Here is a 144,179-nt window from a genome sequence, read left to right as displayed (position 1 = left end):
TAAGACAATGGGGTTAAGTGTGTTGCCCAAGGTCCCACAGCTAGGCAATTATTAAGTGTCTGAAGCCATATTTGAATTCAGGTCCTCCTGACTCCAGGGCCAGTGCTCTATCCACTGTGCCACCTGGCTGCCCAAGAGGTCATTTTATAATGATGGCTGAAGTCACTATAGATTTATATTATATTGGGTGCCTGATGCTTGTACAGATACCATCAGTTTTCTTAGATGGTGTCATCAGTGCAAAAGGTGCTAGGGAAATGCTTCTACGACTGGAGAATTCAATGACCTTTGTCAAGCTTATCACATATAACCTTATCACATATAACATTAGCTGCTTATCTGGAATTATTGGTATCTTTCAAAGGACCAATAAACACTGGTCATTTTTTGCTTTCTTCATTTCTGAGGGAGGAAATGACTCTTTCATTCATGGCCAGTTTGAAGAGAGACAAGACTTTTAGGGCCTTTCTCCATTAAGGTCATTTGACCTCCCTGAGAAATGGGTCTGACTATAATCTTTTTGTTTGTTCTTTTCTATTCTAGGTGAAAGGAGTAGAGTCTTTGATCTGATTTGGGAAAAAGAGCCCTTGGAATCTTGGAATCCAGAAATCCAGACAGTCTATGTGAAGCCAGCAGCAAAGCAAAAGCTTTGAAGATGGATTTGGTTAGGCAAATGAAGTGTAGCAACTGAGCTAAATTGTAAACCTAATCCCTACCTTCTTGACCCTCTCCCCAGGTGGTGTAAGGAGGATTATTGGGGTATTTGCTTTTGCTAATATCTTTTTGTGAAAGCTAATTCAATGGAACTGGAATGCTAGTCCCCAAGTCCCTAAAAATGGGATCAACTTTTCTGGTGGAGTTGAGCCAGTAGTAGAGAAGAGATTCTCCCCTTCCCTGCCCCCCCCAATCTCTTCAGGATACCTGAGAACCCTGAGAGAAGTAAAAATAACAGACCTATCCCTGAGAAGGTGAGATCACTAATCTTCCTTGATTTCCACCCCATTCCTCTCAGAATTTATTCCAAATTTTTTCTTATCTTCTTATGACATACAATACCCTTTCCCCTTTCTCTCTGTCTGTAACAAATATTTAGTAAGTACCTACTGTTTGCCAGACACTTCTTTAGCAAAAGACATTTCAGGCTTTCAAGGATCTCAGAGTCTACTATAAGAGACAACATACAACAATGATGAACAAATAATATATATATATATATACATATATGGAAAATTTATGTTTATTTTTATGATGAATCAGAGATAATTAACAGAGGAAAAGCATTAGCATTAAGGGGGATCAGGAAAGGTTTCTAGTAGAAAGTGGATTTTGAAGGAAACTAGGGAAGCTGAGACAGAGATGAGGAGGGAGAAAATTCCAGGGGAATGTGTGTGGGAGGGAGACAGTGAATAAAGACACAGAATCAGGAGATCTTGTTTGAAGGACAGCAAGTGAAGAAATCAGTGGCACTGGATCCCAGAGTACATGGGGTTTGATTAAAACCTAAGAAGACTGGGAGGGTTTGGAGTCAAATAATGAAGGGCTTTTTAACACCAAAGTAACTTATGATCCTGGAACCACTGAAGTTTGTTGAGTAGGAGGATGACATAGTCAGACTTGTACTTTAGGAGGATCACCTTGACAGTTGAGTGGAGTGGGGAGAGGCTTGAGGCAGACTGATCAATTAGAAGGCTATTGCAATAGTCCCAGTAGGAGGTGATGAAGAACCTACACTAGAGTGCATATATGTGTGTGGGGGTGGGTAAGGCAGAAAAGAGAATGAAGAATCAAGGATGACACCTAGCTTGGGTGCCTGGGTGAATGGAAAGATGGCGATACTGTCTATAGTAATAGGGAAGTTAAGAAGCGGGGGTTTGGAGGGAAGTTATGAATCCAGCTTTGGATATGTTGAGTTTTATATATCTACAGAACATCCAGATATAAATGTCCAATAGGGATATGGATATGTAAGATTGGAGGTATATAAAGAGATTAGAGTTGGATAAACAAATAGGAGAGTCATAAGCATAAAGATGATAATTGAATCCATGAGAACTGATGATATCACCAAGTAAAATGGAATAGAGGGAGAAGAGAAAAGGACCCTGGACAAAGCCCTAGGGGACTTGCATAGTTATCATGAGTGACTTGGTTGAAGATTCAGCAAAGGAGACTGGGAAGGAATGGTTATACAGGTAAGGAAGAGAACTATGATAGAATAGAGTCATGAAAACATGGAAGAGAATATCAAGGAGAAGAGGGTGACTGACAACATCAAAGGTTTCTAAGATGTCAAGAAGCATGAGGATTGAGAAAAGGCCATTATAAGAGATTATTTGTAATTTTGGAGAGAATAATTTCAGCTGGATGATATCAGAAGCCAGATTATAGCATTAAGAAGAGAGTGAAAAGAAAGGAAATAGTGGATAGCTTTCTCAAGTTCAGCTGGATATAGGATGATAGCTAGTGGAGATGGATAGGTCAAGTGAGGGTTTTTTGAGAATGAGGGACATAGGATGTTTGTAGTCTATAAGGAAAGTGCCAGCAAGCAGGACAAGACTGAAGATAAGTGAGAGTGGAGATGATAGAGGGGGACAATCTGCTGGATAAATGGGATGGAATAGGATCACTTGTGCATATAGAAGAGTGTGCCTTGGCAAGGAAAAAGAACCACCTTTTCTTGTGAGGAAGGGGTGAATCAGAGCTTCAAGTTCCAAAAGATATCTCAATATGTGAACTGAGGGAGAAGAGTCAGTTCTTAGCAAAGGGTCTCAATTTTTTTCCCAGTATAACTTAAGGCAAGGTGCTCAAAAGAGAGACTAGATATAAGGAGGAACCATAGGAGGTTTGAGAAGTGATGAAAAGGTTTGAAAAAGCAGCTGAAGAGAATAAGATAAAGTTTAGTTGAGACTATGTGGCATATATTTGTTGTGAATTTACTCAGTTGCATGATTTTGTTTTCCAGTTTTTTTTTTGGTAGGACCTGAGAAGGAGTGAAAGTAGTGAATGGTGGAAGTAATCCAGGGTTAAGGCTTGTTAGAACAAGATCTCTGATAGGATCTGGGGGCAGGAACTCAAAAGGACAGTGTGGAATTCAACTGGTTCATCATGGGTCAAAATAGGGAAGAGTGAAAAGTATAGCCAGTATAGGGGTGGTTGTTTGTCTCTCATTTCTAAAGACCAATGAGATCACAGTGTTGAAGTCAGGGTACTATATGTTCAGCTATGGCTGATAAGTTCAATAGAGTTTGGAAGGCATTATCACAGATTGAGCACAAGTGATGTGTTAGAACATTTAGAGTGGAAGTGGTTCTGGATCTGTGCAGCTTACAATTCCTTTTTAGCTCTACTATTCTGCTTTGCTCAGAGTGAAGTATCTTCTTTGATGTGGACACAGTTGACAGATTGGAGGACTTAGTGAGGAAAGAAGTGATAGGTGAAGAAATAAGTGATAAGAAATGAATAATTTGAAGAATTGGGAGATTATGGTATTTGAGGGAGTATTAATATATATCATGAATTTCTTAGTTTGAGGGTAGGAACTGGAAAGGAGAAAAAGTCTGTGAGCCAGACATTGGACTTATTGAGGGAAGAAAAAGGGTAATATTTGGAAGTATTTGACAACAGCTTCTAGAATTTTAATTGGCTTGTAGATATGAACTGAGTGAACATTAAAGTACAAGATGTAGGGAGAGTTTGAAGTACCAGTGGGAAACAAGTCATATTCCAATACCCTCACCTCATCCAATGAATGAAAGCATAACCAGTGCTAAAAAAGGATGGCCAGGGAGGATATGTCATCAGGATGGAACCAGAGAACTTTGAACTTGGTCTCAATTGAGATCCAGAAAAATGAAAAGATTTAAGATGAAAGCAAATTTGTTCCCTAAGGAGCAGTCATTTTAGAGAGTATAGAGGAAGGAGTGGTAGCTTTCAAGTGGTGTATTGGGTTAGGGCTGAGGAGAATGGAAATAAGGGAACAGGTAATGGAGGATGAAGAACAGTGTGTGTGAAAAATTATAACTGGGAGTTCAGTGTCACTGGAATGGAATGAATATGACTGGGTGGAAACTTGTTGACCTTTGATGAATGAATTCAAGTAGGCTATGAACATGACTAGGGGTTTGGCCTTAGGCCTCAAATCCTTTACAGAGAAAAACTCCTTTTTGAGTTTCCTCTTCTCCTCAGTTCTAGACTTTACATTATTTTTCAGATCATATTTCCTACTCTTTCCTTCTTTGTTTCAGTCTTAGAGAAAAAGGTATCCCTTCTCTTTGAAAACACTAACTCCATACTTGCTTTCTTGATTCTCTCTTCTGTATCTTCCAAGAGTTTAACCCTTCAATTATCCCCTTTTACTCCCTAATTTTGAATCTCTTTATTCACTGCCTCTTTCCCCACTGCTTATAAACCTAACCATACCTCTCTGAACTTTACATAACCCCACTTAGAGACAAGCCACTGAGAGATAACCTTAAAAAAGCTTGAGAGGGGCATAGGCTCTCTCTGGAAGCTGCATATATTTCTGATTTCTGTTTACTTAGAATGGGATTTTGTAAGAGAAGCATGAGCCAGGTGAACTGACTGAGGAAAGAGAAGAGTCACTCTGGGAGTTTACAGGGATGACATATGTGTTAGCCAGGCTCCTTCCTGTTTGTCAGGGAGGGGCATAGAATAGGACTAGAACTGAGATACTGATGATAGCAATCTAAGGAGCAGAAGAAACAGATGGTGATGGGGAGTGGAGGTGAGGCAGTAACTGAATGAAAACTGGAGAGAAAATGATAAAATCAACAAACTTGCTTACAACTCTGTTATCTTCCTGTTTTTTTTCCTTCTTTCTTGGGAGTATAAGCCAGAAAAAGTTGTCTACCCCACAGCTGTCCTTACTTTTGAGAACCATTTATTTGTTACTAATCTGTTACTTCCTGCTTTTTTTCCCTACAATCCCAGTGAGGGAGGGAAGACAAATATTTATCAAGCTAATACCCTCATTAGTTTTTCTCATATTGCATTCAAAAAGGTTGTCTTGAAGTTATTACCTTCATGATGTGTGTATCCATATGCATTCTGGAAAGTGATTTAAAATAGAAAATATTCTACCTCCTCAAGTCCACCTTATCCCAACTGTACTGAGGGAGAAAATGATCTTCACTCTTTGAGTGAATTTTCTCTCAGTCTCAACAATGTCCTTCTGTACTAACAAACTCATGGCAAATAGCTATTTAGTTTAGTTTAGGTTTTTTCTAGCAACTGCAGATAATAGAAACAAAAGCAAGTAAAATACCAGCTGCTTTACTTAGCAGCTGAAAGGAGCACAAATGGTGTTCTCCCTTCTCACTGCCCTTACTTCCAGAAACTGGATCAGAGGAAAAAGTAGTGAATGATAGTCTGATAAACTGGAAGGAAATTCCTGCTTCAGTGATGTGGGAGAATTAAACAGCTTCTGAGTTATGCTCCTGGGAAAAAGGGCAGGAGTGAGTAAATGAAGGAATGAAGAAAGTATTTATAATGTGCCAAGTCTATGCTAAATGCTAGGAATACAAACACAAAATCAAAGATAATCCTTGCCCTCAAGGAATATATTTTCTGATAAGGGATATAGCGCACACACACACACATATACATATACATATATATATATACATATATATATATATATATATATATGAATGGGAATGATAATCAGGAAAGGTTGTTTTGATTTGGGAAGTTGCAGAGGGCAAGTGAAGCCATAAAGGAATAAATAGACACACCTGTTTTAGAAATAATTACAGAGTTGAATTCATTATAAGTCCAGAACTAGAAAACAGGGAGATTGGGGGTTGTGACAGAGGATACTTTTATGGTGGAATTGTGATTGGTGAAAAGTCCAAGGAGTGAAATGAAGCTGGCAAGGATCCTAGGCTAGATGTAATGGGTGATAATGGCTTCTATTGATCTATGGACTTCCAGAGTGCTCCTCCAGCTTTATACATAGGCTGCCCATCTGACTGCATAGAATTTATTTGAGAAGTAAAATTCAAAACTAGTTTCCAGGAGAAATTTCCAGGAGAGGGGGCAGCTAGGTGGCACAGTGGATAAAGCACCGGCCCTGGAGTCAGGAGTACCTGGGTTCAAATCCTGTCTCAGACACTTAATAATTACCTAGCCCTGTGGCCTTGGGCAAGCCACTTAACTCCATTTGCCTTGCAAAAACCTAAAAAAAACCAAACAAACAAAAAAAGAAATTTCCAGGAGAGCTTTGCATCTCTCCATAGCCTTTTGGATTTTCCCCTTTTCATGGCTTGTCTCTGAGACAGTTAAACTTTTTAAAAAATGTTGTACACATTAACAGCAACATTGTGTGATGATCAGCTGTGATAGACTTAGCTCTTCTCAGCCATGCAATGATCAAAGACAATTTTTTTTTAGGTTTTTGCAAGGCAAATGGGGTTAAGTGGCTTGCCCAAGGCCACAGGGCTAGGTAATTATTAAGTGTCTGAGGTCGGATTTGAACCCAGATACTCCTGACTCCAGGGCCGGTGCTTTATCCACTGTGCCAACTAGCCACTCCTGATCAAAGACAATTCTACAAGATTTGTGTTGGAAAATACTACCCACATCCAGAGAAGGAACAATTGAGTGTGAATGTAGACCAAAGCATTTTATTTTCAATTTTTAAAATTTGTTTTATGTTTTATGTTTTTTCTCTCATGGGTTTTTCACCTTATGTTCTGATTCTTCTTTCACAACATAACTTTTATGGAAATATCTTTGACATAATTGTTCATGTTTAGCCTATATCATATTACTCGTTGTCAAGGGGACAGGGTAGGGAAGTAGAAAAATGTTGAATTCAAAATCTTAGAAAAAATGAATGTTGAAAACTATCTTTACATGAAATTGGGAAAAAAATAAAAAAAAAAGAGGGGAAAAAAACCTTTGTTTGATCCAACCATCTTTCAAGCTGCTATCTGATAGCTCTCTTCTTTTCACAGCCAAACTCCTGGAAATAGCTTTCAGCACTTATGGTGTCCACTGTCATTTCTAACTAACTTCTCAGACCCTTGTAGACTGTTTTTTCAAATTTATCAGTCAACTGAAACTGCTCTTGGCAGAACTGTCATTATCCAAAGGAGTAATGGTAAAGTGTTTAGCAACTGACTCTCAAAGTATTTCATTCAATCTGCATTTTATTATTTTTTTCATCACTTTATTAAGTTAGACAGTTAACAGCAAGAAGACAAATCAAGCACCAATTTGTAGTGTTTGCTGATTTCCAATGTTCATGTTGAAAACTTAACAATGACTCTCAAGAGCCTGTCTAAGCAGTTTCCAGTACACCCCTGAATATTATTCAATTTTTTGGAGCTCAATCAAAAAGTTTGAACCAGAAGCAAGGAAGCATATGCCTGGTGGCCTTCAGTTTCCTTTCCAAAGTTTTCTAACTTGTGAGGGGATTTCAGATTTTATTTTGTATATGTCTTGTTTGTACAAAGTTGTTTATGCTTTCATCTTCATTGGACTGAGGACAAAGAATCCCCCCCCCCCTTTCCCCAGTGTACCTGGTAGTTGCTTATGGACTTCATTTGTTCATGTATAGACAAACTATGTAGAAGGTCTCTGATCCTGTTCTTGGAAAAATATAAAGGTAAGAGAAACAAATAATCATAAATAAATTAGAGTAACAAGGAAAGGGATATCTGTCAAATCTATTTATAGAAGAATTTATTAAAAGAAATCTATTTGTAGAAGAATTTATGAAAAAAATGAAGAAATGCATATAAGGTAAAATGAACAATTTTGATTACATAAGATTAAAAAGGATTTGCATAAACAAAACTAATATAGCAAAAATTAAAAGAGAATTTCTTTATCTTCAGTGCTTAGCACAATGCTTTTCACATAGTAATTGTATAATAAATGCTTACTTTCTTCATTCACTCAAGAAATCCAAGTAAATGGGGGTGGGGGGAACCTTTGCAGCAAGTATTTCTGATATCTAAGACATATATAGAACAGATTCAAATTTGAATTTATAAATGGTTAAAGGAGAGAAGTTACCTTTCAGAGGAAGAAGGCAAAGTAATTAATAGCTGTAATTTAAAAATACCCCAATTCAATGACAGAGAAATTAAAATTAAAACAATTCTGAGATTTGATTGCACATCCATCAGATTTGTCAAAAGACCTAAGAAAGAAAAATGGTAAAGATTGGGTGGGTTGTGAAAAAACAGATGCATTAATACATTTTTGGTGCAGTTGTGTATTGGTTTATTCATTATGGAAAGTAATTTAGAGCTATGCCCTCAGATTAATGAAACTATAACTATTCTTTGACTGAGTAAAACACTATTAGATCTTTATTCCAAAGAGATTTTTTTAAAAAAGGGGAAAAGATCCATATGTACAATTTTTTTTAAAGAAGGCAATGGGGTTAAGTGATTTGCCCAAGATCACATAGTTAGGTAATTATTAAGTGTCTGAGGTCAGATTCGAACTGTGGTTTGAATCTGACCTCAGACAGACAACTGACACTAACTAGCTGTGTGACCCTGGGCAAGTCACTTAACCCTGTTTGTCTTGCATCCAGAGTCATCTCCAGTTGTCTTGATTTGTATCCGGCCATTAGATTCAGATGACGCTGGAGGAGAAAGTGGGGCTGGTGGCTTTAGCTCACTCAAATCCAATTCATAGACTTGTCCTGGCATCACCTCCCTGATGTCATGGTCATTTTCTAGAATGAAAGACAAACATTATTGCAAAAATATTTGTAGTAACTCTTTTTTTTTGTGGTGGTCAAGAACTGGAAATTAAGAACATTTATTTTAACTGGAGAATGATTGAACAAATTATGTTATATGAATAAGTTGTAAAACTATTGTACTAGGAAATGATGAAGGGCATGGTTTCAGCAGAACACAGGAAAGCTTTATGAACTGAGGCACTATGAATTGAGCAAAACCAAGAGGACAAATTAAACAATATTGTAGAGACCCAAAACTTTGAAAGATTTAGGAATTATGATCAATACAATTTCATAATGAAACATGCTATCCACTCCTTATAGGGAAGTAATGGACTCGTGCTGTAGATTGAAACTTTTTTTTAACATGACAAATGTGGAATTTGTTTTGGTTGACTAATTATGCGTGTAATAATGAATTCATTTTTCTTTCTCACTGGAAGGGAGAAATAAGTGAGAAGGCAAAAGGGAAAGAATGCAGATTTTCATTGATCAAAAAAATTGAATAAAAATTTACAAAAAGAACTCAAGGTCATGATATGGGCAAATGGAAGAAAACTCCAAATATAATAAAAACATACTTTGTATTTACTATGAGTGGAAAAAAAGTTCAGGAAGAAAAAGAAAGCAACATAAATGTCTTATAAAAGACTGGTTTGGATACATAGATTCCAATACTGAGTGGAAGAAATGAAGCAAGATATCTTTACATGTAATTGGGGGAAAAAATTGAGGGGAAAAAAAAAACAAATCAAGAGACAAAAACATATTAAAACTGAAGAAAGGGGCAGCTAGGTGGCACAGTGGATAAAGTACCAGCCCTGCAATTGGGAGGACTCAGCTATGTGACCTTGGGCAAGTCACTTAACCCTATTGACTTGTAAAAAAATACATAAATAAACAAAACAAAACTGAAGGAAAAAAGTTTCAAGTTGAATTAATCGCCTAGTAAAGAAGATGGCAAAATTTATCCATTTAGAAAATTCATTGAAAAAGAGAACAGCAGGGGAGGCTAGGTGGCACAGTGGATAGAGCACCGGCCTTGGAGTCAGGAGTACCTGGGTTCAAATCTGACCTCAGACACTTAATAATTACCTAGCCATGTGGCCTTGGGCAAGCCACTTAACCCCATTGCCTTGCAAAATCTAAAGAGAGAGAGAGAGAGAGAGAGAGAGAGAGAGAGAGAGAGAGAGAGAGAAAACAGCATACAGAAACCAAAGAATCAATAAGAAGATAAGAAATATTAAAACAAAATAAATAAAACTGAAAAAATTAAAAGAAAATAGAAGGAAATACTATCAAAAAACAACCTAGGAAAAACAAAATAAAGCAATAATTTGAGAATCACCAGACTCCCTGTAAATTATGGCTAAAAAAATTGGATGCCATATCTCAATAAATTATAAATGAAGTTAAAAAAAATCCCTGATTTATATGTACTAGAGAATGAAGTGAAACCAATGTTACCATCCAAGGGAAAAATATTGAAAGTAACCAGAAATGTCACAACCTGAATTCAAAGTCTCCAAATCAAATAGGAAAAAAGACTATGCTGTAACATCTTTAATGAAGAGAAAATATAAGATTGCATAAGGTAAAAGAAAAAAGATAAAGAATAATTTACCTTGCAAAGCAGAGTGAAATATTACTAAATGAAAATGAATCATGAAAATAATAAAGCAATTTTAAGAGTTCCTGATGAAAAGAAAGAAAATCTTTGAAACCCAATTTCAAAACCAAGAGAAATCTAGAAAGTAAATACATATACTGGAAATCACAAAATGATCAAGTGTTTACATTCTAATAGAAGTGTCCTTTTAAAATCCCCCTGTCTTCAAGAGTAATAAAGAGACTTAAAATGGGAAAATACTTGGCTTGGAGTGGCATCTTATTTGTTTTAAGATGAATAAAAGGGAAATACAAAAGAATATATTAGGAAAGAAATGAAGAAAGGAGCAGAACATATTTTTCTTAATTGAGATATATGAGAAGTTGAATAGAAAACATGGACAAGGGAGTAGTGAAGCTGGCTTTTCTTAAATCTCACCCTTAACTCAATAAGGCAAAAGTGAATTGAACTCACATACAGTTTGGTGTAAAAATACATTAAATTAAACAGGAAAATGGAAAAAAGGAGAGTGAGGTTAAGAAAGAAGTTAATATTGAGAAGGGAAAGAAAGCAAAATGAGCTTCGCATTTGATGAACTGGTTTTAGAGATTAAAAGCAGGAAAAGAAAATGTAAGAACAAATGATTGGGATCTTGGCTAGGTAAAGTGAAGTGGAGAGGGAAAAGACTATTTGAATTCTAGATTTTTAGAATTCAACATTCTTTTTCTTTTTATAAATTAGGGAGTGGCTAAGAAGAGGAAAAAAGAAATAGAAAATGATGGAGAAAAACAACAGTCACAATATGAATGTGAATAGGATAAAGTCCCTTATTAAAAGAAGAAAAGTAGCAGAATGTATTAGAAAGCATAATTCAACAGTGAGTTGTTTTCAAGAAACATTCCAAGCATAAAGATTCACACAAAGTTAAATTATTTTTTTTTCTTCAGGAAAATATAAAGAAGCAAGATTGACAACCCTAATTTTAGAAACACAACAGTAAAAAAGTAGGCATTACTTAAGAAAACTAAATTTTATTTCCTTTAAAATTAAAATTTAAGTTTATTTTTATTCTAATCGTGACAAATTGCCCAATTAAATATGCATTTCCATATACACAGTAGAAGAGGAGAGTCATTCTCCATAATGTAGAACTTGCTTTTCTAAAAAAAAAATAGTGTAATTAAAAATTTCAGCATGTAGCTTTTTTAAAAAAAAGATAATTATACCTAACTTATTTTAACATATATTTAAAAAGCTTTTGAGTTCCAAATTCTCTCTACTCCATTTCTTCACTCATCCATTGAGAAGGTAAACAATAGGATATAGACTATACATGTGAAGTCAGGCAAACTATATTTCCAATATACAACTTTCAAAGCTTTTTTGCTTTTCTGTGATTCTTTTGGGTCTTCCTTTTTTTCTTCTCTTTTGGGGTGTTGAATGAGGACTCTATCTCTTCACCTTCCATCATGTCAATTTAGAAACAAAAAAGTTAACAAGAACAAAACTCTTATAACAAATATACAGAAACAAGTAAACAAATTACCACACCAGCCTTGTCCAAAAAATACATTTTATTTAGATGATGTAAATAATTAAATGATATTATTACTTAATACATACACATATACTCTAATTAGTATAACTTCTAATCACTTTAAAGAAAGCATTTCAAGTTTCAGAAATAGACAGTAAAATGGCAATAAGGAATTCAGCAAATCTCTTTTAGAAGTAGACAAATTTACAAAAGGTGAAATATTGTTTGTCCTTTATTTCTCACAGAGGACCATGATATCAGGGATGTGACACCATGGCATGTAAGTGAATTGGATTTAAGTGAGAGGGGTTGTACAAAATCAAAAGCCTCATTTTCTTCTCAGGAGTCATCTGGGTTCAGTGGCCAGATATTGTTCAGGGATGATTGGAGTTGACCTTGGGATGTAGTGGAAAACATTGGCTTTTTTGAGCTAAGTTACAGGTCTCAGTTTGACTGAAGCAATGTCCATTCAGAGATTAAGACTGACAAAAAAGAAAATGGCCTCTTTTGCATTGTACAAAAAAAAATCAGTCTGGAGGGGAAGACTCTGATGGTTTCTGGCCAAACAGAACCAACTGCTATTTACATTTACTCTGAGTCAATCAGGGCCCAAACAATGGGGCTTGGTCCATTTGGCACCAATTGTTGGCCAATCAAAGAAAGCCGGTGTGATTTGGGGCCAGTAAAATCAAAGATACCTTGCTAGATTTCAGCGATTAAAAATTACATTCCTTTGGGCAGAGCACTGGAAGATTAGGGTAGAGAGAGGGAAGGAAGGAAAGAGGAAGGAAAGGGCAGGGGCAAAGGAAAGGGAAAGGTTACAGAAAAAGGGAAAGAGAAGAATCAGGGTACCTTGCCCAACTGACCAACAGTGAGGCAGCTCCTACTACTCACTTAGGTTGTTAAATCTCTTTCGGAATTAGATAAATTTTATAAATGAATAAATAATAAGGACCCTTAAGGAAATAAAGATAATTTAAGAAAAAATTTTATATTTGTCAGTTACTGAATAGAAATTGCAAAGAGTATAGTTATTTCTCAACTTTTTAGGGCATGAAATTCTCATTAATAAATGCAAAAAATCAGAATTATATATATGTATATATATACATATATATATATATATCTTTTACTTACTATAATGTAGTAAGCACTGTAATCAATAAAGGGAATTTTCAGAGTATTTATAAACCAAAATGGAATCAGTCAATGTCATAGAAATAATATATATTTTCATTAAAAAACAGTGAGAACAATTAAACAACATGCTAAAGCTTTTGGTATATTGCCAAAAGAAAGCTCAGAAAAAAAATTGTTTCTAAATAGCATAAAAATATATAGTTTCATGTGAAGCTTAAAAAACAAACAAACAAACCAAATGACCTTCAACAACTGGAAAAGCAACAAATCTATCAACTCCAACTAAGCACAAACAGTGAAGTCTGGAAAAATCAAAGAAGAGATAAAAAAATTCAAAATAAATAAAAAACTTATTAAACTGATAAACACAACTAGGAGTTATTTTTCTGGGGAGAAAGAGCTAATTTGATTTTAAAAGAGAAAGTAAAACTAGGCTACAATAGTCAAAATATAAAAGAATTTACAACACATAAAAATAGAAATCATTTTGTTCAATATTTTGCTGACCAAACTGATAAACAAAATGGATGAATAATTACAAAAATGTAAAATATTCAGATAACAAAATGTATATAAAGATTTAAATGAAGCAGTCTCACAAAAGACATTGAATAAATGAACTCCTAAAGGAAAAAATCCCAGACTCAGACAAATTTATAAGTTCATTCTATTAGTATCCAAATATCAAGAGAGCAACTAACTCCAGTTTCACAGAAAGTATAAAAAAATGGTCCTAATATCAAAATGAAAGATAAAACAGAGTAAAATACTAAAGACCAACATCTCTAATGAATTATTAGAAAGAGCTATAACATTACATTATTTGTTTATATATTATATTATGTGTCTATTATTTTAGTATTATATTCTATATACATTAAAGAGTATACTTTATGATTTTATACTAGAAATGCAGGGTTAATTAAATATCAGGCTAGTTTTAAGTACAATAGACTACATTTTTAAAAATACGAATAATGTGAATATATCTATATATGGAGAAAAATGTTTTGATGAAAACAATACCAATTTAAGTTTAAAAAACATAAAGCAAAGGAATAAACGGACTTTTCTTTAATATGATAAATAGTATTTTTTAATTTTTTTTAGGTTTTTGCAAGGCAAATGGGGTTAAGTGGTTTGCCCAAGGCCACACAGCTAGGTAATTATTAAGTATCTGAGACCAGATTTGAACCCAGGTACTCCTGACTCCAAGGCTGGTGCTTTATCCACTACGGATAAATAGTATTTATTTCAAACCATGAGCTAGCATTATCTGTAGTGTCAAAATGCTCAAGGTCTTTCCTATAAGATAAGAAGAAAAGCAAGGATGTTTATTGTCACTGGAATTATTTGATATGGTTCTAGAAATACTAACTCTATCAAGAAGATAAGAATAGGAACTAGAAATATGATTTCATTAGTATAGGAGCTCCCAGATGCGAAAACTTTCTATAAATCTAGGTCAGCAACTTCTCTGCAACTTATTGTCTTAAAGAATCGCCTAGAGGACCAAGAAGTTAAATAATTTATTTCTGGGACATACTGTTAGAGACTGGACTTGAACTCCTTTCTTCCTGGTCCTAGCCTGGCTCTCTATCTACTTTGCATGCTGCCTCTCATAGCATAATGCAAGAAAAAAATTTGAGAAAATAAGTATGAGTGAAAAGGAAATAAAATTATCTTTGCAAAAAATAAATGATATATTTAGAGAATAGTGAATGTGTAGATTCAACTAAATATTAAGTGAAATGATGAAAAACTTCAGCAAGATAGATGAAATTATCTATAAAAGCACTAGTTTTCTGTATATTATTTTTAAAAAACCAAATCCAGAAGAAAACCAATCCAGTAGAAAAAGAGTTTCTATTCAGAATGACTAGAAAATATATAAAATATCTGTTTATTTTAAAAAAAGACATAATAAAATCTTACATGATAATAACTATAAATCATTCCATGGAAATAAAGACAAATAATTGGAGATTATTAATTATTCAAAACTGGATCATGAAAATATAATACAATGAAATATTATGCAAATTAATCCATAGATCCAGTGCCAATCACTCTGCTGAAGTTACTTTATAGAAATAAACAAAATATAATAAAATTTATCCGGAGGAACAAATGTTCAAGAGTAGGAAGGAATATAATGGGAAGGAAGGTGGTCAAGTAGTACCCAGATCACAAACTATATTACAAAAAATAATCATCAAAATTGTTATTACAATCAAATAAAAGAATAAGAGGAGATATTTTTCACAACTATGAAAAGGAAGAAGTTCTTAACCAAGCCAGAAATAGTGAAGATCATTAAGATAAAAAGTCAAATCAAGTTAATGAGCATACTAATGTATGGCACTGTGCTAAGACCTGGGAAGGACATAACAGTGTGTCATCAAGAACTCACAATTAACTACTATGGCATAAAATTGTATATACTGTCAGACACTCTGTAGTGGACACTTTTGCTTAATTGAAGGTTCAGTCTGGAAGGTATATGTGTGAGAAGTTACAGATATGTAAAGACAAAAAAAATCCCATTTGCTCTTAGGATAAAGTACATATTTTCTGAAGTTTAAAAACCCTTTACAAATCTGTTTCCTGCCTACCTTTTTAAGTTTATTGCATATTACTTGTTCACACACTCTTTAATCTAGCCAAAATGACCTTGTTATTCTACATACACAACATTTCTGTGGCTTTGCAGAGGCTGTTCCCACACCCCTAGAAAATACATCCTTATTTCTACTTCATACAGTCTCTAGCTTCTTTCAAAGCTCAGCTCAAATGCTATGTTCAACAGGAAGCCTGCTCTGATCCTTTCTGCTGGAAATTATGTGCTAATTGATAGTAGGAGGCTACTCAATTGTCTTGATGATACTGAAATGATGTTAATTCACATTAGTGATTAATGTTGGGGGAACATTTCAGAATGGTTATAAAGGATAGTATTAGAAAGATACTCCAACTTCTCAAGGGTACCCCTAGAAATTTGAGAGTGAAATATCTATCATATGAAGATTTGACTTGCTAGTGAATGTGTAGATTTTGAGATAGAGATAACAGAGCTAGGTATGTAGCAAGATGTAGATAGATATACAAATATAGGTAAGTATATATGCACATAGATATATATTTTTATATCTATGGATAAATATATATAGGAAAATATATAAACATAAACATAGATTTATATGTTTTGCTATTTGCATATTATGCATCCTTTGTTGTGTTATGGGCCTGTTAATGTTACTATCCTTGTATTTCTGTCACTATTTATGATTATTCATTTATGTTCTATGGATATACATATGCTATCATAATGTGTGTATATAATTTATCCTTCATATGACCATTGGAAAAGTCTGAGCCTTAGTTTTCTCCTCTGTAAAATGAAAAGAATAACAATTGTACTTTTTACTTAAGAGGTTTGTTGTGAGGAAAGTATTTAAAAAACTTTAAAACATTATGTAAATTTGATATAGGGAAAGGATTAGTTTGAAGGAATACTGACTATTCTGAGTCATTATAGATTTAGAGATGAAATAAAGCTTAAAGATCAACTCATCTAACCTGCTTATTTTTACATTAAGGAAACTGATGCCTAATGAGGCTAAGTGACTGTCTAAGGTCTCACAAGTAGTAATTAGCAGAGCTGAGATTTGAAGACAGGTTTTCTTTTCACTGTTCCACACTGCTTGTCCATCATGTGAACCTGCAAGTGACCTAACTTCCAGGTCATCAATACAAGGATGACTTGATTAAAAGTAGTACCTCCCAAGGGCTGAGGTGGAAACAAATAGTCTTCTTGAGCTGGGGGGGGGCATGTCAGAGAGAGGAAAGAGGTGTAGAGGATAAGTAGTTCTTAGATTAAAGGAGAGAATGGAAACAACCCAGGAATAGGGTGAATGACTGAAGAGGGAAATAAGGGGCCTCCAGGATGCTATGTCCCTAATACATGAAAAGAGACAAAGGGTCCTGGGGAAACAGGAGACACAGGGTTTGAACTCCTACCTCGTTGTGTGCACTTGGATCTCTCTATATATAGTAAGATTCCTTCAGCTCAGATGGGGAAGCTCAGAGGGCATGAGGGATCATATTGAATTTGTTTCCTGTTTAAGAACATTCAGGCTATGGTGCTCTGCTAAAGGGGAATAACATTTCATTCATTCCCCCAGAGGTCCTACGACAGGTGTCCAGGGATAATTCCCCTTCCTCCTCTGTCATCCAACCCAAATGTGAAAGAAATGGTTGCTGTTGTGAATGTCAATACATTTTGGTTCTTCTCTATCTCTATAAAATGATTTTAATTAACCAGGATTCTGGTTAACAAATTCCTATCAGGATATAACTAAATGAAAGAAGGTAAGGATAATAGAGCCTTCTCAATAATTAGAGAGGTACTGCCCCCTCAATTTGAGTAAAAATGCCTAACTCTCCCTTAGTACCAGAGAAAAAATCTGAATTATTATGGTATTAAAAGATAAAATATGCTGATATTCTATGATACTATACACACAATACACACAATATATAATACTATATACACACAACACTATATATATATCATGCAATTCTGAGTTTTCTAAACTTTTTTTGGATTATCTGAAAGCCTTTGTGTGTTGTTTGTTTCTTGGGCAAAACTCCTCCTAAAATTGGCATTTAATTTCTTATGCTTATATATATTGAGACTGTGATGGGGAAAGTTGGGAGTGGAAGAGATAATTGTATTTGCCTGGAGAACAGCTGGCTACCTGAAATTAGGCTCTTTATAAAACCCTGCCCTGAGTGAGTGAAAAGTATGTTTCCAATTTAGACACAGTTCTGAGGATAAGATATTCTTCCAAAGTTTCACATCCCAAAACAATTGTTATAGTGGGAAGGTCACTGGACTCGGAGTCAGATGAGACCTAGATTTGCCCCTTACTAGTTGTATATTATGGGCAAATCACTTAGCCTCTCTTACTTCCTTCTCTGTAGTTAACATCAGCCACCCTGTCCCACCCTGACCCCCACTGCTTTTACTCCCTGAAGGTCAGATAGGTTATATGTGATTCCTTCTGAGGGTTCTCTCTGAAAAGGATTCCAGTCTCCACTGATAATGTTCCTTAAAATATAGGAGTTAAGTCCCTTGTATTCCAGTTTCATTTAACTCCTACTATATTAACTTTTATTTTTTTTTGAGTTTTTTTACAAGGAGACGGGGTTAAGTGACTTGCCCAAGGTCACACACCTAGGTAATTAATAAGTGTCTGAGGCTGGATTTGAACTCAGGTACTCCTGACTCCAGGGCTGGTGCTCTATCCACTGCGCCACCTAGCTGCCCTAGATTAGCTTTTGCAAAGGAATATTTACTTTAATAAGGCATTATCACAAATATGCAAACTTACTCCCCTACATGTGAGGTTTAATCTTTCTTCCCTTTATACCACCTGTCAATGGTGAATGAGTTTTAAACATATTTATAAAGCTAGGACAATGGGCTTCTATATGGGTTTGTTTTGGGAGAAGAAATCACCTGACTGACTCAGGAGGGTAAGAAAAGGCTTAAATTTTAATTCACAGGCTACTGCAAAAGTTCATAGGTTACTACAAAAAGTTCACAAGTTCTTTGGAGAAGCATTGAGATAGTGAGTTTCAATATTGCTGTTCCCAATACCTGGAATTCTCTCTGTCTTCATGACCTCCTCTTGGTTTCCCAGACTTCCTTCAAGTCCCAGATAGTATTGCAGGGTTGGGGAATCTTTTTTTCTGTCTAGGGTCATTTGGATATTTATAACATCATTTGCCAACCACACAAAATTATCAATTTAAAAATTGGCCTGTTATATTTGGTCAAACATTTAAATTAATTCACCCTTAAAAAGTTCCTAAATTTATTGAATTTCAAGTCCTGCCTGCATTGTTGGGGTAATACCAGATCAAAAGATTCGCCTCTGTTCTACAGGAAGTCTTTCCTACTCCTCCTAAATCTGAGTGTTTTTCATTGTAAACTACTCTCAATTTATCCTATCTAAATCTTGTTTGTATATATAGTAGATTACCTGTTGTCTTTGCCACCAGACAATAATATATCTGAGATCAAGAAGTCTTTTTTTAACCTTTCCTTGTCTCTCCAGGCATAGTTCCTGGCACATTATAGGCACTCCATAAATGTTAATTGAATGACTCACTGACTCAAGGATTGTGGGGAGGCTCAAATAAGATAGTATACGTAAAAGCACTTTATGAACTTTAAAGCAATTATAAAAATGTTAGCTATTGCTATTGCTGTTGCTGCTACTGCCTCAAAGCCTCCCTATTTGTGAACACACAAAGGAAGTTCTGACATCCTTCAGCTTCTCAGATTCATTGACACTTGAACTCAATAATAGGGCAAGTTATTTTTGTTTTCAAGGTGCTTCTAGGTAGTATAGTGAATAGATTGTTGGACTTGGAAGCAAGAAAGCTTGAGTTCAAATTTTGCCTCAGACACTTAACTGTGTGACCCTGGGCAAATCATATTTCCTTTCTCAATCTCAAAATAGTGATAATGATTGTACCTTCCTTACAGAGTTGTGAGGATCAATTGATAATGACATATATAAAACATTTTACAAGTCTAAAAGCCCTTTTTAAGTGTTATCTAACTAATTTTCCCACCAGAAGAGAGGCAGCAAAAGATCAAGATGAGTTGGGGAGAGATAATAGGAAATAAATTACCTCCTTATTAACCAAATTGACATTAACTCTCTTATACCCTTTGCTTCCATCTAAATGATAATCTAAAAAGAAAATATGAGGAAAGATTAAGTAGGTATCTCAAATGTTTGATTCTCCTTTTTTGTCTTTTTTAAGATTGCAAAAACCATTTTGGGATAATTAAAAAAATTTTTAACAAATACAAAATAAAAAAAAAGAATATTGCCAGGTATTCAGCACAGACCATATGAGAAGATTCAATATAAAACAATAAATTTCTACTTCAAGAAAACCTATATAATACATACTACACATTGTCTTCAAAGCTTATATATATATACATATATATATGTATATATGTATGTATATATGTATATATATATATATATATATATATATATATATATATATATATATGACTGTACTGCGCTTATTTCCTTCCAACATCTATTTTTCTGAAAGTGGATAGTATCTTCCTTCACTGGTCCAAGTGTTTCCATCTCTGTCTCTCTGTTTCTCTGTATGTGTGTGTGTGTGTGTGTGTGTGTGTGTGTGTGTGTGTGTGTGTGTGTTGTTAAGTGACTTGACCAGGATCACACAGCTATTAAGTGTTTGAGACTGGATTTGAACTTAGGTCGTCCTGACTCCTGAGTCAGTTCTTTATCCACTGAGCCACCTAAACTGCCCTTTTCCTGTGTTCTAAATTAGCCAGTCCTCGTTTTCTACACCACAGTAATATTCCAACCCAATCACATCCTATTTGAGATATTAACTATGAAAGTTTTTTCTCCCCTATTTTTTGCATTCCTTCTATTTTTGGCTACGTACGTTTTATTTATACAAGAACAATTTAAAATAATTCAAATTATCCTTTTTTTTTACACTTCAACAATGCTCTCACCTTATAATACAGTTTAAGATCTGATACTGCTAACTCTACTTCCTTTATGTCTTTTCCCCTGGTTTCTTTCAAGTTCCTTTTTTCTTTCAAGAAAACTTCATTATTTTTTTAATTCAGTAAAATAAATTTTTAGTAATTTGATTTGAATGGCAACTAAGATGTTAGGTAAAATTGTCATTTGAAAAACTTATCTTGGTTTTACCTATCTATGATCAATGAATATTACTTTATTTAGATCTGAGCTAATTTATATAAAAAGTATTTTATGTTTGTGTTCATATAGTTCCTGTGTCTGTTTTGGCAGGTATACACTCAGGTATATTATAACGCCTAGGTATTTTAAATGGTCTATAACAATATTGAATTATTGCTTTTGATTAAATCTACTTGAACTTTAACCTCCTGCTTTTTTCTACATATTAAATTCTACTCTTGTCCTTTATTTTATCTTTGTTTGCATCTCTCATTTTTATAATGTGTTCTGAAAGTCACATATAGTTGAATTTAAAATTTTAATCTGTTGTTTCTTTATGGGTAAATATGTCCTATTCATATTCTAAGCTACAATTACTTTTTGCATATTTTCCTCCTTCCCTATTTTTCACTATCCTTCTCACCCTATTTACCCTATCCCTTCTCACTCTACTTTACTTCTAATCACTACCTTGCTCTTCTAATCCTTCACATACTTCTCAAGAGTCCTTCCCTTGGCCTTTCTCTTCATTCTATCCCTTTGCCCTCATTTCTTTTTGCATTCAGAAGACTTTTATACCTTCCTAGATATATGTTTTTCCCTTTTAACCCATTCCTGATGAGAGTAATGTTCCCCACCCTCCCCTCCTACTAGCTTCTTCTATATATTTTTCACCTTTTATTTGTTTGTATAAGATAATTATTCCCTTTTATCTTTCCCTACACAATTTTATTTTTTTAAGATCACCCCATCATACTCAGTTTAGCCTCTGCCTGTCTTTCAAACCACCCAAATAATGATATCAAAGGAGTACTACTAATATTTTTTCATATACAAAGAAAACAATTTGACCTTATTGAGTTCCTTATAATTGATCTTGAATGTTTATCTTATGTTTCTCCCTTAAGTTCTGGTGCTTTTGTCACAAAAACCAGAAAATTTTTGAGCTTGTTAAATGTCCATTTTTTTACATTCAGGATTATACTTTGCCAGATGTTACCTTTGGTCTTTAACCCCAACTCTTTTGCTCTATGGAATATAGTATTCTAAGATCTATGCTCCTTTAATATTGTAGCTGTTAGATCTTTTTGTAATCCTTATTGTAACTCTATGACATTTAAATTTTTTTTCTGGCTGTTTTCCAATATTTTTTCCTTAACCAGGAGCTTTGAAACTCGGCTCTAATATTCCTCTAAGTTTCCCTCCTGAGATCTCTTTCAGGTGGTAACTGATAGATTTTTTTTCTATTCCTATTTTGCCTTCTAAACTTCAGGGCAATTTTTCTTGATAATTTCTTGTAATGTATCAAGATTCTTTTTTTAATAATAATTTTCAGGTAGTCTGACTATTCTTATTTCTTCTCAGTCTCCTCTCCAGATAGACTATTTTTCTGATCTTTAATTTTCTTTTTTTTCTTTTTTTTAAATTTTGTTTTATGATTTCTTGATGTCTTAGAACATCATTAGATTCCCCTTGCCCAATTCTAATTGTTTTTCTTCTTTTAAGTTTTTGATTCTCTATTTCTAGTTGTTTTACTTTTCATAATTTTCTCAATTTTCTTGGATTGTTCTTATTTTTTTTTCCTAATTTTTCCTTGATTTCTCATTTGATTTTTTAAAGTCATTTTTCAGTTCTTAGAAAAACTCTTTTTTGTGTGCTTGGAATCAATTTGGCATTTCTCATTTAGAAAGGAATGACTTTTTTTTTTTAAAGCTCCATTATCTTCACTGAATATGAACCCAGATCTTCTCTGTCCCCATAGCACTTATTTATGGTTAGGCTCTTTCTTCTTTAATTACTCATTTTTATTTATGTTTGTTTTTTTAGCAGCTATTAGTATAATCTCAAGAAATAGGGAATGATGTCTCAAGCCTCAGGTCCTTCTTACTGTTATTTTTGAGGTCTGTTTTGGGGCCCCAACCTTGTTCTCTCCTTTCCACTCCTAAGCCACAGCTAGATCTCCCAGTCACACTCCCACTCAAAATGATCATGCTCCCTATGAATAATCAGGTGGCTGCAAACTCCAAAGTCCTCTCTTCCCTTCCCTTCACCACTGAAACCAGAAACTGTTCTCTTGTAAGTACCCACAGCCATCAAGTACTGTTTCGCTCTTAGGTGTGTGCTAACTCCTTCATTCTGCAGCCACAGTCAGGATCATTTGGTAAGTACAGCTGTGCCTGACATCCCTCAACAGTGGAAGGTCCTTCCATCTTCTCCTAGTACACTGTCAGATCTCCATACTGTGAAATTATTTCTAGGACTGAGGCTGCCTCTCAACCCAGTTGCCCCAGGGCTTGTAGTTGATTCTGCAGAATCAGCCTGGGAGTGTTTGCACTTCACTCAGACTAAACCCTGACCCCGTAGTATTGAGGAGAACTGCTTTTCACTGAGGTTATTTCTGCCATTCTAATGTGATGTTCTCTCTCTCTTTTTTTTTTATTTTGTGGAGGAAATTTAGAGAACTAAAAGTTTTCTGACCTATACCATCTTCCCAGAATCTTCATCTCTGATTCTCCCTTTTATCAAGGTTTCATTGGAAATAACCAATCTAGACTCTGCTGATAATTGGGACTTTGTAGAAGTCCATGAAGACATAGTTGTCAATTTGGTGGTTCTAGGATGTTAAGGGTTAAAGGAATTGCAGGGAATTGTGGGATTTGAAGTCTTTTCATCAAATAAAATTGATTAAAATGTTCAACTGAACAAAGTTCAAGGACAAAGCCCTGTTGACAATAATGTTTGAAATTCAACCTCCTGGAAGGACAGGGACTGTCCTCAGATTTTTGCAACTACTCAGCAGAGTTTTTGGCATTTTACAGGTGCTAGATAAATTATTTTTGTTTGGTCCATTAATTGTCATCAATCTTTGGAATGGAGAAAGATCTTTAGTTATATATGCTCTGTATGATGTGTAATAAATATTGCCATGATTTGAAGCAGTGTTTACTTATGAAAGCAAATAGTAAATTGTTAACACTTCCTGAAGTCATTAGGGGAAAGTCCAGAGTTAGAAAAGTTTAAATCTATGGCATGAGATCGGGTAAGCTAGAGTCTGCAAAATTTTAAGCAGTATTGAGCTGGGGCCACCCTAGCACCAAAGTAAGCCCCTTGGCTTGCAGTTTCAGAAGAGGTATCTGAGTTATAGAGAATTAAAAAAAATTTCTAGATTGCTCAGGATTGTAGGGCTGGTCCACCCCTTAGAGGAAAATTCTTTAGATCTTAAAGGGACCTCAACTGATTAGGAGAGTAACTCAAACTTTCTCTGATTTGGATGACCTTGGGATAATCACTAAATGTTTCTAGATCTTTGTTTTCTTACCTGTAATTTAAAAAAAAATTCATTTCTGTGTTTGCTTTCAGTCTTGTTAATCTCTTCTTTGATTTTTCAGAATTTCTATTTTGGTAGTTTAAAAACTTTTTGCTTTCTAGGTTTTTTTTTGCTCTACACCCAATTTATTGATCTTATCTTTTGTTAATTAAGATGTTTAGAGATATAAATTTTCCCCTCATTACTGCTTTTTGTTGACTACCAAAATGTTTGGCATGTTGTCTTATTGTTGTCATCATCTTTGGTAAAAATTGACTATTGCCTTTATGATTTATTCTTTGACTCACCATTCTTTAGAATTAAATTATTTACTCTCTACTACCTTTGTAATCTTTTCCTCAATATCCATTTTGTTGAATTTAGCTTTTATATCATTTGTATATTTTTATTGCATTATAATAAATGTGTTATATAAACTAATTTTTTTTGGTCCACTTCATTTTATATCAGCTCATATAAGTCCAAATTTCACTAATTCTATCCCTTTTAAAAATATCTTTTAAATTATATTTTTATTTTTTAAGAAGCAAATATCTACCTTCCTAATCTTCCCAACCCCACTCTTTCCGCTGAGAACTAAGGCAAAGCAAAACCCTTAATATAAACATGAGTAGGCAAGCAAAAAAATTTTCATATTGACCCTGTTCAAAAAGAATTAATGTTTCCTTCAGTATTCTGGATTCTTTAGCTATTTTTTTCAGTTATTTTTCTTTCCATCTTGTTTTTGTTTACATTTTCCACCTGTTTTTATTTTTTCTAAAACCATCTCCATCATTTCTTATAGCACAATAATATTTTATCACCTTTATATGCCAAAACTTGTTTGTTCATAAATTGGGAGATGGTTAATTCCTATGCTTTGCTACCTCCAAAAGTGCTATAGATATCTCCATACAGTCTTATGGTTGCTTTTGCTTGGTACTATTCCCTTCCTTAAGCTTCTTTCTCTCCAATTCCCCTCTCTGCCTCCCTTCTTCTCTTAAAATTATCAAGATTTAACAGAACCACTCCCAGGTCTTCTCTCTAATTAGATTCCTTTTATACCACCTTATGATGACAGGGTTCAGAGGGGACTATATACATACATGCATATATATACATATATGCATAATAATAAAGGGTTAAACAAAGATAAATTACTTTCATATATATATATGAAAGTAATTTATCTTTGTTTAACCCTTTATTCATTATTGTTCATTCATTCATGTTTATCTTTTTAAGTTTTTCTTAAAAGCTGTATGTGAAATTCTAAGTTTCTATACAGCTCTGATCTTTTCATAAGGAATTCCTGGAAGTCTTTATTTCATTAGAAATCTATTCCCCACCCCATTTTTGTGGGTAATTCTTGGCTTTAAACCTATATCCTTTGCCTTCTACTATATGGTATTCCAACTCCTAGCTTCTTCACAGTGATCATTGTTAATTATATATGATCTTGACTGTATTGATTCTTGAAACCCCCTTTTTGATTGCTTTCAATATTTTTCTTTTTAGACTTTTGCTTTTGGAGTCATGAGCTTCTGGAATTTTTGTATTGATATTACATGTAATCATAATTTTTCTGGTGGAATTCTTTTTTATTTTCTCATTCTTCCTATCTACTTCCTGACTTTGGATTTCATATTAGGGTCTGACTCTACATATTTCTACAAGGAAGGTTTGGGCCAATCCTATTGTTGCTTTCTTGGAGTATTGAGTACTACACATTGTTCTAGGGGACAACTAGGCAGTACCATAGTTCATAGAATGCTGGGCCTGGATTCAGGAAGACATCTTCCTAAGTCCAAATCCAACCTCAATTCAAATCCAACCTCACTCACTTACAAGCTATGTGTCCTTAGATAAGTTACTTAACCTCATTTGCTTCTGTTTCTTCATCTGTAAAGTAAGTTGAAGGAAATGATGACTCCAATATGTTTTCCAAGAATACTGTAAAATGGGATCATGAAGAGTTGGACAAAACTGAAAAATCACTAAACAATTGTTCTAGGATCTCAGGAACAGCTCAGTCATTGGATTTGCTATCTTTCAGTGTTCTCTAAGTGATCTGGAATGGCCCAAAGTGTCATTGCTGATCCCTGATCTGAATTCTGCAAGTTCCTGACCTGGGTTACTGTCTGAGCAATAGTAAATGTCTTCTGGTTTTAACCACTGTCAGTCAGTTGAGAAACTACCAATTCAAATTTATAGAATTTCACACTCCCCTTTGGTCTAGGATTCAAGATTATTCCTCTTCAAGTTTCAGTCTGGGCTAAAGGTTTGAATTGATATCCACCTCTTCTAGGGTCTGAGCCATTCTGCTGCTTCTTGTTTCTGAACTTGTTTCTGAATTTTTTTCAGGTAAATTATCTGGTGGGGTGGCAGAGCTTTGCCAATGCAAACTAAATATGTATGGCCACCAAGCTGTCCCTGCTGTGATGTCTGAATATGGTTCTACAGGTGCCTCATTATGGTTTTGAGATCCTTTCTTGCTCCAGTTTACAGTCTCTCATGGACTGTGGCATGCTTCTCACTAGTCACCATCCCTAGTGTCTGTTTATCTCCTTATACTGACCTGGGCGGAAAAATGATTCATTGCAATTTAAAAAAAAATTTTTCCCAGCTGGATTTGATTTGGTGCATTTTTTTAGTTTAAAATTTTTAATTTTTTTAAACATTCATTAAAATTCTTTTGAGTTCCAAATTCTCTTCTTTCCTGCTGTGCCTCTCTCACATGTTGAAAAGGCAAACATTATATCAATTATACATGTGAATTCATATAAAACATTTCCATATTAGCCATGTTGCAAAAACAAAACAACACTGCCCCTTCCCCAAACATTAACAAGAAACATAAAGAAGGTGAAAAAAACCATGCTTAAATCTGCATCCAGACTTTATCAGTTCTTCCTCTGGAGATGAATAGCATTTTTCATTATAGGTCCTTTGCAATTTTCCTGGATAATTGTATTGATCAGAATAACTAAATCTTTCTTAGTTGATCATTGTTACAATATTGTTAATTATTGTATGCAATGTTCTCTTGGTTCTGTGTTTTTCCACTTTTTTTGGTTCATATAAGTCTTTCTAAATTTTTCTGAAATCACCCTACTCATCATTTCTCATTGTACAATAGTATTCCATTATAATTATATACCACAACATGTTTACCCATTTCCTAGTTGATGTATATTCCCTTAATTTCCAATTCTTTGCCATCACAAAAGGGTTGCTATAAATATACTTGCACTTGGTGGTTCTTTTCCTTTTTCTTCTATCTCTTTGGAATATAGACCTGGTAGTGGTATTACTGAATCAAAGGGTATATACAGTTTAATAGCCCTTTGGGCATAGTTCAAAATTTCTTTTCAGAATGGTTTGACCAATTTACAATTCCATTATTTATGTATTAATGTATCTGGTATATTTTCTAGATCTCTTTGGAGGAGTTTTAGAAGTTAACTCTCCCCTCCAATGCTTCCTGTTACTCTGTCATCTTTGCTTCACCCCTCTTTTGCCATTTTTCTTGCTGTGCAATACTATTCTATTGCTTACAAATAACAATGTGCTCAGATGTTCTCCAATTAATAGGCTTCTTTGAAGTTCTTGATTTCAACAAAAATGGCTACTATAAACAATTTTGCATATGTGGATCTTTTCCTGTTTTCTTTGATATATTTGGGATATACATCAATGTTTGATGCTATCTACTTGTATAAAGGAATGGTTCATTATTTGAATGAATATTTATTTGAATGAATGACCTCTTTTTATGGAAAGTCAGATATATTGGGACTACCAGCTAGGAAGAAGGAGCAGGCAGGATTCAAGATCACTGATTCTGGATGATTTTTCTTCAGGTATTCAAGAGGGGAATAAATCTTGAATTTTATCTTTATACCAACCTTCAAATCGACTAGCAGCTTACATTTTTCAGCCTAATGCTTTCCCACTAAATTCTAGTTATATAAAAGATCATCAGGAAAATCTAACAAACTTATTTATCAAGAAAATAAAACATAGAAATTGAGGTAAAATTGATAAAAGAATACATATTAATAAAGCAGACTTTCATCTGAAAGTGAGAAAATATCTTAGATGATTCAGGGAAAGAAAGGATGATTTTATTAAAGGGGAGTATCCTCTCAGCATTTTGGGGGCCAAACTTGCTGAGAGTCAAAGGACAAGATGATGGGTCAGTTTCCCTGCATTCTGTCTCTGAAACTTCTATAATTCAAAAATCTTTGCCTTTCTCTCTCTACACACTTTTCTCTCTCCAGGTTGTGTCCAACAAAATAAAGTAAGATCCTTTTGCAACACGGAAGTGTTGTGGCTCAAAGTCTCGTCAGTCAGGAGTCATATCTCCTTATATGTATACAATATAGTACCTTCCTGGTTTTATCCACCCATCAAGTGACAAAGGTTATATCCATTAGTGATATCATAGTGTCAAAAGGTATGTACATATATATAACCTTTATCAAATTGGTTACCATTTTATGGAATGCATATATGATATGGTATATATGAAGAGGGAAGAGAAGAGAGAGAAGAGAAGAAAATTTTAGAACTCAAAATTTTATAAAAATGAATGCTAATAATTGTCTTTATATATAATTGGAAAAATAAAATACTATTTAAAAATTTTTGCAAAGTTTAGTAACTTTTTAAGTATAATTCCAAATTGCTTTTCAAAATGGTGGGAACAATTCAAAACAATGCCCATGTCCTCCACATCTCCAGAATTGTTTTAATTGATATTTTTTTCTTATTTTTAGATGGAGCCTATTTTATTTGGATCTTTATAGCTTGAAAGATGTACACATCCTTTTGTCATTTACCCATAGGAAAATTACACTTGGTTTTATTTATTTGAATAATCAATTCCCAATATGAATTTTGAATATTAGAAATTGAATATTAGAAAGCTATCAGAGCAGTTTTCCATGAGAATCTGGAGTTATTCCCCTACCTCCCCTTTGGGAGTTGAGTTATGATTTATTCAATTTCTTTTTCTGATATTGTTATCGAAATAGTCTATTATTGCTCAATTTGCATATTTAATATTTATTTGTATATAAATATGTATTTATATATAAGAATATAAGTAGTCTTATATTTCACTAGTTTATCAGTTTTGTTAGTTTAATTGAGCAAAATAGTTTCTGTTCATTTTTTAAATTTTATCTCCAGTTTTTATGAATTACTTTTTCCCTTTTTTGATAAAATTTGTTTTTCCTTTCTTTCCTTCCTTTCCTTCCTTCCTTTCTTTCCTAACTCTTTATTAGTTTATCCCAGTTTTATCAATTTAATAATTTTTGGAGGCTATCAATTTTCTTAATGTCTAATTTTCAGTTTCTTCTTTGTTGCTTAGCTTAATATGTTGTATTTCAAGTCCTTTTTTAGTTGTATACCTAAATCATGAAAAAATGGACAATTATATTGTTTCTTTACTCTTTTGCTGTTGAAAAACATTTAATTATATAAGTTTTCTCCTAGGAACTGCTTCAGCTTACATGCATTTTAGTACATCATTTTGTCATAATTTTCTTTGATAAATTTTCTATTATTTCTGTAATATGTTCTTTTATACTTTTTTGAATTTTATTTGCTCTCAAGACAAATTAAAGGACATTTATTGAGCATAATGTTTATTACATTGGGCTCAGTAAATGATATATTGCTTGTTCTTGAGAACAAATAGTTCTCAAAAGAATTGCAAAGAATTACCAACCATATGAAAAAATGTTTCAGATCCCTAGTAATAAGAGAAATACAAATTAAAAGCAGAAGTTTAACTTCAAACCAAGCAAACTTATGAAAGTGATCAAGAAGTGGGAACAATTAATGAGACAAAAGTCAATATCAATTTATTAGTGGAAGAGTGCATTGACATATCTGTTCTGGGAAGAATTTTAGAATTACATGAAGACAGAGATTAAAATGCCCTTATCTTTAACAGAGATTCTGCTACTAGGAATAGATCTCAAGATGATCAATGATACAATGAAATATTTATAAGCATTTGCACATATTTATAGTAAAACTTTTCATGCTAGCAAGGAACTGGAAAGAAATCTCAGTGATTGGGAACATCTAACCAAATTGTGGTACATAAATATATATGACAATAACAGCAACGACAATAACTAACATTTATATAGCACTTTCTATATGCTAGGAATTGTGCCAAGCACTTTGAAATTATTATAGGTTACTCCCCTGTAAGAAATTATAAATATGAAGAAGACAGAGAAACATGAGGATACTTAAATGAATTATTTCAAAGTGAAATAAGCAGTATCAGGAAAACAATTTATACAACTACAACAATATAAATAGAAATAACAACATAATGTTTTGAGATTATGATGAAAAAAATGGCTCCAAAGGAGAGATATGAAAAGATACCTCCTTCTCCTTCTATGTAGAGGTTGGAGTGATAGGGTGTGGAATATTGCAAGTAACTTTTTCAATATTTTAATTATTTTTTAAATTTTAATTTTATTTCGATTTTCAGTTACAAATTCTTTCCCTTTCTTCTCTTTCATCCATTGAGAAGGCAAGAAATACAATATCCATTATTCATGTGAAGTCATGCAAAATTTTTCTTCTTTGACTAACAACTTTTTCTTCTTTTTTAAAAAAATTCTATGTAATTAAAAAAATCCTCTTTAGGACAGAGTTGAGGAGGAATACTGCAAGAAATGTAGGTGATATAAAAAGAAAAGAATAAAATTTTATTTTATTATTTTTAGGTTTTTGCAAGGCAAACGGGGTTAAGTGGCTTGCCCAAGGCCACACAGCTAGGTAATTATTAAGTGTCTGAGACCGGATTTGAACCCAGGTACTTCTGACTCCAGGGCTGGTGCTTTATCCATTATGCCACCTAGCTGCCCCATTTTGTTTTTTAAAAGAATGCTTTTCATTCTAGTTTCTGGCTTCTTTGGAGGCACAAGCCTCCAAAAATACAGTCCTAAAACATGATGCTCCACAATGTTTCCCCATGTCTTTGCACTGGTTTCTCCTATCCCTGAAATTTCCTGAACCCTTATCTTTCTCTTCTTAGTTTCTCAGGCTTCTTTTTTTAAATTAATTTTTTAAAATTTTTATTTATTTAAGGCAATGGGGTTATGTGACGTGCCCAAGGTCACATAGCTAGGCAATTATTAAGTGTCTAAGGTCAAATTTGAACTCAGGTACTCCTGACATTAGGGCCGGTGCTCTATCCACTGCACCACCTAGCTGCCCCCTCAGACTTCTTTCAAGACTGAATTCAAAGTAGTTTGAATGCAGATCAGAGCATACTCTTCAATTTTTAAAATTTGGTTTTTGTTTTCTTTCTTGTGATTTTCTCCTTTTGTTCTGATTCTCCTTTCACAATGTGATTAATATGGAAATATGTTTCACATGATTGGACATGTATAACCTTTATCAGATTGCTTGCTGTTTTGGTGAATGGGGAGAGAAGAGGAGGGAGAAAAATTTGAAAATCAAAATTCTGTAAAAATGAATATAATTGGGGCAGCTAGGTGGTGTAGTGAATAGAGCACCGGCCCTAGAGTCAGGAGTACCTGGGTTCAAATCTGGTCTGAAACACTTAATAATTACCTAGTTATGTGGCCTTGGGCAAGCCACTTAACCCCGTTTGCCTTGCAAAAACCTAAAAAAAAATGAATATAATTGTAAAAAATATACTATTAAGTGAAAAAAAATAGCTCCTCTCTCCCAAGATTGTTTGAAGGATCATGGTGTTTGCCACAGAGCAAACACTATATAAATGTCACTTATCATTATTATAATTGGAATTCCCTGCAAAATATCTTGTTTTTTAGAAGATAGATTACTGAAAATCAATCTCCTTTTTAGCCCTTCAGTCAAACTCCAACTGGAAGCTATCATTTTTCTAACCAAGTTATAAGAATACTCATAACTCAGGGACCATTGGACTAAGAGAAAACTGAAGAGAAATGGATTCGTATATCAGTTAAGGATGTACATTCTCTAGCACAAGTGAGAACACAGAACTTGTCCTAGAACCAGATACTGTAAAGAGTAACTCTTTTGTCACACACAACTCTCCTTTAGCACCATGTTTACATCTATCCATTAAGTTTAATGTTGAGGAAATAGTAATAGAATGACAGAGTAATGGTTTTTTTCCTCATAATTGCTCTGGTTTTTTCCTCATAATTACTCTCACTATTTAAGTTCCCCTTTTTCCTGGGTACCAGCAACCCTGTTCTCATAACTGAAATACCTAAAATGATGACAGTACCTTAAGATTTGTAAAGAAAAGTTTATAAATATTGCCTCATTTGGTTCTCCCAACAGCCCTAAGATATGATATCATCCTATTTTATGGATAAGGAAATTGAAACAGACAGAGCTTAAGTAATTTGCTTACTTCTTCACACAGCTAGGAAGTATTCAAGAACTGTAACATAGATTACCTTTTTTTGAGTCTGAAAATAGAGTCATGAGGTGGAAAGTTCTTTTAAAGTCTTATTCCAAGGGGGTGGCTAGGTGGCAGCTAGGTGGTGGCTAGGTAGTGCAGTGGATAGAGCACTGGCCCTGGAGTCAGGAGTACCTGAGTTCAAATCCCACCTCAGACATTTAATAATTATCTAACTGTGTGGCCTTGGGCAAGCCACTTAACCCCATTGCCTTGCCAAAAAAAACCAAAAATATAAAACCAAAACCCTATAAAAAAAGTCTTATTTCGAAATCTCTTTACGGAATAGAGGTGATTCCCAGGCTTTCTTAGTCAATGCCAGTGGAATGCAAGTTCTGACAGCTTCTTCCAAGCTGGATAGATTTCCAAATTTGATTTAGTGACATACAAGAGATAACTAGGTGGAACAATGATTAAAGCATTCCCTAAAAGTGGAGTCAAGAAGCTGTAATTTCAAATCTGACCTAGGCAAAAGTGACCCTAGGCAAGTTACTTAACTTTGTTAACTTTGGTTTTCTTACCTGTCAAATGGGAATAATAATAGCACCTATCTCTCCCAGTGATAGCTTTAGGATCAAAAATAATAATATTATTTGTAAAATTTTTTCTAAAAACCTTAAAGTGCTACATAAATGTTAACTATTATTATTTTTATTATTGCCATATGTGTATTGTGCCAGAATACAAGACAGAAGATTGGTCACAGCAAATCATAAAATTCTCTTCAGAGGAGTGGTTCCATATTCACATTCACACTTATAATATCATAGATTTTAGGGAATATGGACACAATTAGATGAGGATAACAAGTTAAATTGTCTGATCCAGGATCATACTTAGTCTTTATAATTTTAGCTCCCAGTGAAGACAGTGGTGGAGTTCACGCTAGAATACTCTGGTCCAGTGTTCTTTTCACCAGATTATTTTGTATCTCTTACCCAACTACCTCTACTGTTTCAAGGGAGAAAGAATATAGGTAATAGATTACATAGTTGGAAATTGGATCTAGATTTGGACCTAGCCCTAATCCCCACTTTCTAAGGCCACTTCTCCATTTTACAGATGAGGTAATTAGGTTTGAGCCAAAAGACGACTTTCTAATATCTCATTGATTTATAAAAAGGAGAATCGTGATTTGAATTCAAGCCTTCTGCCTTCAAATCCAGTATAATTCATTATTCCATACCTTCCTTTTTCTGTGGTGTCATCGTGAAGATTTTTCCTTTCTGCAACCCCTATCTTTCCTGGAATGAGTTAAAGCCCAACACATTACTGTAGGAATCAAGGACTTAGTGAATGCTGCTTAACAATTCTTTAGGAAATGATGCCCTCTTGTGTCCAAACCTGAGATTTTAAAATTTAACTACATTGACAATATTTCAAAACAAAGATGGCCATTTAAATGTGTGACTGGAATCTTAAGCCTAAAGCAGTGAAATTTAGAAATAATCCCTAAACAATACATTTAATGAACTTGGTATCTTATTACTACTCCACTTATTTTTTGACTTTGGGTATTTGCTCCCCGAACTTCAGTATTCTCCTATCACTGAATCCCAGAGTTGGGAAGTGACTTCAGAAGATATATGGTCTAACTCAGGACTCTTAACTTTGGAACCTTTGGTACTTTGGCAGTCTGGTGAAGAGTAGGGACTCCTCCTAAGTATAATATTTTTCAATGCTTAGCATAAAATATAAAGGATCACAAGGAAATCCATTTGAAATATAGTTAAAAACAACATCACAGTTCCTGGGCTTAAAAACTCCTGGTTTAAACAAGAACCTGAACAAGGATACCCTCTACAAACACTCCCAACCAACAGAAATCCAAGCTTTTGCTTGTAATTTGCACTGTAGGAAAACATTCCCCCAAAGTTCCCCATTTCAGATTTTGGAGAACTCCATTAATAATTTCCTTATGTTAAACCTAAATTTGTCTCTTTTAAAAACTTGCACATGTTAGTTTTACCCTCCAGAACTGGGCAGAACAAGATGAACCCTGGCTCCTACTATATAGTTGTTTAAATTTCTTTTAAGCAGTAGGATGGCTAGTTGGCACAAAAGATTGAGCACCATTCTGGAGTCAGAAGGAGCTGAGTTTAAATTTGACCTTAGTTTGACACTTACTAGCTATGTGACCCTGGGCAAGTCACTTAACCCACATTGCCTCACATCCAGGACCATCTTCAGTCAACCTGATTCATAACTGACCACTGAACCCAGATGGCCCTGAAGGAGAAAGTGAGTGTGGGGATTAAGCATAGAGCCTCCTCACTCAAACCCAATTCACATGCATGTCATGGTATCACTTTCCTGATGTCATGATCTTCTTCAAGAATGAAGGACATAGTTTCTGGGTAATTTAATTTTTTTTTACTAATAAGTCCAACATGTTAGACAGACATGGAATTATTTTCAAAAGTATCTATTTTCACCCATGCTAGGCTGAAACACAATTGACTTCACCACCTTAGATTAAATTCCTTGTAAGGTTATGTTGGGCGGGGGGAGGTCTGACCAAGATTGAGGAAAATTAATTCAATCTCATTATAAGTAATGTCCTTCAAGAGACCAAACTTAAATAAAGGGAGAGCTCTGAATTACCCCAAGATATTGGCTATTAATAATCATTTTCCTCAGGGACACTTGAAACTGAATATAATGCTCCATAAATGATACTCCATAAAGTATTCAATCAGGTTAGAGTTCAATGATACTATTATTCCTATCACCACCTCACTAGCGGCAGTTAGGTAATGTAACTAATAGAATCCTAGGTTTGGGAGTTAGGAAGACTTGAGTTAAAATCTGGTTTCAGATACTTACTAGCTTTGTGTCTCTGGGCAAGACAATTAATCTCTGTCTCAGTTTCTTCAATTGTAAAATAGGGATCATAACAGAACATATCTTGCTAGCACACAGCTACTGGTATATAGTGGTCCTTAGTGAGGGTCATTGCCTCCCTGGCACTTAACACCATATCTCTCTTAAGGAATCCAAGATTAAAAAAGTTTTTTTTTAATTCAATGTCAAACTATGGCTTCATCTTGATTTTGTAGATCATAAATATAAGCTGGCATTTATATAACACATTAGAGTTTGCAAAGCACTTTACAAATATTGTCTTATCCTCACAACAACTCTGGGACATAACTATTGTTATTCTAATATTATAGAAGAGGAAACTAAGGAAAAAAGAAGTTAAATGTCTTGCTAGGGGTCACAGTCTATAAGTGTCAGAGGTTAAACTTGAACTCAGGGCTTCCCTATTATTTTCAGATACTGTTGTTATTGTTATTTATTTAGTCAGTTGTGTCCCATTCTTTGGGACACCATGGACCATAGCATGCCAGACCCTTCTACCCTCCACTATCTCTCAAAATCTGTGCAAGTTCATGTTTGTTACTTCCATGATACTATTTTATCCATCTCATCCTTTGACATCCTCTTTTCCTTTAGCCTTCAATCTTTACCAAGATCAGGGTCTTTTCCAATGAGTCCTATGAGTTCTCATTATGTGACTAAAGTTGATTGGTTGGTATTTGGCCTTCCAATGAATACCTGAATTAATGCCTTCAAATATTGACTGATTTGATGACCTTATTGTTCAAGAGACTCTTAAAAGTCTTATCCAGTACCACAACTTAAAATTGTGGATTTGAAGATGGCGGTGCAAAGCTAACATGCTTCTGGAGCTTTTCTCTACCAGAGATAAATGAAGCCTCTACGCTAACATTCACACTACAGATGCCACCAAGAGAAAGAAAAGATTCAAAGCAGTTTTCAACTGTAGACATCACTGAGGATCTTCAGTGAAGGTCTGTCTCTTTGGGGAAAAAGGAGAAGTAAAGTACAGGAGGCAGGAGAGCGGGGAAAGTCAGCAGGAGGATTTTAGGCACAGTGCAATACAGGTCCTTGACAGCTTAACAACAGGAGGGAGCCTGGCAGCTAGGTAGCAAGCCAACAGGGAAGACTCCAGCCCAAACAAAGTCTGAACCCTGAAAACACTGGGGTAAAAGATAGGACTGGGTCAGACACAAACCACTGTTATGTCAGAACCTGGACATAAAGGAGAAAAAATAAAAACCTCTGCAAAGACAAGGCCTGGACTGCACAGACAACGTCTTGGCCAACAATAAGCAAGGGATCAGATCCCACCCCCAGCAAAATAAAAACTTGGTTCTATATTCCCTACACCCCAGGAGCAGAACTAAAACATCAAAGATGAACAAAAAAGCTAAAAGAGTGCTCACTATAGAAAACTACTTTGCAGTCAAAGATGACAGAAATGCATGTCTGAAAAAGAAAGCAGTGAAAAATCACTCATAGGGGAAGTATCAAAACAGTCTATAAATTGGACTCAAATACAAAAGCTTATCGAAGAGCTTAAAAAAGAATTTAAAAACCAAAGAAGAGAGGAAGAAGAAAAATGGAAAAAAGAAATGAAAGTCATGCAAGAAAATTATGAAAAGTTGACTGAAGAAATCAACTCCATTAAAAGTAAAAATAATGAACTGGAAAAGGAAACACAGAAGCTAACTGAAGAAAATAAAACCCTAAAAATTAGAATTGAACAAATAGAAACCAATGAGTCTACAAGACTACAAGATTCCATCAAACAAAATAAAAAGGCTGAAAAAATTGAGATCCAAGATCACATCATTATGTTTGAGACAAAAAGCCATGAAGAAAAGCAGGGGTGTTAACTTTAAACTGAAGTGTCTCATTATCCTTTGACTCACTTTAATCACATGGTGTTTTAGCACCTTGTCTAGTAAGGACATCATAAACTGCCAGGACCTGAGTCAATGTCTCTGTAATTTAAAATCATTTGTAAGGTTCTCAATGAGACCTCCAGAGCCTCCCAGTACTTTGAGATCTTTAGATTCCTACAGCTAATTAGATTAGGGTTTGACTTAACCTGTGGATCACTTAACAAGGGGTTAAGTACCCCAGGTGGGGGGGGGGTGTAAATTGGGAGAGAGAAAAGGCCTTGTTTCACTTAACAAGGTGCTAAGTATGGGGGGGTTCGTAAAATGTGAAAGAAAATTGGCCTGGGGGATGGGCACAAGAAATTCAAGAAATTATATGCCTTTGGATGATACTTTGGCTTGTGAGAAGGATTTTGTGTACTTGAAAGATACTTGAAAAGGTGGGGGTAAGATAAAAAATGATAATAATTATAATTTTATGCAATTTGAGTCAGCCTGCTTATCAAGCAATCAAGTAAACAATCTGTGTTATCTTGATATAAATAGGAGCTTATCAAGCAATCAAATAATCAACTATGATTGATGATACCTGATTAATAATATTAGAGTGATAAATAACACTAAGGGAAGAGGCACAAAGATTTATAATTTTAGAGGGAAAGAAGGGAGAATGTGACTGCTGAGTAAATTCTGTTCAATAGATTTAGTCCAGTGAGGAAATAAGATACATTCCCATTTTTGGTTTAAAAATCTAACCATCTATGGTGGGGGGGGGGGGGACTGGGAAAGGGAAAGTTAAGGGAAGAAGGGACTGATAAAAGGGAAGGAAAGGTACAAGTGAAGTAAAGCAAAAATCAATCTCATTAAAAGGGATAAGGAAGGAAACTATGTCTTCTTAAAAGGCACCATTAGTAATGGAGCTATATCTTTACAAAACATGTATGCACCTAGTGGTATAGCATCCAAATTCCTAGAGGGAAAGCTGAGTGAATTACAAGAAGACTTAGACAGCAAAACTTTAATAATGGGAGACCTCAATCTCCCTCTCTCAGAACTAGATAAATTTAACAACAAAATAAGAAGGAAGTTAAGAAGGTAAATGAAATCTTAGAAAACTTAGATATGATAGACCTCTGGAGAAAACTTAACGGGGATAGAAAAGAATATATCTTTTTCTTGACAGTACATGGACCTCCATCAAAACTGACCATGTACTAGGGCACAAAAACCTTATAATCAAATGCAGAAAGATAGAAATAATAAATATACACTTCTCAGACCATGATGCAATAAAAATTACATGTAATAAAGGGTCAGGGAAAGATAAACCAAGAACTAGTTGGAAATTAAATAACTTTATTTTAAATAATGGGTGGATCAAACAGCAAGTAATAGAAATAATCAATAATTATATTCAAGAAAATGATAATGACAAGACATCATACCAAAATTTATGGGATGCAACAAAGGCACTTTTGAGGGGAAACTTTATATCTCTAAATGCCTATATGAATAAAATAGAGAAAGAGGAGATCAATGAATTGGATATGCAACTAAAAAAAGCTAGAAAAAGAACAAATTAAACATACCCAATTAAATACCAAATTAGAAATGCTGAAAAATCAAGTGAGAGATTAATAAAATCTGAAAGCAAGAAAACCATTGATCTCATAAATAAAACTTAGAGTTGGTTTTATGAAAAAGCCAATAAAATAGACAAACCTTTGGCTAATCTGATTTAAAAAAGAAAGAAGATAATTAAATTACCAGTACCAAAAATGAAAAGGGTGAACTGAGAAGGAAATTAAAGAGATAATTTGTACTGTATGTCAATAAATTGGATAACTTGAGTGAAATGGATGAATATTTATAAAAATACAAAATGCCCAGATTAAGAGAAGAAATAAATTACTTAAATAACCCCATTTCAGAAAAAGAAATTGAAGACACCATCAATAAAGTCCCTAAGAAAAAGTCTCCAGGTCCAGATGGATTTACAACTGAATACTACCAAACATTTAAGGAACAATTAATTCCTATTCTACATAAATTATTTTTTAAAAAAATAGGAAAGGAAGGAGTTCTGCCAAACTCCCTTTATGATGCCAACATGGTGCTGATAACTAAATAAGGAAGAACCAAAACAGACAAAATTATAGACCAATCTCCCTGATGAATACTGATGCCAAAATATTAAATAACATTTTAGCAATGAAACTACGGGAAGTTATTACCAGGATAATACACCATAATCAGGTTGGATTTATATCAGGCAGGCAGGGATGGTTCAACATTAGGAAAATACTCAACATATCAATACCAAACCAATAGAAATCATATTATTATTTCAATAGATGCTGAAAAAGCCTTTGATAAAATACAATATCTATTCCTTTTAAAAACCAATAGAAAGTTTAGGAATAAATGGAGTTTTTCTTAAAATAATAAGTAGTATCTATCTAAAACCATCAACATATATTATATTTAATGGGAATAAACTCAGCAATTCCAGTAAAATCAGGAGTGAAAAAAGGATGCCCATTATCACCATTACTATTCAATATAATATTAAAAATGCTAGCAATAGCAATAAAAGAAGAAAAAGAAATTGAAGGAATCAGAATTGGCAATGAGAAAGCAAAACTTTCACACTTTGCAGATGATATGATGGTATACCTAGAGAAACTGAGAAAATCATCTGAAAAACTCCTTGAAGCAATTAACAAATTCAGCAAAGTAGCAGGATATAAACCAAACCCACATAAATCATCCACATTTCCATATATGAACAACAAAGCCAAAGAGCAAGAGATAGAAAGAGAAATTCCATTTAAAATAACTGTAGGGGCAGCTAGGTGGTGCAGTGGATAGAGCACTGGCCCTGGAGTCAGGAGTACCTGAGTTCAAATCCAGCCTCAGACACTTAATAATTACCTAGCTGTGTGGCCTTGGGCAAGCCACTTAACCCCATTGCCCTGCAAAAAAAAAACCAAACAAACCTAAAATAACTGTAAATAACATTAAATACCTGGGAATCTACCTCCTGAGACAAACCCAGAAATGAACAGAATTATAAAGAACTCCTCATCCAAATAAGGTCTGATCTGAATAATTGGGAAAATAACAAATATTCATGGTTAGGTTTTGCTAATATAAATGACAATTCTACCCAAATTAAATTACTTATTCAGTGCTATACCATTCAAACTACCAAATAACTACTTTACTGAGCTAGGAAAAATAGTAACAAAATTCATCTGGAGCAACCAAAGGACAAGAATAGTAAAAGAACTGATGAAAAAAGATGTAAAGGAAGGGGGTCTAGCTCTACCAGATCTAAAACTATACTGTAAAGTAGCAGTCATCAGATCTACCTGGTACTGGTTAAGAAATAGAGTATTGGGGACAGCTGGGTAGCGTAGTGGATAGAACACCAGCCCTGGAGTCAGGAGGACCTGAGTTCAAATCATGCCTCAGATACTTAATAAAAGCCTAGCTGTGTGACCTTAGACAAGTCACTCTTAACCCCATTATCTTAAATAAATTTTAAAAAATTAAAAATAAAAGAAATACAGTAATGGATCAGTGGATTAGGATAGGTTTAAAAGAAATTGGAGTAAATGACTATGGCAATCTACTCTGACAAACCCAAAGACATCAGCCTCTGGGATAAGAACTCACTAGTTGACACAAATTGTTGGTAAAACTGGAAAATAGGGGCGGCTAGGTGGTGTAGTGGATAAAGCACTGGCTTTGGAGTCAGGAGTACCTGGGTTCAAATCCAGTCTCAGACACTTAATAATTACCTAGCTGTGTGGTCTTGGGCAAGCCATTTAACCCCATTTGCCTTGTGAAAACCCTAAAAAAAAAAACAAAAACAAAAAAAAGAACTGGAAAATAGCATGACAAAAACTAGATATAGATCCACATCTCACACCCTATACCAAAATAAGGTCTAAATGGGTACAGGATTTAGACATAAAGAACATATGATAGATAAATTAATAGACCAAAAAAGACTCTATACATCTGATCTATGGAAAAGGGATAAATTTATGATCAAACAAGAATTAAAGCAGATTATAAACTGTGAAATAAATGTTTTTGACTATATTAAAAAGATTTTGCACTAATAATTAAATCAATGCTGCATAAATTAGAAGGAAAGCAGAAAGCTGGGAAACAATTTTCACAACCAGGTGTTCTGATAAAGGTCTCATTTCTAAAATATATAGAAAATTGCATCAAATTTATAAGATCACAAGTTATTTCCAATTGATAAATGGTCAAAGCATATGAACAGACAGTTTTCAAATGAAGAAATTAAAGTTTATATATATATATACATACATATATATATATAATCATATGAAAAATGCTCCAAATCACTATTGATTAGAGAAATGCAAATTAAAAGAACAATGATGTATCATCTCACATCTTTTAGATTAGCCAAGATGAGAAAAAGAGAAGATGATCTATGTTGGAGAGATTGTGGGAGGATTGGGACATTGATTTATTGCTGGTGGAGTTGTGAATGGATCCAACCTTTCTGGAAAGCAATATGGAACCATGTCCAAATAGCAACAAAACTGTTCATACCCTTTGACCCAGCAATTCCAATTCTAAGTCTATATACAGAACAAATGATAAAAAATAGGAAAAAGTCCTACATGTTCAAAAACATTCATAGCTGCTCTTTTTATAATGGAAAAGAATTGGAAATTGAAGGGATAGATACCCACCAATTGGGGAATGGCTAAACAAATTATGGTATATAAATACTATGGAATACTATTGTTCTATAAGAAAACATAAATGGTCAGACTTAGAGAAGCATGGAATGACTTACAGGATCTGATGCTGAGTGAAGGGAGTAGAACCAAGAGATCAATGTACATATCACCAACAACATTGTGAGATGAAGAGCCTTGATGGAAACAGCTCCTTTCAGCAGTCCAGAGAGCTAGTACAACTGCATTTGACTAGTTATGGACTATATTATCCCCAGCCAGAGGAAGAAAAACCAAACCAAACCAAGCACACAGGAATAAAAAAACCAACCTTTCCAAATTTATAAAAATTATCTCTTATGTATCTCTTTTCCTTAATCCTAATTCTTCATGCCAAAAATTACTAATTTGTAAACATGTTTAACAAAATATGTATGTAAAATGCTAACTTGACTGTTTCCTGCTGAGGGGAGGTGGGGTGGGAAGGGAGGGTGGAGGGAAATTTTGTAACTTGTAAATATGTATGTACATGTGGATGAGAATAAATAGCTTAATAATTAAAAATAAAATAAAATAAAAATGTAGATTCTGCAGTGCTTAGCTTTCCTTATAGGCCAACTTTCACAGCTATATGTTGTTACTGGAAAAACCAGAGCTTTACACCTAAGTCAGCAAGGTGATGTTTCTGCTTTTTTACTAGGCTTTACAGATTTTCCATAGTTTTTCTTCTAAGAAGAAAGCATCTTTTAATTTCATGGCTACAGTCACCACCTGCAGTGATCTTTGAATCCAAGAATTTGGAATCTGATACCATTTCCATTTTTTCTCCCTATTTGCCAGGAAAGGATAAATGATGGAACTGAGGAAGTGATGGGTGCCAAGATCTTATCTTTTTTGATGTTAAGCTCTGAGCCATCTTTTATGCTCTCCTCTCTCACCCTCATCAAGAGACTTTTGAATGAATTCCTCTTTTCTTTCTGCTGGTGACTTTCATGAGTTTGGTCTTAATAAAGAATTAAATTACCATGTGTTAACCTCTAGAATTTATTCTAATAAGGAACAAATGAAATTAGGCTAATATGTGTCAGTTTCCAGAGTTTGGTCTTAAGAAAAGAACAAATAAAATTTAGGTTTACATGCTTATTAGTTTCTCTAAGTTTGTGCTAGGGGCTGGTTAGAAAAGCATATTTATACAATAGCACAATTAGAAAGCAGGATCTGATAAAGTAGCTTCTGTCCTTGTCCATCAAAGGTCTGACCCTCAACATAGGATATGTTCATGTCATATTAGGGTCTGAAAGTTCACTATTGGAAATTTCATTACTTTAGGAGGAGTGCCTCCTCCCAACTCAGGAACTTTGTAATTTATCAGTTATGATAAAAACCTCCATAAGGCATGGGAATCTACCCATTCCTGTATGTTGGTGCCAGCCTGAGATGATTCAATGGGAAGATTCATATTTGAGAAAAGCAGACAAAATTTAAATTTGTTTTTAGTTGACATTATCATTTCTGTTAAATGAGTATTATCTGCATATCTGAGATTATGTTATTTTTCCTGGCACCTTTAATTCCATTTTTTTGATTCATTCAGTTTAGCATTTCTCATTGTACTCTCTATATAAGTTAAATAAATAAAGTCACATATACAGCCTTGTTATACTCCTTTTTTCAATTTTAACCAATCCATCGTTCCAAGTTTGATTCTAATTGTTGCTTCTTGTACTGAATATAGGCTATTTAGAAGACTAGTAAAATGGTTTGGTCATCTCTGAGAACTTGCCAAATTTTATTGTGGTCCACACAGTGAAAGGCTTTAGTGTAAATCAATGAATAGATAATTTTCTGGAATTCTCTTGCTTTCTCATAATCCAGTGAATATGGGCCATTTGGTCTCTATCTCCTCCATCTCTGCGAAAACCATCCTGCTCTTCTGGTAATTCTTGCTTCACATATCACTGAAGACTAGTTTGCAGAATCTTAAGCATTATTTCTGGTATCAGGTATAAATGTATGTTTATTATTTAAAACCAACCTTTCCAGTCTTCTAATACTTTATTTCCCTCCATTCACACTCCATAATCCAACTGTTCTGCTATTACCTGCACATATCTCCATTTCCCATTTCTCTGCTTTTTTTCACTTACTATATCCTCTGTTTGGAATGTTCTATCTTTTTTACCTCTGCCTCTTAGCTCCCCAGGTTTCCTTAAAGATTTAGCTTAAAGGCAACCTTTTCTAGGAGGTTTTTTAAATGGCCTTTCCTCCCTTCTCTTGCCTTCCTACCCCACTCTCAGGGGCTAGTAGCCTTTGCTCTGACAATACTTTCCATCTTTACAGTATTTGCCTTGTATGCAACCAGTTATTTGCACATTGTCTTTTCCATTAGATCGAGCTTCTTAAGGCTGGAGACTGAGTTTTTGCCTTTCTTTATGTCCCTAGAGCTTAGCACAGTGTCTGACCTTGACTGACGTCCTGATTATCTGCTAAATCTTATGAACCTTATCTTAACAAATATACAGCTTTAATACATTAACCAGAAGCAACATTTTCAAGTATTTTGCATTACTACAAGGTTATGAGATGCAGTAGGTTGAAAGTAATGGAGAAAGTATATTCATGGAAATTTTTTATAATGAACAAAGACAAAATTTTAAAGTTCCAGACAAAGCTTCTACATGGAGAGGGTATGGATACACAAAGAAACATATCTTAGATATTTTAGACAAACTCACCTCAGTTTACTGCTGACTTGCTTCCTTATTTATTCTTTATTTCAGTTTAAAAAGGCAATTTAGGTATATGTTCTTACCTTTTCTTAGAAATTCTCCCAAGTAGAAAAACTCTCTAAATGGTTTACCATTCTCTTTGTCTATTTAACTGTGAAAATCTTTTTATCTTTTCTTTCTTTTTCCAGTATCAAACCCTAAACTATAGGCTTTAATAAATATTGCTATTAATCAAGATTAGAAGAAAAAGCAGAAAGTTGGGAAAAAAATTTTACAGACAGGGGCAGCTAGGTGGCACAGTGGATAAAGCACCGGCCCTGGAGTCAGGAGTACCTGGGTTCATATCTGGTCTGAGACACTTAATAATTACCTAGCTGTGTGGCCTTGGGAAAGCCACATAACCCCATTTGTCTTGAGAAAACCTAAAAACAAAACAAAATTTTACAGTGTTTCTGATAAAGGCCTCATTTCTAAAATACTTAGAAATCTGAGTCAAAGTTATAAGAATACAAGTCATTCCCCAATAGATAAATGGTCAAAGAATATGAACAGGGAGTTTTAAATGAAAAAAATAGTTATCTATAGTCATATAAAAATTCTCTAAATCATTATTAATTAGATAAATGCAAATTAAAACAACTTTGAGGTACTGTCTCATATCTATCAGACAGGCTAATATGACAAAAAAGGAAAATGATAAATGCTGGAGGAGGTGTGAGAAAAACTGAAATATTAATTCACTATTGGTAGAGTTTTAAGTGATCCAGTAATTCTGGAGAACAATTTGGAACTATGCCCACAGGGTTATAAAACTGTGCATAACTTTTGAACCAGTAATACCTACTAGGTCTGTATCCCAAAGAGATCATAAAAAAGGGAAAAGGACCTTCAAGTACAAAAATATTTATAGCAGTTCTTTTTGTGGTGGAAAAGAGTTGGAAATTAAGGGGATGCCTATCAATTGGGGAATAACTGAACAGTTGTGGCATATGAATGTAATGGAATACTATTGTTCTAAGATATGATGAGCAGGAAGATTTTAGAAAAACCTGGAAACCAGGAGAATGTTGTACTTTATATTTTTTTAGGTTTTTTTTCCAAGGCAAATGGGGTTAAGTGGCTTGCCCAAGGCCACACAGCTAGGTCATTATTAAGTGTCTGAGACCAGATTTGAACCCAGGTACTCCTGACTCCAGGGCCGGTGCTTTATCCACTGTGCCACCTAGCCGCTCTGAGAACATTGTACATGGTAAAAGTATGATAGACTTAGCTCTTCCCAGAAACACAGTGATGAAAGACAATTTCAAAAGACTGTGATGGAAAATGCCTTCTACATCCAGAGAAACAATTATGGAGTCTGAATGCAGACTAAAGCATACTATTTTCACTTTCAAAAATTTGTTTTTTTCCTTGTATTTCCCCCTTTTGTTCTGCTTCTTTTTTTCACAATATACTAATATGGATATATGTTTAACATTATTGTACATGTATAACCTATGTCAGATTACTTCTTGTCTTGGAGAGAACAAAGAGAGGGAGAAAAATTTGGAGGTCAAAATCTTACAAAAATGAATGTTGAAAACTATTTTTATTTGTAATTAGAAAAATATTATTAACTGAAAACAAATAAAAAATCACTATTCCTGGTCATGAGATTTATTAACAGTAATAATTAATAAAGAAACAGCTAAATATTCAAATAATCTATCAGCTGTGAAGTATCTTGGAGCCAAAATAATCTGGACTTCTCACCAGTTGTCAATTGCCTATGGTTGATTCAACCTCATTTCCTTTCCAGTCACTCTTGTCTTTAGTTTATCAGTCTAATGATAATAATAATAATAATAATAATAATAATAATAATTTTCTCCTTCATTATCAAAGAAGATCACAATATCAGGGAGGTGATCCCATGACAAGCACATGAATTAGATTTGAATGAGGAGGATGCTGTGCAAAGTCACCAGTCTCACTTTCTTCTCTAGAGCCATCTGGTCCAGTGGCCAGATGTGAATCAGTACGATTGGAGATGGCCCTGGATGTGAGGCAATCAGGGTTAAGTGACTTGCCCAAGGTCACATAGCTAATAGGTGGCAAGTGTCTGAGGCTGGATTCGAACTCCCATCCTCCTTACTCCAAGGCCTGTGCTCTAACCACTAACAGTGCCATCTAGTTGCCCTTGCTGCTTATCAATTTGTGTTTTGGCAAATATCTCTTCTCTAAAGCATTTTTTTCCTCAGAAATTCTCCTCAAAATATAGTTATGTCAGTTTTGTTAAAATGCCTCATAGATTTTCTCCAATGGCAGTTAACTGTTGTTTGTCTCCTCTCTTGTAAAATCCTCTTAATTCTTTGTGATCCTTTCCCCCTATTTAAATAGTTTTATTTATTTGTTTTTCCAACTATATACAATGGTAGTTTTCACCAAACATTACTTTTGCAAAGTTTTAAGTTTTACATTTTTCTCCTTCTCTCCTTTCCCTTCCCCCTTCCCCTGACAGAAAACAATTTAATATAGGCTCTACAAGTGTAACTATGCTAAACATAGATCCATATTGATCATGTTGTGAAAAGAAGGATCAAATCTAAATGAAAGAAAAAATTAGAGAGAAAAAATGATATAATATGACAACTTTTAAAAATTGAAGATAGTAAGCTTTGGTCTGCATTTAAACTCCACATTTCCTTCTCTGGATATGAATGGTATTTTCCCTTTCTGATATTTTTAAAGGTATATCATCATTATCCCAAACATGGGAGTTTAGGGGGAATTAAGTTTGGTTAAATGAAGAAGACCCATGTGCAAGTCCTGTGTTGAATATCTACTGTGTGAATGTGAGTAGGTAACTTTACCTCGTAATGCCACAGACAATTCTGGTCGAAATATAATAACAAAGCAATTTGGTTTTTGCTGATGATAGATTTGCACAATAAAGGCAAAAATGCTGACTAAATGACTAGAGAAAAATAATCTTACCTCCTTCCTTTGGGTTTCATTCTGACTCAAATTCATTTGCAAGATAAGCCAAGTTGAAACTAGGCAATATTTTATTCTAAGTGAGATAAATTCCTGTAACAGAGGACTTTGTTTTTCACTTAGACAAAGAAAGGGTACTCTTTTGTAGCTTGGCTTTTGGGGGAACTTTGGTAGCTTTTGTATTTTGGCTTTTGGAGGAACTGCAGTTGAAATTTGTCAGGAGAATGTCTGGCCACTATACTTAGCAGAATGGAGTTTGTGTGACTGAAAAGATTACTTCTAGAAACTGGTAGCAGGGAGTAATTCCAGAAGTCACAAGATCATCTGACACCCTCAGAGGAGACCATCAAAGAAATACCCAGTTACCATGAGACCAGTGGAACAATGAACCCAGTGCCTCAGTGGGTAGTGTGTCAGACTTGGAGTTAGGAAGACCTGAGTTCAAATCCAACTTTAGACTGAGCTAGCTGAGTGATCCTGGGCAATTCACATTGACTCCTGTGCTTCTGCTGTAAAACTAGAATAAAAACAGTATATATCTCATAGGGTTGTTGGCAAAAACTGCTTAACCCAATGACTGGAATATAATATTATAGAAATGCTTATTCCTTTCTCCTTTCTACAAACACTTCCCCAGATGCCACACTCAACAGAGACTTGGTCTAGACATGAGTCATAATTAAAATTAGATTAACAAGACTTGCTTTTTTTATTGATGCATTCTGTTTTTATAGATCACTCCTGCTTTGTGAGAGGTCTCTTGTAACAAAGCAAAAAAAAATAATACAATGACTTTGTCTGAAAGTACATGAAACATTTCATGATAGCACTCTCCCTACCATTTAATAGAAAATTATTTTTAATAGAAATCTATTTTTCTTCCTCCTACCATCACTTAATTGAAAAAGAAAAAAAAGACAAATTTTTGTAACAAATATGTTTAGTCAAACAAAATATATTCTTCCAAATACTGAACACAAAAATATGTGACTCATTTGTCACTCTAAATCCATCATCCATCAGTAATGGATGGAGTATGTTTCATCATTAGTTCTCTGAAATTATGAATGATCATTCTCACAACTTTTTTGCTTTTATGGTAGTGTTATTATATAATTTATTTTTTCTGGTTCTGTTTATTTTATTCTTCATTAGTTTATAAGTTCTCAAAATTGTTCATTCTTATAATATTTGATGTTATAGTATGCATCTGGTAATGTTACCTTACACAAAGATTTATATGTAACCTTGATATAAAAATTCACAACATAAACAAATTAGAGAAATATGAAAACATCACTTATATCTATGGATAAGAGAAAAGTTCATGAACAAGAAATAAAGAGGATTATAGAAGATAAATATGGATAATTTTGATTACATTAATTAAGAGGTTTTGCATAAAGAAATCTCATGATACTGAGATTAAAAAGAAACAATTAACTGGAAAAAAATCTTTGCAGCAAATTTCTCTGATAAAAGTATCATAGTATCATATCTAAGATGTATAAGGAATTAATACAAATTTATAAGGAAAAGAATTATTCCTCAGTTGATAAATTGTCTAAGAATATGAAAAGATAGTTCCCAAGGGGAAAAACAAAGTCTTAGACCATCTATAGCCATTTGAAAAAAAATGCTATAAATCAGTATTAGAGAAAGGCAAATTAAAGAACTCCTGAGATTTCATTTCACATTTGTTAGAGTAAAGATGACAAAAAAAGGAAAATGACGAATTTTGGAGGAACTGTGTGTTAACAGTCACATTGATGTATTGCTGTAATTGGAACAACCATCCTGGAAAGCGATTTGTAATTAATTATACACAAAAAGTTACTAAACAGTGCCCACTCTCTTTGACCACATTAAAATCAAAAGAGAACAAAGAAAGAGGAAAAGATCCCTTATGGCTTAAGAGATTTGCTCTGGAGAACTGGCTCAGAGAGTCTAAGAAGAGCTTGATCTCTTTTCTTTGGGGTTAGGCTACCCAGGACTAAACCCCAACTACTTGAACTCAAAGCTGGAGATCTCTTTTTTTGGGGGGGGAAACCCTTACCTCTAGGCTGAAAGTGACTTTTCTGGGGCCTCATCCATCTCAATCTACCTTTTCAGTGAAGGCAGTATGATGACATCAACATTGGTGATCTTGTATGAGGTTATTCCACATGAGTATATCATAGTTCTATATACTTTATGTATTTGTCCATCATGCACAATCCCTAAGAGTGCCCAATGTTATTTATAGTATATTTGTAGAATGTGTTTTCTGGAGGTACTAGGGAATATGCTATTATCTTTTCTTACAATATCTTTGCTTAGAACTGTTTTGTTCCCTTAGTTAATTAGACAAAAGGGGGGGTCTCAGAAGCTATAATTTTGAATGTGTATATATCTGTATATGTATATTTGGGCCCATAGAGTATGTGAGAAGGGAGCATTAAGGTGCTGTGATAAATGTCTAAATACTGGTTCTAGAAATTTAATCTGTATTATTTAACATTTTCTCCATTACTTTTAAGTTTAGACAATCCATAAAGCAACCAGGCCCTGATTTGTAGCCTTTGCTAATTTCTGAGGTGTAAAATGGTTCCACTGAAAATTTAACAATCAAGTAGATAAGAACTGACACAAACATACCTACTGTATAAGGTTTCCCTATGTTGCAAGTTCCCCACACAAATGAGATTATTTCTCTAGACCTATTTCCCTTTCCTTCACTTCTGAGGAAGTAATGGGGGGCTTGGTGGGGCAGGCAAGGGGACTATTATTTTTAAGATTCATTTCAGCTCTATAGCTTATGATTCTTTATTAATCAGTGCTTGTTCCTGTAATCTGACTGAAGAAAAAACAGGTTCAAAGAGGGATTGGTTGTTTTGTTCTCAGAGAGGATCAAATGACATCACTGTTAGAATCAAATTGCAGTGTGTCTGACTGTAGTTGATCAGATGAATATGAGCTCAGAATGTTCTACCACAAGTTAGTTCTAGAAAGGAATCACATTTTTTTTAGAATCAAGCCTTTAAAAAAAATTAAGACAATGGGGTTAAGTGACTTGTCCAAAGTCATACAGCTAGGCAATTGTTAAATGTCTGAGTTCAGATTTGAACTCAGTTCTTCCTGACTTCAGGGCAGGTGCTCGATCCACTGTGGCACCTAGCTGCCCCCCATATCCTCATTTTACAAATGAAGTCTAGAAAAGATAATGAAACTTATTTGAGGTCACGGAGGTTAATAACAACAACATTTATATACCTCTTTAAGGTTTTAAATAGCATTATATAAATTATTTTATATGATCCTCACAACCTTGGGAGGTAGATATTCCCATTTTGTAGTTGAGGAAACTGAGGCAAATAGACATGATGTGATTTGTCCAGGGTCACTCACTACTAAGTAGAAGAATTAGGTATTCCTGACCTCCAGCCTAGCATTCTATACATTTAGCTACCTAGTTTAGTGGTATTAAACTCAGTTTTTGAGATTCTGATTTCACCAGTTGTTTCTCAAAAACACATTTCTCCTCCTCCTCCCTCAAATGTGTTGTGGCCATTCCAGAGTTCAGGTTGAAGGTTTTTGCCAGAAACCATATCACCTCTACCCCAATGCAAACTTCTATCCAGTACCTAGAATACTTCACTTCTTCCCATGGGAGTCACTCTTTGAAAAAGCATCATAAAAGGCAATTTAATCACATGAAAAATTGCTCTAAATCATTACTGATTAGAGAAATGCAAATTAAAGCATCTCTGAGGTACCACCTCACACCTCTTAGACTGGCCAATATGATCAGAAAGGACAAAGATCAATGCTGGAAGGGATGTGGGAAATCTGGGACACTAATACATTGTTGGTGGAGCTGTGAACTCATTAACTTTTCTGGAGAACAATCTGGAATTATGTCCAAAGGGCAATAAAAATGTGTATACCCTTTGATCCAGCAACACCACTGCTGGGTCTATACCCAGAAGAGGTCATGAAAATGGGTAAAAACATCACTTGTACAAAAATATTCATAGCAGTCCCATTTGTGGTAGCAAAGATTTGAAAATTGAGTGAATGTCCATCATTTGGGGAATGGCTGAACAAAGTGTAGTATAAATATGTTGTGAAACACTATTGTTCTATTAGAAACCAAGATGGATGGGAATTCAGAGAAGCCTGGAAAGACTTGCGTGAACTGATGTTGAGCAAGATGAGCAGAACCAGAAGAACATTGTACACCCTAACAGCAACATGGGAGTGATGGTCAACCTTAATGGACTTGCTCATTCCATCAATGCAGTAATCAGGGACAATTTTAGAGTATTTGTGATGGAGAATACCATCTGTATCCAGAGAAAGAATTATGGAGTATAAACAAAGACCAAAGTCTATTATCTTCAATTTTTTTAAAAAAAGTGTCTTTTGTACTACATAATTTTGCTATCTCTAATATTTTATTTTCTTCTCAAGGATATGATTTCTCTCTCAACACATTCAATTTCAATCATTGTATAGTATGGAAACAATGTGAAGATTATCAGACTGCCTGTGGAGGCGTTGGGGGAGGGAAGGGAGGGTGGGGGAAATATTGTAAAATTCTAAACCTTACAAAAAAAACCTTACAAAAACCCTACTATTGTATATAGTAGGAAAACAAATAAAATATTAATAAAAAAGAAAAAAGAGCTGCATAACTTTTACTCCACAAATCTGTATAGCTCATCTATTTGGTACATTATGGAATTTCCTTCTTCCATTTAAATTTACTGCTGTCTGAGAAACATAGGACATAGAACTGGAGTTAGGGACCTGGCTTTCATAGGTTTGACTCCATGAATAGAATGAAAGGCTGACTTTGTAATTACTTCAGTTGAAGAAATAATAGTATGGCTTATCTTCAGATGTAGATCTTTAAACAATTCAAGGACAATTTGAAGATGAGGTGACATCTTGACAGGCAACAGATGGGTTGTGAAGAGACCTGAATTCTAGTCCTGGCTCTGGGTGATGGTGGGCAAATCACTTTCCCTCTGGGGAAGTGACTTCATAATGAGGGTGTTGAGACCCCATAGACATTACTTGTGTGTTGAAGGAAAAGAGGTGACTCCCACAATGGGGCCTCCAGGTTTATACACAAGTAGATGGAGTTCAATTTTTTTTAAATTTAATTTAATATTTCCAACTCCATGCAAAGGTAGTTTTCAACAAATATTCATTTGCAAGTATATGAATTCCACATTTTTATACCACCCTTCTTCCCCGCCCCCCACAAACAATCTGGCAAAAGTTGTACATGTACAATTGGGTTTAATATATTTCCATATTAATCACATTGTGAAAGAAAAGTTTGAACTAAGAGGGGAAAAAACCGTGAGAAAGAAAAAAACACAAAAGTTTTAAAAAGAGAACATAATATGCTTTGCTCAGCATTCAGATTTCATATTTCTCTAGATGTGAATGGCATTGTCCATAACAAGTCTCTCAGGATTGTCCTTGATCACTGAACTGCTGAGAGTAGCTACAGCTATCATAGTTGATCATCTTACATTGTTGATAATGTGTACAATGTTCTCTTGGTTCTGCTCACTTCATTCAGTATCAGATCATGCAAGTCTTTTTATGCTTCTCTAAACTCCAGCTGCTCGTGATTTCTTATAGAACAATAGTACTCCATAACAGTCATATACCACTGGCCAGGCATTTCCCGATTGATGGGCATCCCATCAATTTCCAATTCTCTGCTACTACAAAAAAAGCTGCTATGAATATTTTTGAATATGTTAGACTTTTTCATTTTTTAGGATCTTTTTGGGATGTAGACCTATCGAATGTGGTATTGTTTGTTCAAGGATATACACAGTTTTATTGTCCTTTGGGCATAGTTCCTGATTGCTCTCCAGAATAGTTGGATCAGTTCACAACTGTGAGGGTTGTGAGGGTCTGAGGTCAAATTTGAACCTAGGTCTTCTATAGTCCAGGCCTAGCTCTATCCACTGAGCCACATAGCCCTCTCAATCCCCTCAAGCTTAGTCATGACTCCCATCTAGGGTTTCCCCTACAGGGTCAGGATGTTTTTTTAGAAATGGCACTCAATGTACAACAGTACATTAATGTTGATAATGTTCAATCTTTTTGGAGCCTGACCACAAATGGAGGACATTCTATCCTAAGATTCATTGCTACTAGTATGGAATTTGGGGAAGGAAGGAAGGAAGGAAGGAAGGAAGGAAGGAAGGAAGGAAGGAAGGAAGGAAGGAAGGAGGAAGGAAGGGAAGGGAGGGAGGGAAGGAGGGAGGGAGGAAGAGAAGGAAGAAGGAAGGAAGGAGGAAAGGAGGAAGGAAAGGAAGGAAAAGAGAATGGGAATTATTAAATACCTGAGTATTTATTGTGCCAAGCTCTATAGAAATACTGTATCATTTGATCCTCACAACAATTTGATCCTCTTCTAGGATGTTTCTTTATTTTCCATCATTCATTTTGGATCTCTGTGACTTCTCCTGAAACATTTATTTTATATTTCTTTAACTTCTTCTCTAGCTCCTAGGCTAGGTACCTTCTCTTCCCCCCCTCCCCCTAACTTCTTTATAGCTCTCCTTTTGTATTGTATTCCCCCCATTAGATTGCAAGTTCTTTGAGTGCAGGACTAATCTTTCTTTTTTTATATAAAGTATCCTTTGTTGCTTTTTACAGTGCTTGCTAGGCACTTAATAAATATTTATTAACTCAGGGCTGGAATTAAGAAATGTGAAAAGACACCAACCCCTTGGTGGAGGTGGGAAGTCCACAGGTATTACACGTTACATATATTCAGAGTTTTCCAATATATTGATCACTTGTGCTGATTTTTCTTTCTAAAAATTACTATTTGTCATATGGGATGCTTAGAAGAGAGATACTTGGGATAACTATGGTGATATAAGAAACAAACAAAAAACAATAAAAACAAAAAATAATGTTTATTGACAACACTCTGTATATGTGTATGTACTACTATTATCCCTATTTTACAGTTTCAGAAGCTGAAGCAAACAGAGGTTAAATGACTTGCCAGTTGTGAGGGTCTGAGGTCAAATTTGAACCTTCTATAGTCCAGGCCTAGCTCTATCCACTGGGCTACATAGCCTTCTTAATCCCCTAAAGTTTAGTCATGACTCTCATCTAGGGTCTCCCCTACAGGGTCAGGATGTTTTTTAGAAATGGCACTTAATATACAAAGTTGCTGTCAAGTTATTTCCTCGACCATCATGTACATGTTTAAAGTAAAGCATTCGAAAAAAAATTAATCTTTAATTAACAAATATTTTAAAAAATTGAAAGGAATCCAAATGATACCTGAGTTCAAATCTAACTTCAGTCACTTAGCTGTGTGACTCTGGGCAATTCACTTAATTGTTCTGTGCCTCAGTTCTTTATTTGTAACAGGGTTAGCAATAGCATCTACTTCCCAGAATTATTGTGAAGATCAAATAATATAAAGTTTTGAAAACCTTAAAGCACTTTATAAATGTTATTTATTATTTTTATAAGAAGTTAACCTATCATCTATTGAAGTCTCCCAGGACATAAAGACAACCTTGTTGGATTTTGATCAAGAAACTGTTTCACCTTTCCTTCATATCTTTATTGCTTGTACAATTCATAAGTCCAGACTTTCTGGGAAGTGAGGCAAAATAAGTTCAAGGAGCCAGACTAGAACTAGAGACTGTGGAGGGCTTTAAATGTCAAATAGAGAAATTTTTATTATATACTAGAAGTATTATCCACCAAAGGCAGGTTCTTGAGTAGATGAGTGACATGTTTAGATTAATGCTTTAGAAAAGTTATTATGTCAACCTTATGGAGGATGGATTGGCAAAGAGAGAGACTGGGAGACCATTGAGGAAACTACTGTAATAGTCCAAATTCGAATAAATGAGGAAAAGATAATTGCGAGAGATGTTTTCCAGTTTCAGTCTATCTTTTTGAAATTATTTCACATTATTCCTATCTACTCCATGTAGAACTGACATGACTTAGCAACAATGGCTATGGTGAATAACAAAATTCTTCATGTTTATAAAGGACTCAAAGGTTTTGTTTATTTTTTTATTTTTTTAGGTTTTTGCAAGGCAAATGGGGTTAAGTGGTTTGCCCAAGGCCACACAGCTAGGCAATTATTAAGAGTCTGAGGCTGGATTTAAATTCAGGTACTTTTGACTCCAGGGCTGGTGCTCTATCCACTGTGCCACCTACCCGCCCCCCAAAGGTTTTATTTTTACAAAACCCTTTCTTCCATATAGTCTTGTAGTCTGTAGAAGTATTATTATTTCTGAACTATTCATGGTCACACAAGTAAGGAACAGAGCCTAGTCTTCTAGGGCCTATTTCCTTGCTCCCACCCCACCCCACTAAATTCTGATGCCTTTCAATCTCAAGATTTTTTATCTTTCTCTGGTTCAGTAATGCAACCCCTGCCTGTGTGAGCACATGAAATATGTAATCAGAGATCTTTGATTTAAATGTTAGCTTTGTCATTAGCTAACTATGTAACCTTAGGCCAAGCTATTTAACTTCCCTGAGCTTCAGTTTTCTCCTTTGTAAAATGAAGTGATCATAATCAATATTCATCTATGAACATATCTTTGGACAGCCAACACTTAAATCCAGGTTCTCTGACTCCAAATAATAATATTATTAATTACAGTAAGCATTTATATATATTTTCACAGTGCTTGATGTTAACTCATTTGATCCTCACAATAACTGTGTGAGGTTATTGTACACTCATATTCCCATTTTAAAGATTAGACAATTGTCTGAGGCAGAATTTGAATTTATGTCTTCCATACTCCAAGCCCTATCCATTTTACCACCCAACTATGTACAGCTAATCCAATTTGCTAAAACAGATAACAGAGGCTAATAAGGTGCCTCTGCAACCTGAATCCCAGGGATGGAATACTCTGATCTTCCCCATCTCCTCTGAAGAAAAAAGATTTGAGCTTTAACTCCCAAGACCATAAAATTTAGAGCTTGTAGGCATCTTACAGACCAGTTAGTCCAATCTCCTTATTTTACAGATGGTGAAACTAAGGCTGAAAGAGTGGAAGTGACTTGTCCAAGATCACAGAGCTTTAAGTGGAAGAGCTGGGATGTGAATCCACACTTTCTGAATCAAAAATAAGGACTTATTACTACACTTGAATTATCTTTTGATTCAGGATGCAGAATGTTGTCAAAATGTATGTTTTTATTCCAAATTAGTGGCATTTTTTGTTTGGTGGAAGATTCTACAGCCAGTTTGGTGGTAGATTTTTAGATCTGCAGGGCAGTTAAGTGATGTGATAGGTAGAGTGTGGTCCCTGGAAACTAGAGGACTCATCTTCCTGAGTTCAAATCTGACCTCAGATCTTTTCTGTGTGGCACTTACCCATGTTTACTTCAGTTTCCTCATCTATAAAATGGACTTAGAAGGAAATGGCAAACCACTTCAGTATTTTTGTCAGTAAAACCTTAAATGAGATCATGAAGAATTTAAAACAAGTGAACATCATCTAGACATGCTGTCTATAAGCAAACTTGTAACATGATTAGATAATTTAAAATGTCATTTTATTGCAAACTTAACAGTAAACAACACATTTCAAGATATAAAGAAGGGGGGAAAGACATTGTATAGGATCCTATAGACCTTGTTTGATTGAGTTTTTTTTAAAAGATTCTATTTCTATGCCTAATTGAACTGAGTATCAATAGCATTGTTTCATTCCTGTTTCCTTCTACACCTTTTTCTTTTGTATAGTTTTTAGCAAAAGTTTTATTTATTTACTTTTTTATATCTATCACATAGTCTTGTGAAAAATATGTTTAGCAAAGAAAACAAACACATCTACACAAGGACCAGACCTGAGATGTCAATTACTGGTGAGGTGCAGCATTTGGCCACCTGGTGGCGCCCTGCACTTATAAGTAAGCATCCTATTCTACACTGCAGCTTACACAGTCTCCTGAGCCTTTCTATGTAGTGCTGAGGATCCTACTGATATAAATCAGAATTTTTTATTCTTTTTTTATATAACCTTATGATTTCAATGACATAGGAAATTTCATCTATCAGCAGCTGTTCAATTTACAGTCTTGAGATACTGAAAGCTGAAGTGACTGGCCTTAAGTCATGTTAACCAGAATTTTTGAACTCTACCAGGTAGAATTAGAATCCACTGTTCTGATACCAGTTCTCTATTAACTGTACCATACATATTTAGATTATACCATCAAATTACAGAAAGAGAGGAAGGAAGGAAAGATAAAAGGAAAGAATAATGAAAAAAAGAAAGGAAAGGAAAGACAGGGAGGAAGGAAGAAAGAAGAAAAAAGGAAGGAAAGCAGAAAAAGAAGAAAAGAATGAATGAAAGATCCAAAGGAATAGCAGACCAGCTATTTCACAAATTTGCTTCTTCACCTTGGTCAAATAATTTCGTCAGTTTAGATGTGTTTCTTCATTTCTAAAATGAAAGGACTGGACAGCCACAATCCCCCAAGAGTTTGTAGCTAGATTTCAAGGGATTCATAAACTTGACCAGGGAAAAGGTTCTGTATGTAGGGTGTATGAATTGTTCTTGTAGGTTGTGTTATGAGTTGCTTAAATGTAGATCAATGGAAATTTAAAGAATTTCTCTCCAAGAAAGACTTCTTTCATCCCACTTCAAGAAAGGACACATGTTCCAGGCTCTTGGAGATTGATACTGCAGAAAGAGAGGAAAGACTTTGGAAATCAGACTTGTAAGGAAAAGAATCTTCCTCAAAATGTGCTATTTTCGGGGCTGCTAGGTGGCGCAGTGGATAAAGCACTGGAACTAGAGTCAGGAGTACCTGGGTTCAAATACGGTCTCAGACACTTTAATAATGACCTAGCTGTGTGGCCTTGGGCAAGCCACTTAACCCCATTACCATGCAAAAAAAAAAAAAAACCCTAAAAAAAGTGCTATTTTCTAGCTTGCCTTCCTAAAGACAAGCATATCATATAATTTACCGTTGTGTGAAATTGCTGTCTCTCTCTCTCTTTGAGGGAGAACTTATTTACTTTATATAATTTCTGGTATATTCTAATCTATATAGTTTATATGATTTCTGTTTCTGCTTGTATAAGTGGAATTTCTCATTAGTCACTATTTGTGATGGTCTTGGATGTACCTAACATTTGGTGGAAATGCGTCAATTCTCTGCATACAAACAGATTATCCTGTCCTCTTTACCTGCCAGCAAAGTAGTTTGAATTAAAAAAAAAACCCAAAACAAGCATACCCTTTGTCCTGATACTTTTTAATTGAATCTGACTCTTTGTAATCCCATGTGTAGTTTTCTTATCAAAGATACTGGACTTTACAAATTGTCCATGTATTATGTTATGAGTTGCTGGACTTTACAAATGAGACAAACAAGGTTAAATGACTTGCCCAATATCTCACAGCTAGTAAGAGTGAGGCCAGATTTTGAACTCATGAAGATAACTTCCTTATTCCAGTTTCAGTGCTCTCTCTACTGTTCCACCTAACTGCCCCCTGCATTACCTCTAGATAAAAATATATTTTGGGTGCAGATAAGATTTAATTCCAATCCAATAACTTTTTTTTTAGTTTTTACAAGGCAGTGGAGTTAAGTGACTAGCCCAAAGTCACACAGCTAGGTAATTATTGTGTGTTTGAGACTGGATTTGAACTCAGGTCCTCCTGACTACAGTGCTCTATCCACTGAGTCACCTAGTGGCCCCCAATCCAATAACTTTCTCTGAGGAGAATAAGATATCTAATTTTGTGACTCATTCTGCTTCCCTTCAGGTAAAATTGAAGTCTCCTTTGAAGAGGGGTGGACAAGATTCCTAAGGGATTTAGTTATGCTTCTCCATGAGCTGCATTTAGATAGCTTGAATGAACATAATACATGTAATCTATATGGGCAATACACACATCTTACATTTGTTCTTCCTAAATTCTAACTAAAATTTGTATTTCTTTGAATCATTAAAAACATTATTCTGAGGATAAGTTCACAGGATCTACCAGGTTGCTGAAGGGGTCCATGTCATAAACATGATTAAGAATCCCTAGATAAAGGGAGGGCAAAGCCAGGATGGTAGCATGGAGGCAGGAATGCCCAGAAACTCTTCCCTGGAACACTCTAAATGTCATAAAATTATGACTCTAATCAAATTCTAATTATTAGTGGAACTCACAGAAAGACTAAGTGAAATAATTTTCTGGCCCATGACAACTAGGAGCAACCTTTGGAAAGATCTATTCCACTGGGGTTGGAAAGAATTGCAGCACATCCCCACAGTCATGTTGCACCAGAGCAAACCACCTCCAGTCCTCCAGGAAAAGCCTGTGGAGCACCTGGGTCCCTGGGGACACCTGGGTCTGTGGGAGCAGTTTCCAGACTTCTCAGCTCAGGAATCTCCAAGGACAACTTGGAAGATCAATGGGGAAAACTCTACTGCACCAGAGTTAGCTCAGAGCCCAGGTTCAGCACAGGTCTCAGGGTAACCCCCAGAACCTGCAGAACCACCCAGCAGCTGCTTTCAGAATGCTCAGCCCATAGATGGTAAGGGGGTTGAAAGAGACTGCAGAGGTTTCTCTGCGATCTCTGGGGCAGGATTCTGCTGCTTTGTCCATACTTGGATCCAGGTCACAGTTTGGACCCCTACCACAGCAGAGCAGAGACCCTCCTCAGGGCAAGGGATGCTTCTGATTATCCACAGACCAGAGCACAAACCAAGAGAGCAGTCAGAGCTTCTCATAAGACCTTGGAGGAATTGAGATTCCTGGCAGGGAGTATCTCAAAAACACCAGAAAACTTTGGAAGTGCATTAAAAGCAGGTCATAGTCTGGGGAAATGAGCAAACAACAGAAGAAAAAGAATCTGATCATGGAAAATTGCTTTGGTCCCGTGGAGGATCAAAATATACACTTAGTAGATGGCAAAGTAAAAGCTTCTGTATCCAAAGCCTCCAAAAGAAAAAGGGAGGAATTGGTTTCAGGCTGTGGGAGAGTTCAAAGAAGACTTTGAAAAGGAAATAAGGGAGGTAGAGGAAAAATGGAGAAGAGAAATGAGTCAGCAAGTCAGAAGTTTGGTGAAGGAGATACAAAAAATACTCAAGAAAATAATATGTTAAAAATCAATTTAGATCAAATAGAAAAAAAGCAGTTCATAAGGTCAATGAGGAGAAAAATACCTTAAAAAGCAGAATTGGCCAGATGGAAAAGGAAATAAAGTTCTCTGAAGAAAATGATTCCCTCAAATATAGAACAGAATTAAAGGAAGCTGATGACTGTGTGAGAAAACAAGAAACAATAAAATAAAACCAAAAGAATGAAAAGCTAGAAGAAAATGTGAAATATCTCATTGGAAAAATGACTGACACGGAAACAGATCCAGGAGAAATAATTTAAAAATTGCTGGGCTACTTGAAAGTCATGACCATTAAAGAGCCTAGACTTCATTTTTAAAGAAATTCTCCAAGAAAATTGGCCTGATATCCTAGAAGCAGAGGGTAAAATTGAAATTGAGGTAATCCACTGATCATCTACTAAAACAGATCCCCAAAATAAAACCTCCCAGGAATATTAAAGCCAAATTCAAGAACTCCCAAGTCAAAGAGAAAATATTAGAAGCAGCCAGAAAGAAATAATTCAGTTATCATTGCTTATAATCAGGATTATACAAGATTTAGCAGTATCTATATTAAGGGCTCATACAGCTTGGAATATGATGTTCCAGAAGGCAAAAGAGCTTGGATTATAACCAAAAATCAACTTTCCAGAAAGACTGAACACCCTCTTTCAGGGGAAAAGATGGACATTCTATGCATTTGGGGACTTTCAGACTTTGCAGTTGAAACAACTAAAGCTGAAAAGAAGTTTGATCTTCAAGTATAGAACTCAAGTGAAGCATAGAGAGGATGGATGGGAAGGGCAAATTATGAGGGATTTAATGATGTATTCCTGCATGGAAAGAAATTGCTGATAACTCATATGAACTTTCTCATTTATTGGAGCAATTAGAAGGAGCATATATAGATAAGGCACAGGAGAGAACTGAATATAAAGGTATGATTTATTTTATAAAGATGAAGCCAATGAATGAAAAAAAGAATATACTGGGAAAAAGGGAAAGGAGAGGTAGAATGGGCTAAGATACATCATGTAAAAGAGTGAAGAAAAAGCTTTTGAAATGGAGTGGAAGGGGGGGGAAGGTGAGGAGGGGATGAGTGAGCCTTCATTCTCATTGGAAGTGGCTCAGAGAGGAAATAACATACACACTAAATAGGGTATAGAAATCTAGCTTACCCTAGAGGGAAAAGGAGGGGAAAAGGATGGGAGAAAGGGTATGGGGGTGGGGGAGTGTTGGTGATAGAAGAGAGATCTTGGGAGAGGGTAGTCAGATACAACACACTTTTTTTTTAGGTTTTTTTCACGGCAAATGGGGTTAAATGGCTTGCCCAAGGCCACACAGCTAGGTAATTATTAAGTGTCTGAGACCGGATTTGACTCCAGGGCTGGTGCTATATCCACTGCGCCACCTTGCCGCCCCTACAACACACTTTTGAGGTGGAACAGGGTAAAAAGAGAGAAAATGGAATTAATAGGAGTGAGGAGGAATAGAATGGAAGGAAATACAGTTAATAATAACACCTGTGAGAAAAAAATATTGAGACTTCTCTGATGGATTTATGATAAAGAATGCAACCTGTCTTGAGACAGAGCCAATGATATCTGGTATCTGAACAGAGACTTAAGTACACTTTTTTTAATCACTTTATTTTTCTTGAGGTTTCTCTATCTTTATGGGGGGAGGGGGATTTTACATACTCTTACAACAAGATTATTGTAGCAATGTGAAAATAAATAAATTTTTAAAAATCCCTAGATGAGATGATCTTTCTTGTATCTTAAAATTCCAACAGTTCATGATTCTTTGAGCTTGAGGTTTTTCTCTGGTCGCTTATGATAGACTGAAGAGCAACAGAAAAGTTTCTAAGAATCATGAAGCCTTCTGTTGTTCAGTTGTTTCAGTCAATTATAACTCTTCATGGCCCAATTTGGGGTTTTAGTACAAAGATAGTGAAGTATTTGCCATATCCTTCTTCAACTCAAAGATGAGGAAACTAAGGCAAACATAGCTGAATGACTTGCCCAGGATCACACAGCTAGTGGCTAAGGCCAGATTTGAACTCAAGAAAATGAGTCTTCCTAACTCCAAGTCTGGTTCTCCATTCAGTTGGCCACTTGGTTGCTCCACCAAAAGTCTTAGTTGACCCTTAAATGAAGTCTTATTTATCTCTTTAAGAATGTCCTTTCTAGGGAAGCTAGGTGGCGCAGTGCCCTGGAGTCAGGAGTACCTGAGTTCAAATTCGGCCTCAGAAACATAATAATTACCTAGCTGTGTGGCCTTGGGCAAGTCACTTAACCCCATTTGCCTTGCAAAAAACCCCCAACAAAACAGAATGTCCTTTCTAGCTAGTCCTTGATTGGGAACAGGAAATTCAGAAGCTAGCCCTTCTAGTGCATTAATATATTTAAGTTTGAAACTAGAACAAAATGAAATGTCTGTATAATATCTAACAGTTAACAAAAACAAATTTACTTAGCACAGCAAGGAAAGGATATTTATTAAGTATTGACAGACTGAGGTGTACTTTTTTCCCCCCATTTTATTTTTCTTTGGGTTTCTCTAGCTTTGTGAGGGGAGGGGGGATTATGTTTACTTTTACAAGACTATCATAGCAATGTGAAAAAATAAATAATTTTTATTATGTCAAAAAAAAAAAGACAGTATTGATTTACTTGGGTATATCTTCCATGCCTCTGTATTGCCCAAGATGATCTTTGGTCAAACATCAGAGTCCCACTGACTACTCCTATCCAGTTTTTTTTTTGTACCTAGACCACCAGGAGGCTACTTCAATGGCCTGAGTATTTAGTGCCTCTAACCAATTCATTCTCAAAGATAGTTTCAATACTTTTATCTATTTATTTGTCTTTGTAAGACTGTGTTGTTAAGTGACTTGCCCAAGGTCACACTGCTAAATAATTATTAAGTGTCTGAAGCTTGATAAGAACTCAGATCCTTCTGACTCCAGGGCTAGTGCTCTAGCCATTGTGCAACCTAGCTGCCCCTAGTTTCAATACTTTTTTTTTAGGTTTTTGCAAGGCAAATGAGGTTAAGTGGCTTGCCCAAGGCCACACAGGTAGGTAATTATTAAGTGTCTGAGACCAGATTTGAACCCAGGTACTCCTGACTCTAAGGCCGGTGCTTTATCCACTATGCCACCTAGCCGCCCCTGTTTCAGTACTTTTTAAAGGAAAAACTGACTTAGCCTGAGTTGGGGAGGACCTTACAGTATTTCTTCTATCTACTATGGTATCAAGTTGGTTGAATTAAGTAAATAATGATTAAATGCCTGAAAGACTATGTTAGGTCCTGGGCAAGCAAAGATATAAATAAAACCCTCCTCCCTGCAAAAGATGACATTCTACCATTTGCTTTTTTTTCCTACCATTTGCTTTTAACCTGGAGCCTTGAATTTCTCTCATCTTGGAGGCAAAAGGAATAAGGCACTCTGATGGTAGAGTTGTCACTGGAACCAGAACTTGAGTTCTATCTCCCAGCTCAAGTTTCTATAAATCTTTTGCTTTTTTCTTTCCAGTCACTCCCCCCCAATAGACCTTTATGATTGATAATTCCCTACCCCCCCAACTGAGTCAATATACATTGGCCTCAGCTTCCTCACTATAAAACTGAGGCTATGATACTTATTTCATAATTCTGAGGACCAACTGATATAAGTTATATAAAATCCTTTGAGAACCTAAGCACTTAGTCCTATCTTCTTGAGGAATTGTCCAAATCAAATAGCAAAGGCTCTTTTGTGTTACTCACGAGGGATAGGATTCCTGAGCAAGAGAAAGAAGGAAGCTTGAAGACTGTAGTTATTACAGGGCCATGGGAAAATTACAGATGAGTAATTTTGAAAAAAACTGTTGCTCTAGCCTAGTTGGTTTCTCAGTCACAACTCTTCACCATATTCAAGAGAGGGCCAACAAATTTTGCAAAACTGCAACCACAACAAGAAGCAAACAAAATATCTTTTCTTTCTTTTTAAGAAACTGGACCCAAGTTATTGTTAAAACTCATTCTGCAGACAGCCTGCAACTCTGAGATCAATGACCTCAAAGTTCCCTTAGGTAAGCGTGTCAGTGGCCTTAAGAGTTTGGCTTCCTCTTTGAGAGAGCAGGAAGGATGTAGCAACCAGCACTTAGCTCAGGTTATGGAGCTACTACAAAAGAATTTGATTGCTAAAGCTGAAGATCTGGTGGATAAATTTTCTTCGAGGTACAGGATGGTGCTATGGTACAGAGGCAATTTGGCATAATGAGAAGAGCTCTGGATTTCTATTTGGAATGCTCTGGGTTTGAGCCCTGGGTTTATTTTAACTTCCTGAGTAACCCTGGGAAAGTCCTTTTAAACCTCAGCTACTGGGGCGGCTAGTTGGCGTAGTGAATAAAGCACCAGCCTTGGAGTCAGGAGTACCTGGGTTCAAATCTGGTCTCAGACACTTAATAATTACCTAGCTGTGTGGCCTTGGGCAAGCCACTTAATCCTGTTTGCCTTGCAAAAACCTAAAAAAAAAATTGGAAGAACTGCTAACTATTGGGGTGGCTAGGTGGTGCAGTGGATAAAGCACCAGCCCTGGAGTCAGTAGTACCTGGGTTCAAATCTGGTCTCAGACACTTAATAATTACCTAGCTGTGTGACCTTGGGCAAGCCATTTAACCCCATTTGCCTTGCAAAAACCTAAAAAAAAGATATAATATGACTTTGACTGTCTGATTTGGGTATTCCACCCCCAGACAGTCCCCAGGAATAAAGATCTCCACACTTATAAAAAAAAACACAAAAAACACAAAACCTCAGCTACTTCACTATAGAATTTGGTTCATGATACCCATTTCATAGAACTGCTCTGAGGACCAACAGATCTAATGTATATAAAATCCTTTGAAAACTTTAAACTACTATATAAATATTTGTTTCAATCATGGTCATTGCCACCACCATTTTTCAAACCAGCCTTTTCCACTTTTAATTACTAAGAATTTTTATTTCTGCCTTTGTTTAGTTGTTTTCAGTTGTGTTTGACTCTTCTTGATTCCTTATGGGGCTTTCCTGGCAAAGATTCTGGAATGGTTTGCCATTTGCTTCTCCAGCTCATTTTACAGAGGTAGAAATAGAGTCAAATTAGGGTTAAGTGACTTGCCCAAGGTCACATAGCTAGACTGTATCTGAGGCCAGATTTGAACTCATGAAAATGATTCTTCCTGATTCCAAGTTCAGTATTCTACCCAGCCATCTAGTTGCTCCAATTAGTAGGTAGGAAAGTTCTCCTTTAATTTGAACTTAAATCAACCTCTTCAGATTTATCTATTGGTCTTCATTCTAGTCACTGGGGTTCAATAGGATAAGTACAATTTTTCTTTCATATGACAATGCTGCAAATGTTTCAATTCAATTTAATGTAATTCTATTCAATATAATTCAACAAAGATTTATTATATACTTCACAAGGACTGTCTATGCTCTTCCCATACCCTCCCCAAACCCCTTTCCCACCATGTACAACTATTAGAGGATAAATTCCTATGGACAATGATAAATTGCCTGAATTTATTCCTAAGTGATTAACAAGCTTTCACCTCATCATACCCATACTTTCCCAGTGAATCTGAACTCTCATTTGCCATTATTTAAACCCTGACAATTGATAACTGACAACTCCCTTATTCTCATGCCCATCAACTAAACTTTTCCTCTCTGGAACTCCACTCTAAAGCTACCCAACCCTTCCACTATGCTCTCTGTAATACTTGCTTCATAGGTAACAATCTGGATTTCATTTTAACCCTTTCTTAGTCTCACTCCCTTTCTCATCTTTTCACTTACTTAAACCTAGTACATTCTTGAAGACATGGTTATTCTTTCCAGAACTGGTTTCCACTTTCATTCATTTCACTTTGCCTTACATGTCATGGAAGGAGGGGCAATTACAATACTTCTAGTACCCCACTGATACTTTTAGGTTTTTCCTTTACTTCCTTCCCTCAGTAACCTCTCCTCATTTTATATTCAAATTCAATCCATTATTTATTAATCAATTAAGATTCTGGTAGCTGTTTTCTACAGACTTCTAGGAAACTTTTTTCTTCCTCAATGAATTCAATACCTGGGTTGTGAGTCCTTCTCTCCTCCCCATTTCTTACCTTCATATTATAGGAGTCTCTCTCAAATACCCTAGCCTCTGAATTCCTCAATTTACTAATTTCCCATGATCTATTCCTCCATTCCACCATGATTACACATAGAAGTCATGACAACCCATCACCTGCAAGTATTTATATTTATATTGATGAACTCTGAAATTTTTTTTATCTTATCACAATCTGTTGTCATTCTACCTCTTCCTTTTATTTGCAACTCTAAACTCTATTAATTATCACCTTTCATTTTTTTCTCAGTCCAACACTCCTGCCCTAAATATTCTTTCCTTCCATATCTTAATCCCTTAGGAAACCAATTCAACTCCTTTTCTTTCTAGTTCCTTTCTTCTTAATCCCTTAAAAATCATACCCTGTCAAGTTCCAGTCTTGGATTACTTGGGTTACATATACTACCTTTGTTCTTATTCATGTACTAAACAAAGCTGAGGAGAATCATGAATCTGTACTGACTAGGTCCACAACAAGGTTATATTACATGATCTCAACAGGAAGTGAGATAATCTCTTGCTTTTATGCCCCTCTAATTGGCTTATCTCATTCATTATAACAGCTTTCTCAAATCATTTCATTCCACATCAAACTCCTGTGATTCCTACTCCTCCACCCTCTCAGTTGAGAACCCTGTCTCATATTTCACTGAAAAAATTGAGGCCATTTTTGAGTTCTGTTTTCTCCCTTGTTTCTCATCTCATATAACTTAGATATCTTCTGCCACTATTTCCTTCTTTACTCCTGTTTTATAAGAATAGGTGGTTTTTCTCCTTGTTAATGTTCGCCTCAAAATTAGAATTGGACAAATAGAAACTGATGAATCTATGAGACACCAAGATTGCATCAAACAAAATCAAATGGCTGGAAAAAATTGAAGAAAATATAAAGTAACTTTTAGAGAGAAAAAAGTGATATGGAAAATAGTTCTGGTAGAGATAATTTACAAATTGTTGGTTTACCAGAAAGCCTAGATTAAAAAAAAGAACCTAGAAAAATATCTTCTGGGAAATTATTATGGAAAACTGTCCTGATATACTAGATCAAGAAGACAAAATAATCCTTGAAAGAATACACAGAATACCTCCAGAAAGAGACTCCAGAATAAAAAATCCAAGGGCTATCATAAACAAATTCCAGAATTCTCAAATAAAGGAGGAAATAATGCAAGCAGCCAAAAAGAAGCAATTTAAGTACAAAGGAAGCACATCAGAATTACACAGGACTTATTAGTTCCAACAGTAAAGGATCAGAGTACCTAGAATATGATATTTTGGAGGGCAAGGGACCTTGGATTACAACTAAGAATTTACTACCCTGCAAAATTCAGCATATTCTGTTAGGGGAAAATATGAAGGTTCAATGAAATAGAGAACTTCCAAAATTTTCTGGCAAAAAGACCAGAACTGGGCAGAAAATTCAATCTTGAAATGCAAGATTTAAGAGATATGTGAAAAGGTAAATGGAAAAGGGGAAAAAAACTAATGCTAGTCAGGAATAGATTGTATATATCCCTACAAGGGAAAATAACACTTGAAATTCTTGAGAATTGTATTTCTCATAGGATAGTTAAAGGGTTGAATATAGTTGAAGAGATTATACTTACGGAATATGGGTAGGGTTGGTACTTGTCCTGCATTATCAAAGAAGATCACAATGACATCACTATGCTTGAGACAAATTACAGTGTGTTATGCTATGAATGATCAGACCAATATAATCTCAGAATGCTCTACCATAGGTTGGACCAAGATGGTCCAGGTGAACACCTGGGGTGTTTACTCTAAACTTATGTATCTCACCTTTCCTTTGAACTACTGCTGGGTGGTCCTGTTCATGCCTTACAATCAACTCTAAATTTCTTAAGAGAGACTTTCAGGGTATCCCTGTACTTAGGGAACTTAGAGGCATATATACATACACACACACACACACATATATATATATATATATGTGTGTGTGTGTGTGTGTGTGTGTGTGTGTGTGTGTGTGTATATATACATATATATATATATATATATATATATATATATATATACTTAAATCAGAAGTGACCTTAACTTTACTAGAAATCTTAGTTAAGGAGAGTTATAGCACAATAAGGGCAGAGGGTGAGAGCATACTTAGAAATGTTGAACAGGAAGAGATTAGGAATGACCTTTCCTTAATCCATACTTTAGTTAATGAGAGTTTTAGTATGATGGTTGGAGTGCTAAAGGGAAAGAGAGAGTATACCCAACACTTTGGTTGGGGAGGATTGTAGGTTTATGGTTGGAGTACTAAGGAGAAGGAGGGAGAGAGTGTACTTGGAGAGACTGGATATAACATCATGAAGAGATTTTGCTTTGCTTGACACTGACTACAATTGGAGGGAGTGGGTTTGGGGGAGGTATAAATGGTTAGTGATATGATTTGGCTTTGCATAAAGCTTTGACTTATGAGGATTATATGTCTATGGAGGGTAATTGAAAGGGGGGTAAGGTATAAAGTGATTATAATTTGATGTGATTTATGACTCAAGAGAAGTGTGTTTCTAATGAGACAGAAGAGTGGAGGGTATTTAGTGACTATGAAGCTATGCTGCTTATCAATCAATCATTCAATCAACCTACCTTTGAGAATAGCACTTTGGTCAGGACAGATAAAAGGAGAATATTTTGATGAAGGGATTGTAAATACAAAACAGGGTTACAACAACTAGAAAAACATAAAAATAAAGATTAAACTAGGTCAAGGCTAGGCATTCATGGATAAATAACACCAAGCCAAGAGATACAAAAACCTGTTATAGTAGAGGTAAAGAAGGGAGGATATAAGCAGTGAGTAAATTCTACTCTCCATAGATGTGGCCTAAAGAGGGAATAACATACATTCACAATTGGGTTTAAAAATCTACATGGCACCTATACTAAAATTGACCATATAATAAGACAATCAAATGCAGAAAGGCAGAAATAATAAATGCATACTTTTCAGATCATGATACAGTAAAAATTACATGTAATAAAGGACCTTAGTAAGATAAACCAAAAATTAATTGGAAACAAAATAATTTAAAGAATGAGTGGATTAAACCATAAATTATAGAAATAATCAACCATTTCATCCAAAAAATTATAGCAATGAGACAAAATCTATGGGAGGCAGTCAAAGTAGTTTTTAGGGGAAATTCTGTATCTCTAAATGTTTATATGGATAAAACAGAGAAAGAGGAGATCAGTGAGTTATAACTAAAAACACTAAAAAGAGAAAAATTAAAGATCTCCAATTGTGGGTACACAGGCTATTCTAATGGACTGCCACATGGACAGTCTCAGGAGCTGGCACGCCACCCTGAGAGATAAGGTGTGCCAGAGTCCTTGGGAGCTGGACATTCTGCCCCACTGACCAAGGGCACTAGACACAGCTGTGCCTTATTACCTCCTCCCTAACATACCCCCCCATCCTGTAATTCCAGATGCTGCACATACATCTCACTTTTATATACCCTCAATTACCTCATTCTTTGTTCTACCCCGGAAGACCTAACAGTATATATGTAATAGCTAAGCAGTAATAAAATTGAGCTGGAAGCATAAGGCAGTAGTGGCTTGACTCCTTATTCTCAGCTCCCCTCCGGGAGGGAGGTCGCCACTGTGGGCCCCAAGGAAGCAAGCCATAACACCCAATTAAATATGAAATTAGAAAATCTGAAAAATCAAAGGAGAGATTAATAAAATTGGAAGCATGAAAACCATTGATCAGATTAATAAACCTAAGAACTGGTTTTATGAAAAAAACAATAAAATAGATTAACCTTTGGTTAATCTGATTTTTAAAAAAGAAAGAACACCAAATTACCAGCATCAAAAAAGAAAAGGTGAATTCACCACCAATGAGGAGGAGATAATTCAAAATTATTTTGATTGTGTGCCAATAAATTCGACAACTTGAGTGAAATAGATGAATAATTACAAAAATGCAGACTACCCAGATTAACAGAAGAAGAAATAATATACTTAAATAATCCCAGTTCAGAAAAAGAAATTGAAGGAATCATCAAGAAATTCCTAAGAAAAAGTCTCCAGGTTCAGATGGATTTATAAGTGAATTCTAACAAACATTTAAGGAAAAATTAATTTTAATTCTGTATAACTATTTTAAAAAATGGGAGAAAGAATTCTGCCAGATTCTTTTTATGACACCAATATTGTGCTGAATCAAAACAGACAAAGGAAAATTATAGATCAATCTCCCCTAATGAATATTGATGCAAAAATCATAAATAAAATTTTAGCAAAGAGATTACAAATTATTACTAGAAAAATACACCATGATAGGTAGGATTTATACCAAGTAGGCAGGGGTAGTTCAATATTAGGAAAACATTTAACATAACTGAACAAAACAATAATAAAACCAACAAAAGATATGATTATCTCAACAGATGATTAAAAAACCTTTGACAAAGTACAACATCCATTTCTATTAAAAACCCTAGAAAGCATATAGGAATAAATAGAGTTTTCCTTAAAATAATAAACAGTATCTATCTAAACCCATCAACAATTATGTAATGGGGATAAACTAGGAGCATTTCCAATAAGATCAGGACTGAAACAAAGGTGCCCATTATCACCATTACTATTCAATATAGTATTAGAAATATTAGCTTTAGCGATAAGAAGAAAAAGAAAGTGAAGGAATTAGAATTGGCAGTGGGGAAGCAAAACTTTCACTCTGTAGATGATATGATGGTATACTTAGAGAATCCTAGAAAATCATCTAGAGGAGGCAGAGCCAAGATGGTGGCATGGAGGCAGGAATTACCAGAAACTCTCTTCTAGAACATTCTAAATAGCTTAAAATTATGCCTCTAACCAAATTCTAGAGTGGCAGAACCCACAGAAAGACCAAATGATACAATTTTTCAGTCCAAGATAAATTGGGATATCCACAGGAAGCTTCTGTTCTACCAGGATAGGAAGAAGCCTCAGCACATCCAGGGTCCAGTAAACAAACTCCAACCTTCCAGGAACAGCTCATAGAATACCTGAGTCCCTTGGGGCATCAGGGTTCATGGCAGTGAGAGTAGTTTCCAGACCTTCCAACCCAGGGATCACTAAGGACAACTTGGGAAGGTCAGCAGCAAAACTCTGACAGAGTAAGTGCAGCTTAGACCTCAGTGCAGACCTGGCCCTGGGAAATAGAAGCAGGACTGTGCAGTAACCTGGTAAGGAGCTAGCTACCCAGTAGCTGCTTCCAGAGTACCCAGCCCATGACAGTAATGAAGTGGAGGAAGACTGTCAAGGTCTCTCTGCTATCCCTGGGACAGGACTCTATTGTTTTATCCATATTCAAACCCTGGTCACAGTCTAGGGCCCTCTAATGCTATAGTGTAGCAGAGACCCTCCTCACAGATACAGGGCAGAGGGGAGTGCTTGAGGTCATCCACAGATCAGAGTAGAGGCCTGGAAAATTCAGAGCTTCTCATAACACCTTAAAGGAACTGAGGCACTTTGGGGGGAGTGTCCCAAAAACAAACAAAAGCTTGGAAAGCATGTTAAATGCAAGTCATAGGCTTGGAAAATGAGCAAACAGGAAAAAACATTTAAGCATAGAAAATTACTTTCTTTCCATGGAGGATCAAAACACACATTCAGAAGATGACAAAGTCAAAGCTTCTGTATCCAAAATCTCCAAGAAAAATAGGAATTGGTCTCAGGCTATGGGAGAGCTCAAAAAAGATTTTGAAAATCAAGTAAGGGAGCTAGAGGAAAAAATGGGGAGAGAAATGAGAGCAATGCAGGAAAAATCATGAAAATCAAGTCAGCAGTTTGGTGAAGGAGATAGAAAAATACCAAAGAAAGCAACATGTTAAAAACCAGTTTAGGTCAAATGGACAAAGCTGTCCAAAAAGGTCAATGAGGAATGCCTTAAAAAGCAGAATTGGACAGATGGAAAAGGAGATAAGAAAGCTCTCTAACCAAAAAAAAACTTCTTCAAATGTATAATGGAGTTAAGGGAAACTGATGTCTTTGTGAGAAAACAATAAACAATAAAACAAAACCAAAAGAATGAAAAGCTAGAAGAAAATATGAAATACCTCAATGGAAAAATGATTGACCTGGAAAACAGGAGAGACAATTTAAAATTGCAATTTAAATCTCAGGAGAGATCATTTAAAAATTATTGAGCTACCTGAAAGTCATGATCAGGAAAAGAGCTTTGACTTCATTTTTTTAATCAAAACTTAATTTGAGAAGAATACAAAGAGGGACAGAATTTTTATTTGTCTTTTTTTACAAGATAATGGGGTTAAGTGACTTGCCCAAGGTCACACAGCTAGGTAATTATTAAGTGTCTGAGGCTGGATTTGAACTCAGGTCCTCCTGAATCCAGGGTTGGTGCTCTATCCACTATGCCACCTAGCTGCCCCACCCTTGACTTCATTTTTAAAAAATTTCTTCAGGAAAATTGCTCTTATACCCTAGAAGCAGAGGGTAAGATATAAATTGAGGGAATCCACCAATCAGTTGCTGAGATTTCCCCCCCAAAACTCCCAGGAATATTATAGGCAAATTCCAGAGTTCCCCAGCCAAAGAGAAAATATTACAAGCAGCCAGAAAGAAGTAATTCAAATGGCATGGCACTACAGTCAGGATTACATAGGAATTAGCAACATCTACATTAAGGTCTCATAGATCTTGGAATATGATATTCCAGAAGACAAAAGAACTTGGATTACAATCAAGAATCAACTACTCAGCAAAACTGAATATCTTCTTTCAGGGGGAAAAGATGGACATTCATTGAAATGGAGGAATTTCAAACTTTACTGTTGAAACAACTAGAATGGAATAAAAGTTTGACCTCCAAGTACAGGACTAAGGCAAAGCTAGAGAGGGTAGATAAGAAGGACAAATTATGAGGAATCTAATGATATGGAATTTCTTGTGTTCCTGCATGGGAAGATGATACTGACAACTCATATGGACATTCTCATTTATTAGAGCTGTCAGAGGAGCACATATAGATAAGGCACAGGAGAGAGCTGAATATGAAGGTATAATATATTATAAAGATGGAGTCAATGGGTGAAAAAGGAATGTACTGGAGAAAGGGAAAGGAGAATTAGTGGCTGTGGAGTCAAGAAAAGCTTTTGCAATGGAGTGGAAGGGGGGAATGTGGTGGGGGGGGTGAGTGAGCCTTCATTCTCATTGGAAATGTTTCAGACAGGAAAAAAACATGTGCACTCAATAGGATAAAAACATCTATCTTACCAAGAGGAAAAAGAAGAGTAAGGGGATGGGAAAAAGGGGTTGGGGAAGAGGAGGGGAGTTGTAGGAGATAGAGGAGAGGGAAGAACCTGAGAGAGGATAGTTAGATGTAACACACTTTTTATTTTTTATTTTTTGCAAGGTGCTAGGGTTGGGTGGTTTGCTCAGGGTCTCAGGACACAATGATTGTTTGGCCAGATTTAGTCTCAGGTCTTCCTGGCTCTTGGACCAGTACTCTGTCCACTGTGCCAATTGGCTGCCTCCCAACAAACTTTTGAGGAGGGACAAAGTGAAAGGAGAAAGAGAATAGAATAAATGGGAGTATATATGTGAGGAAGAGATAGCTGGGGGAATATAAATGGGAGGAATAGATGGAAGGAAATATAGCTAGCAATAGCAACTATGGGAAAAAATATTGAAGCAACTTCTCTGATGAACTTACAATAAAGAAAGTGATCCATCCCAGAGACAGAACTGTTGTTATCTTTTTATTTGACTTTATTTTTCATGGGGTTTCCTTGTCTTTGTGGGAGGAGAGGGTATTATGTTTACTTTTATAACAGTACTATTTTAGTAATGTGTAAATAAATACATAAATAAATAAATAAAATGCAGACACAATAAAACACTTGGGAATCTAACTTCCCAAGACAAACCAAGAAACTGTATGAATACAATTACTAAACACTTTTCACATAAATAAAGTCATATCTAAGCAATTGGAAAAATATCAATTGCTCTTGATTAGGCAGAGTTAATATAATAAAAATGACAATTCTACCCAAATTAAATTGCTTATTCAGAGCCATACCATCAAACTACTAAATAACTATTTTACAGAATTGGAAAAAATAGTAACATAATTCATCTAGAGCAACAAAAGGTCAATAATATCAAGGGAACTGATAAAAAAATTGCAAAGCTGCACCAAATCTTGAACTATACATAAAATGACAGTCATCAAAACTGCCTAGTACTGTTTAAGAAATACAGTAATGGACCAGTGGATTAGCTTAAGTACAAAGGAAACAGTAGCCAATGACTATAGTAATTTATTGTTTGACAAAACTAAAGACATTAGCTTCTGGGAGAAGAACTCACTAGTAGACAAAAATTGTTGGAAAATAGTATGGCAAAAAGTAGACATAGACCTACATCTCACACCCTATACCAAAAACAAGGTCAAAATTTATGTCTAAATCCATAAATGACAATACCATAGACAGATCAAGAAATATTCTATCTGTCAGATCTATGATCTATTTATGAGCAAATAAGAAATCGAATATATTATTAAATGCAAAATCAATGATTTTGACTATATTAAATTTTTTTTAGGTTTTTTTTGCAAGGCAAATGGGGTTAAGTGGCTTGCCCAAGGCCAGCTAGGTAATTATTAAGTGTCTGAGACCAGATTTGAACCCAGGTATTCCTGACTCCAGGGCTGGTGCTTTATGCACACCTAGCTGCCCCTGACTATATTAAAATTAAAAAGTATTTGCACTAATAAAACCAATGCTGCCAAGATTAGAAGAAAAATAGAAATCTGGGAAGCAGTTTTCACAGCTAGGGGTTTTGATAAAGGTCTCATTTCTAAAATATATAGAGAATTGAATCAAATTTATAAGGTTATAAGTCATTACCCAATTGATAAATATTCAAAGGATATGAATAGGCAGTTTTCAAATGAAGAAATTAAAACTATATATAATCATATGAAAAATACTCCAAATCATTATTTTTTTGAATTTTGAATTTTATTTTTTCTTTTCTTTTTGGGTTTGTTTACTTTATATTATTATAATAATCTTCTTGTGAAAGTAAACATAAACCCCCCAAAGGATGAGAAACTACAAGAATAGTGAGAAAGAAAAACATGTATTTCAGTCTGTGTTCAGATTCCAATGGCTGTCTCTGGGATGAGTTGCCTTCTTTATCATAAGTCCACCAAAGAAGTTGCTTCAATATTTTTCCCACAGTTGCTATTACTAGTTGCATTTCCCTCCATTCTATTCCCTCCCACTCTCATTTATTCTATTCTCTCTCTCTCCTTTCACCCTGTTGCTGTTCAATAGTGAGCTGTATCTGAGTACTCTTTCCCATGATCTTCCCTATCTTCTATCACCTATTCCCCCTTTCTCTCCCCCCCATTTCCCCTTATCCCACCCCTTACTTCTCATTTTTCTCTAGGGTAAGATAGATTTCTATACCCTATTAAATGTGCATGTTATTTCCTCTTTGAACCATTTCTGATGAGAATGAAGGCTTATGCATTCCCCCTTGCCTTCCCCCATTCCACTCCATTGAAAAAGCTTTTTCTTGACTCTTATGTGAAATATCTTAGCCTCTTCTTCCTCTCCTTTCTCTTCCTCTCAGTACTTTCCTTTATCACTCATTGACTCCATATTTTTACTATATTATACCATTATATTCAGCTCTTTCCTGTGCTTTGTCTATATATGCTCCTGCTCTTATAAATGAGAAAGTTCATATGAGTTATCAGTATCTTCTTCCCATGCAGGAATACAAATAGTTCAACATCAAGTTCCTCATAGTTAGTCCTTTTCATCCACCCTCTCTATGGTTCGCCTGAGTCCTGTACTTGGAGATCAAACTTTCTCTTCGGCTCTGGTTGTTTCAATAGGGAAGTTTGAAAGCCCCGTTTCATTGAAAGGCCATCTTTTCCCCTTAAAGAGGGTGATCAGTTTTGCTGGGTAGTTGATTCTCAGTTGTTAACCAAGATCTTTTGCCTTCTGGAATATCTGGAAACCCTACGAGCCCTTAACAAGATGCTGCTAGATCCTGTGTAATCCTGATTAGAGAGCCATGGTAGTGGAATTGTATATTTCTGGCAGATTTTAGTATTTTCTTTTTGATTTGTGAGTTTTGGAATTTGGCTATAATGTTCCTGGAAATTTTTCTTTACTTTCTCTTTCAGGAGGTGATTGGTGAATTCCCTCAATTTCTATTTTATCTTCTGTTTCTAGGATCTCATTGCAGTTTTGCTGTATTATTTCTTGAAAAATGAAGTCCAGGCTCTTTTCCTGGTCATGACTTTCAGGTAGCCCAATAATTTTAAAATTATCTCTTTTGGATCTGTTTTTGAGGTCAGTTGTTTTTCCAATGAGATATTTCACATTTTCTTCTAATGTGGGGAGCTTTGGAATAGTTTTTATTTCTTCCTGATTTCTTGCAAAGTTCTCAGCTTCCTTTAGTTCCATTCTTCATTTGAAGGAATTATTTTCTTCAGAGAGCTTTCTTATCTCCTTTCCAGCTGGCCAATTCTGTTTTTTAAGACATTCTTCTCCTTATTTGTCTTTTGTGTTGTTTTTTTTTTCCATTTGGCCTAGATTGGCTTTTAACATATCATTTTCTTCACTTTTGGTTTTTTTTTATTTCTTTCACCAAGCTGCTGATTTGGTTTTCATGATTTTTCTACATTGCTCTCATGTCTCCTCCCATTTCCCTCTCTTCCTATAATTGCTTTTCAAAGTTTTTTTAAACTCATCTATAAACTGAGCCCATTTTCTATTTCTCTTGGAGGTTTTGGATATGGAAATTTTGATTTTTGTCATCCTCTGAATCTTCCTTGGTGACAAAGTAATTTTCAATGCTAAGACTCTTCTTTTTCTTTTGTTTGCTCATTTCCTCATCCTATGACTAATTTACTGCACTTCCAAGGCTTTTGGGGCGGGGGTTCACTGGGACCTTAATTCCTCCAAAGTCTTATGAGAGACCCTGACTGTTCTCTTGCCTGTGCTTTGGTATGTGGATGACCACAGTCATCCCCCACCCCAGCTGTGAGGAGAATACCTGCTCAGCTATGGTGGTATGGGAGCCCAAACTGCAACCTGGATTTGGATGTGGGAAAACAGCCGACTCCAGATCCAGGGAGAGCAGACAGACCTCTGCAATCTCCCCCTGACCCCATTACTGTCTGTGGACTGTGCTCTGGAGGTGCAGGCTGGCTTCTTTACTTCCCTCTACAGGTTCTCACTGTAGGGCTGTTCTGAGGCTGATGCTTGCTCTGCACTCACTCTGGTGTAGAGTTCTGGTGCTGAGTTCTCTCACTACTTTTTCAAGCTGTTCCTGGTGATCTGTGGGGCAGGAGGTCTGGAAATTCCCCCCCTTTACCATGGACCCAGGGATCTAGACACCTGGTCCCCTTGCGCTGCAGCTGCACTTTCAGTGGCTTTTTTCAACTCTTGGTCCCGTTGGAAAAGACCTTTCCTGTGGAAATTCTAAGTTGTCTTGGACTGGGAATTTTATCACTGTCTTTCTGTGGGTTCTTCCCCTCTAAATTTTGGCTAGAGTCATAATTTGGTGGTTTTTGGAGTTTTGGGGGGAATGAGTTTCTGGGAATTCCTGCCATCTTGGCTCTGCCCCTTTTAAATAGTTATTGATTAGAGAAATGCAAATTAAAGCAACGATGTACTTCACACTTTAGATTGGCTAAGATGACAAAAAGGGAAAACAAGCAATACTGGAGAGGTTATTGGAAGATTGGGACATTAAAGCATTGTTGATGGAATTGTGAACTATGCCAACCATTCTGGAGAGCAATAGAACTGCACAGAGAGCAATAAAACTGATCATACCCTTAAAATACTAGGCCTTTATCCAGAAGAAATCATAAAAAAATGGGAGAAGTCCCCGATGTTCCAAAATATTTGTAGCAGTTCTTTTTGAAGTAAAAAAGAATTGGAAATTGAGGGGATGCTAATCAGCAGGAGAGTGGCTGAATTAATTATGACATATGAATGTTACGGAACACTATTGTTCTATAAGAAATGATGAATGATCAGACTAGAAAAGCATGGGAAAAATTACATGAACTGATGCTGAGTGAAGGGAGCAGAACTAAGAAAGCATTGTACACATTAACAACAACATTGTGAGCTGATCAACTATGATAGGTACATCTCCTCTCAGCAGTTCAGAGTAGGACAACCCTGGACAATGTCATCCATATCCAGATGAAAAACAAACAGATCTGAAAAACCACAGATCTGAATGAATACTATGTTCAATTTTTTTAAAAATTTCTCTTTGTTTTCTTTCCTATCCCATGGTTTTCTTTCTTTTCCCTTAGTCCTAATTCCTCATATACAAAGTGACAAATATGTGAACAAGTTAGATACAAATGTACATGTACTCACTAGATTGTTCGCTACTGGGGGGAGGGGCTGTGGGGAAGGGAGGGTGCAAGAAAATTGTGTAACATAAATATACAAGTGGATGAATGCTGAAAAACTTTCATAGCATGTAACTGGAAAAATAAAATAAAATATCAATCAAGAAAAAAATTAAAAAAATAAAAATCATGAATTCCAAATTCACTCTCTTCCTCCAGTTTCCCTCACCCTCACATGGAGAAGGAAACAATAAGATATTAATTGAAACACATTTCCATATTATTCATGTGCAAAAAAGTAAGAAAATAAAGTGAAAAATTTATACTTCAGTCTGTGCTCAGAGTTCATCACCTCTCTCTAGATCATTATGTTCATCAGAGTTGCTGTTTTCCATAATTGATTACCTTTATAATATTGCTATTATTTTATATAATGTTCCACTAGTTCTGCAATTTTACTTTTAATCAGTTCACATAAATCTCTATTCTTCTCTTCATTTCTTATAGCACAATGGTATTCCATCTCAAACATGTATCCCAATTTGTTCAGTCATTTCCCAAATGATGGAAATTCCCTCAATTTCCAATTCATTGCCACCACAAAAAAGCTGCTAAAAATGTTTTTGTACATATAGGCCTTTTCCCCTTTCCTTTGATTTTTTTGATATTCAGATCTAGTAGTCTATTCCTGTGTCAAAGAGTATGTACAATTTTACAGACCTTTGGGCATAGTTCCAAATTATTCTTCAGAATGGTTAGATTAGATCACAACTGTAACTATAGGGTATTAGTATCCCAGTTTTTCCACATCTGCTCTGGCATTTGTCATTTTCCTTTTCTATCATATTAGCCAATCTGATAGGTATGAGGTGGTATTTCAGAGTTCTAAAAATATACATTTTTCTAATCATCAGTGATTTGGAGGATTTTTTTTTTAGGTTTTTGCAAGGCAATGGGGTTAAGTGGCTTGCCCAAGGTCTGAGGCCAGATTTGAACTTGGGTACTCCTGACTCCAGGGCTGGTGCTCTATTCACTGTGCCACCTAGCCACCCCAGTTTGGAGTATTTTTTCATATGAGTATAGTTAACTTTGATTTCTTCTTCTGAAAGTTGCCTATTCATATCCTTTGACCATTTGCCAATTGGGGAATGACTTTTATTTTTTACAAATTTGACCCAGTTCCCTATATATTTGGGAAATTAATCCTCATCCTTCTTAATTTCTTTACAACTTTTGACATTGTTAATTATCTTCTTATTTATTATTACTTTCTTCTCTCCAAGTTTCTGTGATACTAAATCTCTTTTGGTTTTTCTTTTACCTCTTTAACCACCTCTGTTTCCTTTGCTGGATTTTCATCTATATCACACTAATATGGGGAGAGGGTCCCTTTAGGTTCTGTCCTAGGTTCTCTTCACATCTATTCTATTTCATTTGGTGACCTCAGTTGCAACTAAATGGCACAAAAGATAGAATGCTGGACCTAGAGACAGGAAGAATTGAGTTCAAATCCAACCTTAGACACCTACTAGCTTGGACAACTAACCTAATCTGTTTCTTCATTTGAAGGATGGCAATAATAATAACACCTCCCTCCCAGGGTTGCAGTGAGGATCAAATGAGGTAATATTTGTAAAGTGTCTAGCAGATTGTCTTGGATATAATAGATGCTTTATAAATACTAGCTATCATTATTATCAGCTGCCAAGATTTCAATGATCATTTCTATGTAGATAACTCTCAGATCTCCTAATTCATTCCTAATCTCTCTTTGAACCAGTCTCACATTTACTGCCTTTTAGATATCTTGATTGGATGTCCCTTAGACATCTTAAACTCGAAATGTTCCAAACTAAACTAATTATCTCTTTCCTGAAACCATCCTTTCTTCCTAACTTCCCTATTATTGTTAAGGATACCACCATCTTCCCAATCATACATGTTTAGAAAGTTAGATAGTATCCTCAATTCTTCACCATCTCTCAGGACCTCTTTACTCCCCCACTACCCTTCCCCTCAACCAATTTATGGTGAAGTGCTCAGAACTTGGGACTTTAGCTGGGATTTGAAGGAATCCAGAGAAGTTGGAGGATAAAAAAAGGAAAGCATTATAGGCATGAGGAGAATGCGCACTGTTGAGAAATGGAATATTACACTCTATAAACAGAAAAGAGGTCAGTGTTATTGGACAGAGAAAACAAGGGAGGGAGGTTAAAAAAACTGGAAGGGTAGGAAGGAGTCATGCTATGAGGGGCTTTGAAAGTCAAGTAGAAGGACAAAGGGGGGGTAAAAGGGGGAGCTAGGTGACATAGTGAATAGAGCACCAGCCCTGGAGTCAGGAGGACTCAAGTTCAAATCTGACCTCAGTCACTTACTTGTTGGGCTAGTCACTTAATCTTAATTGCTTCAAAAAAAGAAAGGTAAAGCAGAATATTTTATATTCTATCCTAGAGGTAAAAAGGGAGGTATTGAGTTTATTGACTAAGGGGATGACATATTCAGACCTCTGCTTTTAGAAGATCAGTTTGCTATTTAAACAGAAGATGGATTGTAATGGGAAGAGACTTGAAACAGGGAGACCCACAAATAGCTTATTGCAATAATAGTCTAGGTCTGAGGTAACATGGGCCTGAATCAAGGTGGTGCCAGTGTCATAAAAGAAAAGGGAATATAAATATAAGAGAGAGGTTATAAAGGTAGAATTGCTACTTCTAGAAGATAGTATTCTGTTTCTCACCCCCAAATGTTTTCTAGGTTGTCTTCAGCCTGGAATGCCTTCTCTCCTCCTATCTACCTTCTAGCTTCCCTAGATTACTTCAGATTTCACCAGTCTGTTTCTACATGAAATCTTTCCCAATCCTTAGTCTCACTGCTTTCTCTCCAAAATCACCCCTGTTATCCTGTATATATTTTGTTTATTATAGTAGGTTTTTTTTTGTTATTTCCCTCATTAGAATATTAATGAGTTTCTTAGTGTTAAAGATTGTTTTTTGTTTTTCTTTGAATCTTTAGTACTTACCACAGAGCATAGTGGGTACTTTCTAAATGGAACTTGACCGATTAACACATTTACTATGTGCAGGGAAACATGTTAGAACTTGGAGAAACAACAGAAAAATGATACTGCCTTCAAGGAGTTTATCTTCTAGATATTTTTTCCCTTTGCTTCTCCGACACATTCTTCCAAGACCTTTTACTTAATAGAGTGTTGTAGGGGTGCTTACAGTTTGATAATAACCATTATATATGTATTTAAATTTTTTTTAATTTATGGCAATGGAGTTAAGAGTGAATTGCCCAAGTTCACACAACTAAGCAATTATTAAGTGTCTGAGGCCGAATTTCAACTCAGGTCCTCCTGACTCCAGGGCTGGTGCTCTTTCCACTGTGCCATCTAACTGACCCATAACTATTTTATATTGATTTGATTTTTAAATACTTATCTTTTTGGTCCAGTTACCTTATTTAACTCTTGGAAGACTTCCTGGAATGGATTTATCATTCTATAGACTTTTGAAAGTCTTAACTTCTATCAAAGTCTTTATCTTCTCAAATATCCATCTTTTGCCTTGTTGTTTTAATTTTTTTAGATTGGCAGGGATTTAAAAATTCTGGACACACTCATGTGGGTACACATACAAAAGTATTTCCAGACACACAATAAAACACAAAAAGAGGAATCTATATGAAGTTGTGAATTTCTATATTTAATTTCTATATTCCATATTTAATTTTCTATAGAAAAACTATAATAAATTATACACGTTACTTTCAAAACTGTTCTACTTCTCTGGGCTTCCTCCTAACCTTCTTTCCATTCTTTTCTGTGTATTTAAAATTTATTTAGCCATTTCCCAAATGTCTAAGAGACATTCTGAGGTACTCTCCCCACTTAGATGCTAATCTGGTGCTATTATTAGCCTCATTTTACAGTTGAGGAAACTGAGGCAGACAGCAGTTAAGAACTTGTAAGTGTCTGAGATTGAATTTGAACTTATATCCTCCTGACTTTACACCCAAAGCTTTGCACCACCTAACCTGCCTCTAAGATAAAGAGACTCAATAACTGGGGGAATGGGATAATGGATCAGAGAAAATAGATTTAATTTGAGTTTAAATTTTACAATAATTTTCAAAATTAAGGGAGGAAACTAAGGAAGAATCTATTATTTAGGAATGATAATAGATTTTGATATCAATCTCTGATTAGCTTCCACACCTCAGATTCATATAATCACAGAAGGCCCAGTATATCATTATCAAGCATATAGGTGGCATTCAAGAATTTCCCAACCACAGAGGTCGGGTAACTAGGTAACAATGTCTTCAAAACCCTAAGCCTCAAGTCAGGAACACATGAGTTTAAATTCAAGTTCAGACACACCAACATTTAGCTGGTGGCAAGGATCTCTTAACAAGGGATGGGAACAAGAATTTATTAAGCACTTACTATGTTACCAGCAAGGTACTAAATTATAATGATTTCGTTTGATCCTCACAACAATCCTATAGGGTAGATGAGGAAACTGAGCTAGGTATAAGTTAAGTGATCTGACCAGAGTCACACATTTAAACTTAAGTCTTTCTGACTCTAGGCTCAAGGTTTTGAGCACATTGTCATCTAGCTATCTAATCTGAGGTTGTAGGAAAATTCTTGAATACTTCTATACTTGGTAATGATATACTGGGTCTTCTGTGATTATATTGACACTGAGGTAAGGAGGCAAATTATCTCTTCTGTCAGCAAATTCCAGAGATAGGTACCAAAAAATCTAAGAATGCAATAACCATCCTAAAAGACTGATAATGAAGTTTTTTTATATTCATTTTATAGAGAGGAGAGGGATTAGGATACACATAAGACATTTTTGTGTACAGACATTAGGATAATTTGTCTATCTTGATTATACTTATTTGTTACAAATTGTTTTTCTTTCTCTTTTCAAGCCCCCCCCCCCCCCACCTTTTAAATAGAGAGGCATATATGTGAAATGAAGCATACACTTTCAGGAAAGGTCTCTGTAGTCTGCATTAATTTTACTAAATTTTTTACTTTGTTACAAGAAACTTGTCATGGATTGGGAGAAATCTGTAAAGATTATAATTTAAGAACAAAATACATTCCATAAAACTTAAAAAAATTAAATACTAGAGGAAAAACTTTTTTAAAAAAAGGAATAACAGAAGAATTCATTTTAAGACCCAAGTTGGACCTCTCTTTTTTTCAGTCAGGCAGAGATATAAAAGAGAGAAAGAAAAGGGCAAAAGGAAATTGAGAAAAAGTTTGATAAGATCTTTGATAAGAATAGATTTCCCCCATGAGTAGTGAATTTTTCCATTATTGGAGGTATTGAGGCAATTTAAAGAAGACATAGAAAGAAGTCATGTATTGATTAAGCAACATGGACTAGATGATTGTTCCAACACTAATAGTCCATTATTTTTAAGATATTATGAAGATGGAGAAATACTATAGCAGATGGTTCTGATTTCTCTGAAGCTAAATTGAAAGTATGTAGAAAAACAGAAGCTTTAGTATGGTGTTTTTGTTTGGTAAGTCAGTTGAATTCTTTGAAATTACCATGAAGGGAGGGGAAAGTTCTGAGAACTCCTTTCATCAAAGAGGGTTGAGGGCCACAGAATGTGAATAGTTTTTTTTTTCTTTTTTAGGTTTTTGCAAGGCAAATGGGGTTAAGTGGCTTGCCCAAGGCCACACAGCAAGGTAATTATTAAGTGTCTGAGGCTGGATTTGAACCTAGGTACTCCTGACTCCAGGGCCGGTGCTTCATCCACTGCGCCACCTAGCCACCCCGAGAATGTGAATAGTTTTGAAGGATATGAAGCTGTGACTAGAGTTCCACAGTCAAAGGTTATAAATGAACAAAGAAGGTTAATGGGAAGGAGGCTGGGATGCCTCAACTAGGAAGAGGGAATGAGAGATCATGTTCAGGATACTGACAGCACCTAGGAAGTACTGAGACTAGGAACATGTAAAGATCATCTGGGGAATAATTGGTTCTATTGTGAATGAATTCCATAGCTGGGGAGTGTAGTTGATGGAGCACTGACTGTTGAATTTGGAAGACCTGACTGTGACTGGCAATTTAACTTAACCTCAGTGAACTCAGTTTCTTCATCTGTGCAATGAGGATAATAAATATTACCTTCTCCTCAGGGATGTCATGAGGATTAAATGAGATAATAGAGTGTTTTGCAACTTTAAAAATCCATATATTAAAGAACTTTGCTATATCTTTAAGAATATGAATCATTCCCCAATTGATAAATGGTTAAAGGGTATGAACAGGTAGTTTTCCAATGAAGAAATCAAAACAATTTATATTTATGTGGAAAAAACCACTCAAAATCATCAAAATAACCTTTGAGATATCATTTTACACCTATAAGACTGGCTTAAATGATGGAAAGGGAGAATGACAAATGTTGAAGGGGATGTGAACACTAATTAATTCCTGGTAGAATTGTGAACTGATTCGAGCATTTTGGAGAGCAAGCTGAAATTATGTCTAAAGAATTAATAAATTGTCTATACTCTTTGACCCAGCAATACCATCACTTGGTCTATTTCTAAAAAAAATTAGGGGAAAAGGGAAAAACACTATATATTTTAAAATGTTTATAGCAGCTCTCTTTGTCTAAGAATGGAAACTGCAGAGATGCCCACCAATTGGAGAATGGCTGAACAAGTTGTGATATATGATTGTGATGAAGTATCACTATGCTATAAGAAATAATGAACTTGTTGATTTTGGAGAAACATGAAAAGACTTGCACGAAATAATGAAGAGCAAAATGAGCAGAACAATACAATAATGCAAAATTGTTTTAAGAACAATTTGGAGTAAATAAGTTATTTTGAATGTTATAAATATCCAAATTAACTATAAAGAACATTTGAAGAAAAACATGATCTGCATCCAGAGAAAAAACTGATAAATAGATGTATAGAATAATTATATATAAAATATATGTACATATATATATATATAAACAAACATATACATACATACATATACACATATATACCTATTTATGTCTAATGGGAGTCACCTCTAGAAAGGAGGGAAAGAAAGAAATTTGCATGATAATTTTGTTGGATATTAGAATAGAATAGCAAGTTGTACATAATAGATTAGTAGTTCCATGTGCATCTTCTTTATTGTACCCTGTATAGAAAGGTTTGTTTTATTCCATAAACTGAAAAGAGAATTAAAGCAATTCTATAAAGGTCAGCTATTACATCACATTATCTATAAAGATATAATAATGCTATGACATACATGCTATATATGTCAAATATTATTATAATGTTATATTAAGTATGTTATATAAATACTTTGAAAATTAGCTGCTATTGTTATTATCATTGTCAATGCTGCCATTGTTGTTATTATTATTATTATTAGTGGTAATGGTCATTGGTAAGAAAGACTGTTCTGGGGGCAGCTAAATAGTGCAGTGGATAGAGCACCAGCCCTGGAATCAGGAGGACCTCAGTTCAAATCTGAATTTAGACACAATAATCATCTTGCTATGTGATCTTGTGCAGTCACTTAACCCCATTACCTTGCAAAAATAAAAAATAAAAAAAGACTGTTCTAGTTAATAGAATTGGAAATGAATTATTGTCACAGTCTCAGAACTCTTGGTTTTGACTTATAATTCCTTCAGCTATACCCACTCTCATGTTTGATGTTATAATTTCAGTAGAACATCTTAAAACCACATAAGTCCCCTAATTAGAGTTGGCCTTTGAGGTGAGAAATAATAGATATGAGGGCTCTCCATCAGGTAAACAGTCTGGGAGCTTACTGACATTTATTTTCAAGTATTGTGGGAGCTTAGGTGCTGGTCAGGAGCTGATGGTAGTGTATTGCAGTAATGGTGACTAATCATCCATGTTGTGCAACATAATGAAAGGAAATCAGATTTTTACCAAACAACCAAAGTAGCTGAAGACTTTCCAGAGCATTGAGCCTACACTTATGCTGTAACCCACATATGTACCTCACTCTCTGCTCTCCTCTACTTCTAGCCAGAGCAAGTTCCTAGCAAAGCTGCAAAGTAAAATTGATCTTTAAGTGCCCTTGACCAACACTCCTTTCATACCAACTCTTCTCCTTCACAGCACTTTGAAAAGTCAGGAGACACCAAGATGTACTGTTAGTGAGGTATACTCACTAATAGTAATTTCCTATTAATATTTTGTTCTGTTCAATTCCCCATAGTTGCATAATTCAAATATTTCTAGAGCGTGGATGGTCTAGGGTCAGTTTTTTTTTTTAAAACAGTCATTTATCACTTTCTTCTCTAAGTTGAACCCTACCTTTTGACAATGAGAGATTCAATTGTCTGACCATTAATTAATATTTTGTTCTATCAGTCCTTTTTTGTCTTGAGGGAAGTATATTTACTTATGTCTTCTCTAGAACTGTTGTTAGATTCCCCATTATTCAGAGATCAATTTTCTTTTCTTTTTGAATTACAAAGATTTTATTTATTTTGAGTTTTGCAATTTTTCCCTACTCTTATTTCCCTCCCCCCACTCCCCACAGAAGGCAATTTGCCAGTTGTTTCCATTGTATACATTGATCCAAATTGAATGTGATGAGAGAAATCATATCTTAAGAAAGAAACATAAAGTATAAAAAGATAGCAAGATCAGACAATAAGATATCAGTTTTTTTTTCTAAATTAAAGATAATAGTCATTGGTCTTTGTTCAAACTCCACAGTTCTTTCTCTGGATACAGATGGTATTCTCCATTGCAGACAGCCCCAAATTGTCCCTGATTGTTGCTGATGGAATGAGTGAGTCCATCAAGGTTGATCATTGACCCCATATTGCTGTTAGGGTGTACAATGTTTTTCTGGTTTTGCTCATCTCACTCAGCATCAATTCATGCAGATCCCTCCGGGCTTCCCTGAATTCCCATCCCTCCTGGTTTCTAATAGAACAATAGTGTTCCATGACATACATATACCACAGTTTGCTAAGCCTTTCCCCAATTGAAGGACATTTACTTGATTTCCAATTCTTTGCCACCACAAACAGGGCTGCTATGAATATTTTTGTACAAGTGATGTTTTTACCCTTTTTCATCATCTCTTCAGGGTATACACCCAGTAGTGGTATTGCTGGATCAAAGGGTATTCACATTTTTGTTGCCCTTTGGGTGTAGTTCCAAATTTCTCTCCAGAAAGGTTGGATGAGTTCACAGCTCCACCAACAATGTAATAGTGCCCCAGATTTTCCACGACCCTTCCAACAATGATCATTGTTCTTTCTGGTCATATTGGCCAGCCTGAGAAGTGTGAGGTGGTACCTCAGAGAAGTTTTAATTTGCATTTCTCTAATAAGTAATGATTTAGAACAATTTTTCATATGACTATGGATCGCTTTGATCTCTTCATCTATAAATTGCCTTTGCATATCCTTTGACCATTTGTCAACTGGGGAATAGCTTTTTTTTTGACTCATTTCTCTGTCTTTTTTAGAAATGAGTCCTTTGTCAGAAACTTAATTGGAAAGATTGTTTCCCAGTTTATTACATTTCTTTTGATCTTGGTTACAGCGTTTTTGTCTATGCAAAAGCTTTTCAATTTAATGTAATTAAAATCATCTAGTTTGTTTTTAGTGATGTTCTCCATCTCTTCCTTAGTCATAAACTGCTTCCCTTTCCATAGATCTGACGGGTAAACTACTCCTTGATCTTCTCATTTGCTTATAATATGGTTTTTTTTATGTCTAATCCTATATCCATTTTGATCTTGTCTTGGTATCCAGTGTGAGGTGTTGGTCTAATCTAAGTTTCTTCCAATTTTCCCAGCAATTTTTATCAAAGAGAGAGTTTTTATCCCAATAGCTGGACTCTGTCAAACAGCAGATTACTATAATCATTTCCTGCTATTGCACCTAGTCTATTCCACTGGTCCACCACTCTATTTCTTAGCCAATACCAGACAGTTTTGATGACTGATGCTTTATAATATAATTTTAGGAGATCAATTTTCTTTAATCAATCTTTTTTTAAAACAAATTTTATAGCCTTTAGATATATCGTTCTCTTGGTTCTAGCTATTTTACACTGTATTAGTTCATAAAAGTCTTTCCATGTTTCTCTGTTTGCACAAGACAGAGCAGTTGCACTGGCCTAAAAAGACTATCTGGCTTCCTCTTTTGCTTTGTATCTCATTTCCTTAACTTTGGCAAACAGTACTTTTTTCTTTTTTTTCGAATTTTATTTAAGGGGCAATGGGGTTAAGTGACTTGTCCAAGGTCACACAGCTAAGCAAGTGTCTGAGGTCAAATTTGAACTCAGATTTTCCTGACTTCAGAGCTGGTGCTGGGTGAACAATTCTGAAGGAATTAAGAGATTCTGTCATCAATCAGAGCTGACTTCTATTAGGAGAAAATTTTCTGCATTGAAGAGGATGACTGCTATTAAGAGAAGGAACCCAAACTCTGTAATGGTTGTTATGGCCCTTCCAGAATTCATGGACATGGTAGACTTTCTAGGAGGATAATGACACCCTGGTCTGCATTCCTGGCAATGGGCAACAACCAAGGAAGCACTGTTAGTCTTTGACAAAGAGTAGTAGAGGGTATGCCCTAGGAGTAGCAATGCTCTCTGCCTAAGTGTGGGAGTGACATTTTTCCTAGTAGTTTGTAGACCCCACAACCACTAGGGAATTCCTAGACTTTAGCAGAATGGGCAGAGAGTGACCCCAAAGGCAGTGGAATAGATGACACTGAGTCTCCTAGCAGCATCATACAGTGAAGTCAGCATCAAGTTGAGTCTCTATGATAGCAGTGGACAGTGACAACAGGCTTCATAAGCAACAAGCTTCAGCATAGGAGACCAAAAGAACCTGAAAGCAATGAGGAACAATTTACTGGGCTATGTGAGAGATGCATAGAATATGGCTGAAACCATTTGATCTCCTGAGACTGGAGTGGGTGATTCCTCATTTCCCTTTTTTTTTGGTGAGTAATCAGGGTTAAATGACTTGCCCAGGGTCACACAGCTAGTAAGCATCAAGTGTCTGAGGCTGGATTTGAACTCAGGCCATGCTGACTCCTGAACTGGTGTTCTATCCACTGTGCTACCTAGTAGTCTATTTTTTTCCCCTTTCCCTCCATCTCTCAACTTTTCTCCCAGTTTCTCTCTTTTCCTACCTCCCTTTCTCAGTTGAGATATTATAGCCCATGATTACATGTTATTTTCTTAGCTTGGAATGGGTTTTAGACAGTCAAAAATCCTTTAATTGTTTGTTGCTCATTAGCTTCATTTGTGGCCTAACTCTTCATGATCCCATTTAGAGTTTTCTTGTCAAAGATACTGGATGGGGTTTGCCATTTCATTCCCAAGCTCATTTTACAAATGAGGAAGCTGAGGCAAACAGGGTTAAGTGACTAGCTCTGGGTCATCCAGGTAATGAGTATCTGAGGCCAGATTTGAACTCAGGAAGATGAGTCTTCCTGACTTCAGATCATTGTGCCACCTAACTGCCCCCAACAGTCCTTTTAAGGTTGACATTTAAGATTGACTTTATTCTATTGAGTTGTCTTTCAGTTGTCCAGACCTGTTGGATTATTGTTCTGTGAGAAGGTTAGTTCTTTCTGCTTTCTTTCCAAGAGCCAGACTTCACTCATTGTCTTGAAGCCCATTAGGTCCCTAGAGAATTAATGTCTTCTTTTTTTAAATTTCTAAAATTTATTTTTATTTTTTGTTTGTTTGTTTTGCAAGGCAATGGGCTTAAATGGCTTGCCCAAAGTCACACAGCTAGGTAATTATTAAGTGTCTGAGGCTGAATTTGAACTCAGACTCCAGGGCCAGTGCTTTATCCACTATGCCACCTAATTGTCTTGGAGAATTAGTTTTCTTTTGGTTCTTGTCAAAGCTGCAGTCCTCTATTGATTCCTAGAAAATATAATCATTGAAATATAATCTCTCTGAAGAATTTCTCTATTTTTTTCTCTCCTTAATAGTTCCTATAGCATTGGGGTTTTTTTTTTAGGTATTTTTTTTTTGCAAGGCAAATGGGGTTAAGTGGCTTGCCCAAGGCCACACAGCTAGGTAATTATTAAGTGTTGGAGGCCGGATTTGAACCCAGGTACTCCTGACTCCAAGGCTGGTGCTTTATCCACTATGCCACCTAGCCACCCCTATAGCATTGTTTAATGGAAAGTATCCTAGCAGGAGTCCTTGGTTTCCAACATTTCTGCCATGGCCTTGACAGTAGCCAGGGTAGGTGAAAAAAACATGCTATTGCCATTGAATAGATTCTTGGTTTTTGTTTTTAGGTTTTTTTTTTTTTTTAAGGCAAATGGGGTTAAGTGGCTTGCCCAAGGCCACACAGCTAGGTAATTTAAGTGTCTGAGACCAGATTTGAACTCAGGTACTCCTGACTCCAGGGACTGTGCTCTATCCACTGTGCCACCTAGCCACACCCATTGAATAGATTCTTTAAGAGAATCAGGGTCATTACTTAAAACAAAGGTCATATAAGGTTAAATTCCTTCACTTTACCTTCTTATTATTCTCCAAGACTGTTCCTACCTTGTCCACTTCATCCCTTAATCCTGATTTCTGTGTAACAGCTCCTTCTCTGTGTTTCTTTTGTTTCATTTTCTTGTATCTGTTGCGAGTAGGCAGCTCCTCTCTCTTATCAATTTAAGCAACATATTAATATCCTGAATATCCTTGTTTCATGCAATATTTCCAGCTCCAAATTGGCAAGAACAACATTCTCTTCAAGACTGTCCTAAACCCGGTCAGTTAGGTGGTGCAGTGGCTAGAGCGCTGGCCCTGGAGTCCGGAGGATCTGAGTTCAAATCTGATCTCAGGCACATAATAATTACCTAGCTGCATGATCTTGGGCAAATCACTTAACCCCATGGCCTTGAAAAAAAAACTTAAAAAAAAGATTGTCCAAAACCTACCAATCTGTGAGAAGATGGTGTTAATCTGGGTCAAGACCTATGAGAATGCTGAAGAATTAAACAAAATCTCACTGGAGATAAAGGAAATCTAAAAGTATGGGAAAGAATATTTCAAAGCTTTGTTTGCCAAGTTGTTGCTTTCCCCCTTTAATTTATTCCTTTTATTCTTAACTTTGTCCTTTATTCTCAAACACCATGACATCAGAGAGGTGATCTCATGACAAGCACATGAGTTGGATTTGAGTGAGGGGGTGCTATGTTAAGTCACTAGCCTCACTTTCTCCTCCAGAACCATCTGGGTCCATTGGCCAGATATGCATCAGGATGAAGGCAATCGGGGTTAAGTGACTTGCCCAAGTTCACACAGCTGGTATATGTCAAGTATCTGAAGTGAATTTGAACTCCCAGCCTCCTGACTCTGAGGCCAATGCTTTATCCACTGTGGCATCCAGCTGCCCCTACTTTCTACTTTGATGTTTTAAGAACTTACAGTTATTCTGCAATGTTTTGTGGGGGGGAAATGAATAGGCTTGACAAAAATTTTTAATTAAAAAAAGAAAAAAGCAAACTGGTTTGGGAGCAGTTTTCAAAGAGGTCCAATGACATCACAAAGGTGATGTTTTGACTAGTGCATGAATTAGATTTAACTGAAGAAGAGCTGCATGAAGTCTTCAGCCTCTCTCAGTCCTCCAGAATCATTGAAGTCCAGTGGCAATGCAAAGGTCAAAATGACTGATGATGCCTGTAGACTTGTTAATTTGACAGAATTGGACTTGAATTCTGGTTTTTCTATTTCTATGATATACCACCTCCTCTGAAACACTTCTCCCAAATTCTAGTTCTAGTCACCGCCTAGATTGGGTCCCAGAAAGCACATGCTACTGCTACCTCAGGAACTAAAGTGAGCACGGAGGGTAATTGCATATGTATATATGTATATGTATATATATATATATATATATATATATATATATATATATATATGTACCTTGAGTCCCACAGATATGTTGCTTTTTCTTTTTTTTCCATCTTTTTAAATATTCTGAACTCAAACATTTCTCTCTATATACAGACATATACACAAATATATTTGTATGTAGATAGAATTTAAGAGGATTGAAATCATATAAATATGAAATGATGAATATCTAATGTATACTTCAACACATTGAAAATTATGTAACGAATTCCAGACATTGTTTTCAAAACTGTTTTTTGCTCCCTTCTCTTCTGGGCATTTAAAAATATTTTATGGACCTCTGTTTTAGGTTTTATTATTACCACCTTCTACTTTTGAACTCTTCTGCAATTAAAAAAGAACCCACTATTGTAATAAGTAAACTCAAGCAAATTAATTCATATAATGGTGGGAAATCAGATATTGATTCTGCATTTTATATTTGATTCTATTTTGTCATTGATTCTGTTTGTTTCTGTTTTTTTTTTTGTCTTTGACTTAAGGTCAGAAGTCCAGAGTTCTGAAGTTCAATTTTCTTCTTTGAGTTAGTTTAAATTTCAGTGTCCTATAATTCACTTTAATTGTAAGAAGTATGTTAAATTTATACAACCCTCAATACCCACGCACAATTAAGGGAGAACAATTATCTTACGAGTTTTGCAGAATGTAAGTGGATGCCAAGATATCTATTCTTTCAGTTCAACCAAGGAATAGATGGACTAAATCAACTTTTCATGACAGCAGGATGGACTAGGATGGAAGAAGGGATTGTTGCTATCCCCAAATGTCCAGTCAGTCATATTGTTGTTCCTACCTCTGATGCTTCAGACTTTGTAACCAATCATATTCTTTTCCATCTGTAATGCTTTCTTTTCTTTGTTTTTTTGTAGTTCTCCACAGTATTTTAAGGCTAGTAAGTCCTACCTTGTTGTGATGTTTGCTGAGGAATCCAAGACTTGGGTTTTTTTTTGTTGACTACTACTCTCATTAAAATAAATGTGTTCAGAACTCTATTGCCTCAGTTTATTTTAATTTACAAACACAATAGTGGCCATATCCAAAAATTTATGGCTCTTTATGCATCCTGAATCCATCAACAATATATCACAAGGAGGGGTAACATGCTGTGTTACAGGTGATGAACAGAGTTGATTGCTTTAATAAGAGTTATTTACAAAGTTGTTTTTCTTCTTTATTTAATATTCCATTTCCCCCCAACAACATGTAAATACTATTTTAACATTCTTTTTTCAAATTCTGAGCTCCAAATTCTCTGCCTACCTTTCCACATTAAGAAGGCAAGCAATTTGATAATTGTGTAGCGATGCAAAAATACATTTCCATGCAAGTCATGTTGAGAAAGAAAACAAAACCACAAGAAAAATAAAATAAAGAAAAATTATTGTTGATATGCATTCAGGCTTCACCAGTTTTTCCTCTGGAGATGGACAGCACCCCCCATTATAAGTCCTTTAGAATTGTCTTGGATCTTTTTTATTGCTGAGAATAGCTAAGTTATTCACAGTAGATCATTGTACAATATTACTCTTACCGTGCATAATATTCTCATGGTTCTGCTCATTTCATTTTGAATCAGTTCATATAAGTCTTTCTGGGCTTTGAGAGTGTCTTGCTCCCCTTTTCTTAAAAACATATTAGAATTCCATCACAATCTTATACAACAGCTTGTTCAGTCATTCCCTAGTTGAGGGTATCCCCTCAATGTCCAATTCTCTGTCACCAGTAAAAAACCTGCTGCAAATATTTTACATATAGGTCCTTTCCTTTTTGAATTTTTTTTTATCATCTTAGAATATAGATCTAGTAGTGCTTTTACTTGGTCAAAGGGTATACATGGTTTTACAGTCCTTTGGCCATAGTTCCAAATTGCTCTGCAGAATATTTGAATCAGTATTCAACTTCAGCAACAGTGCATTAGTGTTTTAATTTTCTCACATTCCCTCCAATATTTGTCATTTTTCTTTTCTTTTATATTAGCCAATCTGATGAATATGTGGTATTAACTCAGAGTTGTTTTAATTTACATTTCTCTAATCAATTGTGATTTAGAGTATTTTTTCATATGACCATGGACCGCTTTGAATACTTTGAAAAATGCTTATTCTTTGATCATTTATCAATTGAGAAATGAATTTTATTTCTATAAATTTGACTCCATTTTCTATATATTTGAGAAATGAGGGCTTTATCAGAGAAACTTTCTGTAAATAATTTTTACACAGTAATTATTATCAACTATATATTTCCTTCCATTCTATTTTCCTGTTTATCCTATTTTCTCTCATTCTCTCTCATTCTCTCTCTCTCTCTCTCTCTCTCTCTCTCTCTCTCTCTCTCTCTCTCTCTCTCTCTCTCTCTCTCTCTTTTTCTCCTTTCCCCCTGTCCATTCTCAAAGATGTTTTGTTTCTGTCACCCTCTCCAATCCAGCCTCCCTTCTATTAGCCCCCTCCCCTTCTTTTATCCTCTACTCCTCCTACTTTCTTGTATGGTAAGATAGATTTCTACACCTATATGAGTGTGTTTGTTATCTGTCTTTGAGCTGATACTCCCTTTCTCTCTTCAATCATCTTTTCTTTGACTGTTAAATATCTTTTGGACTTCTTTTATGTCAGATAATTTACTCTATTCTACCGCTCCCTTTCCCCTTCTCCCAGTTCATTCTTTTTTTTCTCACCCTTTAATTTTTCAAAGATAATCATCCTGTCATATTCAACTCATAACTGGGCTTTCTGTCTATGTATAATCCTTCTAACTGCCCTAATTATGAGATATATTTTTTAGGAGTTAACAAGTATCATTTTCTTATATAGTGATATAAGCCCTGTAATCTTATGAATTCCTTATCTTCTCTCTTTCCTGTTCTTTTTATGATTCTCTTGAGTTTTGTATTTGAAAGTCAAATTTTCTATATCTTTCTTTTTTTTCAGTCTTCTATTTCATTGAATGTCCATTTCCTCCTAGGAGGTTTATATTGAGTTTTTCTAGGTAGGTGATTCTTGAACGCTAGCTCTTTTGCCCTTTGGAATATCATATTCGAAACTTTCCAATCATTTAATATAGAAACTGCTAAGTTTTGTTTTATTCTGATTGTGGCTCCAAGACACTTGAATTGCTTCTTTTTGTCTTGTAGTATTTTTTCCTTTATCTTGAAACTCTGGAATTTGGTTATAATATTTCTAGTTTTCATTTTAAGATCTTTTTCAAGTGTGATTGGTGGATTCTTTCAATTTCTATTGTACATCCGGTTCTAGAATGTCAGGGCAATTTTCTTTGATAATTTCTTGAGAGATGATATCTCTCTTTTTGATCAGGCCTTTTAGGCAGTTCAATAGTTTTAAAATTATCTCTTCTGTATAACTAGTTGTCTTTCCTGGATAACAACTGGTGAGTTGTTTTTCATTCTTTTGATTTTGTTCGATTGTTTCTTGATGTCTCATAGAGTCATTAACTTCTACTTTTCCAATTCTAATTTTTAAGGAATTACTTTCTTCAATGAGTTTTTGTACATCCTTTTCCATTTAGGCAATTCTGCCTTTCAAGGAATTCTTTTCTTCATTAGATTTTTGTGCTTTTTTAAAAATTTGACCTATTCTATTTGTAAAATTTTTTTTAGGTTTTTTTTTTTCTTTTGGAAGGCAATGGGGTTAAGTAGCTTGCCCAAGGCCACACATCTAGGTAATTATTAAGTGTCTGAGTCCGGATTTGAACTCAGGTACTCCTGACTCCAGGGCCAGTGCTCTATCCACTGCACCACCTAGCCGCCCCAACCTATTCTATTTTTAAGGTGTTAATTTTGTCATTGTTGTTTGTCTCTCTTATTACTAAGGTGTTGACTCTTTTTTCATCATTTTTCTGTATCACTCTCATTTTTCTTTTTTTCTTTTTAGAAAGATTTTATTTATTTTGAGTTTAAAAATTTTTCCCCTAATCTTGCTTCCCTTCCCCCACCCCTCACAGAAGGCAGTCTCTTAGTCATTTCATTGTTTCCATGGTATACATTGATCTAAGCTGAATGTGAAGAGAGAAATCATATCCTTAAGGAAAATAAATGAAGTATAAGAGATAGCAAAATTATATAATAAGGTAATGTTTTTTATTTTTCTAAATTAAAGGTAATTGTCTCTGGTCTTTGTTCAAACTTCACAATTTTTTCTCTGGATACAGATGGTATTCTCCGTCACAGATAGCCCAAAATTGTCTCTGATTGTTGCACTGATGAAATGGGTGTTTCCATCGAGATTGGTCATCACCTTCATGTTGCTGTTAGAGTGTAAAATGTTTTTCTGGTTCTGTTCATCTCTCTCACACTCTCATTTTTCTTACCAATTTTTTCTCTACCTCTCTTACTTGATTTTAAAAATCCTTTTTGAGCTTTTTGACCTGGGATCCATCTGTTGTGAGGGATGTCCTTGTGTGGCTCAAAGGTAGCAAGCATAGATATCCCTAGCTTCGGGGATTGAGGCCTGATGACCACTCTGTTCTTATCAGAGATTGGGAGTACTGGTATTGAATCATGTATGTTTCTTAAAATACTGATAATCTGTGGAATATGACCAGGTTCAATCTAACTTCTGATTGCTTTGTCATTATTATTGGGGAAAGAGGAACCCTAAGCTTTAAATTCAAAGTTTGATCTTTTCCCACCAAATGAACATACAAGTGAATAACAAAGAAATTCATTTATCCAACTCATAGTGAAACAGAAATTAGAGAACTATATATAAAAGATAATATAGGATGAAAGAGTACTCCCATTGAGAGACATAACGTAGCTCAGTATAAATATTGTCATTATAAGGATCCTCATGTCACGAACACCCTCTTTTTTTGCTTCTCTCTTTTTTACTAAGAGGAGACATCCTGTTTTCCAGCAAGCAAACTGTGCTCTGAGATTGGACAAACAACAATCCTTTATATTTGCCCTCTGGACGAATTCAGTCACAGCAAAATTCCACAATTGTTTCTCACCAGGACCAAGTGGTCCCTGTGCTCTGACAAATATTTGTAGGACCTATATTCTGATCATGAAGTCCTGCTATGAATTAAACTTGTCTCACTGTTGCTGTTTATCTGCCATTGTCAGGGCTACAACTCTACATAACTACAACAACATAACTATTGGTATCTGTATTGAGATTGATCCATACTAAAGCAGGTCTCTACCTGAAGACACATGTAGCTAGTTTCACTCCTCCAACAAAATAGTAAATATTTTGCTTATGACAGCTGTTAGCTCTCTAGTAAGGACAGACTATAGCAACAACATTTTGTTTTATTTTGTTTTTCAGAGCTAACTATAGCTGTGAAAACCTACATAAGCTCTTTGGTTGAATAACTTCTATGACTTTTTGGTCATTTGTTTTCAGGGTTGACACCCTTTATCTCACCCAAGGGAAAACTCCCTGAAATCTCTATTGTATAGCAAACCAAGGACAATGATGTGTCGGAGACTAACATCTCCTCTCCTGTCTCCCTCTTTCTTCAGCAATCTGAAATAGGGTTGATCTCTTCTTTCTCAAAGCTAGAAACCTTAAGTGCTCAAAATGAGGGAAAGCCCCATATGAATGAACTTTGGGGACAAATAATAATTTATACAACATAACATTATATTGTAGATTATAATATTGTTATATCTTAATAAAAACAAGATATAGAAAAACCCATCAAACACTTTATCACAAAATAGTGGTTTATATACCAAATGGAGGCAGGTATGTCATTCTCATAACACACCCCTGAAGTGGAGGAATTCAATGAAAGCTTTTAAAGGAAGAACTAGAATATAGTGAGGGGATTTTAAAATTTCCTAAAACCCATAATCATACTTGAATTTGAGGTGCCCTTCACCAACTGAAACATGACAAGACAGGATCTGGAGCATTGCTGAATGCCTTTGATGGGAGGTACCCCTAAAAAATCTATCACCACACCATCTGCTTATCTAACAGGAGAGTGCTCTATCAGATTTAACAGTACTGAAATATCAAGTAGTTAAGAAGAAAGGCCTGATGGTAAGCCTGTAAAGTATCTCTCTTGAGACAGACTAGGGTTGGGATGGTGTGATCCTTATTTTGCCAATAAGTCACCAGGTCAGTCAACAAGCACTTAATTGAGTACTTACTGCTTATCAGCACTGTGCTGGATACTAAGGACTAGGATGGCAATAATGAGTCCAGGGAGTCAATAAAAAGAACACTAGATTGAGAGTCAGGAGACTCAGATTCAGGTCCAAGCTTTACTACTTACTAGCCACGATCTTGATCACAACCTCTCTGATTTCACTTGTAAAATGAGGGGATCGGAGTAGGCTATTCATAAAGTCTCTCATATTCTCTTACTCTTCGATTTTTTCCCAGCATCTTTGATAGATTCAGAGATATGAGACAGCCTAGAGACTTTCTGGTGCCAACTTGTCTGTATGAGGAAACTGCTTCCAGGGTTCATAAAGCTAACCTGTGATTCAGGTGGGGAGGTATTGACAGAATGAAAGTCCAACCCTGAATTCAGGGAAACTGGTATAATAGCCACTAGTCACAGGAAATAGAACATCAATCAGGGCAAATTTGACTGAGCCTCCATTGCAAGTGGGAACAGAAGCCAGTTGTTCAGGAGTTGTTAGGTTTTAAAGAATCATTCCTCTAGGGAACTTCATGGCACCTGACATTACTATCACTATTCTGGAAAGAGATGGAAGGCAGTTAAAGACAAATGACTTCTAAGAACTCCTGAAGGAAATGGTCTTTTTATAATAGTTGACATTTATATGGTTCTTGAAAGTTTACAAAGCATTTTCCTTATAATAAACTTATAAGGGTAAGTATTACAAGTATGTACAAATTTACAATTTGTAAAATTCTGGAAGGATTTTGAAAACCTATGACAGTATGAAATCTAGCTGTCTAGACTGGAGGGGATTTCTTATGTGAACATAAAGAGGTTGTTCAGCTAGGTGATGCACTATGGAGCCTGGAGTCAGGAAGATTCATCTTCCTGAGTTCAAATATGGCCTCAGACATTCATTAGCTGTGTGACCCTGGGCAAGTCACTTAACCCTGTTTGCTCCTCCATGAAATGGACTATAGAAGGAAATGGCAAACTACTTCAGTATCTTTTGCAGAGAAGACTCCAAATGTAATCACAAAGAGTAGAACATAGCTGAAACAACTGAACAAGAAGCTAGGTAAGATTTATTGATTGATTCACTCAGGATCTTAGAGGTATTTAATAGTTTTGACTCAGTTCCTCTGACTCCACTAAACTAAAGCAATTCAATTCAATTCTATTCATAACTTCTAAGTCATGAGACCAGCAAGATGATAGACTAGTTACTTCTTCCCAACTACTTCAATCTCTAACCCTTAAAAATAATGCATAGCATAAAATTATGAGCAATAATTGTAGTTAAACCACAGGAGAAAGACGACAGAACTCTTACTAGGTAAAATTCTTAGGAGTTAATACAGGAACTATAATCCTTAAAGCAGTTACACAGCACCCCTTAATTTTCAGGTTTACTCAGGGTCCCATCATGGTGTCCTCCTTCATTCCAGTAGAGTCAGTTTATACTAGTTTATGAGAATTGGTTGTTAAATTAATCATAAGTTTATTTACAGCTCAGACTGGACATGCACTACAAATCAGACCCTGACTTATCGTTTTGTTGATTAAGCAGACTTAATAAAATGATGTAGGAAATGTTAATGCAGATTAAACTTAAAAGTATGTCAATATATATTTGTGAGGGAGAGGGTTTGCTGTTTAACATTTATCAGTACACCCTTGCCTCCATTGCCCAAGGAACACTTGCCAGAAAAAATAAAACCAACTCTGACCTCCACCTAACCCTTCAAGAAACAACAAATATTAAATCTGCCTAGCCACATGAAATTGAAATTTGGAAAAAAGAGGCCTAATACAAGTTTCATTTTGACTAGGTCATGGACCAATTATATGAGAGAACTGAAGACTTCAGAGACTCTTTTTGGAATATTTATCAATGGCTCCCTCTCTCCTTAAAAAAGTAGCAAAATAGATTCATCCAATTAAGAAAGGGGGAAGAGTAGATAGGGAAATTGAGGTGCTATTCCAGAAGAAATGCCTTTGCATAGGATCTGAAAACTAGGTCACTGAACCACAGATGTGGATGCCTTGATTTCCTTAGAAGGAATGCAGGGAAGGGACTTCTGGCTAGTGACCATATATTTTACAACCTGAGGAAGTTGAGGCAGCCTTCTGGTCTAGTCTTGGGAGTATAGCCAGCAACCAAGGGGTTTTAGGGCTGGAAAGTGAGTTTTGGGGAATTTTTGAAACAATTTATAGGGAGCACCTAGTGGATAGAGCACCAGCTCTGGAACTAGGAGGACCTGAATTCAAATTTGTCCTCTGACACTTAATAATTACCTAGTTGTACAATCTTGGGCAAGTCACTTAACCCCATTGTCTTGCCACGCCCTCCCCCAACAATGTAAAACACCTAAAACTTCAAGAGCAAAACCCTTAGTAATAATAGAGAGATAAATCAACAGAGTATTCTAAAATCAGAAGGAAGGATGATAAATCCTCAAAAAAGAGTACAAAGCTTTCATCAATAAACACCAAGAAAATACAGGTTTCCATCAGCTAGCATCACACCATCCATATGTGGAATTATCAATTACAGTACATGGAGAAGTTTTGAGTACTATGGACAAGTTCAGTTACTTTGGCAGTGTCCTTTCCAAGGAGGTACACATTGATAATGAGGTTCATACTTGTATTACCAGAGCTAGTTCAGTATTTGGGAGGCTCTGAAAGAAAGTGTGGGAGAGAAGTATTAGACTAACTACCAAACTGAAGGATTACAGAGCCATTGCACTGACCTCATAGCTATATGCCTCTGAAACCTTGACAATTTACCAGCACCATGTCAGGAAACTGAATTGTTTCCACTTAAATTATTTTAGGAAGATTCTGAAGATCACCTGGCAGGAGAAGATACCAGACACTGAGGTCCTTTCTTGAGCTAAACTGCCTAACATTCCAATATTACAATAGAAAGTGCAACTACAATGGACTGGACATATTGTTGGAATGCCAGACATATGCTTGTCAAAAAAACCAAACTATTTTATGGAGAACTCACACAGGGCAGGCATTCATAAGGGGGTCAGAAGAAGTGATGACGAGATACTCTGAAGGTCTCTTTGAAAAACTTTAGAATTGATTGTATAGCATGGGAAACACTGCCACAGGACCACCCAGTATGGCATACCCTCATCAGTGAGGGTGCTGCTGTCTATAAAGTTGGCAAAATTGAAGCAGCTCAAAGGAAATGTGACATCAGTAAGTTTAGAGTACCCACCCCAGGTGTTCATATGGACTATTTGGCCCATGTGGTAGAGCATTCCAAGCTTGTATTGGTCTGATCAGTCATAGTTGGATACACTGTAATTTGTCTCAAACATAGTGAAGTCATTTTGGTCTTCTTCCATAACACAAGATAGGAACCAAACAACAATGTAAAAGCAAATGGACCAATACCTGATGAAATACAGTATCTAGGGATTCCCAAGAGATCATGGAATAATAAAAAACTAAAGACGACTCAAAAGAAGAATGAAAAGAAGAAATTGTGGATGAATATAGGTGAAACCTAAGGCTCTCAATATGGAATTAAAAAACTCAATGAGTAGATTTGAAAAAATGAATACATGATGAAGTTTTATAAGGAATTAAAAGAGAGATTAAAATATTTGAAGATAAAATGATTGAAGAAGAGGAACTTAAGTGCCAAGATTACACCATCCAAATATAAATAAATTCCCAAATCTATTTGTATTAATGTTAACTTAAAAGGATAATTACCCTTGCTCTAATTGTGAGCACTGGAATTTGCTGTTTTCAACTATAAATTGTATTAATATTTTGCCTATAATTTTTTTAATCCTGGAAAAAAGTTCTCCATGTTGACAAATCTATAACTCATCAACAAGAAGAGAATGGGATGGTATCAGCTAAGTGAAGATAGTATTAGGTACTAAGAGGATTTTAAATCAGGTGTTTTAAATTGTAACTATACCTCATGAATAATGTGAAATTTTAGTTTACAAATTGTCCACCTCAATTTCATCTTGCAAAGTAAAATGGCTATTAAATATTAGCACCTTCCTCACTGAGTTTTTTTCAGACTGAAGCGAATCAGCATAGGGAAAATGCTTTGCAAATCATTTTGGTGTTTTGGCTTTTGCAGTGACTTGCCCAGGGTCACACCGCTAAGTAAGTATCAGTGTCTGAGGCCAGATTCTAACTCAGGTCCTCCTGATTCCAAGGCTGATGCTCTATCCACTGTACCACCTAGCTGTACCCGTGCCCCACCCCAAAGCTTTGCAAATCTTAAAGAGCTATATTAATCCTAGAGAATCTAGAGACAGCCAGTGTTTAGAGCACTGGCCTGGAGTCAGGAATATCTGAATTCAGATCTGGTCTCTGACACTTTACTAGTTGTGTGAACTTGGCAAATTATTTATCCTCTGTTTGCATCTGTTTCTTCAACTGTAAAATGGGAATCATTATGGAATCTGGCTTTTATTTGAAGTGAGGATCAAATGAGATATTTGTTAAGCCCAGAACATAAAGGCATCTTATAATAAATATTTTCTTCCTAACTTTAATGCAAACTTTGTAGTAGTATGAAATAGTCTCTAGATTATTGAATGCTGTTGTTCAGTCGTTTCAGGCATGTCTGACTCTTCGTGACCCCATTTGGGGTTTTCTTGGCAAAGATACTGGAGTGGTTTGACATTTCCTTTTCCATTTCATCTTATACATGAAGAAACTGAAGCAGACAGGGTTAAGTGGCTTGCCTAAGGTTATATGAGTAAATAAGTATAATGAGTAAAACTTTTAAGATCTCAGGCAGTAGAAGCTCAGAAAAACCTAGACCTATTACTCCCAGACCAATCCTTTTATAATTCAAGGCAGTTAAAGAACTGAATAGAAGACTGGCCCAACTCTCAAATCATCAAAGGCCCCAGAACCTGACCAGATTCTTGTGGGAAAGCAATCTAAGCCACCCACTGAACAAAAGTTGCTGGGAGGTGGAGGACTGGGTCAACTATAAAATCAACAAAGATATTGAAACCTGGCCAGACTCCAGGGCAGATGGCAATCTAAACCAGTGACTGTGCAAAAGGAGCAGGGTGGAGCACTGGTGGAGCTGCAGTTGTAAAGGTCTTAGAGCCAACCTATTCAACCATTCCTGGAATATATAGAGCAGGAGGGAGTCATATCTCTAAGGTGGTGACCCAGCTGGAGGGACCAAACCCACTCCTCAAGTGTGCTGATGCATATTAACAGCTGGATTGCTGGGGGAGGGGGGGACTATCCAAAACGCACTCAAATTTGATCTGAATCATTAATATTTTTCCCATTATTTTCTAAAATCTAGACAATACAGAAAACAATAAATCAAGCCCTGATTCATAGCATTTGCTGATTTCTGAGGTATAAATGCTCACACTGAATATTAAACTGAGCCAGACCCTATAACAGGGTCCCTTCATATTTCTTGGGGGAAAAAAAAAGTTACTTTTCTCCCTTCTCTGTGTTAACTTTTGTTTGTCATTTGATGTATTAAAATAGATCTCATTTCCTTACTCTAAAATTTGGTTGGTAAGAAGAAATGCTTAGTAGTTTGTGGATTACTTAAAACCTGTGAGTAAGGAGCCAGCATTTATAGAGAGCTTTAAATTTTGCAAAGTATGTTTCAAATATTATCTCCTTTTAATGAGATGATTAAGAAAGACATAAGTGATAGACGGTTGCCTTCTCTAGAGAGTTAGTAGGAGTTGATTTTGAGGTTTGGAACTATTAGGACAAATTGCAGGGTGGCTATATTTAGACCATAAAAATCTGATAGTACAATTCAGAATTGAACAATGTCTAGAAATCAACCATGATGCACCTGAAGTGGAAGGCTATGAGGGAGCAACTCATAAACAAATTCATTGTCATTTTAAAAACCCACAGTTGCCATTCTTGGACTTGATGAAATGAAAGTCCAAACCACAGAGGAAAGACTAAGTTTAAAAAAAGTTAATGCCTTCATAGAGGAAGGAAATTTATTTTCTACCTGCACACAGTTGAGTCTACCTTGTTTGATAAGACCCCTAGTCTTCTATAATTCTAAGAGGCAAAGATAAGGAGGGGGAGTGTAACAGACAAGTACAAAGGCTCATTATGGATGATGACCAGAATTGGTTGGACCTCAGAATTTTTAGATGGGATTACTATGCAAGAAAATTAGAAAATGGTATATGAATGTAATGGAATACAATTGTGCTTATAAGAAATGATGAGCCAGTCGATTTGAAAGACTTGTATGAACTAATGCAAATGAGCAGATTCAGGAAAATATTGTAGCTAGTAACTGCAACATTGTAGGATGATCAACTATGAATGACTTAGCTTTTCTCAGCAATACAATGATCCAAGACAATCCTAAAGGATTCATGATGGGAAATGCTATACATATCCAGATAAAGAATTGATGGATTCTGAATGCAGATTGAAACATGCTACTTTTATTCTTTTTTAAATTCTTTTTTCTTTTGATGTTTCTTCTTTCACATGGACATGTGTTTTACATGATTATACTTATATAATCCAGATCAAATTGCTTACCATTGTAGAAATAGAGGAGAGGAGGGAGGAAGAAAAATTTAGAACTCCAAATCTTGTAAAAATGAATGTTAAAAATTGAATTTACATTAAATTGGGAAAAATAAAATGCCATTTTTGAAAAAGAAAACGAGAATAGGAAGAAGTCAGTTTTGAAAAGACTTTAAATATTTGTATTTGATCCTAAAGGTAATGGGGAGCCACTTGAGTTATTATGGTGATGGCATGATCAGATCTGATACTTCAGGGAAATAAGTTTGATAGAGAAATAGAAAGTGAACTAGAGTGAGGAGAAATTTGAAGCAAATTAGGAGGATATTGTAATAGTTCAGGTAAAAATTGATGAAAGATTTAAATAGTAAAGCATGTGTGAATGGAGAGAGGGACACATAAAGAAGAGGTAGAGAAAGAAACAAGAAGATATATAGAATGAGTGAAGGTGAAGAGTCAAGGATGGATGGTGATACCCTCAACAACAATAGGAAAATTCAGAAAAGAGGTGGTTTTGGGAAGGAAGTTGAGTTACATTTTGGACATGTTGAATTTGAGAAATTTGTGGGATGTCCATTTAAAATGTCTGATCCACAGTTGGTGAAGTGAGAGTAAAGATTTGAAAAGGGCTGAATCTTTGCAGATGCAAAGATATAATTAAATCCAGAGTAACTGTTGAAGTCCACAAGTGATGGGATACAACACTCTATAGTATAACCTTTTTTACATGTTATGGGCCTCTTTGAAAATCTGGGAAAGCTATCCATGTCCCCCTTCTTAGAATAAATGTTTTGATATAAAGTGTGAAGTGAAGAGGTTCTAGATTGGAACCTTGAAATATGTCCACAGTTACAGGGCATGATATGGATGATGAACCAACAAAGGAGACTGAAGAGTGATCAGACAGGTAAGAAAGAGAAACTAGAGAAGTAAAATCACTAAATCACAAGCTTAAGGAAAAGAGGATGAGGTCAATTACATAATTCTTTCATGTTCAAACCAAATTTCACTGTGATTACCTTTGGAGATTTGGTCAGTTTTGTTGGATAAATGGGACCTTTCAGATTTTAGTTTTTTTCAGATTTAGTTTTTTATTTGAGGAGATGGCATTACTCATACTTTGCTATATATTAAAAAAATTTCAGGTTTAACCACTTGCTGATCCATTTAATCTTTCCTTGAATAAGCCTTAAAGTAGTAGTGTTTATTAGCTAGCCAACTAAACTAATGATATGTGTGGGTGGTGGTGGTGGTGGTGGTGGTGGTGGTGGTGGTGGTGGTGGTGGTGGTGGTGGTGGTGGTGGTGGTGAAAGGTGCTTGCAAAATCCCCAGGTGGAATTTCCCCACTGACATAATTCCCCCATTGTTGAATGTTTGAATTACAAGTAATGGCAATAGAGTAAGCAATTATAAGCAATTGAGCAATAGAATGTATAAGAAAAACCTTGCATATATTGTCAACCTGTAGTTTTACCTGCCTCATACAAAAGCTTAGTTTCCTCACTTATTAAATGAAGTATTTGGATTAGAAGTAGTATTATCAGTTTTAAGTATAAGTAAATTTAAAATAAGAAAGTCTTAATGCCTAATTGAATCATCCAAGCTTGTAAAATGGAACTACTGAAATGTTTATTAAGATTAATTGCCTATGTGTCAAAACCAGAACATGTTGCAAGATACTAGGAATTCCTAGGAATTTCTAGAGATCTTTGAAATATTACAAGATATAATCAGGTCTGCTCTCATAACTGGCTATGTGAAATGAGATGAGTTGTCATATAACCTATCATCTTTGAAGATAAATATTATTTTTCATGGTTTATGACTTATTGTCTCTTTCTGTCAGATAAACATTCTACCCTTGAGTTGAGGTAATTGTTTAGAATTCTTTGGAAATCCCTTGAAAGGGCATATAAATACCAGCCTTCCTTTGTAAAACTAGGCCTCTTGGCTGATAGGGAAGATATTTATTAGACAACTATGTTTCAAATAACTAACTGATCTGTGTTTTTAGTAGAGTTGAAGTCCAAATAAAATACTGAGTAATTCTATTTATCTGTTTTGACAGACTAGATCATAGGTATCAAAGAGCACTATTGAGTCACTTAGAACCCATACACTCCCAAGTGGAATCTGAATCAGATGAAAAATACAATTGGTAAATATTTAATGAAAAAATACAATAAAATAGATAATAATACATTTTGAAAGGAAGTCAATATGTGACCCACAAGAATTGTTATATATGATCCAATGGCACCCATTTTTATTTGAATTTGATATCATTGGGCTAGATGATATCTAGAAATTTCATTCTAGCTCTAAATCAATAAGCCTATATTTTATTACTATGACTTTTCTATCCTAGCAAATGAGTGTGGCAAGTCCAAGCCAGAATCAGAAAACGTTCTTTCATGTATCAATTGCCTTTATTAGATATTCAGAGAGGATAAATTTTAACCTTCTCCTTTCTCAATACAACAAATCTATTTTTAATAATAATCTTGCAATGAAATAAGGAATAATGACCAGAAAAGAAATGCAGGTGAAAGTTTTCTTTGATTGGATTTTATATATAGTCACCCAAATAAAAAAATTATAAAATAAAAAGATATAAATATTACAGTAAAGGAGAGAAGTAATGGATTAATATTTTAAATTACAGAATTATTTTCTTCAATAAAAAGTGTTCCTCTTAAACTGTTAGCAGCTGCCCATCTTCAGTTTTCAGAAATTCTTGTGGACTGTATCTTGGAATAGTTTCTGTGAAGTTGTTGTCTCTCCTTCCTTTCAGTTTCTGGGTAGAGGCTTTGACTCTTCCCTGTTGCAGCTTCCTTTGTGTTCCCCAACCTCAGCAATTCATTCCTGAGGCTTTTACCAAAGACTTTCTAGGAAGGTGGTGCCTTGTCTGAGAACTCTGTACTTTCTTTCTATTTCACTGCAGGAGAGGATCACCTCCACCACTTGACCCTTTAGCAAGAAGCCCTCCAGTAAATGAACATTTAACTGTGGGAACTGCAAGTAAACAGAATTATACTTCAAAAAAATTGCTGTTCTGTTGTTCTTGGTTGTTGCACTAGGGCCAAAGAATGAGGAATATTTCAATGTGCCAATTTGCAGAGAGCAAGGGTTTTAAAGTAATAATTTCAGTAATGATAATATAAAAATATATTTTTCTTTTAATATTAACTCTCTTATGATGCTAATTAATGAAATTCAATCAACTGTACAGTATAATCTTTGCAAATACCAACAGAACAGTTAGACAATAAATTGATAAAATGGATAATTGTTAGATGAGGGAGGAAAGAAATGACAAGAGTTCAAAATGGACTAAGCAGGCCCAGGTTTAGCAAGGCGGGGACTTTGGGGATTGTTGACCAAGGCTGGGAGGTCAGGGCCTTTTGAAACTACGATTTTGCCAAAGTCTATTTTTATCAGAGATGGAAAACTACAAAACTTGGGCAAACACTCAGTCAGGAAGACTATTAATGGGGGTGGTTGAACTGAGCATGGAGAAGAACTGGATCTGAGAAGTCCAGTAGGGAGAGCTCATCATACTGAGTGAGATTGAATGGAAGATTGAAGAACAAAGAAGTTTAGTCAGTGAACCAGGTAGGAATTAGACAATCAGAGGAGGCCAAGATGGAAGAAAAAAGAATCTGCTCTTGCATTTTAGCCAGATGATTTATAAAATGCACTCAGATTCTGCTCACAGAGAATTCTTCCCGCTAGATCAGAAAAGATCCCCCCTTCCTCAATTCCTAACTTAAGTTTTATACTAATTATAAAACAAATGTTGAAATTTCATTACAATTGTAAAAATCAAAATACATAATTTTAGTCTCAGGGTTTTAAAAATGACTAAACAATGGTGAGGGAAGCTAGGTGATGCCAGTGCATAAAGGACTGGACCTGAGTTCAAATCTCACCAGAGATGCTGTGTGATTCTGGACAAATCTCTTATTTTCCCATTGCCTAACAAAATGATTCACTGGAGAAGTAAATAGCAAATCACTCTAGTATCTTGGTCAAGAAAACCCTGTAGACAGTTGGTCCAGGGATCATAAAGAGTCAAACATGATTGATCAACTAAACAACATGCTTTTCCCTTTACCTTCCCTCTGTCTACTAACTCATTCAATCTGCTCAGCGGTGAACAAAAGGAACATCTGTCTACATTTGCTTATCAAGAAGACATTCACACTTTTAGTTTAATAACCACAAACTCCTTCAAGTGACCTAGCTACAGCTTGTACTTGTACTTTGCATTTCATTTGAGGGAGACTAAGCATTTTATTATATTAGTTCTGCATATTCATTTCCAAATTGAAGTGCTTTCATACAAAGCAATTGTTAACAAGAGCACTTTAAGGAGGTGAATTATGCTGATGAAATATTAATTCTATCAATATGAGCATTAAGACAATGCCTTCAATTGTTCCTCAGCAGAGCAGAATGCATTTTTCTTCTCTTTATCTTATGATATCTCCTCAGCTTTGCAGGTTAAATTGTTTTGGTAATCCACTTTGCACAAATACCACATCCTTGGGAACATTTTTAACCAGTGTGTCAATTTAAAGGAGGAAGAAGTACTCGAGGCAATCATCACTTATAATTGGATAAGAAATTAAGCCAACGTAATTTTGATTCAGCTTCTGAAGATATTCTTTCCCCTTGATCCAAATCCTTATAAGCCTCAAACATTCAACTTTTCTAATGGTTTCCTCATCTTTAAAATGGAGTTATTAATAATACCTACTTCTCAGGGTTATCATGAGGATTAAATAAGATAATAGTTTGTAAAAATCACAGCTTTTTACATTCTGGCATATATAGGCACATAATAAAACTTAATTCATTCTTTTCTTCATCACCAATGGTATGATTCCACTAGCACAAGCCATTTGCAAACTTGCCTATCACTGTTCAAATGATAATAACAAGATAATTGTTGCCATATAAGCAGTTGAGCTAAAGCTTTGCATCTTGCAGAGAAGCACATGACTGCACTGAAAAATAAGTGAAAAAAATAATTTTGCTTTATGTCTGTATCAGGCTAACCAAGTCACTTCTGGGAAGATCCTTAAGACTCTGTCTTGCTGTACTTGAAGAGAGTCACATTCTTTACAGCCAGTTCCAAGCCTTAGCTTTCTGTACACTGAGCTCTACTATGGGTCTCAATAACAGATGTATGAGGTGCCATAGTGGATGGAACATCAAGCTTGGAATTATGAAGACTCATCTTCATGAGTTCAAATCTGTCCTCAGACATGTACCAGCTGTGTAACCTTGGGTAAGTCATTTACCCCTGTTTGTCTCAGTTTCTTCAACTGTAAAAAAAAGCTAGAGAAGAAAATGGTAAATCACTCCTGTATCTTTGCCATGAAAACCTCATATGAGAACACAAAGACTTGATCAAAGACACTGGTCCCATGCAGGAAAAAAAAATTATACTCCAAAGGATTACTTAGTGGAAAGATACTATCAACCTCCTCGTGACACCCCCTAGGTTGGTGTTATCAAAGGTAATTTAAGAAAAACTAATGGCATAAGGAAAGTGACTTATTTCTGGGGTCCTATAAGAGTTGAAGATGAATGATATATTCTTTCTACAGAGAAGACTAGGGATACAGATTTTCCAACCTAGTCCATGTACTATACCAATTTCTTTCTTTCTTTTTTTTAAATTTTATTTTCCCCAGTTACATGCAAAAACAAGTTTCAATATTCATTTCCAAAACTTTAAGTTCCAAATCTCTCTCTTACTCCCACCCCATTCCCTCTCATTGAGAAAGCAAGTTACTTGATAGAGGTTAAAAATGTGGAGTCATTGCTGTAAAAGTAAACATAATCCTCTCATCCCCCCCAAAAGAAGAGAAACCTCAAGTCTACTAAAGTGAAAAAATAAAGTATGCTTTAATTCAGACACCATTAACTCTGTCTTTGGGGTAGATAGTATTCTTTATCATAAATCTTTTAGTATTTTCTTAGGTCAAAGTCTTGCTGAAAAAAGGACTATACCAATTTCTTATGGCTCTTTACAAATATGTGGAGGGAAAATTCAGATGTACTTCTATCTAGAGTTGCAAGAAACTTTGGATCTTGTTTCTGATATTTAACTGACTGTGTGGTCTTTTATCCTCTCTGATTCTCAGTTTCCTCATCTATAAAATTGGGATGATGATAATAATAATAATAATAATAATAATAATAATAATAATAATAACTGTAGAATCACTTCCCAGGGTTTTAGTGAGGTGAGACAAATTCCATTTTGCAAACCTTAAAGTCTTATGTAAATGCTAGCTGTTAGATATAGGGTCTCTACAAAGTATAGTTTTAAGTTTTAATAGCTGTGGAGAAGGTGTCAGTCTACAGTCTAGAGAGAATTTCCTTATCTGGGAGTACCCTAAAGCAGAGAAACCATAGGTCCAACCCTCATTTCTAAGCTATCATCTTTTCCTGAAGAGATAGCTCCTCAGTGGTAAAAAGTGTCAGGCTGAACATTGCTGCAGAGTGACTAGAGGCAGAGGATGTGGTCACACATATTTCCTTTGCTTAGTTATTTTTAAAGTTTTTAGTTGTACCAACCTAGTGGAAAAATGAGATCAAAGAATTTGTTCAGTTTGTTACAGTTAAAAAATGTTCACATTTCAAGAGTATTTTAAGGTTGGAAAGATCTTCCCTCCCAACATTCTGTACAGATAGATAAAACAAAATTATTATCTTTATTTTACCAACAAGTAAAATAAAACTCAGATAGGTTAAGTGATTTGGCCAGGGAGTCAGAAATATGATTCAAAAGTCTCCTGACTCTAAATTCTCCTTTAGATAGATGATACTGTGAGTAGAATTTAAGACTCAGAAACAGGAAAACTGAATTCAAATCTGAATTTAGACGCTTCCTGGTTATCTGATCTTAGTGATACAGGGAAATGATGTAGAGAATTATGAATGTAACAGAAACAAAAATTGTAATCTTAAATGCTGTTAAGTCTTGTTAAATGGGTGGAGGTTCCCCACTCTTGAGATGTAATTGACCCCCTATTGATTGTATCCTGCCTCCCCTTGACACCATTGTTTGTATCTTGTCCCCCATTTTCCCTTTCACTTAATTTTGGCCTAATGCTAGCATGACAGGAAATGACATATTGAATTTGGGGGATGAGCACCTTGGGAGGACCAGTTTGTAATTTGTCATTGGAAGATATGGCCCAAGGTATAAGATCACTTCCCAAGTGTCACCCTCTGTCCAACCTACCATAGATGGGTATTTAATAGGAAGTGCTGTCCCTTTGGGGACTTTGCTTCTTCTGGGCTCCCATCCAGAAGGATGGGGTTTTCTTATGTTCTTCCTTAACACCCATGGAGCACCATGGACTTCTCATCATGTGGCCAGTTTAAGTCAAGTCTCAGGACTGCCTGTTGGGAGCCAGGGTCTCTAAGCTGTTTGACACAGTTGCAGCAAGAAGACTCAGGGCAGTCACACTGCCTGATGGAACAACATTTCCTTCTTCAATATATATATATATATATTCAATATATATATATATATATATATATATATATATATATATATACATATATATATATATATGGATTCCATGTATACCCATATTTATAGGTCTATTATTGATTGCAAAACTTACTCATCCTAATAGTGGAATGACTATAAAGGATTTCAGAAAAATTCCTTGAATAAAACAGATTGTGAACTCTGTCCAAATTTAACAGGACTGCCTCTCCCTGAGACATACAAAAGGCTTCAGCATTATGAAATCTTTGGAAGACACAGCACTGGGAGTTCCAGGGAGATGTCAGAATATATACAGGGAAACCAGATACAAGATGGGTCAGATAGAATTCCATGGAAATTAACAGTTTTGCCCCCCTTATTATACACAGGAATATATGATAAACATGGTGAGAGAATAGTTAGTATAGGTAACCAATATGTGAACTCTAACAGCCTTAGTTTATTGGCAAAGAATAAAAAGTCATAGAAACTGTAGTGTCTACCAACAAGGGCTGAAAGGAAAATTAGTTATTGAAGGAGTCAACGGACAGGTGGACAAACATAAGTACCCTCACTATAGGTTGTCAAGGGAGCATATTGAAAACATTACATATGCGGTACAAAAACATAGAAGCATTCCATTAAACAAATTATATCAAAGATTATTCTAAGGAAAGTTCTGTTTAGTCAATAACTTTACTATGCAGCAACAAACTAAGCAACAGGCAGGTTGAGGTCATCATGGTCTGAGCAGGGACAAGAAAATTAATTACATGACTGATAATCACACTTGTAACCACTACATGATCAAACTTGTAACCATATGAACTATATGATTAATGATGAAAATTGTACACTTTTGTAACCAAGGAAATGATTTTAGTTTGCTTGTTTCATATGATTCTAAGACTATAAAAATAAATCTAAGCAGCTGACAGTCAGTCAACCTGCTCCTGCCTTTACCCACTTGTTGACTCAACTCATTTCGCCAACTCTATCCCTCCTGTCAAGTTCCAAGGACCCCATGGAGGCTGGACCCCCGCAACTGCCTGTCCTTTTCTCTTTCTCTTTCACTTGGTCTGTCCTCAAGGTGCTTACTGTTTTTGGCCTATGCAATTTTAACAATATTTTGCCATAATAAAATCCTGAGCAGTTTTGACATCCCAGAGAGCGTGCAAATTCCTTCACCTTTTCAGTGGTCTTAAATCTTCTGTCTTTAATCTCTCAATCTTTAATAATTGGCAACATTAGACAAGTCACTTAACTTATGATTCAGTTTTCTCATCTGTGAAAACAATCTAGAATTGTTTTGAGGATCAAGTGAGATAATAGTTTTAATTGTTGTTTTTCAGTCATGTCTTACATTTTGCAAAGATATTTGAGTGGTTTTCCATTTCCTTTCCAGCTCATTTTACAGATAAGGAAGCTGAGGCAAACAGGGTTGTGTTGTTCAGGGTCATACAGCTAATAATTGTCTGAGGCAGGATTTGAACTCGTCTTCCTGACTTCAGACCAGACACTCTGTCCTCTATACCACTTAGCTTGTTATATAAATACCAGCTATAATTATGATTATAACATGTTGCATATAGATACCATACTGCATTAACCTAGAATATAGTTACTAGTCTATATCCTATAGATCAGTCGTATGTTAGGTAGCTAAATATTTTAATATAAAGAACTCTAGTCCTTGAATTCCTGGATAAGTCATTTAATCTCTGTCTTTGACAGTGTCCTCCACTATAAATGGGGATAATAATAGATAATAATAATAATAATAATAATAATAATAATAAACACCAGAGGAGCTAAGTGACACAATGGCTAGAACACCGGAGTTGGAATCAGGAAGACTCCTCTTCATGAGGAGTTCTCAGATACTTACTAGTTGTGTGACCTTGGGCAAGTCATGCCATCCTGCTTGCCTCAGTTTTCCCATCTGTTAAATGAGCTGAAGAAGGAAATGGCAAATCACTCCAAATCTTTGCCATGAAAACCACATTGGGTTCTCATATTTGGGTATGAGTGAACAACAAAAAAATAATAGCACTACCTCTCAGGGAGGTTGTGAGAATTAAAATCTCTTAGCACAGTATCTTAGATAGAGTCAGCACTTAATACTTATTTCTTCCTTTTTTCATTGCCTTCAAAAAAACATCTTTTTATTTTTTTTATTTTTTAAAGATTTTATTTGATTTTGAGTTTCACAATTTTTCTCCCAATCTTAACTTCCCTCCCCCCACCCCTCCCATGGAAAGCAATCTATCAGTCTTTATTTTGTTTCCATTTTGTACAATGATCCAAATTTGAGTGTGATGAGAGAGAAATCACATCCTTAAGGAAGAAACAAAAAGTATAAGAGATAACAAGATCAGACAATAAGATATCTGGCTTTTTTTTCTAAATTAAAGGGAATAGTCCTTGAAATTTGTTTATACGCCATGGCTCTTTATCTGGATACAGATGGTATTCTTCATTGCAGAGAACCCCAAATTGTCCCTCATTGTTGCACTGATGGAATGAGCAAGTCCATCAAGGTTGAACATCACCCCCATGTTCCTGTTAGGGTGTACAATTTTTTTCTGGTTCTGCTCAACTCACTCAGCATCAGTTCATGCAAATCCCTCCAGGCTTCCCTGAATTCCCATCCCTCCTGGTTTCGAATAAAGCAATAGTGTTCCACAACATACATGTACCACAATTTGCTAAGCCATTCTCCAGTTGAAGGACATTTATTTGATTTCCAATTCTTTGCCACCACAAACAGGGCTGCCATGAATATTTTTGTACAAGTGATGTTTTTTACCCTTTTTCATCATCTCTTCAGGGTATAGATCCAGTAGTGGTATTGCCGGATCAAGGGGTATGCTCATTTTTGTTGCTCTTTGGGAGTAGTTCCAAATTGCTCTCCAGAAAGGTTGGATGAGTTCACAGATCCACCAACAATGTAATAGTGCCCCAGATTTCCTGAAACCCTTCTAACAATGATCATTATCCTTTCTGGTCACATTGGCCAGTCTGAGAGGTGTGAGGTGGTACCTTAGAGAAGCTTTGATTTGCATTTCTCTAATAATTAATGATTTAGAGCAATTTTTCATATGGCTATGGATTGCTTTGATCTCCTCATCTGTAAATTGCCTTTGCATATCCTTTGACCATTTAAAACATCTCTTTTTATTGAAGGATACATAGGATCAGTGGAGATCATTGATGCAATGATCCATTCCTGCTAGCCCTAAAGCGGCAGCCTTATTCAGCAAGACTCAACTAAGCCTTAGCTTCCTGCACTTTGAGGTCACCCTGGGCTTCACTAATATCAAATGCATGTGGTGTCCTTCAGGACCCTACCCCAGTGTCAAACTTGGATGCATAGTCTCCTCAAAAAATAAGTTTCTATACTCCTAAAGACTTATGCACAATACAAATCTCATCAGGAGAACCTAGGGTTTGAAAGTCGAGAGTCAATGAGTCAATCTCTAAAGGTATCAGTGTCATAGATCTTTTCTATTTTTAATTATTTTTGACAAAGAACTTATTTGGAAAGGGTTTAGACTCATAGCAATATAACACAGAATAGTGAGCAATTAGATTGCTTAGCATAACTCCACCATAAAGAATGTTGTCTTGAGGGAAGAAGGTTATGATAAGACAAGCCTTCTTGGAGCAGGAGCACCAGCCCTGGAGTCAGGTGGACCTGAGTTCAAATCCAGCCTCAGACCCTTAATAATTACTTAGCTGGGTGACCTCAGGCAAGTCACTTAACCCCAGTGCCTTGCAAAAACCAAAATAAAAAAAGACAAGTATTCTTTTTTTCTGATTGGTTCCTTCCTACAGTTGTAGCCTAATTGTGGACACCCTGCCCAAATCTCAAAGTCTATCCTCTTTTGAACATTTTTAAAGGTAATTCAATGACTTCATTTTTTTTTTTTGCATTTTTGGGGCAATGTTATTAGTATATCTTTCCCTTACAAAAATTGCTCAATTCTCCTTATCCCATATGACCTGGGTGCAAATCTCAGCTCCTATAATTGTTATGCCTGTAGTTTCTGGAAAGTCTAAAAAAATAAATGAGAGGAAGTTGGATCTGATTTCTTCCATTTATAATCCTAAGAAATTTAAAATCTATTAAACTCTTATTTCCTTTACCAGTAAATAGAATGAATTGTGTTGACTGTTAACTGGCAGTAGGTCAAGTTTCTTGTTCTACAGCAGAGAAGTTACAGAATGAGGGGAAAATGTTCTTTCTGTAAGGTACCCTTGCTTGATTGCCACATGAGATTGGTTAGCTGTACTGATTGTTCTGGCAGGTAGTATTGCGTTGATTGGAGTACGACATGTCTTCATATACATTACATGGTACATTCTGAGTCTTTCTGAATTTGTACACCTGGAAAACAAAGGTAATTTTTAGTTCAGTTTGAATGCCTCAGTTCCCTCTCTGTAAACTCAGCAGTAAGCTGTCTTTTCAGAAATAAAACAGTATCTAGTAGAAGTCTATTATTACTGTCATTTTTTTCACTGCACAATAATATCTGGGAAAGGAAGGCAGTGGGGAGACATGATTCCAAGTTCAAATGCTATTTATGACACATCTGAGATCAAAGAGTTAAAGCCATAAAGAACCCAGAAAACCATCATGTTACAGATGAGGAAATTGAGACCTCAAAAAAGTAGTGTCTCTCCCAGGATCACAAAGTATTAAGTGGCAGAGCCAGATTGTTACCTACCTCCTTTGACTCTTAATCCTATTCTGTTTTCATGGTACCATGCTATTGTGAGTAAGTCATAGGAATATAGATTTTAGAACTGAAAGGGATGTTAAAGATTGATACAGTTCAATACTTTATGGGTAGACTTGTATCCATGATCATGTATGTGCATGCATTGCTTACATATATGTGGTATATATACATGATATATATATATACATATGTATGTATCTGTTATATAACTATCTATGTGGGTATATAAACATTCAAACAAAAACAAATATACTGGGTGGAGCCAAGATGGCAGTGTGAAGGCAGTATTTCCTGGGAACTCCTTCCCCCCAAAACTCCAAAAGCCACCAAATTATGACTCTACCCAAAATTTAGAGGGGTGGAACCCACAGAAAGACTGAGTGATACCTTTTCCCAGTCCGAGATAACTTAGAAGCACTGCAGGAAAGGTCTGTTTCATCAGGACTGGAAGTTGGGAAAAAGCCCCAGCTGCAGCTCAGCCCAGCCTAACCCAGTGCAGCCCAGGGATCACCTGGAACAGCTTGAAGGGGAAGTGAGAGAACTCTGCTATACCAGAATGAGTGTGCATCAGCTGCAGAATCTGCAGCAAGAATCAGAAGAAACTAGCCTGCACCTCCAGAGCATACTCCACAGATGGTAAAGGGGTCAGGGGACACAGCAGAAATATCTCTGTTCTCCCTGGTGCAGGACTCTGCTGTTTACCCACACTCAGATCCAGCTTGCAGTTTGGTCTTCAATACTAAGATAGCAGGGAGCCTCCTCACAGCTCCAGTGCAGAGGGGAGTGCCTGTGGTCATCTACATATCAAAGCATAGGCAAGAGAGCATAAGACCTTGGAAGAATAAAGGTCCCAGTGGGGTGTCCCAAACCCTCCCCCCAAAGTCTTGGAAGTGCTATAAATTAGTCTTGGACTGAGGAAATGAGTAAACAGCAGAAAAAGAAGAATCTGACCATAGAAAATTACTTTAGTCCCATGGAAGATCAAAACACATACTCAGGTGACAACAAAATCAAAGTTTCCATATCCAAAACCTCCAAAAGAAATAGAAAATGGGCTCAGACTATGGAAAAGCTCAAAAAAGACTTTGAAAAGCAATTAAGGGAGTTGGAGGAAAAATTGGGAGGAGAAATGAGAGTGATGCAGGAAAATCATGAAAACCAAATCAGCAGCTTGGTGAAAGAAACACAAAAAAATACTGAAGAAAATAATATGTTAAAAACCAGTTTAGGCCAAATGGAAAAAGCAAAACAAAAGGCAAATGAAGAGAAGAATGCTTTCAAAAGCAGAATTGGTCAACTGGAAAAGGAGATAGAAAAGCTCTCTGAAGAAAATAACTCCTTCAAATGCAGAATGGAACTAAAGGAAGTTTATGACTTTACAAGAAATCAGCAAGAAATAAAACTATTCCCCAAACCCCAAAATTAGAAGCAAATGTGAAATATCTCATTGGAAAAACAAACGACCTTGAAAACAGATCCAGAAAAAATAAATTAAAAATTATTGGACTACCTGAAAGTCATGACCAGAAAAGGAGCCTAGACTTCATTTTTCAAGAAACAATACAGGGACGGCAGCTAGGTGGCGCAGTGGATAGAGCACCAGCCCTGGAGTCAGGAGTACTTGAGTTCAAATCCGGTCTTAGACACTTAATAAGTACCTAGCTGTGTGGCCTTGGGCAAGCCACTTAACCCCATTTGCCTTGAAAAAAAAAAAAGAAAAAAGAAATAATACAGCAAAATTGCAATGAGATCCTAGAAGCAGAGGGTAAAATAGAAATTGAGGGAATTCGTCAGTCACCTCCTGAATCAGAGACCCAAAAGAAAAGCTTCCAGGATAGCCAAATCCAAAACTCCCAAGTCCAAGAGAACATTCTAAAAGTTGCCAGAAACAAACAATTCCTGTGGCTCCATAGTCAGGATTACACAGGATCTGGCACTATCTACATTAAGGGCTCATAGGGATTGGAATATGATATTCCAGAAGGCAAAAGATCTTGGTTTACAAAAGAATCAACTTCTCAGCAAAACTGAACATCTTCTTTTAGGGAAAAAGATGGATTTTCAATGAAACAGGGGACTTTCAAACTTCCCTATTGAAACAACCAAAGGTGAACAGAAAGTTTGATCTTCAAGTACAGGACTCTGGTGAACCATAGAGGGGGTGGATGAGAAGGACTAATTATGAGGAACTTAATGATATTGAATTGCTTGTATTCCTGTATGGGAAGAAGATATTGATAACTCATATGAACTTTCTCATTTATACAGCTTGTTAGAAGGAGCATATATAGAAATGGCACAGGAAGGAGTGAAATATAATGGTGTAATATAGTAAAAATATGGAGTCAATGGATGATAAAGGGGAGTACTGGAAGGAAGAGAGAGGAAGAAAGAGCTAAGAGCTAAGAAATTTCACATAAGAGTTAAGAAAAAGCTTTTTCAATGGAGTGGAATGGGGGAAGACAAGGGGGAATGAGTAAGCCTTCATTCTCATCAGAAATGGCTCAGAGAGGAAATAACACACACACGTAATAGGGTATAGAAATCTATGTTACCCTAGAGAAAAATGAGAAGAAAGGGATGGGATAAGGGGGAATGGGGGGAGGGAAGGGGGGAATAGGTGAAAGAAGAGAGGGAAGATCGTGGGAGAGGGTACTTAAATACAACACACACTTTTGAACAGTGACAGGGTGAAAGGAAAGAGAGAATAGAATGGGAGGGTGGGGAAGAAATGAATGGAGGGAAATACAGCTAGCAATAGAAAGTGTGGGGAAAATATTGAAGCAACTTCTCTGGTGGACTTGTGATAAAGAAGGCAACTTACCCCAGAGACAGAGTCATTGGAATCTGAATATAGACTGTAAGTACAATTATTTTTCTCTCTCTCACTGTTCTTGAGGTTTCTTATCTTCTTGGTGGGGGGAGGGGGTTATGTTTACTCTTATAACAAAATTATTGTAATAATATAAAATAAATAATCTAAAATCATACTTGAAAAAACAAATATACTAATAAAATAAGTAAATAAAATGATTACATATAATATATATTTTATATATACATAAACACATGCACATACATTCACATATCTAAATGTACATATATGTAGTTGTAGATATGTGTGTGTGTGTCTCTCTCTCTCTCTCTCTATATATATATATATATATATATATGTGTGTGTGTGTATGTATATGTATGCCAAAGTTATTTCTCTCTCCCAAGTTTGGTACTGATTGGCATTATAATCACATTAGAGTTGAGTTCAAGCATATACTCCCTACTTTCTCCTTTGTCTCCTGTCTCTTAGTGAAATGCTGTTGAAAATTCTTAGGTCTGGGAGTTGTGGGTCTCTGACAGAATTGGAGAGAGAAGCCAAGAGACTATCATAGAATGAATTTCTTGGCACTCTCTCCAGATGCACAAACAAGATCCTGCACAGTTAAATAGTCTCCAAACTGTCCAAGACAATAAAATTTTGAATTTCTACATCCTCTCCAATGTTAGCGCTATAGAATTCCTGTCAGTGTTTTATGATCTTCACAGGATTCTCACAAATGATTCCTAAACTCTGTTCATCCCTTTCCCACATACACAACTTTCTTCTCCCCCTAAGACTGTCTTTTTTCAAAATGTTCCATAGATATTGAAATGTGGGTACCCTACTCCAAGGAGCCTGGTAAAAGAAAGTGAGATGGTGTCTGGGATTTCCAATGATAGGTTTTTCTGTATCTCATGTTGCCTTTCTTCTTGTACTTTTGAGAGAAGTTCATCTAGGTAAGGAAATAGCCAAATGAAAAAAATACAAGGCAAGCACAGGTCTGATTCACTTACCCACTTCTTCATTATCATCAACAGGGGCCACAGAGCCACTCCAGCAAAGAAAAATATTACACTCAAAATCATCCACAGCTGTGGATTCTCCGGGTTTCTGTCCTCAGACTCTTTTTCCCATTTCTTTTCTAGAAAGAGGAAATAGAGAAATAATTTGCAGGGCTCTAACAAGCTTCAGGTGGGTCCCTGAAGCCACTGGTGGGAGCATGGGGGAAAAAAAGGGTAACTATCTCTGTGTCCTTAGCTGTGTGACTTGGGTAAGTCACTTAACTCAAGAGAATCTCTCTTTCCCTAAATGGTAGGAAAAGCACTGTACTGGAGTTCCAGAGTTCAAATATCTTCTTAAATGACTCTGAACTTCAATTTTTCTCATCTGTAGAGTGAGAGTGTTGGGAGGGAGGATCTTTAAGATGCCCATCTGGTTCTGACATTCTGTGATGCTGTGATCTTATCGCTTAGTCACTATATATTCCTTCCTAAGGAAAACAGTGAAGGTAAACTTCGGCCAGTTTGTACCAGGAATTGATACCTCAGGATCATTCATTATGTCCTATTCTTGTCTTACATTCTTTTTAGATTGTGTCTCTGCTCATGCTCTCCCTCCTGCCTACAATTCCTTCCTCTTTCTACTGAAAACTTTTTGCTTCACCTTTAAGGCCCAACTTGAGCAGCTATATGGTACCATGTTACATATAACATGTACTATATATATATATGTACCATATATGTATAATGCCAGACTTGAAGTCAGAAAGACTCATCTTCCTGAGTTCAAATTTGACCTCAGACACTGGGCAAGTCACTTCATCTTGTTTACCTCAGTTTACTCATCTGTAAAATGAGTTGGAGAAAGAAGTGGCAAACCACTCCAGTATCCTTGCCAAGAAAACCCCAATAAGGAGTTATGAAGAGATCTTCTCCTACTTAGATCTTTTCTATCTTTGAATAGAATTTTTCTATTTTTGAATTCAGACACAACTGAAAAAAAATAATTGAACAACAGCAAGGTTTAGCTCAGGAGGTATCTTCTCTAGGAAGCCTTTCATGATTCTCCTGGCTAGAAATGATCCCTTTTTCCTCTCAGTTCTCATAGCATGGGATGGATCTATCAATCAGCAGGTACATATGTATTAGGGGTTATTCTAGATGTTGGGTATACAAATACAGAGAACAAAAGAATTTTTAGTTACACTCATAGAGGATCATAGAATATATCTATTTTAGAGTTAGACGAGAACTTATATGTCCCTTAGTCCATTTTCCAGATGAGGAAAATGAATCTGAGAGATTTGTGACTTGATTAAGGTCACCTAAATCAGAAATAACAAAACTAGGATTTGAATGGAGTTCCTCTAACTTCACAATTAGTGCTCTATCCACTAGATCAGGTGACTTGCTTTCTGTTTGTATTTCTCAATTCTGACTAAATTCTAATTTGCATTATTTATATTTTCATCTTATTTCCTCTATTCATCTGTCAGTCCCTTGAGAACAGGGGCCATATATATACATACATACATACATATATATATATATATATATACATATATATATATATATACATATGTATTCTATCCCCTTGATACAAGGCAAAACAACAGGTCTCAAATGCTCAAAACATTTGTTTTGAGTGAATGAACTTTTGAATGACTGAAACCTTGCCTTAAGGAAAGATATAGACTAGTGTGGAAAAAAAGGACATATGCATAAAAAACATTTCACAATACAAAGCAATATATAATTGAGAGCAAGTGTTATATGAGTTGTACTTTTAAAGGATTTCTAAGGACTTTGTGTAGTTTTTTTTTTTTTATGAAAGGAATGGGACTGGAGTTGAGCCTTGAAAGGAGAATGGGACTTAAGCATACAGAGAGCAAAGAAAGTATATTAATAGAGGACACAGAATAAGCAAAGATTCTGGGAATGCCATTTGTTTCTCTAAGTATGAGCAGAATTGAGTACCTGTTACTACCACCATGGTGCCACTTCCCAGGAGGTTGTTTAGGGCTGTGTTTTCACAGGTATAGACATCAGTGTCATTCAGTTGTATATTGATTATTGTGATCACTAAATTCTTCAAGGACCCAGAGAGGAAGGTACGGTTCATGTACTCTTTATTTAAAATTAATTCTCTTCTTTCTGAGAAATGTAATATGTTCATGAACATGATAGCTGTTCGCTTCAAGTAGACCCCAAGTGATGGTCCAGAGGAAATGCAGGTGATATTGATTGTGTCCCCTTCTTGAGCCATGATAAGTGGGGGAAACTGTTTCACCTCTAAAAAAGAAGAGGCAAAGAAGTTATTTTTATTGAGCTGAAGGTTGTGTGTCTGGCTCAGTGGCAGTGGCATGTGAATCTCTGTCTGACATTTAAAGTCTTCACATTCTAACTCAAAACTTTATTTTCAACTTTTACTGCTGTCAGGCATATAGATCTAGAGTTAGAAGGGACTTCAGAGACCCCTTCATTTTATAGAAGAGAAAACTCAAAATTATTTGTAAAATGACTTTGAAAGGACTAGAACATCTAAGAGAACTTACCCATATTCACATAGCATTAAAGTCAAGATTTAAAGTGAAGATCTATGAATTTCTGGATTTAGTATTAGTACTGTGTTTCCTCTCTTAGTAAATAATTATTGATTCATTGCTGCAAATACAATGGCATTTATAGAAATGTATCAGAATAGATTTTCAGGCCTATACTCACTCATTTCTAGACAACTACCACTACAGGTGTGCCCAAACCCAAGATGGGAGAATCTAATCACAAAACAGAACAGTTAGGGAAAGATATTTTTTATTTGTTTTATTTAATTCATTCATTTATTTATTTATTTATTTTTCAAGGCAAACGGGGTTAAGTGGCTTGCCCAAAGCCACACAGCTAGGTAATTATTGTCTGAGACTGGATTTGAACCCAGGTAGATATTTTTTTAATGTTAAAAATACACCTTATTTATTTTGTTGTAGACATGGTGAACTACATTTGTGAAATGTTGCATATGCTATTTTATGTGGTCAAATTACTGTTTGATTTTTCTGAACTGATCATTTTCTCTATTTTCTTTTCGGTTACAATAAAAGATGACTCATTGAGTAGGAAAGAGGAGGAAGACTGTAGTCAGCAATTAATAGAATATGAACTAGCAATAATAAAAAATTTAAAGAGATTATTCTCAATTTTAAATAGCTCAATTTCCTAATATATTTAAATATTTTTGAGGAATCAGTAACAATGAACACTGGTTTATTTATATCTTTAATTTTTAAAGTTTTATTAATGTGCTTTGTTTTTTATATTATATATAATTATAGATTACGCCAACTTCATGTTTCTTATTACAAAAGATAAACAGTTAAGCAGAAAATAGTACAGTGAATTCAGCAGAAAGTGCTTGCAAAGTTCTACATCTATAGTTCCCTTTACCTATCTTTTTAAAAATTAATATTAAAAGAAACTTCTTTTCTTTCCTTTTCATACCCCACAACACTACAAAACCTAAAAGAAAAATAAATGTATTGTTACAAATATGCAATTGTAGAAAAAAAATTTGCTTCATGCAAAGCAAATTCCCCTGGTAGTCATATACAAAAATATGCTTTATTTTATATTCTAAATGGATCATAGTTCTTACAACTTTCAAAGTTATTTGGTTTTACAGTGTTGCTATTATTGTATAAATTGTTCTCCTCCTAGACTGAATAAGTTGTGATATAATGAATTTGATGAAGCACTATTGTGCTGTAAAAAAAAATAAGGAAATAAGATGATCACAAAAAAATGTAGTAAGACTGTATGAGCTAATGCAAAACAACATGACCAGAACCATTTACACCATCAGTGTTATGAAAATGAAGACTTTTGGGAACTTTTCTAACCTGATAAAGAATGAAATAAGCAGATCTACCATCTTGATTTAGAGAAGTAGGTCCACTCTATAGGTGTGGACTGGATAGGTTTTTTTTGATACTTATTGCTAGATTTGATAGCTTTTCTTCTGAAGCTTCTAATTATAACAGTTAATATAACAGTTATATTACAATGGATGGAATTGATTCCTGGATGACTAAACTAGTTTGGAAAATTCTTTGTGAGCATGAAATAATCAATAATTATAAAAAAATGTACCAAGCTATGATCAGAAGCAAAAATCAAACTGCAGACTTTTGAAATCAAAGAAGGCCAGTAATAATTTCAGATTCTGTCCAGTTATATATATATATATATATATATATATATATATATATATATCCCAGGTTAGTTCAGGTCCTTATAACCTCTTCTTTGACTTTTAATGGATCTCTTAGCCCCAAGTTTCTCTTCTCCATTCCATTTTCCTGCCATGTTAATGTCTGAATATGTCACTATACCAACTCTAAGACTTACAATAGCTCCCTAATTCTAAAAACTTTCAAGTCAAAGATGAAAGTCAATAATATATAGAACCATTCTTAACAATTATAAGCAAAGCAATAGGTTTGAGAAAAAAAGTTATTTCAGTAGAAAACAAAATGTTAGAGACAATAGGAAAGAAGGAAAAAAATGACATGAAACTTCACAGCTAGAAAAACAATGGAACTGACACAAGCAAAAGTGATAGACTCTGAGTAATAACAAAGGGTATAAAAATTTAAGAATTATCAGACTTCCCCAAAACTGTTAGGAAGTAAAGAAACCGACACCACTCTTTCAGGAAATTATGCAAGAAAAGTTCCTAGAAATATTGCAAAAGAGGCAGGTGGCAAAAGATGAAAATGGATAAACCTCATCCAGATACACAATTTTCAAATTTCAGGACTACAGTAACAAGGAAATGATTATGCAGTAATCCAAAAACAAAACATATCCTCAAAAAGCAGTAAGTATAATTACATAAGATTTTCCTATATGAATAAGAAGTGAGAAAATCATTTTCAATGATATATAAAAAGTTGGTCATAATGATAAATCAGCAAAGCTGTGAATTCTCTTTCAAGACAACAGACAGTAATTCAAGAATTAATATTAATTTGAAAAATTAGGAACACACAGAAGCATTATTAATGTGATTTTTAATCTACAAAACCACCAAGACCACAGACTGAAAAGCAGCATCAAGATAAGTACTTATGATTAACTGATTGCTATGCAGTAATGTAGTCTCAAGAAGAAGATGACAAAACAATGGATATTTTATCTTGATGAACAGCTAAATGACACAAATGGATTTTGAGATAAAGGGGAGGAAAGAAGTGGAAGAAAGAAAGGAATAACTTAATAGTGAATATTTTAAGGAATTAATTTATGAATAAATAATTTATTGAATAAATGATGAGAGGGCAGAGTGGGAGTGGTGGCAATCTTTGAAAGACACTCATTTCATTTACTTTTTTTTTGGTTTGTTTTTGCAAGGCAATGGGGTTAAGTGACTTGCCAAAAAAATCACACAGCTAGGTAATTACTAAGTGTCCGAGGCCATATTTGAACTCAGGTCCTCCTGACTCTAGGACTGGCACTCTATCCATTGCGCCATGTAACCTCCCCTACATTTTTTTTTTTGTAAATAGAGTGAATAAAATTAAATAAAGAAACTAGGAACTATTTGTGTATGCATATTTAGGTTAAGATGAGAACATTAATGTATTCCTTTCTGACAAAACAAGCAAATTAATAAATTATAGAAATGATTGCCAAAGAGGGATGGATTCAATATATTAAAAAAAAGAGAGATTTTACACAATGAGAAGCAAAGAAAGCAGCCAGGATAAAATGTGTGTGTGTGTGTGTGTGTGTGTGTGTGTGTGTGTGTGTGTGTGTGTGCATGTGTATGTATGTTTGTGTATGTGTGTATATGTTAGAGAGAGAGCAGATTCTTTGCTACAAAAATATTTTTAACAATATAACATGCAAAAAAATAAGAAATTAACAGATATTTTTTAGTATAACCTGTCCCCCAATATAGCAGGCAAATTATCATAGAATATGGAACAGATAATTTAATGACTATCAGGAAAAAAAAGTTCAAGTTCTCTTATTTGCAGAGGAATGGAAAATTTGACAATTCCGCATACTATCTTGTACCCTTCAACTTTGTGGAGGGAGGAAAAGTAATCAAATTCATTTTTGTAGGTCTGTGAAGGAAAAAGACCCTATTGTGCTATACTCATTGGTCTAGGCATTATATCAATTTCTCTGGAAAACAATAGCAACTATTAAAACTGTTCATATCTTGGAGGCTAGGTGGCGCAGTGGATAAGAATACCAGCCCTGGAGTCAGGGGTATCTGAGTTCAAATATGAACTCAGACACTTAATAATTACCTAGCTGTGTGGCCTTGGGCAAGCCACTTAAGCCAATTGCCTTGCAAAAACCTAAAAACAAACAAACAAAAAAACCTGAAACAGTTCATATCTTGTGCTCCCACTGCTATAGAATGCTAGGTCTAGAGTCAAGAAGAACTGAGTACAACTATAGCTTTTACACATGTATTGGCAGTATGACCCTGTGCAAACCAATTAGTCTTTGCCTGTCTCAGTTTCCTCATTTTTAAAATGGGGATGATGATGATGATTATGATGATGATGATGATGATGATGATGATGATGATGATAATAATAATAATAATACCTATCTCCCATTTTGTTGTGAGGACAAATGAAGCGATATTAGTAAAGTACTTTGCAAATCTTAGAGCAATTTATAAATGTTGCTTATTGTTACTAGAATTATTATGAGAATAACTGGTGGCACAATGGATAGAGTATTTATCCTATAATCACAAAGACACCTGAGTTCATATCCAGCTTTAAACACTAGTAATGTGACTCTAAACAAGGCACTTTAACTTCTGTTTGTTTGCTTCAGTTTCTTTAACTGTAAAATGAGAATAATAAGCAAATTTTCAGGGTTATTGTCTTTCCAATAACCATTTTAAAAAAGGGAAAAAAGGGGAAAAAGGGAAAAGGGAAAAGAATTGACTCCTTATTTGTCTAGAATTTCAGTCTCACAGATTCCTATGGTACAAATGTATCTTATACAGCAGTCATACCACTTAGCCAGCCTTGACTCTTCATAAAGTCAGGTTTAGGGAGCCATCATTAACAAGAATTTATTAAGTACCTATTACAAGTCAGGAACTTTCTAGGGATTCAGATTATAGTTCTGAGAACTATGATTAGGGGCCGATAGGCTGATATATCACAGGGAAAGTTGGGTTAATTCATGATGGTATAGTGCTCAAATCAAATTGTGATATTATAGTGACAACTAGATAAATGTTTACCATATGACAATGTTAATGGTGCTAGATAATAATCTTAATGATTACTATATAACAATATTAATGTTTATCAGATGACAGTCTTAATGACAGATTATAGGTTTATTTGCTATATTACAATGTTAGCATTTACTGATGAGTGTGAGCTTCACATTTAATTGCAAATCTAAATAGTATCTGCTCATTAAAGTTTGCCTATTTTTCTGTTTAAATAGCTTTAAAATCTGGTTGAAGATAAAGGCATAATCAGCCCCAGCAAATTTTATTCTGTATGAATTTCATTGACTGGGAATGAGAAATGAGAGTATCTTTTTTTTTTAAGAAAAGACATAGATTTTAATTCACAGGTTGTTTCAAAAGTTCATAGGTTACAAAAAGCTCACTGGTTAGGTTCTTTAGCAAGGTAAAGAGTTCTTAAGACAATAAATTTAAGCACAGAAGAACTTTGGTCTGGGGAGAACAGCACAATTAAGAAAGGGGAAAAATGGGAAAGGGACCAGCCACAAAAACAGTGATTGGGTTTAGATTAATATGGATTCAGCTGCATTATGAAGGTGGTGGTTCAGTTTGGGGATGATGCTCCCCAAGAGCAGGTTGACCTCTAAAGGAGAGGAGCAAGCTGGGATACATAATAAAGAAGTACATAGGGGAGTGAGAGGTTATGTGGGAATTATTCTCCTTCAGAGCAGTCTGATCTTCTGAAGAAAATCAAGAAACTCCCTGAGTGAGCAAGCTTTTAAGGAGGACTTGGAGGGGAGTAGCTCAGAGAGCAGAGAAGAGATAATTGGGTTATTTGTGCAGAGACAATCCTTTCAGGCTAAGATGGCATCCATTCTTTAGTTGCTAGAGGCTTGTTTTGTGCCTGGGGATCGGGATTTACAGAAGTCCTTCCTTGCCAGTTTGGGGCAAGGAAGTTACTAAAAGTTACTAAAGTTACTAAATTACTAAAAGTTCAATGACTTCATTTTATAACCTGGACAATTGAGATGGTGGTGGGATCAGGGAACAGATTAATTAACAGATTTTTCTTAACATTTCCCCTACTTCAATTTCTTCCAGGTACTTTTATATTCCTTGTAACCATATATTCTTTTCTCTGAGACTCTACTTAGATATCTTGTAGCATTCTTTTTCTTCTGGGGTTACCATTTGGTTTTTTCTTAAGCCATAGTAGTTCTTCATTATATTCCAGTATTTTCATCTGTTTGCTAATATCCTCAGTCTCGATTTCTCTATTGGAGCTTTGAGCTTTGGTTATTCTTTATTCATCTCATTTGATAGATTGACAGGTCATACTTGGTCATGAATATTGTGCCTAACACCAGGCTCAGGCTTCTGGGGATTTCTGTTATAGCTCTGCTTCCTGATGACTCAACATGGGTTTTGTCTTTGGTTCTTCCTTTGATTCCTATGTTCTGGTGTTAACTCCTTACTGGGAATCTGATAAGCTCTAATGACATACTTTTGATTACCTGGACCCTTTTCTCCTCAGTTTCTGCTCGGGGTTGTCAGCTCTATCCTGTTTCCACTGAGGATACTTAGCGACAGCCTTTGTGAGGTTCAACTATAGTGATGGAAAGGGTGGGAGCCAGACTGAACCCAGGTTTCGTCAATCCTGCGGACACTGAGAAGCAAGTCTTCTGGAGTCCTAGTCAAATGCTTTCCTGGTCAAGGAATCAAAATGATGGTGGAGAAAATTCTATAGGGTGGACTAGTGATATAAATGACTCATGAATACTTAGTCCAGAATGATTAAAATGGTTTTTATTAAGATATCTTAATAAAATGGCACACCTCTCTCAAGGTGGGAGAGAGGGTCAAAATAAGAGTATCTTACACAAGAATGAGACAGGGAAAATAATCTACCTGCATTTTCCAAGCTGGGGGGCTCTATACCTTCAGATGATCATGTGAATGTTTACCTCTGTATCATATGTTTCACATGTAATTTCATGTGTGTGTGTGTTAGAGACAGAGGGAGAGAACAGATTCTTTGCTACAAAAATTTTTGAAATTGGTGCATGTTTCTATTATTGTACATACCTCTGTTATAACATTTTCTTGTTCATATTTGAACTGGTATCATGCATATATTGTGGGTACCTAAACCTGTACAGTTTCATTAGTTACTTATTTTCTGTGTACCATGCTATTATGAACACTTTGTTATTCTATAGACCTAATTTATTGCTATTATGCATATTTGCTTATGTTCTTTAGGTTTGTGGTTATTTCTGTGACATAAATAGTATGTCCTGCATATAATTTAGACCTTCAGACACTAAAACAACCAATCAAAGCTTCCTTTGTGTAAGTCTATGGTATATATGGTTGAAATATATTTGCTGTGAATGGCACCCTGAGGTGAGTGTCTGGGACTCTGGATTAATTATTCTTTTTTTCTGAAAAGTGCTTATGTGTTGGTTCTGTGATATGTAATATCAGATGCTAATAATACTATAACTGATGTTACAAGCTATTGCAAAATTACCAACATTGGGAAGGAATGTAGTATTTTTTCTTCCAACAGATTTAAAGTAAATAAAGGGAAGTGTGATGAATAGGTAGAAAATCTTTAGTTCCTTTTCTTTTCTTTTCTTTTCTTTTTTTTTTTTTTTGGATTCTCCTGTCTAAAAAGAGATTAGAGATTATGCTTTAAAGAGACAGTATTATCTTCTTGCTTCAAAGAAATACTCTCATAAAAGAGCATGTGAACATAATTTCAGAACTGAACTATGCTTGAGTTTTGAGAAAAACTGGAGTGAAAATATGGATAAGCAGGACTGTTGGAGTCTGAGCAGCCCCTGAAGCTCAGATGTTCTAACTACTACCTCCACCTACCATAGTCAAGAGAGCAGCATGAGAATTAGATGAGAAGATGTGGGCAGACTGGTTCTTACTGAAATGTCCATTCTGAAGGATAGATTCCAAGACAGTGATTTTATTTATTTCTTTGTCTTTCTTTCCTAGTTGCTCAGGAGAATATATATTAAATCCAAAACTTATTTGCTCTTTGGAGTTTGCTTATATTTCTTTTCAATTGGTATAGAAAACTGGCAGGGGGATAGGGGCGGCTAGGTGGTGTAGTGGATAAAGTACCAGCCTTGGAGTCAGGAGTACCTGGGTTCAAATCCGGTCTCAGACACTTAATAATTACCTAGCTGTGTGGCCTTGGGCAAGCCACTTAACCCCATTTGCCTTGCAAAAAACCTAAAAAAAAAAGAATTTGAAAACTGAATTTTTGAAACTGAAAATTTGAATATAGTTATTTCTAAGAAGACTAGCAATGACCACATTCCAAAAATAGAGACTAGAGAGAGAAAGTAGAGAATCCTAAACCTTCCTCTCCCATAGCACTCACAGAGACCAGTCTTTTCCGCGAGAAACAACCCCTTATCATTTGTCTAGGAGAAAAACTGGATTCATGCTTTTAACCTACTTTGGGAAGTTATTGAGATTCTTTCATTTAGTTCCCGAGTCTCCAACTGGGAAGATCAGAGCAATTTCTGACTAAATTGATTCTCTTTCTTATTTTTTTTTCCTCTTTGTGTGTAGCATGCTGAGCCTGTTCCACTATTTCATCTCCTTGCCATTAATGAAACACATACAAATCAGAAATTGCTAAAGTTGATTACACTTTTACCTGAGACTGATTTTTAATATTAATATAACATTTATGTGAACAAACATTAAAGAACATGTCAACTTTTGATTTAATAAATGGGCAGGCAAAATTACCACCTGGTTCAGTTTTTCTGAACAGAAAGTTGGAAAACAAATCATCACAGATACACCTTTTGTCTCAGGTTGTTCTCTTAAACTTGGCTGGAAGAGCTTGATGGAAGCATCCAGGCTCTGCCTCCTTGCCAATTCCAGACTTTCTGGAAACTTGAATTTCTACTTCTTAACCTTCACCCATTCTCAGCAGATGTTGTGGTCTCCCAATTTACTGAGAAAATTTAAATTATCCATCACAATCCCACTCCCCATCTTACCTAGTCTATACATCAAAACTCTGTTTTCTCTTTTTTTTACTCTAATCTATGAAGAGCAGGTAATCCTCCTTTTTCAAAGTCAACCCCTCTTTTTAACACCCTCCCATCTCTCTGTATAGATAACAGAGAATCTTTTTTTGATTCTCTCTCTTTCTGTGTCTCTCTCTGTCTCTTTCTGTCTCTCTTTGTCTCTGTCTCTCTCTGTGTGTCTCTCTGTCTCTGTCTCTCTGTTTCTCTCTCTGTCTCTCTCTCACACTCTCATTCTTATCAGTCAATAAGCATTTATTAAGGATTATTATGTTTCAAGCTCTGGGGATATAAAAAAAAGCTAAAGCATTGTCCCTGCTCTCAAGGAGCTCACTTTTAATGGGATTGACAACATGTTCATAGAGGAAATGGAACTATGTTCATAGAGGAAATGGAAGATAATTTCTGAAGAAAGTCACTAGGAGTGGAAAGATTGGAGTGGAAGGGTGATTAGAGATTAGAGCTGGGTCTTAAAAAAAACTTGGAAACAAGTTAAAAGGCAGAGGTAGCAAAGCAGAGCTTTCCAGGTATGGGACTGCAAAAACACAAATGAGGAAATGAAGTATCATGTGTGAAGAATAGGAAGTAGACATAGAGTGTGTATAGGGAAGTAAAATTTAAGAAACCTTGAAAAGTAGGAAGGAGTCAGTTATGAAGAGTAAACAAAGATTTGAGATTTAATTCTGATGATGTTAAAGAGCCAGGAAAATCACTTTGGCCCTTGAATAGAGGATGAATTGAAATGGGGAGAAATTGGAGACAAGAACAGTTAGAAACCAGTTATAGTGGTCCAGGCAAGAAGAGATAGGGCTAAATTCAGGTGATGGCCATGTAACTGGAGAGGAGTCACATATTGATATGCCCCTATCTATATGGACATATTTATTCACATATGTATCCATATATATAAACTTTAGTGTTTTAAAATTGTACTTTTAAAACACTATATGGATACATATGTATATGTATATACTTATGTATACATGATATTGTGAATGATTTTTATGTTCTTTATATTCTACATATTCATCTATGCTCTTTCAAGTGAATTTCAACCTTTATTGTCAATTATCTGTTAAACATTTTCTGGATTGGCACCTTAAATTCATTATGTTCAAAAGAAAATTATTATGTGCCTGAAAAGTACTTCTCTTCTAAATTCCCTTAATTCTATTAGGGTACCATCAACTTCTCAGTAATCCAGATATATAGTTTTTAACTATTCTTGATGTTCCTCTTTCAGTCCCTATAGCCAATTAGTTGTCAAGTCTTGTAATTCTATTTTTATTCTATTTCTGATATCCATTATCTTCTTTCCATATCCCTAGTTCAAGTATCTCATCATCTCCAGCCCGGACAATTATAATAACCTCTAAATTTATCACCTTGATCTCTAGCACTCCACTTTTCATCCTTTGCACAGCTGCCAAAATAGTGTTCTGAAGGCATAGGACTGACCATTTCATTCCTTCACCTCAGAACCTTCAGTTATTCTAGGATAAAATATAAACTCTTTAGTTCGGTGTGGATGGTTCACTCTAACTTGGTTCTTACCTACTTTTTCAGTCTCAATCTTCTTCAAGAACTCTATGAATCATCTGTATTAGACTATACTCTAATTCCTGAGCTCAAAACTCTTATTTCCCACCATTATGCATTTACAGTCTATCAGCTCCCTCGGAAGGCATTTCCTCTTCATCTGAAGCTCCCGGAGTCTCTGTCTTCCTTCAAAACACAGTTCAGGTTCAACTTGCTTTAAGATGCTCTTCTTCCCCCTCCCCCTATTTTTTAGTGCTTTCTCCCTCCTCAAATTACTTTGTATTATTCTTATTTGTAAAACCCTCCTTGCAAGCTCACAAAAAATTGAAACTCCACCAGGGAGCTGTTTAATTTTATTCTTTTGTGTTCTGAGAATCTAACAAAGTTGTTTGTTTTTTAAAATCCCAGTCTGGATCAGATTTCATCAGTAAATGGAACTTCTAGTCTGTAGACTTCCTTCCATAATACAGTTCAGTCCCTTCTCTATATTTATAGTCTTTGAAAGTTGCCTGGGGAGTTCGAAGATTAATGACTTGCTGATGGTCATATCCAACCAGTATTTCCAGAGACAGAACTAGAACCCAGGTCTTTCTGACTTAAAGGTTCTCCATCATTTCATCTGTTATGCTACCTTGGCTCAATTATGTCAGGGATCTCAAATATTTATTGAATTGACCAAATTGAATAGAATGGCCAGAGAGAATATAGGAAGATATTGAAAACTACTGAGACTCTCCATCTATAACCTGTTCTTGGTTCCTTTTTCAAACAGGAGCTGAAAGAGGTCTATGATATTGGGGAAACACACATACCTTCATTTGCTGCAATCCTGGAGAGAAGCAAGAAGAGAAGTGGAAGTTTCAGCAGCTGGGACATCTTCACCAAAGTGTTTGCCTTACAGTTCTGGCAATCTGATATCCAGCAAAATATATGTGTGTGTGTGTGTGTGTGTGTGTGTGTGTGTGTGTGTGTGTGTATGCATGTATAATGTGCAAACCACACATGGTTCTTGAGTCTAACCACACTTTACAAAGTCTCATTCAAAACAAGTTAACGTAAGCTTAACTTCCTGACTTGTGACTTCATGGTAATATTTGTACTTATTTTATAGCAAACATTGTAGTGATTCTTCATAATATTCTAACCTGATCCAGTCCAGGATTTCATAGGAGATGGCACATGCACTGAATGCTGAAGGATACTAAAACATGGAGGTAAAAGGAGGAATCTATCAAGCTTAGGGAACAGTTTATTAATTGATTCATTTGAGGGTGAGATTGACTCTAGAATCTCAAAGGGTGAGACTGAAAGAGTTTAAATGGCTTGCCATTCAACCATCGAGCTAGTAAATGCCTGTGGGCAGGATTTGAATTCTCTTTTTCCTAAATCTAGGTCCAGGACTCTAAAGAATATGCTACCTAGCTGCCTAGGTGCCAAATTACCTTTGTTCCTTTACCCTTTCTATTTTGCACTGATGATGACAAGTTTGTAGAAATGGAGAAGTTTGAACTTTCTTAGATGGTCTATAAAAATAAATTAACTATTGTTTTCCTAAAGCTGAGGTCTTTGGTCATCAGAGTGACAACTTTGAGTGTGAATTTAGGAATCTAGGTCTGTTGTCCAAGAACTGGATAGGCTGGCCACTAAGTGATTAATTCTTTGACTCTGCAACTCTTTTTTCTTATTATTTCAATTTTTTTAATTTTTTAAAATTTTCATCCATTTGTACATGCATAGTTCCAAGTTACAAAATTTCCCTCCACCCTTCCTTTCCACCCCCCTCCCCTCAGTAGGGAACAGTCAAGTTAGCATTTTACATACATATTTTGTTAAACATATTTACAAATCAGTAATTCTTGGCATAAGGAATTAGGATTAAGGGAAAAAGATACATAAGAGATACTGTTTATAAAGTGTTCATCAGATTCGGTAGGGGTGTTTTTTTTTCTGTAGGTTTGGTTTTGTTTTGTTTTTCTTCCTCTGGTTGGGAATAATATAGTTCATAACCAGTCTAATACAGTTGTTCTAGCTCTCTGGACTGTTGAGAGGAGTTGCTTCCATCAAGATTATTCATCTCATAATGTTGTTGATGTGTATATTATTCTCTTGACTCTACTCCCTTGGCTCAGCATCAGATCCTCTAAGTGATTCCATTCTTCTCTAGAGTCCAACCATTTATGGTTTCTTATAGAAAAATAATATTTCATGGTATTCATGTACTATAACTTGTTTAGCCATTCCCCAATTGATGGGCTTCCCCTCAATTTCCTGTTCTTTTCCATTATAAAAAAGAGCAGCTATGAATATTTTGGAACATGTGGGACATTTCCCATTTTTTACAATTTCTTCTGGATATAGTTCTAAAATTTGAATTGTTGGGTCAAAGGGTATGAACGGTTTTATTACTCTTTGAGCATACTTTCTGTTCACAACTCTACCAGCAATGCATCAATGTCCCAATCCTCCCACAGCCTCTCCAACATTGATCATCTTCCCTTTTTCTCACCTGGGCTAATCTAATAAGTGCGAAATGATACCTCATTATTGTTTTAATTTGAATTTCTCTAATAAATAGTGATTTGGAGAATTTTTTCATATTTATATATATATATACATATATATAGCTTTAATTTCTTCATTTGAAAACTGTCTGTTCATATCCTCTGACCAGACTCTGCAACTCTTGAAACAATAATAGTAACATTAGTGTTGGTGCTTATGTTGCTGATTGAGTTCAATTATCCACTGTGAAGAATCACACTTTGACCTGGGAATGCAGGTGTAGAAAGAAAAGAGAGATTTATTAAAAGAAATTACAAAACAAAAGAAAATAATAGGAAAGTGAAGAAAAGATTAAGGAAAAGCCACTGGAAAGTTGAGAGAGAGAAACAGAGAGAGAGAGAGAGAGAGAGAGAGAGAGAGAGAGAGAGAGAGAGAGAGAACAGGCAGCCATGAGGTTTGGTTTAACCAGGCCACATGGTTAGGTCCATGGAGTTCCATGTGGATTAAGGAAGAACCAGAGAAAGTCCCATGCTTCTGGATGGGAGGCCAGAAGAAGCAAGAGAGATCAAAGGGACAGTGCTTCATGTTAAATACCCTTCTGGGATGAGTTGGATAGAGGGTGGTACTTGGGAGTGAACCTATATCTTGGAATCAGGTAACCCCCAATGGCAAACCATGTACTGGTCCTTCCTGTCCTTTCAACACGTATTTCCTGCCCACCAGTATCCAGGCCAAAGTTAAGTGGAAGGGAAAATAGAGACAAGATACAAATCAACAGTGTCCATGGGAGACAGGAATCTCCATTCATTTAACAGCTTTTGTTTGTGCTACATCACTTACACTGTGTACTAGATATTGTGCTAAGTACTTTACCATTATTATTTCATTTGCTTCTTATAGCAACTCTGGGAGATAGTTTCTATTGTTATGTCCATTTTATGGCCAAAGAAACTGAAGCAGGTAGAGGTGCCCAGGGTCACACAGCTGAGAGTGAATTTGACTCCAGGCCCACCATTCTATCTGATGTGCCACCTAGTTGCCCAAATGAAAGTAACAACATTAATAATGGCTAAAACTTACAAAGCACAATTATAGATATTATCTTATTTGATCCTTACAATACTCATTTTACACATGATGAAACTGAGGCTGAAAGAGTCTAAGTGACTTGTTACTTAACCATGAAACTAGTAAATGCCTGAGACAGAATTTGAACTCTGTTTTTCCTAAATCCAAGTCCAGCCCTCTACAGATAATGCAACAAACTGTTATCGTATTAACATATGTCTTTTTGGTTTCTGAATATGTACAGAATCTTAGTTTCCCTCTAAACCAATTTCCTAAGTACTATTGTCTTAAGTTAGAATTTGCAACGGTCTTTCTTCATCATTCATTTGTATTCCAGCTTCTTATCTCACAGATCTAATAAAGTTTTTATGACTTGTCCAAATCTGAAATTTGAGATGATCTGGTATGTTTCCATAGACTTCTTAAATACTGTTTGATTTCCCAAATTTCTCATCTTCTGGAGGTGGGGGGGACAAGGAAAGGGTATGTGTGTGAGAGATAGCTTTGAGCTCAGGGACCGAATAGAAAATTGTAAATCACCCTCTTCCTCTACAGAAATAAAAATCTGTCACTCTTCAGGAAAGGGTCTAAGAGAAAAGTGTGGATGCTGTCAAAGTCTAAACTATATTTTAGGCAATAAAGGCTGATTTCTTTTAACAGTACTGAAGTTTTAAGTCTCAGTCATCTTTAATACTAGGTGAGAAGTAAAGACTGTGGGTATCTCCCTGCTATGTTAATTACAAACTCAGGAAGACTATGATCAGAAAGCTGGTAATGCTGAAAGTCTAGGAAGAGATAACAATTCATCTTACAGTATTATATTAGGATGATAGTCTCTGAGGAACAATTGTGCAACTTAATATTGTGTAACTTTCATAGTCAGAACAACAAGGAGGTTAATGATTTCCCCCTATCCTTTGTTTATAGATAAATATTCCCTTTTAGATTTATATATATGTATATATGTATATACATATATATAAATAGATAAATATTTACAAGAAATACATTTGAAGCAAAGAGATGCATACAGGGTAAAGGTAAAAGGTTGGAGCAAAATATATTATGCCACAGTTTAAGTAAAAAAATCTGGGGTAGCAATCCTAATCTCAGACAAAGTGAAGCAAAAATCAATCTCATTGAAAGGGATAAGGAAGGAAACTATGTCTTCTTAAAAGACACCATTGGTAATGAAGCTATATCATTACTAAACATGTATGCACCTAGTGGTATAGTATCCAAATTCCTAGAGGAAAGGTTGAGTGAATTACAAGGAGACACAGACAGCAAAACTTTAATAATGGGAAACTTCAATCTCCCTCTCTCAGAACCAGATAACTCTAACAACAAAATAAACAAGAAAGAAGTTAAGAAGGTGAATAAAATTTTAGAAAACTTAGTTATGATAGACCTCTGGAGAAAACTTAATGGGTATAGAAAAGAATATACCTTTTTCTTAGCAGTACATGGCACCTCCACCAAAACATGTGACATGTACTAGGGCACAAAAAAACCTTATAATCAAATTCAGAAAGGTAGAAATAATAAATACACACTTCTCAGACCATGATGCAATAAAATTACATGTAATAAAAGGACAGGGAAAGATAAACCAAATTGGAAATTAAATAACTTTATCTTAAATAATGGGTGGATCAAACAGTAAATAATATAAATAATTAATAATTAATCCAAGAAAATGATAATAATGAAACCTCACACCAAAATTTATGGGAAGCAGCCAAGACAATTTTGAGGGAAAACTTTATATCTCTATGAATAAAATAGAGAAAGAGGAGATCAATGAATTGGATATTCAACTAAAAAAGCTAGAAAAAGAACAAATTAAACATCCCCAATTAAATACCAAATTAGAAATGCTAAAAATCAAGGGAGAGATTAAACAAAATTTAAAGGAAGAAAACCATTGATCTCATAAAGTTAAGAGTTGGTTTTATGAAAAAGCCAATTAACCTTTGGTTAATCTTATTTAAAAAAAAAAAGAAAGAAGATAACAAAATTACCAGTATCAAAAATTGAGGGTGTCCAGCCTCCACGGGGTTCTTGGAACCTGACAGGAGGGATAGAGTCGGCTAAATGAGTTGAGTCAACAAGTGGGTAAAGGCAGGAGCAGGTTGACTGACTGTCAGCTGCTTGGATTTACTTTTATAGTTTCAGAATCACGTATGTTTCAAGCAAGCAAGCAAGCTGAGATCATTTCCTTGGTTACAAGAGTGTACAATTTTCATCAACAATCAAATAGTTCATATGGTTACAAGTTTTAATCATGTGATTACAAGTTTAAGTAATAATCATATAGTTAATTAATTTCTTATCCCTACTCGGACCACGATGGCCTTAACCTGTCTGTTATCATATTTATTATTACATTGTATAATTGTTAATTCATTTAGGGTTATTAACTAAGCAATTCTTTTAATGGAAAGTTTTTTATATTTTTTGTGTAGGTAATGTTTTTTGATACACTTCCTTAATAGTCTGTAGTGAGGGTCTTTATGTTTGTCCACCCATCCGTTAACTCTTACAATAACCAATTTTTCTTTCTGGCCTAGTTGGTAGAAGCCACAGTTTCTGTGACTTTTTTATTCTTTCCCATGAAACTAAGGCTGCTGGAGTTCACATATCGGTCACCTGTACTAATTATTTTCTCACCATCTTTTTCATATATTCCTGTGTATGGTAAGGGGGGCAAAACTATTAATTTCCCTGGAATTCTATCTGACCCATCTTGTATCTGTTTTCCCTGTATATATTCTGGCGTCTCCTTGGAATTCTCAGTGCTGGGTTTTCCAGAGATTTCATAAAGTTGAAGCCTTTTGTATGCCTCAGGGAGAGGCAGTCCTGTTAAATTTAGACAGAGTTTACAATCTTTTTTATTCAAGGAATTTTTCTGAAATCCTTCCTTTATAGTCATTCCAGTATTAGGGTGAGTAAATATTATAATCAATAATAAACCTATAAACATTGGTACGCATGAAATCCCTATATATATATATTGAAGAAGGAAATATTGTTCCATCAGGCAGTGTGACTGCCTTAAGTCTTCTTGCTGCGACTGTGTCAAACAGCTTAGAGACCCTGGCTTCCAACAAAAAAATGAAAAGGGTGAACTAACCACCAATGAGGAATAAATTAATGTGATAATTCAGAGCTACTTTGCTGAAGTGTATGCCAATAAATTGGATAACTTGAGTGAAATGGATGAATATTTATAAATATACAAACTACCCAGATTAACAGAAGAGGAAATAAATTATTTAAATAACCCTGTTTCAGATAAAAGAATTTGAAGAAACTATCAATAAATTCCCTAAGAAAAAGCCTTCAGGTCCAAATGGATTAACAAGCAAATTCTACCCAACATTTAAGGAACAATTAATTCCTATTCTACATAAACTAGTTTCTGACAGATTCCTTTTATGATACTAATACCTAAGTCAGAAAGAACCAAAACAAAGAAAATATTATAGACCAATCTCCCTAATGAATATTGATGCAAAAATCTTAAATAAAAGTTTAGCAATGAGATTACAGCAAGTTATTTACAGGATTATACACCATGATCAGATTGGATGTATATCAGGCAGGCAGGGATGGCTCAACATTAGGAACACACTTAACATAATTAAACATATCAATAGCAAAACCAACAGAAATCATATGATTATCTCAATAGATACTGAAAAAGCCTTTGATAAAATACACCATCCATTCCTATTAAAAAAATAGAAAATTTAGGAATAAATGGAGTTTTTCTTAAAATAATAAATAGTATCTATCTAAAACCATCAGCAAATAATTTATGTAATGGGAATAAACTCAGAGCATTTCAAATAAAATCAGGGGTGAAACAAGGATGCTCATTTTAGCCACTACTATTCAATATAGTATCAGAAATGCTAGCAATAGCAATAAGAGACAGATGGAAAATCTTTGGATGGAACTCTTTTTCTCTCTTACTCTTTCAAATGCTCTCTCTCATTCTCTGCCACCCCTACCCTCTGCAGAGGGAGGGGGAAGAGAGAAGGGAAATCTTCCTTTTTAGAACTTTGAAACTCAAACCAATGTCTCAGATGGAATGCATGTTTTGCTGGAAATATAAGACCCCCCCCCAAAAAAAAACTTGTTTTAGAAATCAAGGAACCCCCATGCCTTCTTCCTAGTTTGGGGAGGGGAAGGTTGGGCAATGACCACGTTTTTCTTAGGTTACTGCTTGGGAAACTTCGTGTCCAATTAGTTAAGAAAAAAGGGGAAGAAGACTTTTTCTGGGACTGGGAAATTAAAATTTCATCTTTTGAATGAAACCTATGCTTATGGCTAATATCTCTGTAATAGAGTAGTTAACTTTGATTTTGTGAAGTTGCTTAAGAATGCATTCAATTTTTTTGATTGGCTATTTCAAGATTTTCATTAATGTATAAGAGGTTTCTCAAGAATTTCTGATTGATTCCAAAAGTTAATTTTTTTGACTGGTCTTAATTGGTGGATTCAAAAATATATAATATGTGTGTATATGTGTATATGTGTATTTAAACATCAATAGGACATTTTTACACCTCCCCACTGGACTGGAGAGGTGGAATAACGTTTCTATAGTTTGAGATTTTGGTGCTGGCCAGGGATTTCAAATAAATTTGAAATTTTTTTACAAAAGAATTGTTTCTATATCTGTGTTAGTGTCTAAACTGCTGGAGTTAAATGCTATTTCTTTTAGTTTGGGTTAGCCCTTATTAGGGCTAAACTTTTGTTAACTTGATACTGATTGACAGCTGTATTCAATTTATGTTAATTGAGACTTTAAGGTTTAGTAAATGTAGACTTCAGGACCTTAAGAGGGTTTTGGTTTTTTTTTTCTGAGGCAAATGGGGTTAAGTGACTTGCCCAAGGCCACACAGCTAGGTAATTATTAGGTGTCTGAGACAGGATTTGAACTCAGGTACTCCTGACTCCAGGGCCAGTGCTCTATCCACTGCGCCACCTAGCTGCACCCCCCAAGAGGTTTTAAAAGAGGAAGGGAAAAAAGCCTCTTAAAAGTCCTCTACATTGTGTTTAAAAAAGAATACTATAGAGAACTAGATCAGAGAGCAATTTAGGTACCTCTGACATTTCAAAGTATTTGAAAGTTTTATAACAAGTCCTGAGAATTTATATGTGTTATTAAGAAAGAAAATATAATTGGGATAAATTGAATGTCAAAGAATTTGGGAATATTGAATTATATAATTTACTGATTTCATTTGGGGAAGAGAAATATTGTACTAATTTTTTAATCTGATAATTGATAATTGTCAACAACCTCACAAGGTCTTTTGTTGGTAAAGGAAGAAAGTTTGTAATCCTTGTCTCAACATCTATCATCACATATTTATGGGAGGGAATATATATATATGTATATATATATTATATATGTATATTCTTTTGTAACTTCAAATAAATGCAGCAGTGTTTGGTTCTCTTGTGAATATGTAAGCTATTTGAATATTGTAATGCTGGAGCCTGGAATTGTGATTGTTTTGAAGGTTGGTAAGGGAAATATCACAAATTATGACCCCTCTTCTGGGATAAATCTGTGGATTCATGCATAATAACTCATGACTTGTTTTATTGCACTAGAATCAATAACACATGTTATAAATTTAAGGTTACCTAAGATTTTTTTTTTACTTTGAAAAATTTTTTATTAGTGGATTTCTGG

General features: G+C 35.4%; 1 protein-coding gene and 1 long non-coding RNA gene across 3 annotated transcripts; one reads left to right on the top strand and one right to left on the bottom strand.

Annotated features, from left to right (window-relative positions):
- Positions 1 to 22,851: 22,851 nt before the first annotated feature.
- Positions 22,852 to 137,458, top strand: LOC141514208 (uncharacterized). Its single transcript, XR_012475968.1, has 4 exons — positions 22,852 to 22,953; positions 108,921 to 108,997; positions 111,035 to 111,272; positions 135,666 to 137,458. It is a non-coding gene; the product is annotated as an uncharacterized LOC141514208 (long non-coding RNA).
- On the bottom strand, positions 115,742 to 140,612 carry CD7 (CD7 molecule). Of its 2 annotated transcripts, XM_074224795.1 has the most exons (5): positions 140,488 to 140,612; positions 135,706 to 137,660; positions 124,034 to 124,348; positions 122,072 to 122,199; positions 115,742 to 117,885 (listed from the first exon to the last, which is right to left on the bottom strand). In XM_074224795.1, exons 2-5 carry the CDS (start codon positions 135,767 to 135,769, stop codon positions 117,781 to 117,783), a joined length of 612 nt encoding a protein of 203 aa, XP_074080896.1. In that variant the 5' UTR covers positions 135,770 to 137,660; positions 140,488 to 140,612; the 3' UTR covers positions 115,742 to 117,780. The 2 variants fall into 2 exon arrangements, with proteins under 2 accessions (XP_074080896.1, XP_074080897.1); XM_074224796.1 differs by having other exon boundaries at positions 135,706 to 140,612.
- Between the last annotated feature and the right edge of the window lie 3,567 nt (positions 140,613 to 144,179).

The sequence above is a fragment of the Macrotis lagotis genome, chromosome 2 (assembly GCF_037893015.1).
Source record: "Macrotis lagotis isolate mMagLag1 chromosome 2, bilby.v1.9.chrom.fasta, whole genome shotgun sequence".
In the NCBI taxonomy this organism is placed as follows: domain Eukaryota; kingdom Metazoa; phylum Chordata; class Mammalia; order Peramelemorphia; family Peramelidae; genus Macrotis; species Macrotis lagotis.
This window is presented reverse-complemented; position numbering and strand designations above follow the sequence as displayed.

What these genes read in the sequence shown, in the direction of transcription:
- CD7 (XM_074224796.1), bottom strand. Translation starts at nt 135,769, where the DNA reads ATGTCCCAGCTGCTGAAACTTCCACTTCTCTTCTTGCTTCTCTCCAGG. An exon ending in CACCATGGTGGTAGTAACAG is followed by an intron (nt 122,200 to 124,033) that starts GTACTCAATTCT and finishes TCCTCTTTCTAG; the next exon opens with AAAAGAAATGGGAAAAAGAG. An exon ending in TGATGATAATGAAGAAGTGG is followed by an intron (nt 117,886 to 122,071) that starts GTAAGTGAATCA and finishes TTTGTTTTCCAG; the next exon opens with GTGTACAAATTCAGAAAGAC.